The sequence below is a fragment of the Mesoplodon densirostris genome, chromosome 11, assembly GCF_025265405.1.
Source record: "Mesoplodon densirostris isolate mMesDen1 chromosome 11, mMesDen1 primary haplotype, whole genome shotgun sequence".
In the NCBI taxonomy this organism is placed as follows: domain Eukaryota; kingdom Metazoa; phylum Chordata; class Mammalia; order Artiodactyla; family Ziphiidae; genus Mesoplodon; species Mesoplodon densirostris.
In genome coordinates this window covers 60,920,180-61,062,179 of record NC_082671.1, presented here as the reverse complement: position 1 = coordinate 61,062,179, position 142,000 = coordinate 60,920,180, and the positions used below count along the sequence as shown (strand labels likewise).

General features: G+C 51.7%; 3 protein-coding genes across 13 annotated transcripts; 1 reads left to right on the top strand and 2 right to left on the bottom strand.

Moving 5' to 3' along the window:
- Positions 1-46,222: 46,222 nt before the first annotated feature.
- On the bottom strand, positions 46,223-80,300 carry BRD1 (bromodomain containing 1). Of its 8 annotated transcripts, none has more exons than XM_060112080.1 (13): positions 80,248-80,300; positions 75,850-77,227; positions 67,662-67,818; positions 62,651-62,782; positions 62,122-62,250; positions 61,465-61,777; positions 59,500-59,760; positions 54,622-55,116; positions 48,747-48,882; positions 48,195-48,322; positions 47,767-47,876; positions 47,393-47,547; positions 46,223-46,714 (listed from the first exon to the last, which is right to left on the bottom strand). In XM_060112080.1, the coding sequence occupies exons 2-13, from the start codon at positions 77,211-77,213 to the stop codon at positions 46,531-46,533; spliced, it is 3,564 nt and encodes a 1,187-aa protein (XP_059968063.1). In that variant the 5' UTR covers positions 77,214-77,227; positions 80,248-80,300; the 3' UTR covers positions 46,223-46,530. The 8 variants fall into 8 exon arrangements, 6 of the variants coding, with proteins under 6 accessions (XP_059968063.1, XP_059968066.1, XP_059968065.1 ...); XM_060112083.1 differs by having other exon boundaries at positions 54,622-54,726; XM_060112082.1 differs by lacking the exon at positions 80,248-80,300 and adding an exon at positions 78,642-78,662.
- A 10-nt stretch (positions 80,301-80,310) lies between these two features.
- LOC132499550 (basic proline-rich protein-like) lies at positions 80,311-108,754 on the bottom strand. The gene is made up of 6 exons (XM_060114204.1): positions 108,661-108,754; positions 105,597-106,925; positions 102,207-102,443; positions 100,685-100,918; positions 80,901-81,139; positions 80,311-80,763 (listed from the first exon to the last, which is right to left on the bottom strand). Exons 1-6 carry the CDS (start codon positions 108,752-108,754, stop codon positions 80,311-80,313), a joined length of 2,586 nt encoding a protein of 861 aa, XP_059970187.1.
- On the top strand, positions 106,135-133,682 carry ZBED4 (zinc finger BED-type containing 4). Of its 4 annotated transcripts, XM_060113516.1 has the most exons (5): positions 106,135-106,238; positions 108,186-108,264; positions 115,291-115,398; positions 115,885-116,084; positions 128,574-133,682. In XM_060113516.1, exon 5 carries the CDS (start codon positions 128,914-128,916, stop codon positions 132,439-132,441), a length of 3,528 nt encoding a protein of 1,175 aa, XP_059969499.1. In that variant the 5' UTR covers positions 106,135-106,238; positions 108,186-108,264; positions 115,291-115,398; positions 115,885-116,084; positions 128,574-128,913; the 3' UTR covers positions 132,442-133,682. The 4 variants fall into 4 exon arrangements, with proteins under 4 accessions (XP_059969499.1, XP_059969498.1, XP_059969501.1 ...); XM_060113515.1 differs by lacking the exon at positions 115,291-115,398; XM_060113518.1 differs by lacking the exons at positions 108,186-108,264; positions 115,291-115,398.
- Positions 133,683-142,000: the final 8,318 nt, after the last annotated feature.

Below are 142,000 nucleotides of genomic sequence, written 5' to 3'. Positions count from 1 at the left end.
AGGATCTCATTCAGATTTGACAGAGAAATTAAAACCTTTACAGACAAGTGAAACTTAAGAGAATTCAGCACCACCAAACCAGCTTTACAACAAATGCTAAAGGAACTTCTCTAGGCAGGAAACATAAGAGAAGGAAAAGACCTACAATAACAAACCCAAAACAATTAAGAAAATGGTAATAGGAACATACGTATCGATAACTACCTTAAATGTAAAAGGATTAAATGCTCCCACCAAAAGACATAGACTGGCTGAACTGATACAAAAACAAGACCCATATATATATGCCATCTACAAGAGACCCACTTCAGACCTAGGGACACATACAGACTAAAAGTGAGGGAATGGAAATAGATATTCCATGCAAATGGAAATCAAAAGAAAGCTGGAGTAGCAATTCTCATATCAGACAAAATAGACTTTAAAATAAAGATTATTACAAGAGACAAAGAAGAACACTTCATAATGATCAAGGGATCAAACAAAGAAGAAGACATAACAATTGTAAATATTTATGCACCCAACAAAGGAGCACTTCAATACATAAGGCAAATGCTAACAGCCATAAAAGGGGAAATTGACAGTAACACCCCACTTGCACCAATGGACAGATCATCCAAAATGAAAATAAATAAGGAAACACAAGCTTTAAATGACACATTAGACAAGATGGACTTAATTGATATTTATAGGCATTCCATCCAAAAACAACAGATTATTCTTTCTTCTCAAGTGCTCATGGAACATTCTCCAGGATAGATCATATCTTGGGTCACAAATCAAGTCTCAGTTAATTTAAGAAAATTGAAATCATAGCAAGTATCATTTCCAACCACAATGCTATGAGACTAGATTTCAATTACAGGGGAAAAAACTGTAAGAAATACAGCACATGGAGGCTGAACAATACACTACTAAATAACCAAGAGATCACTGAAGAAATCAAAGAGGAAATTAAAAAATACCTAGAGACAAATGACAATGAAAACACAATGACCCAAAACCTATGGGATGCAGCAAAAGCAGTTTTAAGAGGGAAGTTTATAGCAATACAATCCTACCTCAAGAAACAAGAAACATCTCAAATAAACAACCTAACCTTACACCTAAAGCAATTAGAGAAAGGAGAACAAAAAAACCCCAAAGTTAGCAGAAGGAAAGAAATCATAAAGACCAGATCAGAAACAAATGAAAAAGAAATGAAGGAAACAGTAACAAAGATCAATAAAACTAAAAGCTGGTTCTTTGAGAAGATAGACAAAATTGATAAACCATTAGTCAGACTCATCAAGAAAAAAAGACAGGGCATCTAATCAATAGAATTAGAAATGAAAAAGGAGAAGTAACGGCTGACACTACAGAAATACAAAGGATCACGAGAGATTACTACGAGCAACTATATGATAATAAAATGGACACCCTGGAAGAAATGGAGAAATTCTTAGAAAAGCACAAACTTCCAAAACTGAACCAGAAAGAAATAGACAATATGAACAGACTAATCACAAGCACTGAAATTGAAACTGTGATTTAAAATCTTCCAACAAACAAAAGCTCAGGACCAGATGGCTTCACAGGTGAATTCTATCAAACATTTAGAGAAGAGCTAACACCCATCCTTCTCAAACTCTTCCAAAATATAGCAGAGGGAGGAACACTCCCAAACTCACTCTACAAGGCCACCTTCACCCTGATACCAAAACCAGACAAAGATGTCACAATAAAAGATAACTACAGGTCAATATCACTGATGAACATAGATGCAAAAATCGTCAACAAAGTACCAGCAAGCAGAATCCAACAGCATATTAAAAGAATCATACACCATGATCAAGTGGGGTTTATCCCAGGAATGCAAGGATTCTTCAATATACTCATATCAATCAATGTGATACGCCATATTAACAAACTGAAGGATAAAAACCATATGATCAACTCAATAGATGCAGAAAAAGCTTTTGACAGAATTCAACACCAATATATGATAAAAACTCTCCAGAAAGTAAGAATAGAGGGAAACTAACTCAACATAATAAAGGCCATATATGACAGACCCACAGTCAACATCATTCTCAATGGTGAAAAGCTGAAACCATTTCCTCTAAGATCAGGAACAAGACAAGGTTGGCCACTCTCACCACTATTATTCAACATAGTTTTGGAAGTTTCAGCCACAGCAATCAGAGAAGAAAAAGAAATAAGAGGAATCCAAATTGGAAAGGAAGAAGTAAAACTGTCACTGTTTGAGATGACATGATACTATACATAGAGAATCCTAAAGATGCTACCAGAAAACTACTAAAGCTAATCAATGAATTTGGTAAAGTAGCAGGATACAAAATTAATGCACAGAAATCTATAGCATTCCTATACACTAATGACAAAAAATCTGAAAGAAAAATTAAGGAAACACTCCCATTTACCATTGCAACAAAAAGAATAAAATACCTAGGAATAAACTACCTAAGGAGACAAAAGACCTGTATGCCAAAAACTATAAGACACTGATGAAAGAAATTAAAGAGGATACAAACAGATGGAGAGATATACCATGTTCTTGGATGGGAAGAGTCAACATTGTGAAAATGACTATACTACCCAAAGCAATCTACAGATTCAATGCAATCCCTATCAAACTACCAATGGCATTTTTCATAGGACTAGAACAAAAAATTTCACAATTTGTATGGAAACACAAAAGACCCCGAATAGCCAAAGCAATCTTGAGAAAGAAAAACAAAGCTGGAGGAATCAGGTTCCCTAACTTCAGACTACACTACAAAGCTACAGTAATCAAGACAGTATGGTACTGGCACAAAAACAGAAATAAAGATCAATGGAACAGGATAGAGAGCCCAGAGATAAACCCACGCACATATGGTCACCTTATCTTTGATAAAGGAGGCAGGAATGTACAGTGGAGAAAGGACAGCCTCTTCAATAAGTGGTGCTGGGAAAACTGGACAGGGACATGTAAAAGTTTGAGATTAGATCATTCCCTAACACCATACACAAAAATAAGCTCAAAATGGATTAAAGACTTAAATGTAAGGCCAGAAACTATCAAACTCTTAGAGGAAAACATAGGTAGAACACTCTATGACATAAATCACAGCAAGATCCTTTTGGACCCACCTCCTAGAGAAATGGAAATAAAAACATAGATAAACAAATGGGACCTAATGAAACTTCAAAGCTTTTGCACAGCAAAGGAAACCATAAACAAGACCAAAAGACAACCCTCAGAATGGGAGAAAATATTTGCCAATGAAGCAACTGACAAAGGATTAATCTCCAAAATTTATAAACAGCTCATGCAGCTCAATAGCAAAAAAACAAACAACCCAATCCAAAAATGGGCAGAAGACTTAAATAGGCATTTCTCCAAAGAAGATATACAGACTGCCGACAAACACATGAAAGAATGCTCAACATCATTAATCATTAGAGAAATGCAAATCAAAACTACAATGAGATATCATCTCACACCAGTCAGAATGGCCATCATCAAGAAATCTAGAAACAATAAATGCTGGAGAGGGTGTGGAGAAAAAGGAACACTCTTGCACTGCTGGTGGGAATGTGAATTGGTACAGCCACTATGGAGAACAGTATGGAGGTTCCTTAAAAAACTAAAAAGAGAACTACCATATGACCCAGCAATCCCACTACTAGGCATATACCCTGAGAAAACCATAATTCAAAAAGAGACATGTACCAAAATGTTCATTGCTGCTCTATTCACAATAGCCCGGAGCTGGAAACAACCTAAGTGTCCATCATCGGATGAATGGATAAAGAAGATGTGGCACATATATACAATGGAATATTACTCAGCCATAAAAAGAAACGAAACTGAGCTATTTGTAATGAGGTGGATAGACCTAGAGTCTGTCATACAGAGTGAAGTAAGTCAGAAAGAGAAAGACAAATACCGTATGCTAACACATATATACGGAATTTAAAAAAAAATGTCATGAAGAACCTAGGGGTAAAACGGGAATAAAGACACAGACCTACTTGAGAATGGACTTGAGGATATGGGGAGGGGGAAGGGTAAGCTGTGACAAAGCGAAAGAGAGGCATGGACATATATACACTACCAAACGTAAGGTAGATAGATAGTGGGAAGCAGCCGCAGAGCACAGGGAGATCAGCTCAGTGCTTTGTGACCGCCTGGAGGGGTGGGATGGGGAGGGTGGGAGGGAGGGAGATGCATGAGGGAAGGGATGTGGGAACAGATGTATATGTATGACTGATTCACTTTGTTATAAAGCAGAAACTAATAAAAAATATATAAATAAAAAAAATTTTTTTTAATTAAAAAAAAGAACATACAATGGAAAAAAGACAGCCTCTTCAATAAGTGGTGCTGGGAAAACTGGACAGCTACATGTAAAATAATGAAATTAGAACCCTTCTTAACACCATACACAAAAATAAACTCAAAATGGATTAAAGACCTAAATGTAAGGCCAGACACTATACAACTCTTAGAGGAAAACATAGGCAGAATAATCTTTGACTTAAATTACAGTAAGATCCTTTTTGACCCACCTCCTGGAGAAATGGAAATAAAAACAAAAGGGACCTAACGAAACTTAAAAGCTTTTGCACAGCAAAGGAAGCCATAAACAAGACGAAAATACAACCCTCGGAACGGGAGAAAATATTTGCAAACGAAGGAACTGACAAAGGATTAATTTCCAAAATATACAAGCAGCCCATGCAGATCAATATCAAAAAAACAAACAACCCAATCCAAAAATGGGCAGAAGACCTAAATAGACATTTCTCCAAAGAAGATACACAGATTGCCAACAAACACATGAAAGGATGCTCAGCATCACTAATCATTAGAGAAATGCAAATCAAAACTACAATGAGGTATCACCTCACACTAGTCAGAATGGCCATCATTACAAAATCTACAAACAATAAATGCTGGAGGAGTTGTGGAGAAAAGTGAACCCGCTTACACTGTTGGTGGGAATATAAATTGATACAGCCACTATGGAGAACAGTATGGAGGTTCCTTAAAAAACTACAAATAGAACTACCATATGACCCAGCAATCCCACTACTGGGCATATACCCTTAGAAAACTGTAATTCAAAAAGAGTCAGGTACCCCAATGTTCATTGCAGCACTATTTACAATAGCTAGGATATGGAAGCAACCTAAGTGTCCATCGACAGACGAATGGATAAAGAAGATGTGGCACATATATACAATGGAATAAAAAGAAACGAAATTGAGTTATTTGTAATGAGGTGGATGGACCTAGAATCTGTCATACACAGTGAAATAAGTCAGAAAGAGAAAAATAAATACCGAATGCTAATACATATATATGGAATCTAGAAAAAAAATGGCTCTGAAGAACCTAGGGGCAGGACAGGAATAAAGACACAGACGTAGAGAATCGATTTGAGGACACAGGGAGGGGGAAGGGTAAGCTGGGACAAAGTGAGAATGTGACATGGACATATATACACTACCAAATGTAAAACAGATAGCTAGTGAGAAGCAGCTGCATGGCACAGGGAGATCAGCTCAGTGCTTTGTGACCACCTAAAGGGGTGGGATAGGGAGGGTGGGAGGGAGACACAAGAGGGAGGAGATATGGGGATATACATATATGTATAGCTGATTCACTTTGTTATACAGCAGAAACTAACACAACATTGTAAAGCAATTATACTCCAATAAAGATGTTTAAAAAAAAGAAAGTAGGGGGACAAAAGACAATATATTGAATTAAAAGTATGCAGGATAAAAGACTAAAGACCAGGGACGAGATCAATGATAGAAAAAAGAAAAACAATTGAGAAAATCAAAAGTTGTCTTTGAATTTGGCAAAGGTTTCTCAGGTATGACATCAAAAATATAATCCTCTATTCTCAAAGAACGTTAAAAGAAGAAAATTGATCAAGAGGCTTATGAAGGCAAAAGTGTCCAGGGCCCTGGAAAGTGTGTTGGCTCCCTGAAGAAACCCGAGGATCCAGGAGCTCCAGGGGCAGCCTGGCCAGTGAGGTCCCCCCTCTGCAGCCTGGTGCTGGCGGGGGCAGTCAGCCAGGTGTAGCCACACAGTGTGTTATCATCCACTGCCCTTCCTCCCTGACTCGTCCCCCTCTCAGCCCTTGGCCCGATGGGCATGGACAGGAGGCACTGAGCCAGCCCACAGTGGCCCAGGGCTGGACAAAGAGGAGGCATGGTGGACCCACATCACTTTGTTTTCCCAGGCGTCCAGGAGCCCTCTGTTTCAAGTTTCTAATTTTACCAAAGAATGCGTGTGTGAGGGAAGGATCTGGCATCCGTGGTTTATAGAGGCACCAGCACATGGGCTCTGGGCAACCTGTCCATGTCACCTGAAGGGACGGACAGAGGGTGCATTTAAATGCATCCTGTTAAGTTGCTGAGCCCAGGGCCTCACGTCCAGGCTGCCAAGTCCCAGCTCGCTCTGCCCACGAGACACGGGTCTGAACCTGCGACTCTGTCACGGCTCATGGGCGAATCCCTGGGTCTCCTTCGCTCCCTACCTCCATCCACCTGTATCTCCCTCACTCTGAGCTACGCCCGCCTTTGGTTAGAGACAGCCGAGGAGGGAAGTGTGCTCCCAGCCGGAGGGGCCGACTCTGCTTCCTGTGGTGCCTCCAGATGCAGCCCTCCATCACCCTCTCTCCAGCACCTGGGGAGCCCTGGCTCAAGCAGGTGGGCCCTCATTCCAAGGCGGGGTCCCCAGGGAAGAAGTGGCCATGGGGAGCTTGGGGGCAGATGGAGCCCTACAGTGCCGTATGTCTAGGGCCAGTATGATGGGGGGGTGGGGAAGGAGAAGAGACCGCAGGTCAGGAGGGAAGGATGATGTGTTGGCCACCTGTGTGGACTCGTGACTGGACCCAGACAGGATGAGGCCCCCGTGGACAAAGGGTGAGTGGGAGATAGTAACATTGATGTCCAGATGCACACATGGGCACACGGGCACACACTCACATGCATTAGATGCATGCACACACACATAAATAGACACATGCACATGCAGAGACACACACATGCACATACTCCCGTATAAACACATACATACATATTTAAATCTACACACTTATACACAGAGGCACAGACATATATACTGACACATAACATGTATGCACACAATATACACACATGCATGCATACAGCTGACACATGCACACATACACCCACAAAGACATACACATGCCACACGAGCACATACACACGTGTACACATGCACCCATACACACACTCAAGTACATGCCACATGACACACACGCGTGCCCATGTCCAGGCAGGTGGGCAGCCTCAGTGCTTGGATGCACCCCCGGGCAGAGCCCCACAGGATGAGCATTCTTTCCCCACATGACTGCTCCCTGCCGGCCATCGCACACAGCCCGCGTTCACTGCTTCTAGAGTGCAAACCTGGCATGTGAGAGGGAAGAAATGTCTAGCGCTCTTTGCTCTGGTCACCTGGGGCCAGGGGCCAACCCCCTCCTTTACAGCTGTGTTTATGTCCTGACTTCGCCCTGGGGGCCGAGGTGCCTCATCGCCTCATCTGCACAACTCTCCTGTCCGTGTGAGCAGCCTGCCCCCGGGGACACGCAGCCTGGTGCTCCACAGATTGACGATTTGATTAGAAGCTGGAATAATGCTGCAGTGGCCGCGTATGTAATTTACTTAAATGGAACAAAATGTGACACGCAGTGCTGGAACCCAGGACTGTACCTGTAGGAGCTTATTTGACACAAATTGAGACTTCAAGGTTTACAGATATTGCAAATGAAAACTCCCCGTAGGCTCTTAGTAAGGTTCACTGGTTCCTTTTATTTGGCTTGAATTAATCACAAGATAGAAAAAAAACAGACTCTATTTTTTGAGGGCTTTTTAAATAAAATCATTCTGAAGAGCATATATGTCTTCCAAAGATATAATTAAATTTCCAAATTGCAGTTTCCGGCTCTCCCCTCTGTTGCCAGTGCGTGAGGGGAATCTCGCTGATATTCAGGCACCAGTAAAGTTCTCGCTCACTTCCTAGCCCTCTGTCTACACCAGCCGAGGTGGAGCCCGGGGGGGCGCCCAGTGGAGAGAGCAGTGGGTGTGAGCCACCCAGCCTGCCCCCAGGACCAGGCCGGCCCCTGCCCTGCCCCCTCCTGGTGCACCTGGGGCGTGTGTGACTCTGCAGACCCGGATCCCCTGGGCCGGGGGTTGGATCATTTTTTGTCGCTGCAAAACAAACACCCAAACTCAGCGGCTTGAAATGTGCATAGTGCTCACGAGTTAATGTGTCAGCAGGCTGCTCTGGTCTCAGGTAGGTTTGCCCATGTGTGTAGGATCAGCTGTGAGCCGGGACCCACAGTTCTGCTGACTATAGCTGGCTCTGTCCCACGTTGGGGCTCGGCGGGCTACAGGCTGGTCTGGGGAGGCCTCGACCAGGACACCTGGACCCTGGTCCTCCAGCAGGCTGGCCGACCTCAGAGCTGGTGCTCAGTCATTGCACTAAAGCAGGTGGCAAGGCCTGCCTGGATGAAGGAGTGGGCAATAGGCTCCACAGCTTTTGGTGAGGGCCTGCAAAGTGATGGCGCAGAGCGTGGATCCTGGGAGCCCTCCATCGGGGTCATCATCTCCATCAGAACCCACAGCGTGCAGCTGCGCTGAGCCCAGCGCTGCACTCCCTGCCCTGCAAGATCAGAATGGCCCTCATGCCTCCCCCCAGACCAGGTGTCTGGCTCAACCTGCCAGAGGACAGCGGCCATCTGCCCTGCTCACCATCCCTGAGGCACCCACAGTGAGGTCTGTCGAGGGTGCCCCCCTCCCTTGGGAGAGCTGGCTGTTCAAAGGTAAAGCTTGTGAACAGGAAACAGCTGCTGGAAAACAGACATTGAGTCCTCCCCACTCTCTTTATAAATATCCCATTTGCCTGAAGCAAGGGCCTCGTCCTCTAACAGATTGATCTACTGACACCTCTTCCCACCGAAGAAGCACGATGTTCCATGCCAGCCTTACATCTGTCCACAGAGATGTCCTTTAAAGCCAAGACAGCAAAACCTAAATAGTCTCAGTGTTGTAGAGAGTGATTCCTTCTTTCTGATGGGTGATCAGTAACCCCGCACTTCAGTTTAATTTCCAGGCTCACACACAATCAGCAGGCCTTACACTTTCCTTTCATCAGATTTCATTAGATGGTCCTTCCGTGTCACACCTCTTAAATCATTATTGCAGATGTTTCTCCTAAGAGCCATTTGCAGGAATATATGCTAAGTTAACCCACAATATTCGCTTTAGCTTCACAGTTGAGAGCTTTTATATTAAATGTCAATAAAGATTTTTAATTTGTGTGTTTAACATTGTGGGCTTGAAAACAAAAGCAAGAAGAAAACATTTTAATGAGAAACGGCATATGGAGAGGCAAATATCTACCACCTTTCAGTCAGGTGCTTCCCAGGAAAAAGGCAAAAAAGTGCCTACAGTTTTTCCTGTTTGACGAATAGAACTACTTTAAGAGGCCAGTTGGATAAGTTACAGGGAAAACCTTTGCACCCGGGGACAAGAGCGTGTCCCAGCATCTGCTGACCGTCATGCTAACTTCTACAAGCATCCCGGATGCTTGTAGAAGGATGACTGAGCACCAAGTTCCCAGGTCTGGGGGACTCAGGCTCCACCTCTGCCTCTCTCTGGGGCAGGGAATAGTCTGGGACTCAGCCTCTGGTGGCCTCTTCTGCCCAGATCTGATCGGAGGCAGTTCTGGAGGCAGTCTCCCTCCCCGCCCCCCATGGCCTGGGTGGCACATAAGGCTGTGGTTGGGCATGGAAAACAAGCCACCGTGTAGACACCTTGGGGCAGTCCACCTGGAGGAATTCGATCCACAGGGACGAATTTGGAAGGACAGGCTGTGGTATGAACAGGAGGTGAAGAATAGACACAGAAAAGAAAGTGGCTCTCCCCACGGGGCCATGAGCACAGAAGGTCCCTTTGACCCAGAGCTCTACTTGGGGAAGATGGAAAAGTTCTGGAGATGATGGAGGTGATGATCACACAGCAATGGGCATGTACTTAATGCCCCTGAGCTATACACCTAAAAATGGTTAAAATCGTAAATCTTATGTATATTTTTACCGTAATTCAAAGCCAAATAAATAAAGCCCTAAAAAGCCCAATTTTTGTAGGAAATGCATGCCCAATTGATATTTTTTTAAATCCATCTGGTGGTCACCTACTCAAATGAAGACTGATCAAGAAGACAGAGCCGGGCTTCCCTGGTGGCGCAGTGGTTGGGAGTCCACCTGCCGATGCGGGGGACGCGGGTTCGTGCCCCGGTCGGGGAAGATCCCACATGCTGCGGAGCGGCTGGGCCCGTGAGCCATGGCCGCTGAGCCTGCGCGTCCGGAGCCTGTGCTCCGCAATGGGAGAGGCCACAACAGTAAGGGGCCCGCGTACTGCAAAAAGAAAAAAAAAAAGAAGACAGAGCCACGTCAAGGAGACCATGTCTCTGCACAGGAAGACCCCATTGGTTCCCCCAAACTCCAGACCAATATCCAAGCCCCTGGGCAGCTGACCCAGGGCCTTAGACCGTGCGGCCCCAGCCCAAGCTTTGCCACCAGCTCGGTCCTCTTCCATCCTCCTGTCCTTGTGAAAGACAGCGCTCCCTGGGTCAGTCTGCATCTTCCAGGAATGAGATGCCGACAGTGAACTATAGGAGCGAGAGGTTCCCCGGGGGAGCCCCAGTGAGGGCGGAGTGAGGGTGCAGATCTGAGGACTCTCTGGCTGGCAGGAGCCCTCAGGGCAAACCAGGCACCAGAGGAGCCTCTGCCCCAGGGACAGGCCTGCCGAGATCCCCTCCATGCTTGGTCCTGGGCTGGGGGCAGCCGGGAACGTGGCCTTGGCTCTATCGTGGTGGTGGATTTCACATCACAGGCACCCATGAGCCCCTGTTGGCGATCTGCAGCTGCATTCTCATAGCCAGTACTCTGCCCATCGCTCCTGCACCCCAACCTCCAGCCCCCACTGACTCACTGCACCCACACCGTCAGCCACGTGCACACAGAGTGCCCATCCCTCTGCCCACCAATCCCCAGCACTGGGGCCAGAAGGTGCTCTTGAAACGCACAACTGACCATGGGCTTGGAGCACCGGAGCCCCATGGCCCCTCAGACAAGGCCAGGCCCCCCTCCCGCTGCAGGTTCCTTGACCTCCCAAAGGCCCCTGCTCCCTCCTGCCTCAGGGCCTTTGCACGGCTGCTCCAGCTGGGGAGGCGGTCTTCACGTACCCCCCTCGGGTCCCACTCACCATCACTGTCACCCCGCCATCACTGTCACACTTCCTGCACTCCTGGAAGTGCCTTCCTTAAGACCAGCAGTCGCCACCATGGTGTCCTTGAGCCCAGAGGTCCCCGAGCCCCCTGGGCCCAAACTCCTTCCCATAAGTACATCAAGATGTCACTTGCTTCTTCACTGAGTTGACGTTTGCACTGATGATGTGGAAGCTGCCGGTAGCCAAGCCGGAGGAGGCTGAGCACCTGCCCCCACCACCCGGCGCGGGATGTGCGTGGAGGGGTCGATGGATGGGGAGGGTGGTGACCAGGCTTGTGGGGTGAACATGCTGTAGGGTGTACAGACGTCGAATTGTAACGCTGCACACTTGAAACTTTTAAAAATAATAATAATGATAACAGCGGACTCAATTCACGGGGCTGTGGTGAAAAAGTGAGAGAAGGCGTGGGCAGCGCTCGCTCCGCCGTCTGGAACTGGAACGTGCCCACAAGCCCTCCCAGGCCCTGCAGGGAGGGCGGCTCCCCTCCCTCCGGACCTGACCTCACTGGGGTCCATCTAGCACATGAGGTTCGCCACGGTGCTGGCACACACCCTGCGCCGAATTAAAGAGATCCCCGGCTGTGCCCATCATGCGAACTGTTTTTCAACAGGGATGAAACTTAGAATTTTTATTGAATGATTTATTAACCTCTGTTTCTATATTTTCACTCAATATTTAATGTTGTTGAATTGATAAATTGATCCATTGATTTACTAGTACTGAATGTTGTAGTACCCTGCTAGATTTCACTTACTAATGTTTTATTTAGGATTTTACTTGTGTCTTCAATAAGATAGAACTTTTTTTTTTTTTTCTCTGATCTGGGTGTCAGGGTTGTGCCAGTTTCATAAAGTAAGTTAAGTGCTGTATTTTTCTACAGCATCAACACCACGTGCCTCCACTGGGACGCTCCTCCTGAGACTTCCCGGCAGCCCCCTACCTAATGCTCTGTCCTGGGAGGGCAGGGCACCAGGACGAGGACTCATACTCCGCACCTCTGCTCAGATGGGTGGTTGTTTGTTGCTGGTGTTTGGTTTGGGGCGGGGACCTGCGTGCAAAGACTCTAATACACGTAGTCACCAGCTCTCTCAATTACATATCCTTCGTGAGTTGTACTTTTGAAAAAACAACAAAAAGGACATATTTGTCTCGTTTAATGCGCTTTGTCTTGAATTTCATTTTGTCTAATATTAATATTAGTATGTTTGCTTTATTTGTGGACAGTCACCTGGGACATGTTTTATTTTGTGTGTTTCACCTTCTGTGAGGTCGTCTCATAATCACGATAGGGCTGGAATCATTTCTCTACTCAGTGTGAGAGCCTCTGTCTTTAAATAGAAAACGTCCAGCCTGCCGCTGTACTTTGGAGGCCCATGTGTGTCGCAGCCCAGCCCTTTCTCCCTCCCGGGCGTCCTATTTCCACGTTTGCCCGACTTCACTTTTCCTGTCCATTGCTGGATGGCACATTCTCTGTTCTGTTTCCCCCCTTTGGAAAGTTATCTATCCAATTTCTAGTGGTTACCCTAATTTCTAAAAATAGGTTAACTAGGTTTTTAAAATAGTACATGCTCACTGTAAAAAGTTAAGGCAATACAAAATGAAAGGAAAGATTTAAAATCTTGCCCCGCAACCCCTGGTGAATACAACTCAGCCCCCCTCAAACTGTCCACGGGAAGGAGAGTGAACCAGCAAATGGACAGAATGGACTATAGAAGCGGCTTCACACAACAAATGCTAACTTCCATTAAGAGTTTTATATTTTACTTGAAATAAACAGATTTTTTAAAGTGAAAGTGAAGAGATTACTGAACTATGTTATTCCTTCTCCAAAGTTCCTTAAAAAAAAAATCCCACCAGGGCTTCCCTGGTGGCGCAGTGGTTGAGAGTCCGCCTGCTAATGCAGGGGACACGGGTTCATGCCCCGGTCCGGGAAGATCCCACATGCCGTGGAGCGGCTGGGCCCGTGAGCCATGGCTGCTGAGCCTGCGCGTCTGGAGCCTGTGCTCTGCAATGGCCACAGCAGTGAGAGGCCTGCGTACCACAAAAAAAAAAAAAAAAAAAAAAAAAAAAAAATCCCACCAAACTAGGGCAGGCGAGGGAGTAGAAATTACAAAACTATATTAAAAGGTTGGAGCGCTTTTCAATTGCATGGTTTTAATGCTAAGCACATATAGTTACTCACTGGCACTGAATTTGAGGAAACTCCCTACTTCTCTGCCCACCTCCTGAGTGTCACTAAGAAGGCCATTGATTTCGCTGCTGGGTTTCCACCACCTGCATTCTGTTGCATCACAGCCACCTCAGCTCTCCAGTGAACTGGACCCTTGCCCGCCTCCATCCCTTCATCCCCAGCTCCTGCTGGAACAGCCCTGCTCCACTGGATTTTGCTGTCTTGTTGTCCTGTGTTGATCATTCTGGGTCCTTTCAGTCTTTGAATTCAAGTAACATTTTCCTTCCATTACATTTTCTTTATTGTGGTAAAATGTACATAACATGAAATGTACCATCTTAACCATTTTTCAGTGTAAGTTCAGGGGCACTAATTACATTCACCTTGTTGTCCAAACCATCACCACCATCCGTCTCCAGAACTTTCTCAGCTTCCTAATCTGAAACTCTGTCCCCATTACACACTCACTCTCCATCCCCCTCCCCCAACCCTTGTCAATCCCCTTCTACTTTCTGTCTCTATAAATTTGACTACTCTAGGGCCCTTGTATAAGTGGGATCATATAATATTTGTCCTTTTGTGACTGGTTTATTTCACTGGGCATAATGTTTTCAGGCTTCATCAATGTTGTAGCAGGTGTCAGAATTCCCTTCCTTTTTAAGGTTGAATAATGTTCCCTTGTATGTAGGGACAAAGTTTTGTTATTCATTCACTTGCCTGTGGACACTTGAGTTGTTTCCACCTTTGACTATTGTCAACCATGCTGCTGAACATGGTGTACAAACATCTGTTCAAGTCCCTGCATTCAGTTCTTTGGGGTACGTACCCAGGAGTGGAATTGCTGGATCATATGGTAATTCCACATTTAATTCTTGAGGAACCGCCATACTGTTTTCCACAGTGCCTCACCATTTACATTCCCACCATCAGTGCACAAAGTTTCCAATTCTCCACATCCTCACCAACCTTTGCTCTATTCTGTTTTTTTCGTTTCGTTTTGTTTTGTTTTCCTCTGTACGCTGGCCTCTCACTGTTGTGGCCTCTCCCGTTGCAGAGCACAGGCTCTGGACGCGCAGGCTCAGCGGCCATGGCTCACGGGCCCAGCCGCTCCACGGCATGTGGGATCGTCCCGGACCAGGGCACGAATCCACGTCCCCTGCACCGGCAGGCGGACTCTCAACCACTGCACCACCAGGGAAGCCCTATTCTGTTTTTTATAGTAGTCATCATAATGGGTATGAGGTGGGTTCACATGTGGCTTTTATTCTTTTTCTTTTTTATTCATGTGGCTTTGATTTGCATTTCCCTAATGATTAGTGATTTGTATCTTCTTTGGAGAAATATCCTTTCAAGTATTTTGCCCTTTTTTTTATCAGATGGTTTGTTTTTTGTTGATGAGTTGTAGGAATTGTTTGTTTATTCTGGATATTAGACCCTCATCTGATATATGATTTGCAAATATTTTCTCCTAGTCCATGGGTTGTCTTTCACTCTGTTGATAGGGTCCTTTGATGCACAAAAGAGCACTATTTAATTTTGAGGAAGTCTAATTTACCTATTTTTTATTCTGTTGCCTATGCTGTTGGTGTCATATCCAAGAAAGCATTGCCAACCCACTATCATGAAGCTTTTCCCCTTTGTTTTCTTCTAAGACTTTTATGGTTTTAGCTGTTGTGTTTAGGTATTTGACCCATTTTGAGTTCATTTTTGTATATGGTGTTAGGTAAGTGTCCAACTTCATTCTTCTGCACATGGATATCCAGTTTTCCCAGCACCATTTGTTGAAAACATTTCCCTTTCCCTATTGAATGGTCTTGGCACCCTTGTTGGAAATCTTTTGGCCATACTTGTCAAGAGCATTTATGTCTGGGCTGTCCATTCTAGTCCATAGGTCTGTATGTTGGTCTTCATGCCACGCTGTTTGATTACTGCAGCTTTGTAGTAACTTTGAAAACAGGAAGTGCGAGTCCTCCAAATTTGTTCTTCTTTTTCCAGATTGTTTTAGCTACTCTGGGTCTCCAGATCCTAGATGAATTTTAGGGTGAATTGTTCTATTTCAGCAAAAAAATAACACCGGGATTTTAAAAGAGGTTGCATCAAATTTGTAGATCACTTTTGATAATATTGACCTCTTAACAATAGTCAGTCTTCCAAGACATGGACACAGATGTCTTTCTACTTATGTCTTTGTTAATTTCTCTCAGCAACATTTTGTAGTTTTCAACACATGAGACTTTCACCTCTTTGGTTAAGTTAATTCATAAGTATTTTAATCTTTTCGATGCTATCATAAATGGAATTGTTAATTTCCTTTTGGATTGTTCGTTGTTGAGGTACAGAAATGCAACCGATTTTTGTGGCTGATTTTGTATCCTGCAACTTGCTGAGTTTATTTCTTAATTCTAAAAGTTTTTGTGGAATCTTTACAGTTTTCTACATGTAAGATCATGTCACTTGCAAACAGAGATAATTTTACATCTTCCTTTCCAACGTGAATGGCTTTTATTTCTTTTTTTCCCCTAATTGCTCTTGCTGGTACTTCAGTACCATGTTGAATAGAAGTGGTAAAAGTGGGCATCCTGACTTGCTCCTGTTCCTACAAGAAACATTTTTATTGTTTCATCATTAGTTATGATGTTTGCTGTGGTAGTTTCTATTCCTAGTTTATTGAGTGTTTTCTTGTTTCGTGTTTTTTTTTAATTGAAGTATAATTGGCATACAATGCTATATTAGTTTCAGGTATACAATGTAGTGATTCAACTTTTATATACATTACAACATGATCATCATGACTGTTGAGTATTTTTATCATGAAAGTGTGTTGAATTTTGTTACTTTTTCTGCATCATTTGAAATGGTCATGTGATTCTTTTTTTTCTTCATTCTGTTAATGTGGTATATTTTCATATATTGAACCATTCTTGCATTCCAGGGATAAATCCCACTTGAACATGGGGTATAATCTTTTTCATATGTTTCTGAATTTGATTTTTTTTAGTATTTTGTTGAGCCTTTCATTACTTTTTAAAATAAAAGTTTTCTGTTCCATTTATTTGTATTCATATTCAGAAATACCAAGTAATACATTTGTCTTCCCTTTGTGTGTCTTGTGTATCTCTGTGCCTCTATAACATAGATAGATAGATAGATAGATAGATAGATAGATAGATAGATAGATGATAGATAGATAGATAGATGATAGATAGATAGATAGCTGATAGATAGGTAGACAGACAGAAAGATGGATATCTCTCTGGGGAGGGATCCAGGACTTTGCCCCAGACGCAGGGATCGGATGGGATCTTGAAGTGTCTCCTTGGTGGTGAGGAAGACTGTGGTGCATGGGTTTCACGCATTGGAAAAATGGCACCTCCATTATTCGGTAATCAGAAGAAAGCAATGGGTCAGAAACTGACTATCTGGTCACCGAATCTGTTTCCTCTTTTGCCTGGACACACACCTAAATAACATTTCTGGCCTCCCTTGCAGTCAGAGCCCATCGTGTGCCTGAGTTCCGGCAGATGCACGTGGGTGGTAGGAGTGGGGTGTGAGGCTTCCAGCCTGGTCCTCGAGAGCCTCCTGCACACGGTCCTCCACGCTCTCCCCGGCTCTGCCTGGAGCAGAGGGGAACCAAGAGCAACCTCTGGGGCCATGTGGGAGGTGGAGGACTCACAGGACGGAGGGATCCCGTCCTTAGTCTTTGCCATGAGATCATCAACCGAGGGGCCAAGCCCCCTCCTCAGGTGTGTCCTGCAGGCGAGCAGAGCACCCCCTGTGGTGTGGTGTCAGGGATGGACCGCCAGACCTCAGGGGTGTCCCTGGCCCCGATGGCAGAGTCGGGGACCCTGCCGTGCACACACCTCACTCCTAGCACAGATAAGTCTATAGTTTCCATGGCCCTGCTCATAATTACTCCATTTTAACCAAAGTCACACTAACTGGGGGCAGGGGTGTTGTGACCCTTGTTTACACAAGAGGAAGGCTCCGTCCCCCACCCAGCAGCCCTCACTGCTCACTTCCTGCTTCGTTTGCTGAGCACCTTACGCTCCCCTGTTCTGCTCCACTGATGCCAGAGCTGCCTCCTGGGGGGACGATTCTCATAGCACGTGACTTTGGGCCACGTGGGCCTTGCACACTTTCGATGTGTCTGCAGCTGTGCTCAAAGACCCAACCTCATTATCGAGAAAGTCTGGCCTCTCCTGGAGCTGCCCACGCTGCTGCAGGGAGATCCACTCCTGTTTCTGCCCAGAGGAGTGTGGGCCGTTACCAGGAGCAGAGCAGGAGGACGGGGAGGGAGGGGCGTGGCCCAGGGGGTCCAGCACCCAGTCCTGGGAGGGTTAGGGCACGCAGGTCGGGGCTAGGAGCAAGATGTGTGCACGGCAGGCTCCCCGGCTCTGCCGTCTGGGCCGGGGACACCCCTGAGGTCTGGAGGTTCATCCCTGACCTCCCACCACAGGGGGCGCTCTGCTCGCCTGCAGGACACACCTGAGGAGGGGGCTTGGCCCCTCGGTTGATGATCTCATGGCAAAGACTAAGTCCAAGTGAGCTGCCGAGGGAGGAGTGTCCTGAGAGGGGCCGACCCCTGGGGGCCCGGAGAGGCCAGCCCTGAGCAGGGCACACGTGGGGCAACCCACGCTGCCCCTGGAATCTGGTTCCCGAGGGTGGGAGGGGCACTGTCCGAGGTGCTGACCAGCCCAGCTCAGGCTGAGGGAAGCGTGGCAGAGACGCTTGCTAAACTGCTGCAGGTGACACAATGCTGGCAACGTTTATCGATGGACTCGGGCTGCAGGAGGACGTGCCGTCAGGGAAAGAGAGGTACTTCCTCGAGAGCAGATGGGGAAGATGCCCCGCACAGCCCCCGTTCTCAGGGGCCAGAGGGGCCGGGAGGCACCGTCCAGGAACTGACGGGACTCAGCTGTCTGCCCACGGCCACCAAATTACCAAAAACTCCCAGGCCCCTGGCTTCTCTCCCACTCGGGCAGGGCACCCACAGGGCTTGAGCCAGCCCAAGCCTAGAGCTCAGGCCGGGAGCAGTGCAGCCCTGGACAGAGCCTGAGCAGGGGGGCCGGTTGTGGTGGGCAGTTGGGGACTCCAGCCACGCAAGAGAAAGGCTATGGGAGGACAAGCAGTGAGCGTCCTTGAGAAGAGGTGGCAGCGGAGGACCAGGACGGTGGCCTCAGGTCTGGCAATGGAAGGAAGGAGCAGAGGTGCTGGGCAGCCTTGCTGGGCTTAAGTTCAGTGAAAGGAAAGCATTTTCTGGATCACAGAATTGCTCAGAAATAGACCAGGCATTCCTGTGAAAGGGTGAGTTCCCTGTCAGCTCTGTAACTTCATCAGCCGCTGAGTAAGAAGGATATGATACCTACTCCTTCTCATCCAATGAAGAGTTGAAAGAGATTATTAGCTGTGACGAGAATAAGTATAGTGATAAGGAAGAGAAGGAGGTATTTGAAGAACTGGTTAATATAGGGGTCAGAGTGCATGTATCATATTGAGAATTCTATGATAGATCATGTGATAAATAATGCTACGGGCATGAATATGACTGAGAAGTAGTCTATTTGGAAGCTGAGTGTTAGTCTGAGAGTCTGGATGGTGATTCAGTGTCAATTTGAAATGAGTGCTTCTTGGTTTGTGTGGAGGTATATTATTGCTGGGATTAGGCTAGTGATAAAGGCACAGAGGACGATATTGTTTACGTAGTCAGGAGCTGTCACTTCAGGCAGACACATCCAAGTTAGACCACAAAGAACCGTGGGTTTCTTCCTGGAGGGGCAGGTGGACCACCGGGGCCCGTGCAGACCATGGTGTCCTCACCCCAAAGTCACACTGATCTCTGACTCCATCCTGACACTGGAGCCGAGGTTCCTCCGCTGTTGACGGGAATAGTTTGCAGCTGTGTGTCCATATTGGCTTCTACCAAGCCCAGCTATTTATAACCCCTTCCAAACGGAAATATAAGGAAATGTGTTGGCAATTTTGTCTTTATTTCATAAAACACAGGATGAGGCCAAATGAGAGTCGGTTTCCGAACGAGCACAATTACAGATCTGAAAAACTGAGTTCACTTCTAGCTGCAAATATTACTCAGAGGAAATCTCTTGTTTTGTTAAAAGAAGCTATGTGTTGACAAATTTCTTTGCCTCAAATCCCAGAGGGTTTTACAGCCCCCAGAGTTAGGGTTCTACCTTGGGCTGGGGGGCTTGCATCCCACCCACCAGGGACCCCCAGCCCCCTTAAGGGCTGGCGCAGGGCAGGGTGACCAGGTCGCACGCAACTGGGAAAGCTGATCTCCCACCGCTCCAGCCCCCCAGCTGGAAGATCAGCCCCTCCGTCACCAGGTTACAAGAGAGCCTTCCTTGTTCCCACAGCAGCTCAGCCCCCAGCCCCTGCCTTGTGTGTTTCCCACGCCAGGAGCTGCATCCACACTGTCCATCTCTCCCGCTGGATGTCAGCTGCCTGAGAGCGGAGGTGCCCTCTCTGGTGCCTGCTGCAGACCCCATACCCAGGACAGGGGCTGGCAGAGCCCCAAGGAAGGCACCAGCTAGGAAGACTTCCCGGAGGCAGCAATGTCCGAGCCAACCTGGAAGCATGAGGGTGGAGATCACGCTCTGGACTCTGGGCTCCCTCAGTAAGCGGGGCCAGGACTCGGGCCTGCTGGGCCCGTGGGCACGTGGGTGGACCATCCTCCCCAGTGGACAGAGACAGCTGGGGCTCTGCCAGGTGAGAGCCTGAGACTGGAGAAGGGGTGGGGCTGCCCACCTCCCGCCTCTCCGCCCAGAGTCAGACCCACCCTTGCAGGACACCAAGGGTCCCCCGCTGTTTACCCTCCCGCTGGCAGGGCAGACCCGACCCTGCCTCAAGGTCCGGCCCTCAGGGCATGTCAGCGCATGCCTCTAAGTTGAATTCTCCTTGAGCATCCCCGCAGGGCCCAGGGCTCAGTCGACACCTTCCAGCCAGGTGAGACAGGCCCCTTCTCAGCGACAGACAGGGCCCCAACTGAGTGTGTGCCACGCTCAGGCCACGACCGCCTTCGTGGGGTGGGGAGCCTCACCTTCGCCTCTGAGTGCAGCCAGAGCCCAAGGCCAGGCAAGGTCCGCTGCCCCTCTGGAGTGTCCACTGACCCCGTGGCCTGGGGAGGACAGACAGGCTGCCGTCACCGTGGGAGGTGAGGGGACGGCAGACCACCCACTGCTGTTGGAGGAGACGAGGGCACCATGCGACCGCCTACTGCCCGCTGCGCCCCAGGGCCTCCTGCGGTGACTCTTCATCACCACATCCTGTCCTCTGTCTGTTTCACAGACGTCTGTCTCAGCCGTGGCTGAGAGCCACGAGGTCGAGCAGCTCTGACCCCAGGACACCACACGGAAAAGACCCAACTGAGAAGAAGGACGCAGGGGGCAGACCCCCGATGGCCCCGCCAACGACGGGGAGTCACCGGCCCAGGGCAGGGCTCCCTCGGAACGTTCCCTGAATGACCCCCTGGGCCGAGGGTGGGCTTCCGCACTCTGCCAGGGTCCAGCCCCCAGACCTGGCGAGCCGGCACCAAGGCCGGAGCCCCTCCCACCCAGTGCCTTCCCAGCACGGGGACTGGCATGGGGACAGTAAGTCCCCAGGCACCACGTCCCCAGTGAGTGACTGGGCCCATCTTTTGTTTTTCGCATAAAAATGATTTTGCCAAATGCACAAAATCGTAGAGCATTTTAGGTCCCCGAGTGAAACGGCCGAGTTTACTGAGGAGACGAAGGGCGCTTGTGCATCTTCCGATGACACAAGGCAGTGCGTCAGGAGAGCCTCAAACAGTGTTCCAGGGCGGGAGGGGTCTGGGGCCCACCCGCTGCACAGAGAAGTCGCTGCGGACCACGGCCCCACCCAGGGCCCTCCTCTCACGGAGGAGCAGGAATTGGCTCTGACCAGTCCCACTAAGGGAAGCTTTCAATATTTTCTTAATAACTCAAAGGAGCCTAAAGGAAGAAACGCTGGGGAGAGTCCAGGTGGGCTTGGTCTGGCCCCTTTCCATGACCCTCACCCAGCCACGCCCAGCACCCCAGCCTCACTGCCAGCTCCAGGCCTGGAGCCCCTCCCAGAACAGACGGCACAGACCTCCTCGGCCCCGGCTTCTGTCCTCCAAGCCAGGATGCCCACGGCCTCCCCTCCGTCAGGGCCAGGCAGCCCCCGCCCGGCCGTGCCCAGCCCCCAGGGTGGCACCCACCGTGCAGGTGTGACTCAGGTGTAGGCCCCTGAGTTCCACCTCTCCTGGCTGAGGCCAGAAGGAGTCGTACCCTTTGCTCAGAGGCAAGAGGTCATAGGCTCACCCGTGAGCCCCCGGAGACCCCATGGTGCTGAGAATCCTGAGACCGCAGTCCTTCCGCACAGCAGCCCCATGGGGACCGGGCTGTCCGCTTCTATCTTTGGCCCTGGGGTGAGAGGCCAGCGTCCCTGCCAAGAGAGAATAGAACGCACAGATCATGCATATGCATGGCCTCATCGCCAGGCTCATGAAAATCAATAATATGTATGTGCAGGAGTCAGAGAGAGACTCACAGCTACTCCCAACTTCAGCCCTTCTGTCTTTAAAATTATGGTTAGTAATTAGCAGAGGATTTTGACCTAAAAGAAGAAGAGTAATAAGACATTTAATGGCTTCCACACTAATTATAAATATGGCCCTAATTGGAAAAGCAACTCCATAAAAATGATAACTTGGCTCGCACACAGGAAAGATGGTACGTGTGTGGCGCCCATGGACCTCAGCACCGCCTTTAATCTCTGGGGCCCAGAGTCTGAGTCCCCTTTGGATCTGTGCCCTCCTGCCCTGCCTCCCAGTGGGGTGGTTGGCTAAAGGAGCTTTTTTATAGTTACCATTTTTTGTATATAATGGCTTTATTGAAATAAAATTCACATATTATTCAACTTACCCATTTAAAGTGTACAATTCAATGCCTTTTAGTATATTTATGGAATTCTGCATCTACCACCACCATCGATTTTAGAGTATTTTTATCACTCCCAAAGCCCCACTCCCCCAGCCCCTGGCCACCAGTGATCTACTTTCTATCTCTATCGATGTGTCTACTCTGGACAGTACATATAAATGGAATCATACAACACATGGTCTCTTGAGACTGGCTTCTTTCACTTAGCATATTATTTTCAAGGTTCATCCATATTGCAGCATGTGTCGATATTTCATTACTTTTTACGGTTGAATAATATTCCATTATATGGATACACCACATTTTGTTTATTTAACCTTTGACAGACATTTGGATTGTTTCCAGTTTTTGGCTGTTACAAACAATGCTGCTATAAACATTTATGTACAAGTTTTTGTGTGGACATATGTTTCCACTTCTCTTGGATATATACCTAGGAGTAGAATTCCTGAGTCATCTGCTAGCTCTACATTTAACCATTTGAGGAACTTCTAAACTGTTTTCCAAAGTGGATGCACCATTTGTCATTCTGACCAGCAACGCATGAGAGTTCCAACTTCACCACATCCTCACCAACAATTGTAATCATCTGTCCTTTAGACGCTATCCTTCCTATTGGGTATGAAGTGGTATCTATTTGTGGTTTTGATTAGCATTTTCCCTGATGACTAATGATGTTGAGCATTTTTTCATGTACTTATTGGCCATTTATATATCTTCTTTGGAGAAATGTCTTTCAGATCCTTTGCTCATTTGTCAATTAAACATCATTTATTATTGAGTTGTAATAGTACCTTTTATAATTCTTATATATTCTAGATACAAATCATTAGCAGATATATGATTTGCAAATATTTTTTCTAATTCTCTGGGTTGTCTTTTCGTTTTATTGAGAGTGTCCTTTGATGCCCAAATTTTTCAGTTTTGATGAAGTCCAACTTATTTATTTTTTCCTTTGTTGCTTGTGCTTTCGGTGTCATAGTTAAGAAACCATTACCTAATCCAAGGTCATGATGATTTATACGTATGTTTCCTTCTAAGAGTTTTATAGTTGTAGCTCTTACAGCTGGATCCTTGATCCATTTTGATTTAATTTTTGCATATAGTCTGAGGTAGGGATCCAGATTTATTCTTTTGCATGTGCATATCCAGTTGTTCCAACGCTATTAGTTGAAAAAACGATTCTTTTCCCCCAAAACGAATGGCCTTAGCACCCTCGTCAAAAATCAGTTGACTTCCAGTGTAAGGTTTTATTTGGGGGCTTTCTATTCTACTCCACTGATCTATGTGTCTATCCTATGGCAGTACCACACTGTCTTCATTACTGCAGCTTTGTAGTAAGTTTTGAAATCAAGACGTATGCATCCTCCAACTTCGTTCTTCTTTTTTCAAGATTGGTTTACTCTATTCAGAGTCCCTTGAGATTCCATATGAATTTTAGGAAGACTTTCTTATTTCTACAAAGAAGTCAGCTTAGATTTTGATCGGGATAACAATTAATCTGGAGATCAATTGGGGAGTATTGCCATATTAACAATATTAAATCTTCTGATCCATGAACATGGGTTTCTTTCCATTTATCTAGATCTAATTTAATTTCTTTCAACAATGTTTTGTAGTTTTCAGAGGGCAAGTTTGCTCTTCTTTTGTTAAACTTATTCCTAAGTATTTTATTATTTTGACGCTATTGTTAAGTGTAATCGTTTTCCTAATTTCATTTTCAGTTTGCTCGGTGCTACTGTATAGAAATACATTTTATTTTTGTATATGAATCTTGTAACTTGCAAACTTTCTGAACTTGTTTATGGGCCCCAATAGTTTTCAGTAGAGTCCTTGAATTTTCATATACAAAATCATGTCATCAGCAAATGGTAATACTTTTACTTCTTCCTTTCCAATACTGATGCCTTTCTTTTCTTTTCTTTTCTTTTTTCTTTTCCTAATGCCCTGGCTAGAACCTTCAGTGTGACGTTGGAAAGGCTATGAATGGACATCCCTGTCTTGTTCCTGGTCTTAGGGGAAAGCATTCAGTCTCTCACCATCAGGTGTTACACAAACTCTGCCTTTTCCATAAACGCCTTTAGCAGGTTGAAGGACTTCCCCTTTATTCCTAGTTTAACTGTTTTTATCATGAAGGGGTTTGAAGTTTGCCACATGTTTTTCTGCACCTCTTGAGATGATCATGTGTTTTCTGTCTTTCATTCTATCGATTTTCAGATGGGCGGGCTGGGTTACTTTAGTGAAGTCTGTTTCCCACCAGGTGAAGCCTTTGGTGTCACTGTCAGGTGGCTCAGCCTTGGGGATGTGCAGTCACCTGGATGACAGGCTCCCACCTGCTGCGTCTTTCCCTGTCTCTCCGTCAGGCTTCTGACTCATTTGGCATCACACCCAGCCTGTTCAGCTCCACTGATCACCAGCTGATGTTCTGCTATTTTCACTGCTGGAACATAAGTTACTCAGCAGATAATCCAACTAAATCCAGGCCAGTCTTTGAGGTTTGCTCTGGCCCAGGGGGGCTTTTCTCAGCTGTATATTTCCATGGTTCTTTCTAGTGTTCCATGGGGTAGCAAGTGCTGTTAATTAAGAAGAGCTATTGCTTTTTTCCAGAGGCTTGAACTTCCACACACTCTGTTTCAAATGAAGTATGTTCCCTAGGGGAGCCTTCAGAGCCCTCTCCCCCTGGACACAGTCTCTGAGCCACCACTCTGGGCAAGGCGTGGCCTGTGGTCATCAGGTTTACTTCTCCTGGTCAGGAATCTCTGCTTGATAAAGAGCTGGGGCCAGGGTGGTCAGGTCCCTGGGGGTCAGCCCACCACACCTGGGTAGAGCCTCCATGTGAGGGGGGAAGGGGACCTCCGACCTCCTGGCCACACTCACCAGGAATGCAGTGCAAGACCTCTTGGACCTGGAGTGGGTGAGGAATGCTGGGGGGCTGGTGAGATGCTGTAACCTTTGGGGGCTGGGGGGAGGGTTAGGGTAGAATAGCTTTACCTGCCTGGAGTGGGGCTTCCATCAGACTGAGCTGGCGGAGGGAGAAGGCGAGGCAGTCACGGCCCAGATGCCACAGCTCTTGGAATTCTTACCAAAAGTCTTAATAAATCTTCTTGAATAAATATTTCTTCATTTGCTGTAGGCCCTGAGGACAATTTCAAGAGATTTAAATGGTTTTTTTAAGTAGTTTTTACAAGCTTTTCTTGCTTTGCTTGGGGGCAGTCTATGAGTCTGTGGAGCTCCTTGAACTCCCACCTTGGAAGTGGAACTCCTATTATTGTCACGTTTTGAATGCCTATCTCTAGCCCAGACCTCCCGCCTGTACACGTAGCTGCCTCTTGGACACCCCACCCTTTGGTTCTTTAAAATCCATGTAAACCCCCAAATAACTCTCTGCCCAGGCTCGCTGTCTGTAAAGCCTCCTCCACCCACCAAGTGGACCACGTCAGGAATGTGGGGTCCTCAGCACCCCTTTGTCCTCACGCCCCGCTGGGTCCTTCCAAGCTCCATCCACAGCCTCCCCCATCAGCTCCCCCACCTCCTCCTGTCAGACCCTCTCCCTCTCGCTCCTGGACGGTGGGTTATCTCCATCCAATGACTTAACCCGTATTGACTTACCGAGGCCAAGCTGCTGCCTCAGCTCCTGCAGGAAGCCAGGCTGACCTCGACTTCTGGGAGTGGACCGGTTGCAAGCCCTCCTCCAGATACTTGCCTGCATCTTCCCAGAGCTTATCAGAGCTCCCGTAATCTGGTGAGTGCAATGCAAAGTCCTTCAAGCTAGAACATTCTGGAACAAATTTCACATTGGAGGGTCAGATGGAGAGTTCCCACGCTGGTGAGATGGTAGACAGGATGCCACACCCAGCTCCAAATTCAGATTCCTAGAAATGCCGGGGAAAGTGCCAGCCACCTCTGAAGAGAAGCCCCCAAGGGCGCAGGCAGCCGGGAGCCGAGGCTGGAGGCGTAAATCACCTCAGCACAGGAGTGAGTGTGTAAACCAGCTCACTCTTCTGTGCAGCAGTTAAATGAATCAACTAGAGACGCATTTATTAACGTGAATGAATCCCAAAACATCATGCTGAGTAGGGAAAAAGGTGAGAAAGGAATCGCACAATATGATCCCATTTATGCAAATGTTTATAGCACCCAAAACGACATCATGTATTGTTGACGAATTGATCCCCACGTCAGCAGGGCAAACATTCAGGAGAGCAGCTACCAAAGGAGAAACCAGCTGAGGAAGGGCCGGGCTATGGCCTTGCCTCTAATGCTCACCTCCATCAAAGTGAAGCAGTGGGCAAGTGACGCAACGTGACGAAGCATTAACACCTACCGATCTGGATGGTGGATGTGTGAGTCTATTAGATTATTTTCTCTGTTTTTCTATATAACTGAAATATTTCATTAACTTTTTTAAGGAAATGTAAGATTATCACTGGTGATAAATTCATACTTATTGTGTAAATGACTGACATCTGTTCCTTTCTAAAAGAGGCAGGGTGGCTGTGCGGAGAGAAGAGGGCACCAGGGCCACATCTGCCCACCCAGAACTCACCATAGCACCTCCCACACGTCCTGAACGCTGACTGCCAGGCTGTCTGCAGCCCTCACACTGCCCTCTACCCACCTCTGACTGCACCCAGCTGCTGCCAGGAGGGCCCTGGGGGCGGCCTGGGTTTGGTGTCTGGCTGGCAGGTGTCTTCTGGGGTCTGCAGGAGAAGAACGTCTTCACTAAGAGTTGCCATGTATCGAAGACCACCTGGTGCCCGGGCCATTCTAAGTCCTGCGGATGCAGCAGGAAACCAGAGGGACGGCGTCCAGCCCTCCTGGAGCTCAAAGTCCCCGTACAAGGAAACAGGACAACCTCTGTGCAGGAAGAGAGTTGAAGAAAGTCGTGTAACAAGACATAGAGGTCAGATTTGTGGTTGCTGGGGGGTGGGAGGAGGAGGGCGGGGATGGACTGGGAGTTTGGGGTCAGCAGATGCAAACTATTACATGCAGCATGGATAAACAGCAAGGTCCTACTGTACAGCACAGGGGACTAGAGCCAGTCTCCTGGGATAACCCATCGTGGAAAAGAATATTTTAAAAAAGAACATATATATATGTTTAAAAAACAAAAAAGAAAAGAAAGCCGTGTAAAAAAGCGCTCTGGGCGAAATCTAAGCAGAGGTCTGAACAGTGAGAACTAGCCAGGCCGAGAGCCCGGGAACACCGTCCAAGGACAGGAGACACAGAAAAAATACACCAGTGGAACCCGCTGGGCCCACATGCAGGCCAGCGAGGCCTGACGGGGAGGGAGAGGCAGAGATGGATTGGGTGGGGGTCAAGGGCCAGCCACGGGGCCTGAACGTCAGGGTCCCAGGCAGCATGCAGTCTCAGAGGACTTACACAGAGGGGAGGCCCCTCGAGTGTCCTGCACGGACAGGATGGATGCGGGGAGGGCACCAGAGTGTCACTTGAGCTGGGAGGCAGCTAGCAGCTGGGGAAGGAGCTGTTTCTGGATGGTTTGGAGCCAGCCCTAGTGAGCAGTGCTGGTCAGGGAGCTGTGAAGACCCCGGGGCTTCTGGCCTGAGCAGCTGGGCGATGGGGGTGTGATTGCAGGAGGAAGAGAGGCCCCAGCTGTGGCCCAAAGCCAAGGTCAGCCAAAGTCAGCGGATGCACAGCGCCTGGGTGAGAATAAAGGGCTGTGACCAGGTTATCGAGTTTGTGGTGGGGGTAGGAAACAGGCCAATGTGTGTACATAGAGGCACTTAGATTTTCTAGGCATCATAAACCCAGCCCATGGCAGGGAGGGCAAAGGTCGAGCGAGCAGGGCACTCCCTCTGGGGCCAAGCTAAGCCCGAAAGGCAGGTTTTCAGCTGTGGTTCAGGCCCCGCCAGGCAGCGCTGTCCCCGGAGGCCAGAGCCCCCAACCCCGGCCGTGCTTCAGAGGGCCCAGGGGCCCTGCGCTGCGTCTGAAGTTGGACCAGACACCACCGAGGTCCCTTGGGTTCTGCCCTTCGCTGGTGCTTCTCCAGGACAGGCTGCCCAGGGGTCAGGGACACTGGGGCAAAAACTCACCTGCGTTCCCAGGTACCCCCAGGGCCCCGCTGCCCCCACCCCCGCACAGGCCCAGGACCCACCCAGAGCCGGTGCCAGAGGTGCGGAGGGCAATGCAACAACTTCCGAATGCAGGGCCACCCAAAGGGCTCCGCAGGAACACGGAGGCTGAGAGCGTGAGGCCGGGACGCCTCCTCCGTCCCTCCTTCCCACCTGCTGGTTTCTTCGTCAGTTTGCCGGGAATAAGCAGCCCTGGACCCCAGACACATGACATCCTTGCAGCCCTGCCAGTGCCCCCCCACCCCGTCCTGCAGCCTCCATGGCACTGGGGCACCCGGACTGGCCCAGCACAGCCCTGGGGGGATGGTTCTCCCACCATGGGAGGTGGGCCAGGAGGGCAGGGCCTGCCCCCAGCACCCAGGGGAGGAGCCCAAGGGAAGGCCCGGGCACCCGGAGCTCTCAGAGCCCTTCCCTCCCAGACAGGGAGGCCCGGCCCCCTGGGACCAGCTCAGGCCAGCACAGCTTGCCCTCCATCTCAACAAGGTCACTTCCGGCCAAGCAGCAGCAGGGGAGGAAAAACAGCTAACGGGACAGAGGGTCTGGGATAGAAGCAGTTCCTGAGGGGGGTGGGGTCAGAGCCAGGAACCCCCAGAAGGGAATTGTTTCAGCACCGAGGCATCCTCTGACATGTGCTGAGAAAGCGCAGGGGTGGGGATGGAGGAGGGGACGAAGGGGGGCCCAGCGTCAGGTTGGAGGGAACCAGGGTGGGCCTGAGGTTGCACACACAGGTGTTCCGGGGTCACGTTTGGGCTCCGTGCAGGGAGGGGTCATGGGGGGCAGCCCCAGGCCTTGTTGTCTTCAAGGACAGAGCCTGTGACCACAGTCATGTGTCACCTGGCATCGCCCCCCCCATGGGGGAGGAATCACAGGCACATGGCCAGGAACCCCCTGTACCCGGAGCCGGACTGACCCTGCCCGGGGCCCAGGCCTGTGGGAGGCGGACACTGGAGGCGGAAGCCCTGAGGGGAACAGGCTGCGAGCGGGCCGAGTCTGGGCCCCGCTTCCCGCCCCGCGTGGCCGTGAGAGGTGCAGGGCCCATGGTTCGCTCACGAGGGGCTCAGGGTCTGAGGGGCTTCCTGGGGTTGCTGTGACGACACACAGACGGGGAAGGGGCTCGAGAGGGCGCGGACGGCCGTTTCACAGTCCCAGAGCTGGAGTCCGAGATCAGGGTGCACGCTGGGCTGTGCCCCCCTCCAGGGGCTCCAGGGAGGGTCCCTCCTGCCTCTTCCTGCCTCTCCTGACCCCTCCCCACCTGCTCCACGCTGGGCCCGTCTGCCCTCAGAGGCCCTGGTAACCTCACAGGGACACAGAGAGCGGGGCCTCTGCCCCCCGGCCACGCCCTCCACCCTCCAGCTCAGGCCTCGCCGCCCGCCCTCGTCCTCTCTGACCCCTCATCCAAGTGAAGCTCACGTCTAGTTCCGGACCTTTGTCGTCCTCGTCTGGGAAACACAGGTCACCACGGTTTCATCCACCACTAAAGAGTGACCAGGCTGCAGATGTGCTTTCAAAGGAGAAGATGAACAAGACAGCATCTTGCGCCCTTGTTTCGTTACCATGGTGAACAAGGGGGTCTGAGCCCCCCATCTTCACTAGCGCACTGCATCGCCCGCCTTCGGGGTGATGGAGCGACCTGCGCCGGTGTGAGCCCCTCCACGCCAGCCCCCGTCCCCACGCCACACCACGCCAGCCTCCCGCGGTCACCGTGGAGCACAGGGGACGCCGCTGCTCGGAGCTGTGCCCTGAGCCATGTGCTGGGGGGAAGGAGGGGGTGCAGCACCGGGGTGCCATCCTTGGGGGCCCAGGCTGGGGGGAGGAGAGACAAGAAGCCTCACCCAGGTAGTGACCCCCTGCCCTGGGCCCCGAAGTTGCTCTGGGAGGGGGCAGGGGGTTTCCCAGGGGCTGTGGTGAGGGGCTGGCGGTCAGCCTCCTGCCGCCCAAGTCCAGGGCGGGGAGCTCTGCATCCGCGTCTTCTCAGCCTGACTCGGTGTGCTCCAGAGATGGGGCCTGGGGGCCAGAGGACCCACCCGCCCCAGTGTCCCCCAACCGCCCCGCAGATTCTCTGCAGCCCTGCCTGCCGGCCCCCAACCCTGGGGTCTGGGCCCCGCCCACCGGCCCAGCGCGGGGACTCTCCCGAGTCCACAGCGTCCAGCCCCCCCTGGGTGATCAGGAATCACACACGGAACGCGCCCCCCACCCCGGGTATGAAGCCCCACGGAACCCGTGAGGCGCCCCCTGACCCCCGCCCCCCGCCCAGAGCCGCGGACGCCCCAGGCCCCGCCCTTCTGCTCCTGAGCACGCCGTTAACAAGGGGCGCCACTTCAAAGTCCAGGGGAACGTCCAGATTCTGCCCAAAATTATTACTGAAACTTTTCCTGGTGTGCATTTTACGCTTTTCTCCCAAACTTTGGGTTCACAGGAATCAGTCTTGGGCTGAGGTTGGTCACAGCACCGGGCGCCCGGCCAGCAAAGAGCGCTCCTGCCACCCGGTGGCCACATGGGGAATGACGCCAGCGGAGGGAAAGGGCTGGGGACTCCCAGCAACAACGGGGGACCCGGGGGCCCCGCAGACAGGGGCCCCTCCGCCAGGGCAGCGGCCGAGAGAATCAACACCGACGCCTTAGACGCTGCGGAAAATGTCCGCTGCCCGCCACGCTGTCCCAGGGGCCTGGGGGCCCAGTCTGCAGCCGGCCCACAGCGGCCTGCCTCCCTGCTGTACCCCCAAACCTGGCGGGCACAGGGCAGATCCAGGAGAACGGGACCCCAGGCCCAGGCACTGGGCGTGCAGAGAAGAGCCTGGGATGCCTGGGGGACCCCCAGGCCAAGGGGCTGCAAGGGAGAGGTCTTGGATCCCCCTTGGGCAGGGCCACGGGCACCAGCCACCACCACGACCTGTTGAACATGAGGCCCCCCAGCCAAGCCTCCTCTGAAGGCCCCCAGGTCCTAGCGAGGACCCTAGCAAGGACGAGGGCAGTGCCACTCTGGACAGCCTCTGGGCGCCTTCCCTCCCCAGGCCTGAGAGGCCAGAGCGGACCCCGAGGGGGCTGCGCTAGAAAGCAGGAGATATGATCCCTGGCCAGGTGACCACTAGGTCAGATCAAGCTGTAGGGACCCGGGGGAAGAGAAGGGCCCACATGGTGTGCAGCCCACGTGAGGGGTCCAGGCGCAGAGGGCCGCCCCAACTTTCCACTTGGGAAAACGCTGTCCTCCCTGAAGGATTCACCCCGACTTTCTTCTCTCATTTATTTTTATTTTTTTTATTATTTTTTTTTTTTTGCGGTATGCGGGCCTCTCACTGTTGTGGCCTCCCCCGTTGCGGAGCACAGGCTCCGGACGCGCAGGCTCCGGACGCGCAGGCTCAGCGGCCATGGCTCACGGGCCCAGCCGCTCCGCGGCATATGGGATCCTCCCAGACCGGGGCACGAACCCATATCCCCTGCATCGGCAGGTGGACTCTCAACCACTTGCGCCACCAGGGAGGCCCTCTCATTTATTTTTAGATCAGCTACTTCACATAACTTCAAGATTCTAAATATTGTTTAATGTATTTTCTTGCTTTTAAGCAAAATTTATTTTTATTAATAAAAATCACTGCATATGCATTGCAATTAAGAAAATCCTCCTTATAAATAGACCCTGAGCAATTTTACGGTTTGTTCCAGGAAACCCACATGGGAGGGTAGACAGCCCTTGCAACAGAATAACATTCTCAGACCCTGGGGAGGCCTAAACAGAGCTCAGAGACGCTCCGCCCTGTTCACACAGTAGGTGATTAATGTGTGTCTGCGGAATGCAGATGGCAATGGGGCAGGAGTGCCCTCGAAGGGCCGATACTCGAGGACTCCTGGGCTGTCCTGGGCCCTGGGAGCAGCTGCACAACGAGTCCTCAGGGGGTGGCTTCTGAAGGCTTCACAGACCATGAGGAGGCCCCAGAGGGCAGGGGCCTTGGAGCCCCCAGGGAACCAGGGGACAGAGTGGGGAGGGAGCTGGGCTGCAAATGCCCCACAAGGCTGAGCCTCCTCCTGGTCCTAGAGGACCCCCACCAATGGGCCCAGCTGCAGGACTCAGAAGGACCCCATCATGTCACGTGGCCTTGAGTGGGCTGTGGGGAGCCTCCCCCCAACAAGCCTGCTGAGCCGTGAGCACAGCTGCTGAGCCCCCCAGCTTCCCTCAGGCCGCCCCCCCAGCGTGTCTGGATCATTTAGAATAACAGTGTGTTTGAAGGTGGCAATTTAAGTTTTCAGACAAGGACAGCTGAGCACCATTATGTACCTGTGACCGCTGTACAGATGTCGAGAAACCGAAACAAAGGCTTGTCTACAAAGTTGGATGGGGACCACTGATTGGGCTTTAATTTAAAATGGAATCAGACACATTTTTTTTTAAATCCCTTCAAAGCGTTTTCCTGGGGACAAGTGAGCTACTGGGCAAGTGTGCCTCCCGGGACCCCTGCTGAGGCCACACCTGGTGATGGAGCTGGGCTGACAGGTGTGACCTCCAAGAGATGCAAATTTCACCACGTTCCTCGGAGATTAAGATCCACAAATTAAGTGTATATCTTGAAAGGCCTGAGAGCCAGAGTCTTATCTGACTATTTTAAATGTGAATGTTGCACATCTGGGCTTTTAGCCTGACAGGTAGCATTGGCTTCCGATGATCTGGTGGTGATCAGGGCTCCAGAAGGAAACTGTCCAAAAAGCTGGTGCCCAAGGAGCCATGCCGACGTCCTCCTGTCTCACCACCCCGGACCGTGCGTGCCCCACGTGGGCCAGGCACAAACACGGACCCCGTAGCTGAGTTGGCATGAGGTCCTTGGAGGAGCACATGGAACTCGGGCACTCAAGCACTCCTCAGCTTGCCCCAAAGCTCACCTGGTGGGTTTCACACTGAGAACCAGAAGAATCGAGACCAAGTCCTCAGATGAAGCCGCAACCTCTGAACCTGAAAGGGCTGCCCCTGGGGTGCGGAGGGGCTCCACACGGTGCCCCTGGCCCAGAGGTGGCTAACTGGCTTGCACCCCAGATCGTCCCCAGAACCCGGAAAGCACAGGCACGGAGCATGCCTGGCACACGTGAAGGTAGCTAAGATGCTGGGAATGTTAGGACCAGCTGGCTGCCTGGGTCCTGGGTGGTGGACGGCTGGGTATTCAGCAAGACGGGAGGGACATGACCAGGAGGCAGCCGCCAGCCAACAAGCCTGGTGGCCTGGTGGGAGGAGGGTCGATCCAGACAGCTAGCACCTCAGGAAGACCTCATGGTCTTCCAGTGTCAGGATGGGGTTCAGAGAATGGACGCTCTAAGGATCCTCCCTGTCCAGCTGGGCTCCCCCAAGAAGGGGCCCTATTTCAGACCAGCCAGGCTCTGTGTGGCCCAGAGGAGGGTCTCCGTAGCTCAGGAGGGTAACCATAGGCCAGCGTGCCCTTCTGTCTCCAACCGGCCACAGCTGGACACCAAGATCCTGGTCTGAGCTGCAGCAGAAGCAAAATAAGCAGACCACACTGCTGCTTTGCGTCTTCTGGTGATAAATTCTCTCAGGTTTGTATGTCTGGGAGTCTATCTTGCCTTCAATTTTGAAAGATATTTTCACTGTAGAGTTCTCAGTTCCAGTATTTTATTCCAATACTTTAACAATGTTGACCCATCATCTCCTGGCTTGCATTGTTTCTGAGGCTAAACCGGCTGTTGTTTTTATCTTTGTTCCTCTGCCTGCATTTAGGATTTTCTCTTAGCACTTGTTTTAAGCAATGTACCTGGTGTCATTTTCTTCATGTGCTTGGAGTTTATTGAGCTTCTTAGACATGTGGATGGATGGATGGATGGATGGATGGATGAGTGGGTGGGTCAGTAGATGGATGGGTGAATGGATGGACAAATGGAGGGATATATAGTTGACAGTCAACATCACCAGAAATTGCCCAGAGCTCTTTATGACCCTGCTGAGTTCTAAGCCTCCTCTTGCCTGGTAGGTGGGCCATAAACACTCCCAAGTAACTGCTCACTCACCTCTGAGAACTCACTCTGAGAGTTGATCACCAACTCCCAGAGATGTGGTCCCACCCACCCATCCATCACACACAGTTAGTTGCCCACACAGAGGAGGTGACAGCCACTGGGGACTGGCTGTCAGTCACTGGCCTGGATTCTGCACATACCTCAGCGATCAGTCACCCTCTCAGTCACCCGCCCCACACCAGTCGACCAACTTCTGAACTGTGCCCCTAACCCAGATTCAGCTCCTCCCTCCCAAAGCTCCTTGAGTCATGGCTGTCACTGCAGAACTCACTCACCCGCCTTGTGTTGTTTCATCCTGCCTTCAGCTCACCCATGCAGCCCCTCGGCCAGACTTGGGAACAGTGAGCCTTCCCTCAAGGAGCTCACAGGTAGAGGAGCAGCAGACACATGGAGGGGCAAGTCGAGATTGCACCAGGAGCTGTGGACCCCAGAGAAGAGGCCCCTCACTCAGGAGAGGGAGGGAGGAGTCCAGAAGGCTGCCTGGAGGAGGTGCCTCTTCACTGAGCCATCAAAAATGAGTGGGAAAGCATCTAGTGTTTCACCATTGAGTATGATGTTCCCTGTAGGGTTTTTGTAGATGTTCAAGTTGAAGAAGTTCCCATCTATTCCTATTTTGCTGAGAATTGTTATCAGGAATGGGTATTGTACTTTATCAAATGCTTTTTTTGCATCTATTGATATAACTGTGTGATTTTTGTTCTTTAGCCTGTTGATGCGATGGGTTACATTAATTGATTTTTTAATGTTGAGCCAACATTGCATACCTGAAACAAATCCCACTTGTTCATAGTCCCAGTGTATTCTTTTTATACACTGTTGGATTCAACTTGCTAATGTGTTGTTGAGAATTTTTGCATCTTATGTTCATGGAAAATATTGGTCTATAGTTTCCTTTTCTTGTAATTAATATCTTTGTCTTGGTATTAGAGTGATGCAGCTTCATAGAATGAGTTACGAGATGTTCCCCCTGTTTCTATTTTCTGGAACAGCTTGTAGAGAATTGGTATAATTTCTCCCTTCAGTGTTTGGTAGAATTCACCAGTGAAGCCATCTGGGCCTGGTGCTCTCTGTTTGGGAAGGTTATTAATTGTTAATTCGATTTCTTTAGTAGGTATTTAATTTGCTCTTCTTTTTCTAGTTTCCTAAAGTGAGAGCTTAATTATTGCTTCCAGATTTTTCTTCTTTTCTAATGTATGCATTCTTCTGTAAATTTCCCTGTAAGCACTACTTTCACTGCATCTTACCAATTTTGATAACTTATATTTTCATTTTCATTTAATTCGTAATATTTTTCTATTTCTTTTGAGATTTTTCTTTGGCCTGTGCATTGTTTCTTCTCCAGATATTTTGGAACCATCCAGCTATCTTTCTCTTATTGATTTCTAGTTTAATTCCACTGTGGTCTGAGAGCATACTTTATCTGATTACTAGGCTTTTGAATTTGTGAAGGTGTGTTTTATGGCCCAGAATGTGGTCTATCTTGGTGAACGTTCCATGTGAGCTTGATAAGAATGTGTATCTTGCTTTGTTGGATGGAGAGGTCTGTAGGTGTCAATCAGATGCAGTTAATGGATGGCGCTGTTGAGTTCAACTCTGTCTTTATAATTGTCTGCCTGCCGGAGCTGCCCACTGCTGACAGGAGCGCAATGTCCTACCATCACACTTGTGGATCTGGCCATTTCTCCTTGCATTTCTATTGATTTTTGCCTCAACATTTTGATGCTCTGTTGCTGGGTGCAGACACATCTGCATTTGCCCAGATGGTCAGGGTGGACAAGGAGGGGAGAGTAAAGGCCCAGGGAGTCTGGGAGGTCAGGGAGAAGGGGCCAGACAGAGGGGAGGGAGGCGAGGTCCAGGCCAGTTTGGCAAACCCCACGAGGGGTGCCTAGACTTCCCTTCCCCAGGAAGCACGCAAAGCATGTGCTGTGGGGCTCAGACCCCTGGGGAGTCTCGGCAGACAGACGCTGGGTGGTCCTGGGCCTCCCACATCCAGGTGTCCACCCTTTGCGTGGCCCCCTCCCCGTGAGTGTGGGCAGGACCCATGACTTGCTTCTGAGCAGGAGAACATGATATGAGTGAGGGTGCCCATGACCACGTGCACGTGACTTCCTCACGTGGGACGGTAACCCCGTCTTGATGGATCGGGGGCAAAGCAGCCACATTAGGACCACAGCACACCAGGACACAGGGTGGCCTCTGGCAAACAGCCAGCAGGAAAGGAAGCCATAGTCCTACACCCAAAAAAGAAGCTGGACGGTGCCAACTGCTTGACTGAGCGTGAAGCACTGCGGCCACGCAGGCCCTGAGCCGACTGCCCAGCCGTGCCAACCTCTTCCCGCACGAACTGTGGATGACAATAAACATGCGGGATCTGAGCTGTGGTGGTTTGCTCCACAGCAGGGCACAATAGCATGACAGCTGGCACAGCTGGCCCCCAGGCTGGGGCTCTAATGCCCAGGAGCCCTGGGGACAACATCACCAGTGGCACCGTGCCCACAGCACCGAGGGCTGAGCTCGGTTCTGAGACCTCTTGGGAAGAAAGTGGGTCAGGACCAATCTTGTGAGCGGAGCAACAGGTGTGGGTGGGCAGCAGGGCCAGTGGGGGTCCCGCGAGGCTGGGGTGCATGGCCCCCGCCCCAGCCGGCCAATGGCTCCAGCTGCAGACTCCCAGTCCAATTTCCTGGGGACGGTTAGTATAAGTGGAAAAGCAAATGGCACCGGTAATGAGCTATGATGACAACAGACCCGGGAATGGCAGTGTTGGAGAGGGGCAGTGCCTTGCAGCCCAGGTATTAATACTCATAATGCACGCGGTTTGGTGAGAATTACCATGTTTTTCACGTGCCTTCAAACTTTTATTTTCCCTCCACAGTCTCCAAGTTTCTCCAGCCCCATTGCTGATTAGTTCCAGCTAAATCTGCCTTTTCCCATCAAAAGAAAAGATCATGCATTTTATTTTCAATTAACTTTCAGGAATCTATCAGGAGCAAGCCAGCGGAACCTCATCATTCACAATCCAATTTCTCAAAATGCCAGGAGCTGCCAGGGGCCATCAAGGGTGGGCCTGGCCTCCTGCCCGCCTGCCCAGGTCAGCCAAGGGGGCCGCACCAACCCCGCTGTCTGGGTCGGGGCTGCTATGGGCACAGGAGGGTGGAGGAGGGTCCCCATCGCCACATCTAACCAGGGTCCACAAGGCGCTCGTGGACGTCCCTGGCAGGACACGGGCCCTGGCCACCCACACAGGAGGGCCAGCTCTCAGAACGCAGGCGGTGCTGCCAGGCAGGTCTCTGGCCACCCAGCCCCCCAGCAAGACTGGAAGCAAAGCAGTCTGAGGGGCCAGCGGTCCCGTGGCTCCTGACCCCATGTCCCAGGGGCATCCGATGAGGGCCTGCGGTGGGGCTGTTGCTTCCCATGGCCTGTCCCCGGGTCCCTCTGGACAAGACCTTCCCCATGCCCCAGGTACCCTCTGACCTCGCACCTGCGCTCAGCGCGGCCACAGAAGACTGACTGGCTCTCAGAGGCCTCCCTGTGCACCCCTCGGGTGCAGCCTCCCTGGGCACCCCAAGCCCCTGCCCTTTAGAGCCATAGCTCCTGGGGCTTCACATAACTCGGATGATGTCACCCCACTGGGTGACATCCCAGTTCTTGGAGCACAGATGCCCAGTACCTCCCCCACCTCATCTGCCCCAGCCCCACGGCCCCTTGCCAGGTGCCCAGGTCTCTGCACTTGCCTGACCTCCACTGAGGACTGGCCACGTAACATGCAGAGCCTGCAAGACGGAAAGGCCCCTTGTTCAGAAACAACAAAGGCTTCGGGACGCCTGCCCCGCCCCGACCCGCGTGTCCTCTGAGCCCCTGTGCCCGTGAAGCCCATGGGGCAAGACTGTGTCCGCAGCCCAGTGCCTCAGACCGGCCTCGTCTACAGCTCAGTCCAGCCACGTCACGGCCTCCACTTCACCTGACATGCACAACTGCCCGGCCAGCACGGTGGCCTGCCTGCCTGTCCAGGTGGCCTTCCCACCCTGCTGGGCCTCTCTGAGGGGTTCCCCCACCCACCGCAGCCCCTCCACCCCCCTTGACCTGGTCCATTTCCTGACCCCTCCCTGCCGTGCACCCAGGAGCGTCCCATCCTGGGCGGTGCTATGAGACACCTCCTCCAGGCAGCCTGCCCAGCATACCTGTGACTCCTCACCCTTGTCTGGGCGCTGCCCGGCTCCTGCCTGGGTGGGGGTGGGGGGTCAGCAGGCTCTCACCCATCTCTTGTCCGACACAGAGCCTGGCACACAGCAGTCCCAGGAAACATCTGTGGACCCAGGCAGACGCATGAAGGAAGGCCCTAGGGAATGGATGGCGCTGAGGAGGGGAGGGGAGGGGAGGCATCCAGGAAGCTCAAGAAAGAGCCAGAGGTGGAGGCTGAAGGGGGAAGGGAGGCAAAGCAAGGAGGCCAGTGAGACCAGGCCGGGGGGCTTCCCCAGGGGGCCCTGCTGGGCACGCAGCCCAGGAGTCTGCGAAGGGACATGGGGAGGTCATGGCTGGCGGGCAGGAGTGGAGGGGCAGCTGGGTGGTGCCCAGCAGGGCTGCTGACGCCCAGCGGCTCCCGACCGGGGACGTGCAGTGAGGTCTGTCTCTGGGGGAAGGACAGAGGAGGTCTGGTGGCGGGTCTGGGGGGACCATGGTGGGGCCCCTAGCACCTGCAAGCCAGACGCATGTCCCTCCCAGGAGGCCACCGGCTCCCCAGGGCCCCCTCCTCCCAGCACTGTCCACAGAGCCTGTCCATCTTCCCCTGTGGAGCCCTCCTGGCCAGGCGTCCCTGCGGGCGGCAGGTGTAGGGCTCTCAGCCCTGTGGGGAGGCCCCGGTGGGGGAGGACTTGCTCAGGGGGCACCCGGGGACTGGGGCAGAGGCGCGCGTCAGGCTCCCAACCAGGGTGGGAAGCCGAGCAGGGAACCAGCAGCCGGTCCCCAGCCCACGGTGCCAAGCCCCCAGGTCCACAGCAGCCCCCAGCCCCGGGGAGCCCAGCTCCGGCAGGCGCACCCACGGCTCGGAGCACCTTCCTGGCTCCGGCCTGTTTAATATGCACAGAGGCCGCGATTCACCGGGTGAGCCAGCGGAGTCGGAGCATCTGCTACGTATAAATTAAAACAAATCTGCTGTTTCTCTAAGGACACTCGGCTGTAATAGGCACGGCCAGCACATCATACATTGTGATTTATGTGCAGAAAGCTTCACACCGAGTGCAGAATCGTCAACAAACACCAGGAAGACGCCACTGCCCGGGAGCCATGGGCCAGGCTGCCCCTCACCAGCGGTGCTAACTGGGCGCAGAGGTCCGTCCTGCAGTCCCCACCCCAGGGCCGCAGCCTCAGCCCGGCCGACAGAGCAGAGCAGAAGCCCAGACGCCAAGCTCAAGTTCACTCACCGACACACACACACACACACACATACACGCACACGGCCTCGCCACACACACAGTCAACACTGGTGTGCATATATATTTATGTTTATATGTGACTATTATTTATTCATCAAACCACCACTTAAAGGCCATTAATGCAGTCCTCGAGGGAGACAAAGGTTCAGGCAGCTTCTCCTGCTGAGCCGAGCGCAGCGCGGAGGTACCTCGACTCCTGGCTTGACTCTGGGGGCTGAGCGGTCAGCACGGACCGGCCTGTCCACAGACCTTGTCCGTCACCCGACGGAGACCCCACACCCACAGCAGGGACAGGTCACGGAGGCTGGGGGTCACAGAGCCAGCGTGGAGACGGAGGGGCAGGGGGAGGGGGGCGCCACTTTCCCACTTGGGCTGTTTTATTAATACCGGCAGGAGGGCCTGGGCCTCCCGCCCACGCCAGCCCCTCCCCCGGCCCAGGGCCCCTCGCACAGGGTCCCCCCACTGCCCTGGATGTAGCCACAGACCTCGGACCTCTGTCTCCCTCCACCCTGGGGGGCCTCTTCTAGTCGAGCAGATGGAGGGAGGTGTGTGGGCCTGGAGGTCTGGGGCTTCAGGTTGGGAGCTGGTACCACAAGAGATGCTCTTCATGTGCCACAGGAGAAGTACTGTAATGAAATAAGGTAACAGAGCCCCGTTAAAAGTGACAAGAAGAACATTTCAAGTGCATAACGGCCCCGTGTCTGTCCACACCAGCCAGCAGGCAGCCAGGGGCCGGGGTGCCGCTTCCTGCTTGGGGCTTGAGGCATCACTGTGTCCTGGGAACGGGAGCCCAGCCCTCCCAGGTGCCTGGTCGCAGTCAGATGGATTTCCCAGGGAGCCTCTCTCTCTGTAGTTTCTCCCCATATCTGCAGCAAAGAGCCAAGTCCCCCACCCAAGTTTGACAAATCACTGCTTGTGTCTCGGTGAGCCACAGAGGGAGTCTCAGAGCACTGATGAATTTTTAATTTTCAATATCTTTGTGTATATTGCTTTTTAAGACCAAAGAAAATAACTCCACCAGGATATCAAAGCATTTATTTTTAAATACAAGTCTCGTGTGTGAACTGGCGGAGATAACCATGACATTGTGCCCACGCTGAGCTCTGTAACTCAGCAGCAATCAAGTGTTTTGACCACACGACAGCCGAGTTTGTTTTTATTGAAATGATGCATTTTTAAAGTGAGCGTCTGGGTTATAAACAGCTGGTATGGGAGAGTAGAGGAGGCAACATGATTTCCCCCCCGGAGATTCCCCCGCCAAGTCAGCCCAGGCCCCTCCGGGCCATCCCAGTGTCCCCCGACCCGAGGCCAGTTCCCCGCAGCCCCTGCTGCCCAGCCATCCAGGGGAGCACGTCTGTCCACTCGGCATCCCCATCCTTTTACACGGAGACCAGGCGCGGCTGCACGGCAGCCTTCATGGGACCCCAGGCTGGGCCCCGCCAACCTCACCTGGAGGGACCCTCTCAGCCACCTGGCTCTGGACACACTCCTGGGGATCAGGGTCACTGCGCTCAGTTCCCACAAATGCAAGCAAGTCCCCTCTTTGACACAAACAGCGGCATACCCTGCTCATTCTTCCCCGCTTTGCTTTTTACACTTTATTTTGAAGATTTTCCGCATCAGTATATAAAGCCCTTCCTCACTCTGCAACAGCTGCTGAGGACTCCACCGTGTGGTGTGTCTCCGTTGATCTTGGCAATCCCCTGTGGATAGACATTTAGGTTGTTTCTAACCTTTTGCTTTTACCAAAATGCTGCCACCTGACAGAGTCATGTCACACTGGTGAGAATATATCTGAAGGATAAATGCTCAGAGGTAGAACCACTGGGTCAAAGGGCGTTAGTCTGATGACGGGTGTAGATTCCTCCCCCGGGGGAGGAATCAGCTCAGCTCCTCGCCCACCAGCAGCGTCTGAGAAGGCTCATCCCCCTCCCTTGGACATTTCCTGTGGTTTTGTTTCTTTGTCAACCTGACAATTTAAAAATGGCCTCTACGGTGCAGTTTTAATTTGCATTTCTATTACTATGAGTGAAATGAAGCATTTTTTAATATGTTTAGAACGATTTGTATTCACTTTTCTGGGAAATGAGTCCATTGTTGGCCCATTTTTTTCTATCGTATTGGTGGTCTTTTTAAAACTGATTTGTAGAACTTTTATTTCTTAAGGAAATGAGCCCTCTTTCCATGGTTTGAGTTGCAAATATTCTTCCGAATTGGTCTTCTGACCTTGTGAGTGATGGGATTTTTTTGACCTTGCCCACACAAATTTTTTAGTTTTACATTGTTAAATATGTTGATACTTTCTTCTATGGTTTCTGGAGGTTGTGTCATATTTTAAAAGATCATCTTCACTCCATGGTAATAAATAATCACTCCACGATTTCTTCTGGAATTTTAATGATTTCATTTTAACCGATTTGAGATTTACCTGCTCTAAAGAAAACAACTGTGGCTTTAAAAGGTAATGTTTTGGGCTTCCCTGGTGGCGCAGTGGTTGAGAGTCCGCCTGCTGATGCAGGGGACACGGGCTCGTGCCCCGGTCCGGGAGGATCCTACATGCCGCAGAGCAGCTGGGCCCGTGAGCCATGGCCGCTGAGTCTGCGCGTCCGGAGCCTGTGCTCCGCAACGGGAGAGGCCACAACAGTGAGAGGCCCACGTACCGCAAAAAAAAAAAAAAAAAGGTAATGTTTCTATCACATAAAAAAATCTTCAGGCCTGGTAGTGTCAACAAAAGAATTAATCAGTTGAGGGCTTCCCTGGTGGTGCAGTGGATAAGAATCCGCCTGCCAATGCAGGGGACGCAGGTTCGATCCCTGGTCAGGGAACTAAGATCCCACATCCCATGGGGCAACTGAGCCCACACGCCACAACTACTGAGTTCGTGCGCCACAAGAGAGCCCGCGTGCCACAACTGCAGAGCCCGCGCAACCTGGAGCCCGCGCGCTGCAGCTAGAGAGAAGCCCACACATCACCGCAAAGAGCCCCACGCGCCGCAATGAAAAGATCCCGCCTGCCTCAGTGAAGATCCTGCGCGCTGCAACTAAGATACAATGCAGCCAAAATTAAATTAAATTAAAAGTAAATAAAGAAAGAAAGAAAAATTAATCAGTCGATCTACAAAAGAAATGGAACATTTTATTCGAGCCAAATTTGAGGATTATAACCCGGGAAAGAGCATCTCAGAAAGCTCTGAGAACTGTTCCACCCACTAGAAGTCAAGGCAGTTATATAAGGTTTTTGAGACAGAGGGCTGTACATCAAATGACATATTACTGACAATTTTCACAATCCAGATCTAAGCGTCATCGTGGGCCCTTAGGAGATCAAGAAGGAAATTTTATCTTTAAGGAGTTGTCTTGTTGACGACGCTGGGAGAATATTGTTCTTTATGGTTGAGCAGGCATTTCTGCCAGTGGGGAAGGTGTGGTCGATGTAACATGCAGATACACAATGTGAAGTAAGGGGGAGAGAGGGGGCCAAAGGGCAGAAAAAATTTTTTGTTTTAATTTTTTTTTGTCTTGCCATAAAATATGAATTGTATTTCACAACAGGAAAGCTCTGCGCTTACAGCAAAAGCCCAAGCCCCATCAAGCTTGTGGCTCTGCTACTTTCCACATGGTCCAGAATGGCTGCTCCAGTTCCTGCCACCACATTCACATTCCAGCCAGCAGGGGGAAACTCCGCCCACATGGAGGACATTTCCTGGAAGTGATGCTCCCAGTTACTTCCCATTGATCTTGTCTCCTGGCCTCACCTCACTGCAAGGGAGCTCCCCTGGGGGTCCCAGGAGGGGCCGGGGTCCAAGCAAGTGTGGCAAGACCTGACCCCACAAGTCTGTGGGATGCGGAGGTGTGTGGAAAGTCTCTCCCCAGCCTGGGGTCAGCCCCTGGTTTGGGGGAAAGGTTTAGGGGAGACCTCTGGCCCCCCACCCCCCAAGAAGCCAAACGCACCTGGTCCAGGAGTGGGGAGTCTGCCCTACCCGCAGAGCACGCCTGGGAGGGGGACACTGAGAGGACATGTCTGGGGTGGGGGACCCCAGAGAGGGCTTGCTGGGGGGACGTGAGGATCTCTGTCTGCTTTGGGGAAACTCTGAGTGCCGCCCACAGAACTGGGGAGGGGGCCACGCCGCGTGGTTGGACCCTGCCTGGGGGGACAGGGCCGGGAGCCCCAGTCACATAATGAGCACTGTCTACACTGCCCTGGACACGAAACGCCCCAGTGCCGGGCTGTAGTTCTGCCCCTGCCTGGGAGCTGGATGCCGGGGCCACGCAGGCCTGCCATGTGGGGACTCCGGAGGCTCGGGCCCCACTGCTCAGACCACAAGACCCCAGTGTCCCCCAGAGTCCCCAGCCCTGCGGCCTCAAGTCTGCAGGGCCAGGGCCCCAGGCAGCGGGTCACACGGGACTAACTACAGGTGTCAAGGAGAGACCGCCAGACTCCCGCGGGCTGGCCTCCGGCCTGAGGCGCCCCAGCGCCCCTGCTGGGTCCTCGCCCCCAGCTGCCCTTACAGAGCCCCCAGCGCTCTGAAGCTGCCCTTTCTGCCCACCTGCCCAGAGGCCCTCCAAGAAAGAAGGAAGCCACAGCCAGGAGCCCCAGGGCCCCCGGCGCTGGATCCAAGAGGGCAGTGGGGCCCAGGAGGTCCCACTAAGGACACGGGGCACCCTCAGCCCCGCCTGCCAGGCCCCTGCTCGGGGTTGGGGCCCCGGCACAACCACGGCCTGGGTGGGGTCAGGTGGCCAGTGCTGGGCCGAGTGAGCTTCCGAGACGGGGGCTCCTTGGGGCTGCCCCAGCCTGGCAGGGGCCCCAGGTACGGGTGAGGAGCTCCCGGGACGCTGACTTCGGTGCTGACACCACAAAGCCCCGGGCAAACGGGGACAGGATGGACGCCCGCCCAGCGGGCCCGAGCGGCAGCAAGGGCCAGCTCCAGCGGGGCGGGCAGGGCTGAGCGCGGAGGCCCCACCACGAGCCCGGACACGTCCCGGCGGCGAGGGTGGCGGGGCTCCATGGAAACCACAGCAGCAGGACTCGGCGCCAGCGGACGCCGCCAGCAGAGTTCAGGCCGCGGCAGCCCCTCGTGACCTTCGGCGTAACCGTGACTTGGGGCAGTGGGGGCAGAGGAGGCCCCAGGTGCAGCTCCAGGCTCTGGGGCAGGAGCTCCGGCGTGAAGACCCCGTCCCTCCGTCCCTCCCGTCCCTTCTCCAACCACAGCCGGGAGCCTCACCCGCGGCGACGTGGCCCCAACAGGCCTTCCTCAAGGACCCCAGAACCACAGCAGAGAGAAAGCGTCCGTCAGACATGGGACAAAACTATCAAAGGAAGATGTTTTATTTTCAAGTTTCTATGGAGATGTTACAAACGATGCAGACTGAAAAAAAAAACATTTAAAAATTTTAAACTACCGTTTTAAAATAAAAATATGATTAGGTAAAATAATAAATAATGACACCCCATGACACTTTTTGAGATGAAGGTGTGCCACGTGCCTCGGCTGCAGGGACCCTCGCTCCAGCCCCGGCCCGGCCGCCAGGCTGCACGCCCACCCGGCATTCTAATGATGTAGGAATGAAAGGGACACACCGTCCAAATCTTGACTTTATTTTTTAATATAAAAAATGCAATTTTGGAAACCCACCCTACCTTTTCCCCTAACATAATGCTTTACCTCTTAAAAATAAAAATAAAGTACTAATTCTATATACATCACGTGTACCATACAAAAATGTATCCAAAGTTTCTATTGCTACCAAAGTGTTCTAAATTAAAACAAGTTACAGAAAGCCCCTCATTGTAAACAAAAGATTACAAGTTACAAAATCAAAGAACACAGCCAGAGTCATTTGTACAACAACCAACACATCCTGCTCCCGAAGCAAGTTGAATTTTTATGTGCCTGTATAAAAATGCATATCAATATACTTCTGCAAATTTATCTCTCATTATAAAGCAAATGAATACACTTTCTACAATAAATAATCCGCTGGGAGGCACACCCGTGGGAGGCTGGAGCGGACAGGCGGAGGCTGGCGAGTGGTCGAGGCTGGCGAGGCTGGCGAGGCCCAGAGGAGGCGCCTGCCCCAGCCCTCACGGGGGCGGCGGAGTGTTTTTGGTGATTTGCAAGTGATGCACGCGGCATAAATTTATTCTCCACCTCTTTCCACAAAGTACCATTCAAAATAATGTCATTTTCTTTCTTAAAATACACATTTGTCATTGTAAATTTACATCCCATCTATTAAATAAGTGGTACTCTGTGTAAAGAGTATGATTTACAAAATTATTAAACATTCAAAAGTCTTTAAAAAAAAAAAAAAAAACAGCTACAGATCAAAGAAAGTGACGCCGGCAGCGCCCTCTGGAGTGACCCATGAGGGGCACAGAGCTGCACTCGGGGGACGTGCCCACGCCATTCACAGAGCGCCCAGACGGGGGTGATTTAATAGAAAACTGGGAAATAAAACCTCCCCCTCCCTGGGAGAAAGAATTAAACTACACCTAAAAATCAGAATAAGTTAAGTGGTGAACAATATACACTATGTACAGCGTATCGACACTATGGACAAGGCCACGGCCGCGTCAGTCTATGTCGCTGAGGTCGCTGGCCGGCTCCCCGTGCACGCGGCTCAGGTGGTTCATGGCGCGGTCGAAGGCGATCCTCACCGCCTTCCGGATGCTGGAGTTCCTCCCCTCCATCATCTTCAACTTGTCTATCGTCTCGTCAATGCCGAGGGGAACCATCTTGGACTTCGGGAGCCACTGCCTTTGAAGGAAGAGAATGGACTGTGAGGCCGCGCAAGTGTCAACCTGCCTTTCGGCCACCATGCACACACCCAGCCTCCACGCCGTCGGGCACTTCAGGCCAAGTGGCATCTCGGAAAGCGCCCGAGCACGGAATCAGTGGTCACCTCCTCTCCTCGGTGTCACTTCCTGGGGGGCCACTGCAGCCCTCAGACGTCCACGCCACGCCTGAGTGGCCACCAAGGGGCACGCACACGTGACAACGGGCACACACACACAGACATACACACGACACGTGCACTCACACGGCAAGGAGTGGAAGGCAGGGCCACGGGTCCGGGAGACCCACTGAGCCACAGGGAACCCAGCAGGGGGGCCGCCCGGGTCAGCGAGAGGGAGAAAAAGATGGGGGCAGGTGGCAGCAAGACACACAAGCCCAATGCACCCGCACGGGACACTGAGGCCGGCTCCCCACCGAGCAGCCTCGGGCACAGAAAGGGCCACAGTGCAGAGGACAGAGGAGCCTGGCCCCAGAAGGGCAGGGCGGGGTGGTGGTTCCCTCGAGCACTCAGGTCAGGGTCTGGACCGCGGCACGTCAGGGGCTGAGGCAGGGGCATCCGCTGGCAGAGCACAGGGGTCTGGGAGCCCGTGGCAGGCCCGGCGGGACCACACGGACGCACCAGGGCCCGCGGGCACTCACCAGCTTCTCTTGTTGTCGAAGAACAGGACGAGGAAGAGCTTCTCGTCTGCCTTGGTCTGCATGTGCTCGCCCACCTTCAGCACATCCAGCGGCGGCGCCGGGATGGTGACCCCGTTGTGGTGGCCAGGCACACGCGGCATCTTGGGGTCGATGATCTGCCGAGGGAGGACACGGGGTCACGGCGGAGCCCTCGCACCCCGTGCCCTGGAGCAGGCCAGGGCCCGACGAGGGGGGGGTCTCAAGGGAACTCCGCCCACACCTCGACACCCCCCCGTGTGCGTCTCCCGGCAGGTGGTCACAGGATGCCCGTCCCCAGGGCCCGGGGACACGGCCACGTGGCTCGACGCCCCCACCCCACAGGCTCCGCGGCTCACCAGGGCCGGGTACGAGGGGTAGCCGCTGCACTTGGCCCACACGACCTTCAGGGGCTCGAGGACGGAGGCCGCGGCGTCAGTTGAAATCCACATGCTGTTCTGACCAACTTCTGAGAAGAAGAGGGAGGGAGAGAAGGGAGTCAGAAGGGCAGGGCCCCCGGGACCCCACACGCGCACAGCTGAGGCCGCCCCAGGGCGGCAAGACGGGCCTGGGGGGTGCGCCCAGCCCGGCCTGAGGGCGCGAGAGCCCGGGGAGGCAGAAGGCCGGCCCAGCGCCTGCCGTGGTGCTGAGGGCCTCCGCACCCGCCCTCAAGCCGCGACACCGCGTCGCCCTGCACCCCACCCCTCCTCCAGCTCCAAGACCTCTGGCCCCCGGGTCCCCAGCATCTCCCGCTCCGCGCACAAGGCGGCGGCGGGCGTGGACGCACCGGCCGCGATGCGGGCTGCCTTGGCGTAGTTCCCGTTCTCGATGCAGGAGATCAGCGCACTGCGGTCCTCCAGCGTGTGCCTGCGGACCAGGGCGGGCTTGCCCCGGCCGCACGGGGGCGCGCTAAAGCTTCAGGAGGGAAAGAGGGGCCCGTCAGAGCCCAGCCGCGGGCCCTGCATGAGGGGAGGTGGGGAGGGGTCAGGAGGGAAGGGAGACCGCAGGGCTGTGCTGGCCACCTTTTTTTGGGGGGGCCCCACCGCGTGGGATCTTAGTTCCCCGACCAGGGATCAATCCTGGGCCCGGCAGTGAGAGTGCTAACCACTGGACCACCAGCGACTTCCCAGCCAGCCACCATCTTGGTAAAGGCAAGACTCAGCAGGAAAAAACCAAGTATAGACGTAACTCATGCATTCGCAACTCGAGTTAGACTTCTGTGGGGTTTGCCTTCCCCCTTCTGGTGAAATTCTACAAAGCAGATTACTGCGGAACAGAGACACTGCCCCCGAGGGAGGGAGGCAGGGTGGGCGGGCGGGGGGCTCGGGGCGGGGCCCACCTGGAGTCGCAGAGCGGGCTGCTGCTGGAGGAGACGCTGGACTCGGAGGCGCAGCGGCGGCGGGGCGCGGCCGTTCTCCCCGGGGCGCCACCCAGCTCCTGCTCGCTCCTCGCGGCCCCAAAGCCATTGGTGAGCCCTGCAACACAGACGCACGTGGCCCTGAGCTCAGCTCCCCGCGGCAGGTGCCCACGCCATTGCCCTCTCTAAACTGGGGACAACGCCAGACAATCGCGCCCTGCCCACCCCGGCACCCAGCACGCTCAGAACACTGGGACAGGGGCACAGGGCGCACCGAACGGAGATGACAAGCCACGGCGAAGTCAGGGCACACTGGTCTCCAGAAGGTGCTCTTAAAAAACAGGCCCCACAAAGGCAAGGAGGGCCTCCCGCGACTCCTTCCTGGACGGTCAACGCCTGCCGACAGAGGCCCCAAGTCTGGGCGGGGGCCCCAGGGGGGGTGGGGGGAGGGAGGGGAGCCACAGGCTTCTGGGGGATCAGCACGTCCACGTCTAAGGAAAACCTTTCAGAACAAAGCACTAGCAGGAACCCCAAAAATCGCTCATGACCTCCTGAAACCCAAGATGAGCGTCTCGCTCACGTGGGCGCCCTGTGTCCAGACGCCACCGAGACCATCAGCACCAAGGAACACGGGTGAGGACGCGCCACCGGGGGGCCAGAGCTCACAGGGGTCCGAACACCCAAGCAGCCCAACAAACCAACGGTTTCACCTTAGCACCTGAGAAGTGTTTTAATTGAGGCAAATCTCAAAGCCAAACCACACATCCTGCCCCCGAAAAATCTGACACCAGCAGGAGGCAGGAAGGACACCCCAGGTCAGAAGGTGCCACGAGCTGCTGCCTGTGTCCAGCGCCGCTAGGCCCAGCCCGGCCCCTCTGGGTGCGACGGCTGCAGGGAAGGCGTGGTTTTTCCCCAGAAAAGAATCCCACTCCTCGTGCTTCAAAATTTTTTAAATCCATTTCTTCCAAAAACTTTTTTGAAGTAGTTTAGCCAGATTACAGGGGTTTCTCATCTGCTTCACATTACTTTCCTGTCAACAAAGGGAGGCGAGTAAACCTAGACAGACAGACGGCTGCTGGCAAGTACAAGTGCAGAAACAGCGCGCGCTCTGCTGCTCCCGAAGAGAACGAAGCCCCTGACTCCCTGTAAGTGAGCCAGTCAGACGTTATGCTCCATCTCTGTCAGACTTGACGCCACTGGCTACAGGAAAAGCTTAGCGTTTCCCGTTTTAAACCTAATTCATATTTATAAGTAGTACCTGCAGGCAGTGGCGGACGCTGCACTCATTTTCGGAACGTGGACCAAACCACCTCAGGAAGGCAGGCCCGTGAAATGGAGCAGCTGGGCCCAGGCGCCGCTTCTCGTGGTCCCAGCCCGTGGGGCCCAGGTCCGCCAGGAGGGGCCGCGCTCACGCAGGCGCACGCCCAGCACCAGCGCTGCTACAAGACCCCACCTGTACCCCCCCGGGAGGCCCCAGGACAGCACCCGACACTGGGCCAGGTCCAGACGCACCATGTGGCGACAGCCCAGGGGTCCAGGACACGCAGCCACCAAGCTGCTCCAAGCACAGCCAGCGTGGACGGCCTCCCCCTGCGCCCAACCTCCCGCCGGCAAAGCGGGCTGCCCGTCCGCCTCTCCTGGCAGAGCAGGAAGAGGGGCCCTAGAAGGTGACGCGGAGTCTCACCGCCTGTGACAGGTACCCGGCGCCTGGGAAGAGCTGGGGCGAGCAGTACATGGGCCCTGCCATCTGCGACCCACCCCCATCCCAAGGCAGGAGGCGGCAGCCAGGAAGGGCAAGAGGAAGGGCAGGGTGCCCGTCACAGGACACGCGTGGTGAAGGTCAGACGAAGGACGGGCCTCCTGACTGCAGAGAAAGGAGAGGGGAGACCGGCCCCGGCTCCAGGGCACTGAGCAAGGCTGCACTCATGTCGTCCTCAGGGAGATGGCACAGACATCACCCACGTAGCACGCATGGTGACAAGTGACACCAAGGGGAGAAGATCCAGAAGTGAGGAGCCCTCAACTGGAAACAAGAGGACATGCACGTCTCCCTAAGAACTCAGAGGACACACGCCCCCAGGGTGACCAGCTAGTCGCATATGGTTTTCCCCGTGCCACCCACTGAGCAGCAGACAAGCCCAAGGGCACAAGGCCGCGTGGCCAGAGCAGCGCCAGCCTCCGCAAGCCACCCCACGCCACCCAGAGACCTGCAGGGACCTGAAATGACACTCAGTAGGGCAGGGTCACAGGTCTGCACAGAGGTGGGCCCAGAGCCACAGGCAGACACAGGTGCCCCCGCAGTGCCTCCGAGAGCCAGGTTAGTACCCGGTGAAAAGTGCCTTCAGGGACAGGCCAACGCCCCCCAGACATGAGCTGCACCCCCAGAGCCCCTGGGAATCAGGGCTGACGCCTCGGGCGATAGAGGAGGCACCCCGGAGTCTAAACTCCCTTCTCTGTCCCAAAGGAGGACACACCGAGCAGGGAGCCCCGGCCCAGCTGCAGCTCAAGCCGTCCAGGCACCCTCAGGCCTCTCGAAACGCGCGTCGTTAGTGGCTGCAGCAAACTCCATCCTGAACGCCTCGCACCTGCCGGGTGGCAAGAAGCCTCCAGGTGCTCCCACAGGGGTGCCGGGCACCCGAGGTCCACCCCGCCACGCCCTTGCCGGGCCGTGAAGACCTCCTGGACGGCAGCCCAGCAAGAGGCACAGCGACAGGAGCGGCTGCGCCCCCTGCCAGCCACACGGTGTGGACACAAGGGCTCCCCTCACACGCACACTGTCAGGGCCAGCGGGCACAGGGGCTGCAGCTGGCCTCTCGGAGCAGGGGGCACGCCTGTTATTTTGGCTCCAAGTTTTTATTTTTACTGTTGGCAACAAAACTGCATTTTTTGTGTGTTGTGTGTTTTTCCACCTTTCACTAAAAACACAGAAGCACATCAAGTAACATCCCAACATCCTGCTTTTGCCCAGACCGGCTCCGAGAAGACGCAGCAGCGTGCAAGGCTCGCCAGGACGCCCCCAGGCCCCCAGGCCTGCAGCCAAGACGCCCGCTCGTGGCGACCAGAGACAGAACTGTGCCTCCCCGAGAGCCCCAGGAAGAGCGGGAGGAGGATCCAGAGGAGAGACAGGCGAGGGCAGGCGGGCCCGGCGGGGGCCAGGAGGCACTAACGGCAGACAGCGAGGGCACACGGGGCTGACACCACGTGGTCCGGCACCGCGTGCCCAGTGCCCAACCCAGAGCCCCTGGTCATCGCAGACCGGTCCCGTGCCGGCCAAGGGCGGGTCAGAAGCCCTGTCCACGCGAGTCATCTGTGGACGCAGCAGGCTCTCCAGGCACCTCAGCCCGAGGCTTCCTTCTGCATTGTCACCCTATCCACGGGGAGGCCGAGCGACGCCCCAGCCAGGTCCCAGCCAGCTGGAGGACGGGCGCCGTCCCCGGCACCTGCGGGCATCTCGCTGACTTACAGAGGGGTGGGTGGGGTGGGGCACGGCTCCTCTGAGGGCTGGTGTTTGTGTTTTTGTCTGGAGGGCGGCTGAACGGATGCTTCCAATGTCATTCACAAGAACTGGGTGAAATGCAAGGGTGCAAGGATCCTTCTGCTTTCCAAAATGACCGCGTAGCACAACTCCAGTCCAAGGTGAGTAAGAGAAAATAATTAGGATCCAAAGAGTGAACTACCCAGCATGTTAGTAGTTAAAATGAGAACCTGGAAAACAGCGAAAAAGCCGTTTAGTCTGACTGCAGGCCCCAGAGAGCAGCCTCCTGCCTGAGCAGCCTGCAGACACGGCGACAGGCGCAAGTGCACACGGCCCGCCACGCGCACGACGGGAGCCACGCGCAGGCATCTCAAGCGAGGAGACGGGCAGCACGGTGTCCTGGCCTGGGGCCCACAAGTCAGCGGTCACAGAAGGAAGCCGGGAGACCACACAGGCCCTGGCGGCACGGCTCCAGGAGGAGCAGCCAGTGTGTCGACGCCGCCCACGGGCACTTCCGAGGAGAGGCCCGAGTGCCCGGAAGGAACAAGGCAGGGTTCACCCTAACCCGGAGGCCCTGCAGCATGTACTGCGGAGCCCCGCGGGCTCCCTATGAGGCAGAGCGCGCAGACGGACCCTTGGAAAACAGCAGGTTCGCAATACCCCAAGTCCCGAGACTGCAAAGATTGCCGCTCGGGGCAAGGGACCCGGCCGCGGAGCCCACGAGACGCCCGGGCGACGGGCCAGCCGAGGGCCGAGCAGACCCTGAGGACTCACCGCATGCCACTGAAGGCACCGCCATTCTTTAATGGGAAGCAAAGGGCTCCGCCTGAGCCAGGCCATAGGGGTCGACACCTCGGACGCGGCCCGGCCCTCCTGCAAGGCCTGCGGGAAACTCCTCCCGGCCTCAACCATCACCACTGAATACCTGCAAAATCCTCGGCTCAGACGCAGAAACTGGAAGGAGGGGACGTGATTTTCTACATGGGACCTTTGGTGAGGGAGTCCAAGAGGCCCCCGAAAGCCCAACGGTTGAAGGCCCACGGGGGGCAACGGTTCCAGAAGAACAGCCAGGCAGCGAGGGCCACCTCGGGGCCTGGCAGCCCAACCCCGGACACCAGCTTCACCGAGGGCCCTTGACTGCAGTGCCCTGCGCACGCTGCACCAGAACACGACGCCCTGACTCGCCTCCGGGTGCAGATGCCGGGACCCTCCAGTGCGCTTGAAAACCAAGCCGAGGCTCTTTCGCTAAATTCGGCCGAGCAAGGCCCCAGGGTAGTTAGGGAGCCCCGAGCACTGACACAGGCTCCGTCTGATTCTGCATCTGGGACACGCTCAAGCAGCTGGCAGCACTGAGAAATAAAGTTTCAGCAAATTATCAAGAAACACCAACTTGATATCGACCCATCGAACTAAAATCACAAAACGTAACATTTCAATAACCCTAATTGCATGTGCAAAAGTCTACTGTGGAAGAACAGCCAGCCAGGCGACACACCTCCCCGCACGCCGGGCTGCAGTCACCCCTCCAGGGTGGACGCCCGGGGCCGAGGCACCCAGCCGGCCCCACAAACCCGTGGTTCAAACTCAGTCAAGCGCCGAAGGAGTCTGTCTGGATGTGGCAGACGGAGCAGTAGCAGACACAAGCCGGCTCTGGTCCACATCCGGGACCCAAGGGAACTTAGACCGCCCCCAGGAGACAGCCCCGCGGGCCCACTGCCGTGGAGGGGCGCGGATGGCAAACGGCTAGGCTACCAGCACAGAAACCCCTTGCCTCCCAGTGAGAAGGCTGGAAACAGGCTTTGAAAGAGCAGGAAGGTGCCTCCTGCAAACAAAGCTGGAGGGAAATTCCTGACAGAGCGCCAGCACGTGGATGTCTGGGTGAGTTAATTAGACGAACTTAAGCCATAAAAGCTTAGAAATAAATGAGAAACACTTTCAAGTGTTATCTCAGCAGGAGATAACCCATCGTGTGTGTACCAACCAAGCCACATAGAACGGCGAGAAAATGTCAAAGTACGCTTTAAGCAAGTGGGTGACGCGCCACGTTTAGCCCAGACCCTGTGGGCCTCAGAAGGGAGGCCTGCGGGACGCCCGCCGTCACCTGCTGCACCTGGACCCGCCCACACGCACAGCACAGCCAAGCACCAGCCTCGCTCGGAAGCCGGCCTGGGTCCAGACTCTCCAAGGGGAGGGACAAGCAGGGCCCCCAGCCCCCCCAAGGTGGCGCCACCTCAGACTTATGATTCAGGGCTTCTCGAAGAAAAAAACACCATTTGTCTTCTTACATGGACAACAGAGTGCAAAACACCGAAGCTGCTGGCAGCCCCCACCCCCCCACCCCCGCCCTGCCCCGAGACAGAACGCGGCCAGCGCGGCATTTACCTGTGTCCAGGCGCTTTCCCGGGGACCCCTCCTCCACCTCGGAGTCGCCGCAGGTGCTCCGCGACCTTTTTCTTGGCTGCAGAAGAGTCTCCAACCTCGGAAGGACTACAGACAAAAAGGTTTTGGTCCCTAGCTGAGGAGAAGTTGGCTGGGTTTCAGTGTTCTTGGCAGACTTTGGGGGGCTTACACTTTTCGATTTGCAGAAGAGAACAGAAGTGCGTCTGTTTACATCGCTTGATGGCTCCGCCACCGCGGAGGCCGCCGCCGGCGCATCGCCACTACTGGCGAGGGTGGGCTCTGGAGGGTGTCCGATTACCAGTGCGCTCTGAGGGCAAGTGCTATGTGATTCATTACCAAATGTGACTCTTTTGAATAGTTTACTCTGCTCTGGGTTGAGTTCTACTGGTTTGAGGGTTGGTGGTTCTGAATTAGTCTCCGAGTTTGAAGGAAGAGGTAATGCATCTGATGGTTCAAGTTTAGGGGGAGATTTATCTCCTGAAAAAATTATAAATAAAGTGATTTTTGAAAACTGATAATTAGAAAATCTATTATAAAACTTACTACAAATGTGAAGTCCACCAAAATACTAATTCAATTAAGGAAACACAGCATCACACATAACTGTCTGCAAGCAGCCGCGGGTTACACCCTGTGTGCGCTTCCCTAACACCGAGGCCGCGGCGCCTGGAGCCCAGGTGTCCAGAGTTACCCTCTGAAAACAACCGTGAAGATCACCGCACATGCGCCAGCATCAAGACATCGTTCGAGTTCATGACAGTTTCTGCAATCAACATTCACTTACCTTGAAGAAGAAAAATATCTCACGTAACTAAGGGGTTCTAAGCGGGCATTCCCACAGTCCTGACCTGGTCCACAAGGTTAGCAGACAGAAGGAAACAGCACATAAATCTGATTTCTGACCAGGGCATTCTAAGTCGATGTCAAAAACAGGGAGTGGTGAGTGGCTGAGAAGGATCCAGGAGAGCAGGAAAACTTCCCGCTCTGTTCTCAGATACACTAACTTCTGTGCCACCTCCAGAAACATTACAACCTAAGTTCTTTCTTCTAAGTCTGACTTTAAATATAAAAACACAACCTTTGGGGCTTCCCTGGTGGCGCAGTGGTTGGGAGTCCGCCTGCCGATGTAGGGGACACGGGTTTGTGCCCCGGTCCGGGAAGATCCCACATGCCGCGGAGCGGCTGGGCCCGTGAGCCATTGCCGCTGAGCCTGCGCATCCGGAGCCTGTGCTCCGCAACGGGAAAGGCCGCAACAGTGAGAGGCCCGCGTACCGCCAAAAAAACAAAACAAACAAAAAAAACCCCACAACCTTTGGACAAAGACTATTTTAACCTCTTAAGAAAGACTTTTAAAAATTACTAACTGTAGAAACAAGACGCCTGAGAGCTGGCGTGTTAGCCCCGGGCCGCGGGAGGCTGGAGAAGCCTCTCCAGGGAGGACGGGGCTGACCAGGGCAGGCACACCCTCTGGGATAAAAGCCACCGAGGTTTCTCTCCAGGCAAGGCTGATACTGGCTTCAGGATGTATGACATAAAACAAGAAAGACACTAAGTAGTACATATCATCACAAAGTACAGTTTCTATTTTATGAAACCTGCACATCTCCCCAAAACCATCTAGAACACGTAAGGTTAATATTTTAAATCCAAAGTCATTTTGAAAATGAAAAGCTACACAACTTCTAAGGTTCGTTTATGTCTCTGAGCAAATGTTTTGAGAATTCTCCCAACTTATGGTGAGGAGAGCCAGCCAGGCTCGGAGCCCAGGAGGGTGGCACGGAACTGCAGGAGCGCTCTGCCCAGGCAGCTGTGGTCAGGCTCTGCCCCAGAGGGGCCTTCACTTTCAAACGCCACTCAAAGCCTGTTAAGGCACGTGACAGCGACTCAGAAAATGAGCGGAGAGCCTCTCCTGGACCAAAAGCTGTTAGAAACGTCAGTTTCAGAAGGAGACACTGACTCATCTCGCACATGTGTGCAAACACTAGGGCCTGAGTCCCACTGACGGCACGCGGCTGGTGAGGAAACTCCCCCGCCCGCTGTTCGTGACCACATGGGGAACACTGACCAGGTGGGAACTAGGGACGTGCAGAGTGACCGCTGGGAGGCTTCCTGTCACTCACTAGGAACGCCAAGGGCATCTTCCCAGGGGTGGGGCCCTCCTCCCTCCCTTTCTCCCACCCGCCCCCAGACCCATGACCCCACCGCGCTCGCCGCACACAGAGCAGGTGCCAAGCAGGGCCCCGGGGGGGAGGTGCACACGGAGCCGACACGAGACCGCAAGTCCCTGTACAGTCACTGGCTGCAAACAATCACACGCCACTTAAACGCTCGTGAAAAACACTCGACTGACTTCTAGAACAAACGCTCTTCGTTCGTGGCATAAACGGATGCAAAGCACCTGAAATGCTGTTCACAGGAGCTCATCACACACAGAACAGCCCGGCGGCTCCACTCGGGGTACCCCACCTGCCCCCCTGCTTTGGGGCGGCTGCAGGGCAGCTTCTCCGCCGTCCACACCCGTGGTGCCAACCCGCCCAAGAGACGCTTCCAAACCAAAGCCACAAACAGCCTGGGGACCCAGCGAGGCACCTGTCTGGACGCCAGGCCACCGACCCTCCTGAGTCAGGGGCCCCTGTCCTCACTCGAGCGTGACTGCGCCGTCCAGCCTCAGCTGCGCTGACCCTCGCAGTCCCTCTGGAGCCTCCAGGGAAAGAGACGGACGCAATCTTGAAACAGTGGAGACAGGGCTCGAATCCGACACTGGACCAAAACCCCGACAGCTAGCGGCAGAAGCCCCTCAGCGACCCAGGCCCATGGCCTCGGCCACGCCGTCCTCACTGCCCTGCCCCCCGCTGCTCGACGGAAACCTCACCATGTGTGAAACCGACGACCCGGGCACGAGGCTCCCCGGCTCACGGCCCCAGACCAGCACCGCACAGACCACGGGCAGAGTCCGCGGGCGCCGCCCGCCCCAAGCTGCGCGGAGCCCCACGCCCGCCACCCCTGGTGCCTGACGCCGGTGTCTCCTCCCTGCTCAAGTTTCCAACGGAAACCCGTGAACATCAAATCACAACTAAGACCGCCATTGATGTTGAGAAATCACTACTCTTTCAAGCGTGACGGATTGATATTGTGGTCCTGAGTCTTTCAGAAGATTCTTGAGTTTTGCCCCAGGACCGTGATGTGATCCCAAGTACATGTTTCTACACTCGCTCACAAATGGCTGCTTCCGCCACCTCCACCAACCTCTGTGTCATCCACACGACCCCAGCCCCAATGTCTGGAGGCCACGCCGCCGCTTCACGGGGGGCGACCCCACCTCCCTGACAAGCCCAGCTGTTTCTCCTCTCCACCCACACCTCGCCTTCCACGTGTCGCTCCTGACCAGCACGGCTCCAGGCCTCCCTGTTCACGTCTGCTGCGCCTCCACCTGCTTCCTCCGATGTGGACCAGCCCCACGGAACAGCGAGAGGGATCGCCAGGGACGCCCGCCCAGTGGGAAAGCTCAGAAACTGATGGCGGACCAACCTGTCGACACATTCTCCCCCCAACCCACTCTTTTGCACAAGAAGAGAAACGCATGCCCTCGGCCGGAGGGGCAGCTCGGGCAGCGGTAAGGGGCCGGCTGGGAGGCAAGCAGGCGCCCATGCCGGAACCCACGCTCCAGGCCCACCCTGCACCCCGAGGACCCCTGAAGACACAGAAGGGGGAACAGCCCGGGAAGCCAGGTAGGCCCGGCTGTCGAAGGTCCCCTTGAGCAAGAGCTCCTCAGAACCAGACCCCCAATAGGCAGGGCCGGCGCAGGTGGCGGCAGGGAGGCTCCCCCAGACTCTACGGACCCAACGTTAACTCCCATCACCCAGGAGAAGCTGCAGAGCTGCAGCTGACAGCGCAGCCGTGCAAACAGAGAGGCCATCGTGAGGAAAAGGCTGCAGGAGCGATTCAGGGCCACTCTCTAAGGGAAGAGAAAGCTCAGGGCTCCAGGTCCTTCCTGCCCCACTGCTGCCTCAGGCAACTGGATAAAAAAGTAGAGGGACATGCAGGACACGCTCGGCCAGAGGGACGCCCAGCGCCAGCCCACTCACGGGCGCCCATGCAGAGGCACATGCAGTCACCACCAGGACGTGGCAGGTCCGCAAGGCTGGTGCCCGTCCACGGCACACCACAGTTCTTTTAAAAAGTTAAGCTATAGAACAACTTGGCGTCTGGTTTGATTAATGTCTTTGTTGTTCTTATCAGGACGCGGTGGGGAAAAAAATCAGAAAGCCCGTAAGACAGCTGCCAACTGCTGTGCGGGCAGGGAGTCTGACTCCACGGCCTATGTCGCTGCCTGAAACGTGCTGGCCCTCAGGTGAGGTAAGGAGAGCACGAGGGGAGGGCCCTCCGCCCACCCTAGAGCTCCAGCCTGGAGGGCACCTCCCAGGGACCAGGCTGAACTGGCGTCCACGGCCCGTCCTGCCGGGTAGGGGCTCCTCTGGGCATGTGTACGGCCCAGCCCTGTGCCCCACGCGCTCGGCCCACGATGGAGCACGGGAAGGACCTTCGCACCCCCCAGGAGCGAGTCAGTGAGGGCTGAGCACAGCTACGCAGGCCACCAGGCACCTGGTGCAACGACTCTGCTCCACTTTCCTGACCCGACACACAGTCGTGCCCCCCGTCACTCTCCAACCACCCCGGCAAGGCTGTGGATGACCTGAACGGTGCTCCTGAAATAGCCTTCCGGAACCAAGCTAAGAAAAAAATCTCATTCCACGCCCTAGACTCTCGTTAGTGCCCAAACGCGGCGCGGATGGCACGGACGGCCCGGCGTGTGCCCGAGGTTTCCGAGCACTCCTGGCCCGCGCCCCCGAGCGTGCTTACCTTCCTCCCCAGTCTCCTGCCCCCGCTGAGCACCGTCCTCTTCGAGGCCTGCGGTACCTGACTCGGCGGCCGGGGGCTGGCTGTGCCGCTGGCTCAGCTGGCTCCGAAGGGCGGTGATCTCCTTCTTCAGCAGCTTGGCCCGCCTGTTCCGCGACCCGCTGGGCTTCATGGAGCACGTGAGGTCCAGCGCGTCCAGCAGCTCCCTCAGCTGCTCCTCCAGGACCATGTGGGCCCTGCCAGCCGGGCTCAGCAGCCTGTCCACTGGAAGCAGAGGCACGGCCATCAGGAGCCTCGGACCGCCCCGCCGGGGAGCCCCGGGCCCCCACCCGCGCGTGGCGCCCACGAGGGCCGCCGCCAGGGGGTGCACAGGAGCAGGGGCGGCGCCCAGGGACACCGAGCCCCCCTGCTGAGACCGGCCGCCCACGCCCAGCGAGGATTCCAAGAAAGGGCCCGAGGGAGGTGTGGACTCCCCGAGTGGAGGCGCCAGCGTGGGGCGTCTGCGCATCGCGACTGGTGTCTGAGCCCAAGTCTCGGGCCCAGGCTGTTGTTTGGCTTTTTTAAAACTGGGCTGCAAAATTCAGATAATTTGGAGTTTGGGGCACAGTTACTTCAAAAATCGCTAGCAATTTCCATTTCAGCCAAACACCCAAATTCATAAAGCACAGATTATCTTAAATCAGTGAGAAGCGGCTAAGAAACACAACGAGTCTACAGAAGCCCCCGCAGATAAAACTGGGACAAAAACAGCAGCGCGGCCGTCCAGACAAAGGAACACAACAGGCAAACCTTTTACTAAAGCACCGCCTCGTCCACGAAGGGAACGAGACGACGGTATAAGGAAACAAAGCAGAAAGCATCCTGACAAAACCCCGCAGGTAAGAAGGTTCACGGAAACAGAAGACACGTCGCTTGAGGAGCCTCACCAGCGTCTGGTCCGCCCTCGTGCCACCCCAATGCTGAGGGAGGAGCGGATTGGACTTCGCATCCCTAATTCTACCCTCAGTGAAACCTGGGCGCGGAGGCATACACAAGCACTCGTGGCGGCTCGCCCAGCCGTTTCCTGCAAGGCCTGACCTCCGCGGCCCCGCGCCCCTGCCTGCCCGGGGCTCCTGGCGGGGGGGGGGGGGGCGGGCAGAGCCATGCAGCAAGGCAGTAGCTTCCAAGGGTCAAACGAGTCAGCGGACGGCAGGCCCCCCCAAGGCCACGGCGCAAGGAGTGCACCGCCGGGGAGAGGGCCCCGTGCCTGTGCCCTGCTAACTTCCAAGCACAGCGACAGCCTTGCTCTGGTCACAGACGCCCTCCCAAGTCCATAAGGGCCCACGTGGGCCCAAGGCCCCGGCTACACTGCTTCCTGGTCTGTATCAGGCCGACCCAGGCCGTCCTTCTCAGGGCCACAGGCCACGCGTCTCTCTCAAGTGGGACCCTGAAACGTGGCTGCCCTGAACAGAGATGCGCTGAGTGTAAGATACACACTACACGGCAAAGAGGAAATGAGAAGCCAGTGGAGACAATCGTCCGTAAACTTGATGTCGTTTATGTGTTAACATCACCATACTGCGACACAGTGGGTTAAAAATACGTTGCTAAAGGGGCTTCCCTGGTGGCGCAGTGGTTGGGAGTCCGCCTGCCGATGCAGGGGACGCGGGTTCATGCCCTGGTCTGGGAGGATCCCACATGCCGCAGAGCGGCTGGGCCCGTGAGCCATGGCCGCTGAGCCTGCGCGTCCGGAGGCTGTGCTCCGCAATGGGAGAGGCCACAGCAGTGAGAGGCCCGCGTACCGCAAAAAAAAAAAAAAAAAAAAAAAAAAAGTTACTAAAATAAGTTTTGCCTGTTTTCCACTTTTTCACGAGGCTACTAAGAAACCTCAAGTCAGTGTGTGGCTCCCACCCTCCTTCTCCTGGGCCTACCCGCACGGCGTCTGCGGGGGGAGCACCCTCCCGCCTGTTCCCAGACAGCCCCGCTTACCGTCGTCCCAGGAGAAAGGCCGCCGGGGGGCCGCGGGGGGCCGCTCGGGCAGGTGCATCCCTGAGGCCTCCTCGAAGCCGACGCTGTCTGCCTGGCGCCTGGCCTGCCTGAGCACCACACCACCCTGGTCACGCAGCCGCACGGCGGCCCGGTAGAACACCGTGTCCTTGGCGTTGTACTTCATGCAGTTGTCCACGATAAGGTCAAAGTCCTCCTCCAGCTCCCTGAGAGTCCGGTACCCTTGTGCTTCTAACCGTTTCCGCATCGTGGCAAAGTCCATAGGGTGTTTAATGTGATCCAGATAATCCGGAACCTGATTCCAGGGAAGAAAACAGCCATTTACAGACAAAACAGGATTCATTCATGCTACGTAACCAGCACACCTGCCACGTAAGGCAGCCACATGTGCATATCCACACGTGAACACACGCGCACACACACGCACAATGCTCACACAGTACCGAGTGGCAGCAGTGAGACACACCAAACTGAAGCCTGGGTCCTTCCAAGGACCCTCCCAGCCAAGGCCCCTGAAGTACAAACGCAGGAACCCGTCCCCTGGCCAGGCAGACACGCACTGGGAAGGGCTCTTTCTTCATCCCTTTGGTCACCGCAGACATGAGGAAGGATGGGGAGCGCGAGGGCGAGGACACCCACCTCCTTCAGGCTCACTGGCTGGGCAAATATCCGGGCCGGGTCCTTCTCCTGCAGCTGGTCCAGCACGGAGCGCAGCAGCACGGTGAGCGGAGTCAGCCGCAGCTCCAGGGCCACCTGCTCCAGCTTCACCTGGGGGCCAGCGCACGCGGTCTCAGGGCCCGAGGGGACCCTCCCGCTGAGAAGCCACTTCCTGCCTCAAGCGCTCAACACCGCCCCGTGGCCGACGGGGCCCACTTTACGGGCACACACGGCGCCCCTTCCTGCCCGTGCTGCCCGGGATCGCACTGGACACCACACCGCCCCAGGCCAGCCAGCCTCCTTCAAGACAGGTCAGTGCCACGCCCCAAAGCCACCCGCACCCAGGGCGACGGTCACCCGGTCTGCACCCCTCACCAGGGAGGACGGCTTGGAGGAGGCAGGGGGCGAGGACTGTGGGCCCAGGGGACCAGCGGCTGCACGCCCCGCCCCCCGCCCCGGAGGCCCCTCCCCAGAGGCCCCGCCCCACCCCGCCCCGCCCCGGAGGCCTCACCTGCTCCCGCTTGAGCTTCTCGCGCTTGCGCAGGAGCTCAATGAGCAGGCGCGCGCGCTCCAGGTCGTGCCGCAGCCGCTGCCAGTACTTCAGCTTCTCTTTGGCAGCTTGAATCTCCTCGTCGTTTTCTCTCTGAGGAAAGGAATGGAGTCGGCCTCGTCCCCCGCAGAGACCCGCCGAGAAAGGGCTCCACGGCCCAGGCGCCACCTCCCCAGCGTCTCAGCCCCGCGCACGTCCTTCCTGGGGACACGCGTGCGCACCCTGCCAGCCCATCTCCAGGCCAGCGCTGGCGGGGAGGGATGGGGCTGAGCAGCGACGGCTGGGGACCAGGGCATGCCGGTGTAGAGACCTGGCCACCCGCCCGGGCAGCGCGCCCTCCAGGCGGCCTCGGCTAGGGCGCTCCCAAGACCCTCGCCCAGCCAGGCCGCCCAGCCCCCCCACACGCACGTCCTCACTTCCTTCCCACCCCAGCTCTGCACAGGCGCTGGGGCCCTCAGCACGCTCCTCCCGGAGGGTCAGGGCTGCTGCCTGTCCCCAGCCCCAGGCGCCCACCCTCTACCACCTGCGCCCAACACCACCAAGAAGCCCACGTGCCCAGGCTCAGCCCACCCTGTGCCAGCATCTCAGCTGAAGGCTTGCCTGACCACAGCTCCAAGAGGAAGGGGCAGTCGGGCTCCTCACCTTCCCACACCAGCCCCGCTAAGGCTCCCAGCGGGTGTCTGGGGCCCTCCCGATTACAGCAGTCCCGAAGCCGAGTCCCACTTTATGCACGGGGCTCCCCTTCCCTGCTGCCGTCGAGGACACACGCACCTCCAGCCTCAGCTGAGGCAGCAGCGCCGGCACCGCTGCCGGAACACACGGCACAACTCTCAGCCCCTCTTCTCTGCCCGGCCCCTTCTGCCCCTCGGGTTTCCACCCCCATCCAGACAGAGCGGAAACAGCACAGCCAGCAGGCGGGGTCCTGACCCCCAACGCTTATCCCAGTCCTATCCCAGTCCGAAGCCTGAACCTGGCAGCTGGGAGCACTCAGCCCTGAGGGCGGAAACGGCGAGGATCGACCCTGAGGCCACCACACATGGGCTGACGCTGCCCTCTGGGACCCTGGGGTCTGAAGGCAAAGAACCCATGACGAGCTGCAAGGCACCTCTCTTCTCGCTCTACTGCAGCAGAGGGAGGCCCAGGGGGCCGGGTGCGGGGACGTGGGCTGGGCCGGAGCCTCCTCTCCGCCAGGCGTCCTCCAGGCTCCACCAGATTCCAATCACTGGGCGTGTTTTTATGTTATCTGAAATTCTCAGGCATCAACCAGGAGTTAACAGTAACATCAGCTGTGTAACTAAAGCCAGTAAATAAACACACTGGAAGGTGGGTTCAGAAAACCAAATTCCCCAAAAGAGCGTCTGAAAATCATCTTGTCCGTTACTTTGAAACAGACACTCTGAAAATATCAGCTAAAAGGATGTTTAGCTGATATGAGGACAAGGAAGGCAGGTAAGTCCCAACAGGCCCCTGGTGCCCATCTGCTGTGCTCACCGCCAGCTCACCGCCCGGCTGCAGGACTGGAGGGCCGCCCTCCGCGCACACAACGGCCCCACCACGCAGGAACCTGCTGGCAGGACCTGACTGAGGCCCACGCCTCTTCTGAACAAAAGGGCCTGAGTTCCTGACTCTGCTCAAGTGGTCTTACTTCACCTAAAACCAACCCTGGGAAGTTCCATAAACTGGGGCGGTAATGAAGCCATTTCTGGTGCCAAAAAAACTCTCAGGAAAGAGGATCTTAGAGGACGGCTTGCAATCGAGCCGAGGTCCACCCAACAAAGGAGGGGAGAACACCCACTGCCTGGAAGGGAGACGGCCAGGACCCCCCCCCCAGGGTCAGGACCACCTAGGTCGGATCAAAACCCTGTGCTGGAGGAACAGGGCAGGCCAGCTCTGCGGGGTGAGGCCCTGGCACACCCACCGACTCCCCGGACATCACCAAGGGCCTAAGACCCTAAGGGACAGCCACCCCGGCCCGAGGCTGACATCAGCAGCAGCAAGGTGGACAGCGAGTGGCCCTGCCCCAGCAGAGCAAGACAACCGTGCTGTCCCAAAACCACCAGAGAGCGGACAGGGGACACTCTCCCGCCAGAGGGCGCATCGGGGTGAGTGGGCGGGCACGCTCGCTCAAAGGCAGGACAGGAGAGACAGGAGCCGCACCCCACCCCAGCACACGCCACAGGCCCTCACCCCCAGCAGGCTCTGCAGGATGGCGGAGGGCAGGCTCCAGGGAGGGTCACCGCCAAGGGGACCCACTCTGAACAGACCACCAAGGAGGCAGCACCCAACAACCCAAGGCACCTCGTCTGCCCCAGGCCAGCTCATTCCATCTATCTGTTTGTCCCCAACCAGAAAGCGACCACGGGAGGAAAGGGCTGCACCTGCCCTCTTCCAGGGCCCGGCTCAGGGCTAAATGAGTCAGCTTAACCTCTAATACCAAGTAATTTTAAGGTTTCAAAGAACATCAAAATCACACCAAGGCTTGAACGTCCCGTGTGGAACGTTAATGTTTCGGACATCCCCGTGAGTCAACCTCTGCTAGAACGTGGTGGGAAGAGGAGCTGGGTGCCGCCCTTCCACCCGTCTGCCTCCTGTCCTTCCTGTGAAGCGGGAGTTCACACCCCAGCGTGGCGGGTGGCAGGCCGCCCCGCGTCCGTGTCCCTGCCCACACAGGCCACACAGCTGGGCTCTATACGACCCGGTCAGAGCCCTCTCCTGGCCAAGCCAAGGTGCACCCCAGGGCTCAGTGTAAGTCATAAGGACCCAGATCTCTGTGGTTCCTCCCAATTCCTTCCGCCAAGAGAGCTGACGCTTCCCTTTCCTGTTTCCTGTGGGTGAATCCTCCCATCGTTACAAATTTATCTCGTGTGGGGCAGGATGGGGATACAACACGACTGGTCTCGAACCCTCGTGCCGGCCTCCTGAGAGCAGTGCTCCCCCAGGAGTGCCCCGCCCCCGCTCCCCTGAGGTGCAGGCAGGCCCCTCGCGTGCACACGCCCCCAAACCCCCAGCTTCCTGCCCCCAAACCCAGCCCAGGTCCCACCGGCAACCACACAGGCCCCGGGCCGCCACTCCCAGCGCGGTTCACCCCGCGACGCCCCGGGCTCCGAGACGAGACTCCTGGGGCTGCATTCTGCACGTCTCCCATTTCTCTGCCGTCATCCGGGCGAAGACAAAAGGCCTCCGTGCTGCCTCGCTGCCCCGATCTTGCGACGCCTGCTGCCTTACCCGCCACCCCAGAGGCCCAGCACCCTCTCCTGGCACCCAAGGCCTGCAGGCTCTGGGCGCCCCCCCCCCGCCCGTTTCCTGGAGCTCCCGAGACAGCACCCAAGCAAGCCAGCCAACTCAGTCCCCATGGTTCCAGCCCTGCGGCCTCCTGAACGTCCCCCAGCCCACAGCTGGCCCTCCCGGCCCACGGGCACGTGTTCCGACACAGCCCCGACCGAGACCCAAACTCCAGGCCCGGTGCGGAGGAGGGAGGAGCACCCGGGGCGCCACTAACAAAGGCCCGGGTCTGACGGAAGGCTGAGGGTGAGCCCCGGGGGCCAGGCCCCCACTGGTGAGCACGGGCGCCCCCAGGCCCCAGGGTCGGCAGCACGACCAACACAAGCGGTCAGCGGTCCCGACGCTGGATGGAGCGAGCAGGCGGGCGCGGGACAGCTGAGCACCCGGCAGGCCAGCAGGGCTCAGGACGCGGCACCTCCCGGTGCCTCTATGCGCACGCCGACCGTAGCCGCAGCCCAGAGTTAAGGGAGCCGCTCGGTGTGCAAGGTCCACCCCAGCAAACAAGGGCGGCAGCGCTGGGTCTGCACAGAGGCCTGTGCCACGTCTCGGGGGAGGGGACTCATATGGCACTGCGGGCACCAGGACCCCCAGGGGAGAGACGGCCCCATCAGCACACCCTCAGGGGCAGCGGGTCTGAGAAGCACACCCTGTCGCCTTGTGGTGCCTCCTTTCCCGGAGATGGAGGAGGGTCGGGGGCACGGCCCAGCCCGCAGAGGCCCAGGATCTTAACGGTTCCTCTGGATTTCAAAAAGCCTTAAGAAGACGTTAAACTGAGCGTCTAAGTGTGTTAGTAACGTTCAATGACCTACGCTGCGAGCACAACAGGACTGGGAAGATCGAGAGAAGGGGCTCCCTAGCAAGGACGTCGCCGCCGGCGAGGTGGACAGGGTGGTGCACAGCCCGGGCCTCGCGCCAGGACCAAGGAGAAGCGACAGCAGAGTCGGGAAGCAGCAACTCCCGAAACACCAGGATGAAAACAGCAGCTGATTCCCTCGACGTGGGGACCCCAGGGATGGCGACCCTCACAGCTGCCAGACAGTCCTGCCCCGACCAGAACTCAGTGGAGGCAGCTCCCTTCACGCCAGGAACCCAGATGCCGGACGCAGCGCCCGGGACCCCCTGACTGATGATGCACAGGGACAGATGGCAGAGCCTTCAGGGTGCGGTGGGAGCCACAGCGATGCAACAGGAACCGGTCGGGAAGGGGGCCCCCGCTGTGCGCCCGAGTCTAGAAGGCAGCGCCCCTCAGCACACATGGGCAGACGACCCTTGCTTGTTTTGCGGCATCTCAGAGAGTCGACCCCTTCCTTTCTAAATCCATCCTTTTAGAGAAACGCTCTACAACACCAGATGGGTCTGTGAACGCAGATCAACCGCTAAGACGTAAGCGCTAGTCTGGTTTTGTTCTTTGCTCCCCCCTCACTTGTCTTGGCCCTCGTCGCCCTCGGCATGGCCCCCCAGTTACATCGCTCCTGCACGGCGCCCCCGGTCCCCTGCTGCTCCACCCCCAGCAGGCATCCCCGCGCACAGGATCGGGAAAGAGGCAGACGGAGGCACTGCCTGCACCCACCGGGCTAACGCCGGCACGCGGTCCCCTGGCCCGAGAGGCCGGCCACGCACCTGAGCCTGCATCCTCCGAGCTCCTCGGAGGCACTGGAGGCAGAGGAACACCGGGGGCGCGGGCACGTACCTGCTGTGTGTTTCTGTGGGACTGCAGGCTGGACTGGAGTCTGCGCAGCAGGGGCGCTCCGTTCCTCGACAGCCTTTTGAGGAGCCAGTAGCTGTGGGCACGCTCAACAAACTGCTTCTTCCGCTGAATGGCCACCTGATTCGCAATCCTATTTAATCTAGAACACGGAAAAACTCAGAGTTTAGCTGTAAAGCAAGACATGGGCGCGCTCTCATCACGGAAACGAGAAACCACAGCGTTACTGTTAACACGCTGCGTGCGTCCCGCCGCACCTCTGAGCAGCGGCGCCCTCACGGCCACCACCGCCTCCCTGGTTCTCCGCCTACCCGCAGGCTGCGTCCACCCGTGGTCACTCCAGCGGCCCTTGGGGCACACGTCTAAGAAGAAAAACGGGTGGAGTCCTGGGTGTTTCCGCTTTCTCTGAGTCGCGCATCCACGCGCACTGACCTTCACCAGGTGTGGCCGACCCTGCAGAGTCGCCCACTCTCACGGGGTTCGGGGCCGTGGCGCCCCGGTCCCCTCAAGAGGGAGAGCAATGGCATAAGTGGAGGCAGAAGCAGCGGAGCGGGGGCGGCCACCCTTCACCAGAACAACCGTGAGCGTCCCCAAGCCGCCTGCGAGACTCCACCCTTTCAAGGACTGCAAAGCGTGAAGGATTTATTACAACACTTGCACGAGGGGACGCGAAGCCGGCGTGAAACCCTTGGAGGCCAACAGGACAGCCTCCAGTCCCTGCCATGACCCCTGCTGCTGAAACACGCCTCAGGAAGACGACTGAGGCAGCCGAGAACCAAACCTCGACAGGACAAGGAGGCGTCCCCACTGTGCACCAAACATCAACATTTCAGGTCAGAAATTAAGGAATTTCAAGAGCACGTTTTTTGAAAGGCGCGATCCTGAGTTGCACAGAACTGTGCGGCACCCTCGGCTCTGCCGCGTCCAGACCCACGACGGTCCTTCTCTTTAAAGGAGCGGCTGCGGCTCGAGCCTCGGTGCCGAAGGCCACGCGCCACACAGGGCAGCCCTGCCTGGGGTGCACAGGGGAGACCCACCAAGGGGGCAGCTCCACACCAAGCACAGGCCAGGGGTCAGCGAGAGCAGCCGGGCAGACGCAAAGCCCAAGCCCCAGCGTGCCCACAGGCCCACCCGCTCGGGACACCTGCTCACATGGTGCTCCCAGAGGCAAGGCTGGAACGCCTGCCAGCGGCGGCCAGAGCATCTCCGCTGTCCCATGATGGCTCCAGCAGAAGGCACCAGGGACCCCAGGGCTCCTCGTCTGAGGACGGAGCTGTGTTCACCTTGGGCACCTCGGAGGCGCCCTTCTGTTGGGGGCTGTTTTCACCTTTTTGACAGCGGCTTGACAGAGGGGCAGCGAAGTGCATGCATCTTAATGCACAGAGCTCGGGGGTCTCTACACTCGCAGACGTGTGTTCTAACGTGCACTCAGTTATCGCAACAGTCAAATGGGGCGGCACAGATAAAAGGCTGCCTCGTGATGTGCTGAGCACCCAGCTGAAGAAGTCAGGAGAAGACAAGAGAGGAAGGTCCCAGGACCGCACGCAGGTGGCGGCAACTGCCCCCAAGGCCGCGCAGCGCCCTGGAAATCTGCTGAGGGGAGCTTTCATGTTCTCCCCACGATAGCAACAGTGACTATGGCAGGTGAAGGATGAGCGAACTGACTTCACCCTGCAAACACTCACAACGTGTAAGTGGTGCGAATCATCGCACCGTACACCTTAAACTTACAATGTCACATGTCAATTAAATCTCAATAAAGCGAGGGAAAAAAAGACAAAGAGCAAAAAATCATGAAACAGGAAACAAGAACAGAAGAAAATCTCAACAAGACCAGAACCACGCTCTCTGAAAAGACTAGTAAAGAAACAAACAGGGGCTTCCCTGGTGGCGCAGCGGTTAGAATCTGCCTGCCAATGCAGGGGACACGGGTTCGAGCCCTGGTCCGGGAAGATCCCACGTGCCACAGAGCAACTGGGCCTGTGAGCCACAACTACTGAGCCCACGTGCCACAACTACTGAAGCGCGCACGCCTAGAGCCTGTGCTCTACAACAAGTGAAGCCACCACAGTGAGAAGCCTGTGCATTGCAACGAAGAATAGCCCCCGCTCGCTGCAACTAGAGAAAAGTCCACGCGCAGCAACAAAGACCCAACACAGCCAAAAATAAAATAAATAAAAAATAAATTAATTTTTAGAATGTAAAAAAAAAGAAACAAACGGGACTTCCCTGGTGGTGCAGCGGTTAAGAATCCGCCTGTCAATGCAGGGGACATGGGTTCGAGCCCCGGTCCGGGAAGATCCCACATGCCACGAAGCAACTAAGCCCGTGAGCCACAACTACTGAGCCTGCGCTCTAGAGTCCTTGAGCCACAACTACTGAAGCCCACATGCCACAACTACTGAAGCCCGCGCGCCTAGAGCCCGTGCTCCACAACAAGATAAGCCACCGCAATGAGAAGCCCATGCACCGCAACGAAGAGTAGCCCCCGCTCGCCGCAACTAGAGAAAGCCCACGCAGCAACGAAGACCCAACACAGCCAAAAAAAAAAGAATGAGAAGATAAGCTGAGGAAAAGACACGTGATGAGCACAACCAAACAACCTGCCACCCACAAGCTGAGCCCGGGAAGAGAGAGACCCACCACCGGGAGAGCTGGGACTGACTCTGGTGTGCTGGCAGTGCATTCAAGGGCATTGCCCAAGCCCACACCAGACTGCGAGCCCCCCACGGCAGGAAAACCAAAAAAACAGGCCTCAGAGGAACCCACCCCCATTTACAATTGACTGACGAGTGGTGGGCTGATGGGACAGGAGGGGTCCCAAAAGCGAGTGGTCATTTAACGTGTTTGGGTTTTTTTTGCTACATTTGACAAATCAATGTTGCTATCTCGTTTTTTGTTTTTAAAGTTTTTATATAAAAGTCACGAGAAACAGGCAAAAATGGCATTAAAAGCCATCCCCACCTGACATGCACAGACATTGGAGGAGCACCTGGGCCAACCCGCCGGCGTCTGCGGGGCGGGGTCCACCCTCCCTTCTCAACACCTTCTCAGCCAGCTGGGTCTCCACAACAGGCACCCTACACTTTCAGAACAGCTTGGACGGAGGTCGGGGCACACGAGTGAAGTCCACCCGCCAGACCCGAAGAGCCTGGAGTCTGCCTCTGGAGGGATGTGGTTCCGGGCCACACTGGCTCCGGGGGTGCCCCCTGCGCGACCACATGGACCACAGGCAGGAGCCCCAGGCCCGCATCCACACCTCCCAGCCAGACCTCACCAGCACCCATGGCCACGGCCACAGCCATGCAGCCAAGGCCAGGCGGCCGACTGCCCCGGGGCCTGCCCTCGACTACTAAGCAGGTTGACAGTGACAGCCAGCTGGGCAGAGCCTCCTTTCCTGAGAAACCCCTCTCGAGCTGCCCACCTCAGTGCCTGGGCCCACAGGGCAGACCCCTCTGACAACCACACCTCCTGGTCCACGCCGGTGGGGAGAGAATGACCCCGCTGAGGTGGATGCTCCCTTCCAGCCCTCGCGGGGAGGAAGGCCAGGAAGAAAAGAGGAACGGGCCACGTGGAGAGGAGCCGTCGCCTCCAGGGGCCCCCGGACCCCGGATCCGACGCCAGAAAAATCAAGAGCAGAAATCATCTGGTAGAGGCACTGGTGACACCTCGGTCACCAAGGAGCAGGGGGCATCGCTGCCTTCAGGTGGGGACGCAGGGGCCCCGCAGTCCCAGGCACACCTCCGTGAGCTGCAAAGGCCTATCGCAGGGGACTCAGACGTCTGGGGATGCCCAAATCAAAGGAGGCTGAGTGGGACAGGGCCCGACTGGAGGCAGGAAGGTTCCAGGGGAGGCCGGCTCCACCGTGGGAGACACGCAGGGGCGCGTGGAAACCACCCCCAAGAGGGTAAGCGGGTTATGAGCAAGAGGGGACTCTGGGTAAAGAGCGTTTGGGTGGGGTTTTTTTTCGACTTTTGCAACATTTTATAAATTTGAAGTTATTTCTGAACAAAAAACTGAAACTGAAATGAAGACAAGACGAGATGCAATGCTGGTCTCTGTGCCTTGGAGGGGAAGGGTGCCCAAAGCACCAAGGTCCGTCTCACCATCCACTCCAGGCAGCGACTCCAAGTGCTAGGATGAAAGAAAACTTCAATGCACGTCCGCCCCATCTCTATGGAAGCAGATACAGCGAACGTGACCAGAAACTGCCAGATTCCACGACCTCGGCAGACCCTCCCTATGGGCCAGGCCTGCTCTGTGCGCCCGGAATGCCCGGCTGCGGGAGGTGTGAGCACATCAGGCCTGCTGAGCAGGGGTGAAGCCAGGGCTGGTCTCAGCAGAGACCACCAGGCAGGGCCCTCACGGCTCCCACCAGGAGGAGGGAGCCGGGGGCGGGGGTAAAGCGAGCAGGACACGAGCCAGGGGTCCACACGCCCAAGGGACACGAGGCACGGCCCACGGCACCACGCTAAGCACTCACTTCAGTCCTACGCACACAGGAATCCCTGAGACTGAAACGCGTCGTAAGAGCCCGCAACGCAGCAGAAACACATCGTGAAGCATCCAGATTCCTCCCCTGTGCTCTTTTTTACTTTTATTCACGTCAGCTCTTTGGTCAAAACACATCCGCTCTGGGATGTGCCATCCCTGCGCTCCCACGCTCCCCGCCCCGCCCCAGGAGGGCCAGTCTCCCAGCCCCCAGTTCAAAACCAAGGAAAGCAAAGAAGTCACAGGAGGGTCAGAAGCAGAACACTGAGAGCAGCTCCGGGGAAACACAGGGCTCGGCCCCACATCAGGAGGCAAGAGCCACCAAGGCCGCCTCCGCTGGGCTCACCCGACGTGACCGGGAGGGACACCTGGAGGAGCGGGACACGTGGCCCGGCTTCTCCACACGGCTTGCGTTTCACGACCCGCACTTCTGACTTCCGGCTGGGTTTGCAGGGCTTCTGTCCAGGAGTCGCTCCTTAAACAGCCCTTCCCCAAGGACCCGGGCAGGCAGGTGGGAGGGCTGCCCAGCGGCGCCCACAGAGCAGAGGTGGCACCCACATGCACGGGGCGCCCAGAGCCAGGCTCCCACCTGCAGAGGCTGACAGGCTTCTCCGATTTCCCCAGGCCACGACCCATGAGAACTTCCATAACACGTAATAAAGTTAACTGCTAGAAACATGAAAAAAGACATACAAAACTCAAGTCCAAACTTCTTGCTGTTAAGTTCAACAGGCATTAAATTTGTCTGCCCAACGGCTCCCAAGCACCCGCTCTCCAGCCGTCCTCACCTGGTGTCCCAGCGGCGCCCTCAAGGGGACAGAGCCGTGACCCGGATCCTCCATCCTCATCACGCACTTCCGGTAACAGCTCATTACGCAGGAACACGCACATCAACGAGGACAGGCCAGGCCGGATGTTCCTCCCTCGAGGCCCCTCCTCCCCAGATACACTGGGACACCCATAGCGCAACCAGAGAGAGCAGAGTGACCAGGTTAATTACCCCAAGGGACCCAGGAGGCTCCAACTCCACGAGTCCCTTCACCTGGCCTGGCCCCTCCCTGGTGCCCACCTCCACTGGCCCCTCCCTTCCCCCCACAAAGCAGATGAAATGGGCAAAGAAGCAGAGAGGCTCCAATCAGAAGAGCGGCTACTCGAGGAAAAGGCAACGCTTAACAGAAAAAGAGCAGCACCAGCACCGGCCAGAAAACGGAGAACAAATGCCTGTTCTCTCTTCTTCAGCCCTGACTTTTCATATCTTCCCCAACTTTAAATATGTTGCTTCTGGGCTGGGAAAAGAATTATTCTGATTTGAGAACAGGTGCAGGAGGGGAGACACAGACAGGCGGACACAGCTCCGCGCCACTGTGACAACTGCTCAGGAGCAGCTCATCCTCACTGAAGGCTGGACCCTCACAGGCAAAGAGACCGAGCAGCCGCAAGGACCCCGCCAGACCCAACCCACCCACCCAGGGCAGAGCACAGCATCCCATCAACGTGGCCGCGCCACTCCTGGCCATGCGGCGGCCTGCAAGGCCTCGACCGCCCCGGCCAGCCGGCCTGACCACAGGCTCGGAGTCCTCGAACAGGTGGGCGAAGCCTCAGAACACCCGTATCTTTGTTCCGGAGTCTATTACTGAGAGACAAGAAAAGCAATCTTTGTAGCTCAGAAACACTAAACAATAAAACAAATTAAACCAACCATCTTCCTCTCGTTGAGAACAGACTATGATCTCAAAGTTAGTTGGTCTGAGTTATCTTTCTTACTTGAAAACTTTTAAACCCCTCAAATTACAAAAGCATCTACAGCTCCTGCCACACACCCCCAGCCTTGTCACAGCCAATCCTCCTTCCTCTCTGCAGGGAATAAGGGGGATCCTCCTCTTCTTAGATCTCCAAAGCCCCTCTTCCAGCCCCCCTGCCCCGGGCCAGCTCCCAAGCTTGCTCAGAACGCCTGCCACCCTGGTGGCAGCTCTAGACAGGTCCTGAGCCAGAGGCCGTGGAGAGCAACCAGCTTTACTCCCATCTACACGCCACTGTGCCTGGGTCCTAAGAACAGGACCACCAGCCCAGCCGCAGCTCAGGCCACAGCTTCGGGACAAGAGCAGTGGCTGTGAGCCTGGGCCTCCCAGCACCTGCCCCGACACCCACAGGGTGGTCTGATGTCAGGGTCTCCCGGAAACTCTGGGCAACACTGACAGCAAAGCCTGTGGCCGTGAGCACTCATCCAGGTGCGTCGTTTACGTCTGCTCCAAACCGAAGTAACAGTTTGTTCCTAAATTAGGAAAGGACAAGACGGAGCATGGCCCAGTCACCTGAGCTGCAGTGTTTACTCCAAAGCAAGTTCTCCTCTCCACCAGACCGGGTCATCTCAGACTCCAGGTGCCCATGTTTCCCAACCGCAAATGCTTTCTCCTGCGGACGGGCTGACAGACCCTGGGGCAGGGAACCAGGCAGGGCTGGACAGACAAGGCAGCACCTCAGACTTCTGGGTTTTCAATTTACTAGATTACATTTTTTGTTTCATTTCTTTCAATTTCAGTAAAGCTGAAAATTTCGGGCTCTTAGATAAAAGCTCTTGATACAAATCCTATACTTTCTGACCTACAGGTAGAAATCCAAGTGAAACTGTCTTTTAAAAGTGAGACTGACTTATTTGCAAAGAGACACCTTGATTTTAACAGAAGCCTTCTCTGGATAAGAGGGATTATAAACACTTTGTATTCACTTTGAATTTACTGATTCTGTAACATGGGTACTGTTCTGTAAAAACAAAAAAACTTCATTCTGGGAAAAAGGCCACACTTCTTCAGTAGCAGTTCCCACCACATCTCACGACCTGACAACATCCCAGTACCACTCTCGGGAGCAGACACCCACTTACGTCTTCCCTTCATCATCCTGATGCTTTGTTTTCTTAACCAGACTGTTCTAAAGACCCGTGCCCTATCATACAGGGTTTACTTCCTCAAAGCTCAAGCAAGTGTTTGAGTCTTTCCCAAACCACACCCGGTGAGAAATTCATCAAGCCACTTACCTCCTATTCCAAACAAGAGCGTTCTTAAATACAACCAAATAAAAAGAACAAGTCAGTACCAAGGAGAACAAGCAGAGGAGAAAACAAGTCCAGGGATGGGGGTAGCCAGCGGGGTCCTGACCCCACCACCGTGGACGGCTCTAGGCAAAGAACCCAACACTGACCAGGCAATGCTAATACCACGAGAGAAACAATCAGGAAAACAAGAAAGCCTGTCCCATGACAGGAAGGAGGCCAGCACCTCCTGCCTCGCGGCTCCAGTCGCCCCACTCTGATCTTTACCCCGGGGTCACCCTTACCCAGCCACGCTGCTTAAGTTTCCAGCAAATTTAAAAATCCCACAAGATTCCCAAATTTTGCGGAGGGAGCAGGGTGAGGAATGGTGTTTTGTCACGTCAAAGAAGACAACAACTCCTGGGGCGCCGCGGGGCCCCAGACCGGTGGTCAGCGTGGCCGCAGGCCCACGCGGGCATCGAGGAAACCAGACACACTTCCCCATCTCACAGACTCAAGTCTTTTGCAACATCCATGCTCCCGTGAAGCGGAGACTGAAGGAGGCCACCTTGGAGAGGACCGTCAGGGCTGGACAGACAGCACGCGGTCAGACCCTGCGCGCCCTCCCAGCAGGCCCGGGCCCGCCACGCTTACCTCTGAGGGGGAATGTAGGGCGCACACACAGGCGGCAGGGCCGCACAAGGCTCCCGGAGCGTCTTCTTGGCCTTCTTCGCTTTCTTCCTGACCTTGGACGTGGACCTGACCGTTTTGGCTGCACTCTCCTTCCGGCAGACGCCGTTTTTCACCTCGACATCCCCATAAATGTTCAGGGGCCTCCGGGTGCAGCCCGGGGGCGTGTGGACGTCACAGTACGCAGTCTTCCTGACGGAGAAGGTGGCAGCACCGCCGGCCAGCTCCTTCACGGGCTCCATCTTCATGTAGAGGCCGGCCCGCTGGGCGCACGTCACGTGGAAGGCGGTGTAGCAGTTGGCCTTGTGGCACTGGATGCAGGCGCCCACGCCCTTCTGCTTGCAGAGGTAGCACGTCAGCTTCCAGCGGGCGGGGGGAATGTTCCGCACGCCGTCGATGGGCTCGATGAACACCGTGTTGGCGAAGCCAACCTCGGGGATCCACAGGGCACACACCACGTGGCCCCAGCGGTCATCGTCAGTCTTCTTGAAGGCGCCGCCCTTGTTGGGGCACAGCACGCAGTCAGCCGGCCGGGCCCGGGACTGCAGGCAGTGGCGGCAGAGCCACTGGCCCTCGGGGATGTAGGGCACGCCATAGCACTCCTGGTGCACCGCCAGGTTGCACATGTCGCAGAAGAGGATGGCGTTGCTGTTCTGGCACTCGCCGTCCATGCACACGCAGCACACGGCGTCCTCGTCAATCAGGCACTGCTGCTCCCCTTGTTTCTGCTTCTCGCAGTGCGACGCCTTCTCGAAGCGGTCCATCAGGAACTCGAACACGCTCTGCGACACGGCGGCCACGCAGTCGCCCCTGCGCTTCTCGTTGACGATCTCCAGCCAGGCGTAGTCCTCCTCATCCATGTCGTACTCCACCTCGTTGTCCAGCTCCTCGGCCGACTTCTCCACGAACTTGTAGTACACGGGGGGCCGCCGGGGCGCCGATGGGGGGCTGTACTCCACCACACGCACCTTGGGCTCGGGGAGCGTGCTGGCCGAGGCGGGGGCGCCGTGGGCGCTGGGCGGGGCTTCATTTTTCTTCTTGACCCTGTTGTTCTTGTGCCGCTTAGTTCTTAAGCACACGGGCGGCCTCTCGCTGTTTTCTTTGTTGCTGTTGCACTCACTCATCTCCTGAGCAGTGAGGTCATCTTCTAATATGATCTCCAGAGGGTCAAAAATACTGATCCTGTGCAGGCGGCCCTCAATCTCGATCTCCACCATCCTCTGCGCTTGCGCGTAGGTCAGCGTCTCTCGCGTAGGGGAGTGCTTAGTGCTGCCGGGGGAGGAAGGGTGCCTCGCTGCAGCGCGATGACCTCGGCCTTTCCTCCTCATTTGGTACTGACTCCCTGAAACGGATGCAGAGGACACGTTAACTCCACACAGAGGACACGAGAGGCAAAAGCCACCAGGTACACTTGGGCAGACCTAACCAACTTGTGCTAAATCGAAACAAAACTCCCGGCAAACCTATCTCTGAGGTTTCCAAAATCACTCGTCCCGGGACTCACAGTGATATCTCAACAACCTTCAACAGCGCGTTGCCCCCAGGCTGCCCCTCCCCAGGGACTCCCGGGACCAGAGGAGAGGGCAGGGGGTGAAGAGGGGCTCCCAGAGGCACACGCGATGACAAGTCCTTCCAGGATGCTGAGGCCCACTGCTCGCCAGTCACCTTCTTGTATCCACAGGTCACCAAGCCGACTGCCACATCCCTCACAAGCAGGGGTCGCAGCCCTGAGCCCAGGGCAGCGCACACACAGGGCTGGACCCCGGCAGGCTCTGGCCCCTGGCTCCCCCACTACTGCTGCCCCGGAGAGAGCCCTGAGCCACGAAGTGGCGGTCCCGTCAGCACCCCTAGGGAGCCTGGAAGCCTCAGCAGCCTGACCAGAGCCCCGTCCATCCTCTCGACGAACGTGTCCTCCACAACCGTGTTGAGGCACGGGGCCACCAACCACTCCAGGGCTCAAGAGGGAAGCCCCGTACTGGCCTGGGGGCAGGCTTCACCCCTGGGAGGCCTCCACCCAGCCTCTACAGGGCTCAGGAGTGGCCACCACGAAAGGCCCCACGGGCCAGCCACCTGCCCTGCCCCTCGGAGCACTTCTCAGCTGCTGACTTCACCACGGTGCCGGGCCCGCCTCCTGCCACAGCAAGGGCCACCCCAAGACCCCTGCGCCGCCTGCAGAGGCACCCCCAGCCCCCCCCCCCCGTTCTCAGGTGCCAGCACAGGCTCAGGTGCCCGAAATCTGGGCCACAGAGACTTATGAGGATTTGCTCTTTCCAGACGTCTGCCGTGTGTCACCGACCGTGTCTACTACCGGTCTCACTCGTGTGACGACTCCTGACTCTGGACCACTGCCCGTCAAGCAGGGTGGCACCTTAGGAACTGATGACGAGGACCCCTCCTCCCTCCAAACGACCACATTTTACTGACAGGAAGCAGAGTGACATTTAAGAGACTGGCTGACAACATCCCAAGGTGGAGCCCAAGGCCCACAGCGGGATGTGGCCCCGAGGAGCCGGCACGGGGCGCCTCCGCACAGCGACCCACCTGGCCTCCAGGAAAAGCCCTCCCAGGGCGGGCTTCACTTTCTCAAACCCGAGTGGAGATCCCGGCAGAACCTAAATGCACTTTTTAAGAGAGATCCTTCAGATCGTGGTTTTCTCTTCTGTCAAATAGAAATCCACGTTTTACGTGAAATTTGACAGGAATCCCCTACAAAGAGAAGCACGGAAAACAGCATGAGCAGCCAACTCGTCGCTCACCTGCATCTCAGGGGTCTCCAGGGGCCCACGCAGCCCTGGACTCCTGTTGTGCGGTCAGCCAAGCCGCTGCCCAGCTAGCTCTGGCCCCGCCATCCCTTCTGGGGGAGAGGGGCACGGCCCCCCTACTGTCAGCACCGCAGCCTGCACGGAGGGGACGCCGGTGCGCCAGGGCACAGCGCACAGCTTCAGGGGTCCTTACTGGGGTGGGGCAGAAGCGACAGTTGGTTACTCAGCAGATGCAAAGCGAACGTGTAATTTTCTCCTCGAAAGCAGAGAACCAACAGCACTAATCAAAATCGGTCCTTCAAAACCCACACTCTCCCAAAGGGCACTGAAGCTCTGGACACTTAGTACCCGAAGAACAGCACTTAATGGTCGTGGCAGCTCCGCCAATTTGAAAGCTAGACGGTGACAGGGAAAGAAGGCGCGGGTCACTCTGCAGACCACCTCACCCGGCTATCACTTCCCGATCTCTGGCCCTCGGGCTCCACCCACACTTGGCCCTTCCGCGCGGGGACAAGCGCACCCACGAGGAGGCGATCAGCAGCCTCTCCAGACCCTACTGATAAATGCACTTTGAAAAGCCATGTGGCCACAAGAGAGGCAGTCGGCACCCAGGGCCGGCTCACCTTCTCAATCAGTGCCTTTCCCGCCTGGCTTTGGACAAACCACTTACACCCTCGTGCAGGGACGGGACGGCAGGCAGCTCCCGGCCCGCAGGTGAGTGCAAGCAGCGCCCTCCACCCACGACCCTTCCCGGGCGGTGGGCGCCTTCTCCACGGGGGCGCGGCCTTTCGTCAAAACTCCACTGCGCACCCGCAGCGCGCGCGTCCTCCGTAAATTACACCTCAATCAAGTTACTTCTTCCAAAGGGCCCCGGAGGCCGCTGAGTCCACCACCGGCTCTCAGCGCGGGAGGTGGGGCGGAGGGGGCGGAGGCCCGGGTCCGCGCGCCCCTCGAGGCTTTCAAACGCGGCTCTGGAACAGGGAGTTTCCCGTCCGGGCTCAACGTGCCCAGCGCGTCCGTTACATAACGCGACCCTCGGGCAAACGCTCGGCCGGCGGACCCGAGACCCCGGCCCGCTCCCTTCTCGCCGGGCGGCCGGGCGGAAGGCGCGGCGGCCGGGCGCTGGGGCCCAGTCAGCCCGGCCTCCCTCCCTGTCCGGCTTCCCGCCCGCCAGCCTAGCCTCCCTCCCTGTCAGCCTCCCCGGACGCCCAGCCTCCCGGTCCGGCCTCCCTCCCCGGCCTTCCAGCCTCCCGGCCCGGCCTCCAGGCCTCCCCAACGGCCGGCCTCCCTCCTTCCCGGCCGCCCAGCCTCCCAACCCGACCCGGCCACCCGGCCCGGCGTTCCAGCCTCCCGGTCCGGCCTCCCCGCCTCGACAGCCCGGCCTCCCCTTCGGCCGGCCTCTCTCCTTTCCGGTCCCCCGGCCTCCCCGCCGCCGCCCTGACACCGCGGCCTCCCTCGGCCCCGTCGCCCGCGGACAATGCGCCGCCACGGCGGCCGCCAAACATGGCGGCGGCACCAGCACCGAGAGGCCGGCGGCGACGGCCCGCGAGAGAGGCGGGCGAGGCGGTGGCCCCGGCCCCGGCCCGTCCGGCGCACTCACCTTCGGGGCCGCGGCCGCGGGAGCCGGGCGGCGGGCGCGGGGGCCGGCGCGGCCGAGGAGGCGCTAATGGCGCCCGCGGCTCCTCCGCCAACGGCCGCGCAGGCCCGGCCCGCCGCCGCTCTGGGCGCGGGCTCCTGGCGGCGGCGGCCCGGCCCGGCTCGGCTCGGCCGCCTCAGGCTCTCGGGCGGCGGCTCGCGCGGGCGGTGGGGCCGGACGGAGGCCCGGCGCGGGGGCCCGGCCGGCGGGCGGCGGCGGCGGCGGCGGCGGCGACGGCGACGGCGACGGCGACGGGGCGCTGGCGCGGGTCTGCTCGGACACCCGGGCCGGCTCGCTTGCTCCCCAGCGAAGCAAACAATGCGGCGAGCGCTCCGCCCGGCGCGCTGCGTGCGAAACGCGCCCCGCCCGCCGCCGCCATGACGCGCGGCCGCCGCCGGGGCCGGGGGGAGGGGACGGGAGCGGAGGGGAGCGACGCGGAGGGGAGGGAAGGGGAGCGGAGGGGAGCGGAGGGGGGAGGGCCTGGGGGAGGGGCGAACGGGCAGAGGTGGGAGGGGCGACCGGCCAGAGGGGCCACCGGCCGGGCGATGGGGCGCAGGACCCCGGGGCTGGGGGATCATCGGAGGGGGCGCGGGGTTCAAGGGAGAGGGGCGCCGTACGGGCGATGGGTTCGCCGGCACCGGGGCTGGGGGGTCATCTACGGGGGCACCGGACATGGGGGCTTGGAGGCCTGAGGGCGCGCGGCGTTCAAGGGAGAGGGCAGCCAGGGCAGCCGGCGCTGGGCAGAGGGGCTGGGGCGCGCCTGAGGGGGCGCGGGATTTGAGGGAGGGGTGCGGCACACCGGGTCTGGAGGCATCTGAGGGCGTGCCGGGCGGGGGAGGGGCCTGAGGGGAGGCCCCTGGGGAGGGGATGAAGAGGTGGGGGCCAGAGCGGGAGAAGGGGGCACTAGATGGGGCAGGCCCGGCTGAGTGTTGGGGGGGGGGGACCTGGGGGAGTGCCCGGCGTGGGGCAAAGGGAGCCCAGACCACAGCGTGGTGGAGACCCGAGTGGGCGCCCCATGGGGTCCCGCTGGGCCAGGCAGGGGGTTGAGGGGAGCCTGAGGGGCCCGTGCTGGGCAGGATCAGGCGCTGGTGGAGAGGAAGCTGGTGGAGAGGAAGCGGGTGCTGGTAGGAGTGGGGGAAGCAGCGGGGCGCACTGGGGAATGGGGGCTGCAGGGCGGCCCAGCTGGCCCTCCTCCTTCAGGAGTTACAGGCCTAGGATGGGGCCTATAGGTCCGGACCACTCTCTTAGGCTCCAGGTAGAACAGAAAGGGCCCCTGCGCAGCAGTCGTTCAGAGACCTGAGTTTTGGTCGCTGCCACTGGCTGCTTCCACTGTGGCCTTTGCTTCAACGCCAAAATTCAGAGGTTTCATGACAGTTTTCATCCCGAGATTAGTCCCGAAGTGCTTTGGGAGGAGGGAGAAGCCTAGATGTTTCCTTGGTTTCCGTGAGGACTTGAGGTTAGTGCAGTGGCTGTGAAGGAGCCCAGCCCTGGGGAAAAGGAGCAGCAGGTGCCCCCCTCCCCGACAACCAGGGGAGGCCCTTCAGTAGGAGAAGGAACATGCCCCCCAGGCAGAGGCTGGGTCCTTCTGAGCTGGTGAGACCTTACCCCGCGTGGGCAGGCAGGGCGGGCTCTGCTGCTTAGGCTCTTCCTGCAAACGCCCTATCGAGAGCAGGCTGGCCATGTCCACCCAAGTGTCCTAGCCGGGGGCCCTTTGCTGACCAGAACTTGTGCCCCATTGCATCCAGTGTACAAGTAGGAAAGTGAAGGCTTGGAGGGTCACTCAGCCAAGGTCACCCAATGGTCAAGTTCCTGAGCAAGGTCCCACCTCCAGACACATCCTTGGGCCAAGGTGAGGCAGGCCCAGCAGTGGGCCCCGACCACGTCTGCACCAGATGCAGGAGCCTCAAGTATGTCCTCCGCTCTTCCAGACGTCTGCTATCTGAGTCAGTGGAGAGCAAGCACACGGGGCCTGCACCCTTCTCCACCCCGGGCAAGGCAGATGCAAACCAGGAAGCTGGAGGCCGTGTTGTGAAAGAAGAGAGACAGGAAACAGGAGAGAGGCAGAGAGGATGGCTTCTCCACCAACCAAAGTGACGCCCAGGAGGAGTGAAGGCATGTCATAGTGGCCTTCTGGAATTCCAAGGATGAAGAGACTAGCTTAAAAACCGTCAGAGAGGGACTTCTCTGGTGGTCCAGTGGGTAAGACTCTGCGCTGCCATGCAGGGGGCCAGGGTTTAATCCCACATGCATGCCACAAGTGGGAAAAAAAAAAAAAGGATCCTACACACTGCAACTAAGACCTGGTGCAGCCAAATAAATGAATAAATTTTTTTTAATTTAAAAAAATTAAATTGGAGAGAAGAATAAAGTTTATTTTTTTAACATCTTTATTGGAGTATAATTGCTTTACAATGGTGTGTTAGTTTCTGCTTTATAACAAAGTGAATCAATTATACATATACAAATGTTCCCATATCTCTTCCCTCTTGCGTCTTCCTCCCTCCCACCCTTCCTATCCCACCCCTCTAGGTGGTCACAAAGCACCAAGCTGATCTCCCTGTGCTATGCAGCTGCTTCCCACTAGCTATCTATTTTACGTTTGGTAGTGTATATAATACGTCCATGCCACTCTCACTTTGTCACAGCTTACCATTCCCCCTCCCCATATCTTCAAGTCCATTCTCTAGTAGGTCCGTGTCTTTATTCCCGTCTTACCCCTAGGTTCTTCATGACCATTTTTTTTTTCCTTAGATTCCATATATATGAGTTAGCATACGGTATTTGTTTTGCTCTTTCTGACTTACTTCACTCTGTATGACAGACTCTAGGTCCATCCACCTCACTACAAATAACTCAATTTCGTTTCTTTTTATGGCTGAGTAATATTCCATTGTATATATGTGCCACATCTTCTTTATCCATTCATCTGTTGATGGACACTTAGATTGCTTCCATCTCCTGGCTATTGTAAATAGAGCTGCAATGAACATTTTGGTACATGACTCTTTTTGAATATGCCCAGTAGTGGGATTGCTGGGTCATATGGTAGTTCTATTTGTAGTTTTTTAAGGAACCTCCATACTGTTCTCCACAGTGGTTGTATCAATTTACATTCCCACCAGCAGTGCAAGAGTGTTCCCTTTTCTCCACACCCTCTCCAGCATTTATTGTTTCTAGATTTTTTGATGATATGGCCATTCTGACCAGTGTGAGATGATATCTCATTGCAGTTTTGATTTGCATTTCTCTAATGATTAATGATGTTGAGCTTTCTTTCATGTGTTTGTTTGCAGTCTGTATATCTTCTTTGGAGAAATGTCTGTTTAGGTCTTCTGCCCATTTTTGGATTGGGTTGTTTGTTTTTTTGTTATTAAGCTGCATTAGCTGCTTGTAAATTTTGGAGATTAATCCTTTGTCAGTTGCTTCATTTGCAAATATTTTCTCCCATTCTGAGGGTTTTCTTTTCGTCTTGTTTATGGTTTCCTTTGCTGTGCAAAAGCTTTTAAGGTTCATTAGGTCCCATTTGTTTATTTTTGTTTTTATTTCCATTTCTCTAGGAGGTGGGTCCAAAAGGATCTTGCTGTGATTTATGTCATAGAGTGTTCTGCTTATGTTTTCATCTAAGAGTTTAATAGTTTCTGGCCTTACATTTAGGTCTTTAATCCATTTTGAGCTTATTTTTGTGTATGGTGTTAGGGAGTAATCTAATCTCATACTTTTACATGTCCCTGTCCAGTTTTCCCAGCACCACTTATTGAAGAGGCTGTCTTTTCTCCACTGTATATTCTTGCCTCCTTTATCAAAGATAAGGTGACCATATGTGCGTGGGTTTATCTCTGGGCTTTCTAGCCTGTTCCATTGATCTATCTTTCTGTTTTTGTGCCAGTACCATACTGTCTTGATTACTGTAGCTTTGTAGTATAGTCTGAAGTCAGGGAGCCTGATTCCTCCAGCTCCATTTTTCGTTCTCAAGATTGCTTTGGCTATTCGAGGTCTTTTGTGTTTCCATACAAATTGTGAAATTTTTTGTTCTAGTTCTGTGAAAAATGCCAGTGGTAGTTTGATAGGGATTGCATTGAATCTGTAGATTGCTTTCGGTAGTAGAGTCATTTTCACAATGTTGATTCTTCCAATCCAGGAACATGGTATACCTCTCCATCTATTTGTATCATCTTTAATTTCTTTCATCCGTGTCTTATAATTTTCTGCATACAGGTCTTTTGTCTCCTTAGGTAGGTTTATTCCTAGATATTTTATTCTTTTTGTTGCAATGGTAAATGGGAGTGTTTTCTTAATTTCACTTTCAGATTTTTCATCATTAGTGTATAGGAATGCCAGAGATTTCTGTGCATTAATTTTGTATCCTGCTACTTTACCAAATTCATTGATTAGCTCTAGTAGTTTTCTGGTAGCATCTTTAGGATTCTCTATGTATAGTATTATATCATCTGCAAACAGTGACAGCTTTACTTCTTCTTTTCCAATTTGGATTCCTTTTATTTCCTTTTCTTCTCTGATTGCTGTGTCTAAAACTTCCAAAACTATGTTGAATAAGAGTGGTGAGAGTAGGCAACCTTGTCTTGTTCCTGATCTTAGTGGAAATGGTTTCAGTTTTTCACCATTGAGGATGATGTTGGCTGTGGCTTTGTCGTATATAGCCTTTATTATGTTGAGGAAAGTTCCCTCTATGCCTACTTTCTGCAGGGCTTTTATCACAAATCGGCGTTGAATTTTGTCGAAAGCTTTCTCTGCATCTATTGAGATGATCATATGGTTTTCCTCATTCAATTTGTTACTATGGTGTATCACGTTGATTGATTTGCGTATATTGAAGAATCCTTGCATTCCTGGAATAAACCCCACTTGATCATGGTGTATGATCCTTTTAATGTGCTGTTGGATTCTGTTTGCTAGTATTTTGTTGAGGATTTTTGCATCTATGTTCATCAGTGATATTGGCCTGTAGTTTTCTTTCTTTGTGACATCCTTGTCTGGTTTTGGTATCAGGGTGATGGTGGCCTCGTAGAATGAGTTTGGGAGTGTTCCTCCCTCTGCTATATTTTGGAAGAGCTTGAGAAGGATAGGTGTTAGCTCTTCTCCTAAATGTTTGATAGAATTCGCCTGTGAAGCCATCTGGTCCTGGGCTTTTGTTTGTTGGAAGATTTTTAATCACAGTCTCAATTTCAGTGCTTGTGATTGGTCTGTTCATATTTTCTATTTCTTCCTGATTCAGTCTTGGCAGGTTGTGCATTTCTAAGAATTTGTCCATTTCTTCCAGGTTGTCCATTTTATTGGCATAGAGTTGCTTGTAGTAATCTCTCCTGGTCTTTTGTATTTCTGCAGTGTCAGTTGTTACTTCTCCTTTTTCATTTCTAATTCTATTGATTTGAGTCTTCTCCCTTTTTTTCTTGATGAGTCTGGCTAATGGTTTATCAATTTTGTTTATCTTCTCAAAGAACCAGCTTTTAGTTTTATTGATCTTTGCTATCGTTTCCTTCATTTCTTTTTCATTTATTTCTGATCTGATCTTCATTATTTCTTTCCTTCTGCTAACTTTGGGGGTTTTTTGTTCTTCTTTCTCTAATTGCTTTAGGTGCAAGGTTAGGTTGTTTATTTGAGATGTTTCCTGTTTCTTAAGGTAGGATTGTATTGCTATAAACTTCCCTCTTAGAACTGCTCTTGCTGCATCCCATAGGTTTTGGGTCGTTGTGTCTCCATTGTCATTTGTTTCCAGGTATTTTTTGATTTCCTCTTTGATTTCTTCAGGGATCACTTCGTTATTAAGTAGTGTATTGTTTAGCCTCCATGTGTTTGTATTTTTTACAGATCTTTTCCTGTAATTGATATCTAGTCTCATAGCATTGTGGTCGGAAAAGATACTTGATACAGGGGCTTCCCTGGTGGCGCAGTGGTTGAGAGTCCGCCTGCCGACGCAGGGGACATGGGTTCGTGCCCTGGTCCGGGAAGATCCCACATGCCATGGAGCGGCTGGGCCCGTGAGCCATGGCCGCTGAGCCTGCGCGTCCGGAGCCTGTGCTCCGCAACGGGAGAGGCCACAACGGTGAGAGGCCCGCGTACCACAAAAAAAAAAAAAAAAAAAAAGATACTTGATACAATTTCAATTTCCTTAAATTTACCAAGGCTTGATTTGTGACACAAGATGTGATCTATCCTGAAGAATGTTCCATGAGCACTTAAGAAAAATGTGTATTCTGTTGTTTTTGTATGGAATGTCCTGTAAATATCAATTAAGTCCATCTTGTTTAATGTATCATTTAAAGCTTGTATTTCCTTATTTATTTTCATTTTGGATGATCTGTCCATTGGCCCACATCCTTGGGCCAAGGTGAGGCAGGCCCAGCAGTGGGCCCCAACCACATCTGCACCAGATGCAGGAGCCGCAAGTATGTCCTCCGCTCTTCCAGACATCTGCTATCTGAGTCAGTGGAGAGCAAGCACATGGGACCTGCACCCTTCTCCACCCCGGGCAAGGCAGATGCAAACCAGGAAGCTGGAGGCCGTGTTGTGAAAGAAGAGAGGCAGGAAACAGGAGAGAGGCAGAGAGGATGGCTTCTCCACCAACCAAAGTGACGCGTCAGAGAGGGACTTCTCTGGCAGTCCAGTGGGTAAGACTCTGCGCTGCCATGCAGGGGGTCAGGGTTTAATCCCACATGCATGCCACAAGTGGAAAAAAAAAAAAAGATCCTACATGTTGCAACTAAGACCTTGTGCAGCCAAATAAATGAATATTTTTTTAATTTAAAAAAATTAAATTGGAAAGAAGAATAAAGTTTTTTTTAAAAAAAAAAAAACCTTCAGAGAGGAAGGATCTTCTTTAATCAGACTGAACCTGATTGTCAGTTGGCAAAGGGGTGAAACTGTCAAAATCCTAAGAGAATTTTTTTTTTTTTTTTGGCTGTGTTGGGTCTTCATTGCTGTGTGTGGGCTTTTCTCTAGTTGCGGGGGCTACTCTTCATTGCAGTGCACGGGCTTCTAATTGCAGTGACTTCTCTTGTTGTGGAGCATGGGCTCTAGGCACACGGGCTTCAGTAGTTGTGGCACATGGACTCAGTAGTTTTGGCTTGCGGACTCTAGAGTGCAGGCTCAGTAGTTGTGGCTTACGGGCCTAGTTGCTCCATGGCATGTGGGATCTTCCCAGACCAGGGCTCAAACCCGTGTCCCCTGCATTGGCAGGTGGATTCTTAGCCACTGTGCCACCAGGGAAGCCCACCCTAAAAGAATTGACCTACAATTCCATACACAGTGAAACTAGCATTCAAGTGAGACAGCAAAATAAAGGTGTCTTCACAACCTGAAAACATCCACACACTAAGTCTCAAAAAGGACTGAAAGACATTCCCAAGCAAAATGAGAAGTGAACCCAAGAGAAAGACCTGGATGCCAACAAAGAAACTAGCTTAGACTGCTCAAAGAAAGTCAAATAACAACTTGAGAGAAAATCCCGCATGAGCTCAACATGGCATATGGCAAGGGGAGGGAGGAGCAGGAAGGAAATGCGCACGGAAGTTCTTGTATAGCTAGAGGATTTTAGAATCGATAGAAAAAAAGTCTGAAATACCCAAGTTTCCATGAGAAAAATGGAAACAGAATTTACAGATTTCAAAGCAGCTGGGAGAAAACTGAAATGAAGAAAAATTGACAGTGCCAACCAAAAGCAGAAAAGAGGGCTTCCCTGGTGGCGCAGTGGTTGAGAGTCCGCCTGCCGATGCAGAGGACACGGGTTCTTGCCCTGGTCTGGGAAGATTCCACATGCCGCAGAGCGGCTGGGCCCGTGAGCCATGGCCGCTGAGCCTGTGCATCCCGAGCCTGTGCTCCTCAACGGGAGAGGCCACAACAGTGAGAGGCCCGCGTACTGCAAAAAAAAAAAAAAAGAAAAAAAAAAAGACAGAGACTCTCCAATTAGAATGTAAATACTGTTAAATACTGTTTATGAGAAACACACCTAAAAATGTGGATGGAAAGTATGTGTCATACAACTTATGTTCCTCAGAAGACCATAAAGAGGGCTTCCCTGGTGGCACAGTGGTTGAGAGTCCGCCTGCCGATGCAGGGGACACAGGTTCGTGCCCCGGTCCGAGAGGATCCCACATGCCGCGGAGTGGCTGGGCCCGTGAACCGTGACTGCTGAGCCTGCGCATCCGGAGCCTGTGCTCTGCAACAGGAGAGGCCACAACAGTGAGAGGCCCGCATACCACAAAAGAAAAAAAAAAAGACCATAAAGAGAATGAAGAACCAAAAGCTAGAAAGTATTTGCAACACATACACCTTGCAAATGATTAGTATCCAGAATATATAAAGAACCCTTCCAAATCCATTAGAAAAAGACAAACACGCCAAAAGAATGATGGACAAATCCTGTAATCAGTCTCCTTGCAGAGAAGAACATGGAAAGGGCCAATAACCTCACTAGCAGTTTTGGAAATGCAAACTAAAACCACACTGAATAAGCACAACCGTTAAAGTTGGACGCATAGCCTGCTGGCCAGAGCGTCAGGTGGTACAATTATCTTGTAAACAATATGGCATTCTCCAAAGAAATCGGGTGTGTGCATCAGTCAGCTGTTGCTGCATAACAAACCATCCCCCAAACTTTGTAGCTCGAAACCACAACAATCGCTTCTTTACTCATGGATCTGCTATTTGGGGAAGATTCAGCAGCACAGCTGGTCTACTCCACGCTGCAACCACTGGGGCATCTCCACTGGGGGCTGGACAGGCCACATCCAAGATGGTGCACCCATGTGGCTTGCAAGCTGGTTCAGGCTGTGGGCTAAGAGTCTGGGGGATGTCCTCAAGGGAGGGTGGTCAGGTTCCAAGAGCAAGAGTCCCAAGAGAACCAGGTGGGCCCAGTATCACTTTTTATATCATAGCCTCAGACATCATGTAGCATCACTTGTGCACAAACCTGTCCAGATTCAGGAGACAGGGGGACAACAACCCCTAGTTCCTGTGGAAAGAAGTGTCAGAGTCACATTTTAAGAGGAGCACGTGGCAGGGAGAAGTGGCTGTGGCCGTTTGGGAAAATGCAAGCTGCCTCGATGTGCACACCTGTTCCCAGCTCTAGGGTTAAGCCAACATACATTCCTAGGTACATCCTCTGCCTAGCTGCATGCCAGAGAAACCTGCACTGACCCATCAGGAGACCTGTCAACATTCAAAGCAGCGCTGTTTTTAATAGCAAAAATACTGGGGGGGAACCCTTAAATGTATGTGGACAATAAAATGAATAAAGTGAGATACGTCTACACAATGGACTAGCATGCAGCGATTGAAATGAATGAATTGCACCACTTGGATCCACGTGGCTGAATCTCAGACACGTGATGCTGAACAGGAGAAATATAATGTCATAATGATAATACAAAGTGTGATTCTATTTGCACTCAGCAGAGAGAACTCGGAGTGTGTAAGCGTGTGCACACGCAAACACATACCTGTATCTTTTCCGATATCTATAAACAAGTCTTGAGCTCATACTGATAGCTTCAGTTCTAACATGACAGATTTCATTCTGCCCTTCCCCCTTTCTATGTTTATAACTCAACAGTGAGAAGTCTCTATGCTTTCACCTGGTAGCTCCAGCCCCATTGTCTGTCGGCCTATACCAGCCAGACAGTTGGCCCCAGACGCATCAACCACCACGCCCCTCAGTTAGATGCATTGGCTCAAAGCTCAGCTCTGGGGACATCCCTGCTTCCTCTGGCTCCGTAGCCCTCCCACCCCCACCCCATTATATCTGCAGCGGAAAGCTTGGGCCCGACAAAGGCAAGGAGACAGGTATTGGTGCTTTTTTGTAAGTTTCTATTTTCTGGCAGAAGTAAGATAAAATCCTTCTTCTTTCTTCTATCTCTAACCTCACATTTAGTAGACTGTGCTTTTGCAAACAAATGAAACATTTTTTAAATGGTATTTTCTTACTTCGGAATTCAGGAAAAATCGTTTTTACTGACTATTCAATTTTAATAGGAATCTAGTTATTTGCATAGGTTCAATAGAAATCAGTCCTCTTTCTTACCAGTATATAATTAGACAAAATGATTGTGCCACTGCAGCCTTAAGCGGGTGTCGTATTTGAGAGCACGTCTCCTGTGATTCAGGGTGACACACCCACCTTCGGAACAAGGATCGTAACCTCTGCGTTGACCCAGTGCCCACAGACCCACACCAGCGCCCGAACGACGTTGTACCAGGTCTCAGCTTCACAAGTAGTCAGGCAGACAGGAACTGTGGCAGACATCTAGGTCCTTGTGAAAAGAGAAACTCACCTACACGCACAGGTGCTGCAGGCAAGAGCAATGCGAAGCTCAGACATGCTACAGGCTCAGCCGCACATTCTTCACGATGACATCTCCAGACAGAAGTGGATTTTGCGGGCTTGGTCCTTGGGAAACCCCACGTGGCTTAGTTGTACCGGGCCAACAAGGAGGCTCAGACGTGCTAATTGCCACTTCTCTCAGCACCTGTGTAGATGAATCAGGTCCAAACACAATATGACCAGCTTTCTGTAAAGAACAACCTTAGTCCCAAGGCGGGGCGGGGGGGGACTAATAAAAATTTTCCAAAACATGAATGGGTAAGAGGATGGTGGTGGGTCCTTTCGGTGGGAGGCTGAGTGTGGTCCAGCAGACCCACCAAGGGTACTTTTTGATTCTCTAGGGAGTGCATCTGTTTTACTGCCTACTTACTATTGATTATGATTTTTAATAACAGAGTAAGGATAGATTTTAACTTGTAGAAAATGGATGGCTAGGTAATGTGATTCTTGTCTGATAGCAATGCAAATGAACTTTGCCCAGTGGTAAGTGACAAAAATTATCTCTGTAGAAAAGATTACCTGGAAGAGGTTGCAGTTTTATGGCCCTGTAGAACATTAACCAGTTTTTAATCTACATTAGTGAACTTACTCAAGCAAGCTTTTCTTCAGCCACTACAAATCCTTCCCTCTCTCCAATGTTTTCAACCAGCCTCACTATTATGCTGGTTTCCTTGTTAATGATTTAAATAAATCTTGGACACATCCTCACTTTAGAGCTGTAGAGCCGTATTTTTAACTTTTGAAAATCATGCTTTGGCAGCTCCTGCATCTCGCTGCCTCCTCAGCATCTCCACTGTGATGGCTGATGGACAACCCAAACTTAACATGCCTGATGCTCAGCTCTTGGCCTCCATCCCCAAACTGCCCCCCTGTTGTCTTCCCCATTTGTTATGGGTTGAATTGTGCCCCCCCAAAAAACGACAGGTTGGCATCCTAATCCCTGGTGCCTGTGAACGTGACCTCACTTGGAAACAGGGTCCCTGCAGGTGAGCAGGTTAAGAGCAGCTCACTGGGGTGGGCCCTGACCCAATGGCTGGCGTCCCTATAAGTAGAGGGAACTTTAGACACAGGCTCCAGGGAGAAGGCCATGTGACAAACAGAGGCAGAGGCTGGAGGGATGCAGCTGCCAGCCCAGGAACGCCAAGAGTGACAGCCACCAGAGCCAGAAGAGGCAGGAAGGATGCTCCCCGACAGGCTTCAGGGGGAGGCAGCCCTGCTGACACCTTGATCTCAGACATCCAGCCCCCAGGACTGGGAGACAATGTGCCTCTGGGGTTGAAGCCGCTGGGTCTGTGGCACTTTGTTACGGCTCCCAGGGTGCTAAACCACCTTCTCAGCTAATGGTGATGCCATGCTTCCTGAGTGAGAGGCAGTCCTACTGCTCACATCTGATCCATCAGCAAACCCTGTTAGCTCCCCCTTCAAAACATGTCCAGAACCAGCCCTCTGTCACCACCTCCTGTTACTACCCCAGGGCCAATCACTGTCCTCCCTCACCTAGGTTATCTAGGTGTCCAGACTGGTCTGTCTGCTCCCCTTGGCATCTCTGTAGCTTTTCTCTGCAGAGCAACCCACGTGATACTATCACTCCTGTGCTTGGAGTCTCCCAATGGCTCCCCATCTCTCTCAGAATAAAAGCCGAAGTCCTCAACTCGATAACGAAAAAATAACCAAATTAAAGAATGGGCCAAGGACTTGAATAAACACTTCTCCAAAGAAGACATACAGATGGCCATAAGTACGGGAAAAGCTGCCCGACATCATTAGCCTTCATGGAAATGCAAATCAAAACCACAGTGAGATATCACCTCACACCCTCTAGGATGCCTAGAATCAAAAAGTCAGGGCAATCCCCTGGCGGTCCAGTGGTTAGGACTCCAAGTTTCCAATGCTGGGGTGTGGGTTCGATCCCTGGTCAGGGAACTAGGATCTTGCAAGGCAAGTGGTGCAGCCAAAAAAAAAAAAAAAAAAAAGTCAGATAATAGCAAGTATTGGTGAGGATGTAGAGAAATTGGAACTTTCTTGCATTGCTGGTGAGAATGAAAAATGGTATAGCTGCTTCAGAAAACAGTTGAACAGTACCTCAAAATACAAACCATGTGACCCAGCAATTCCACTCCTAGATATGTGCCCAAGAGAAAGGAAAACACACGTACACACAGAACTTGTACATGAACATTCATAGCAGTATTGCTCATAATAGCCAAGAGGTGAAAACAAACCAAATGTCCATTGACTGATCAATGGATAAATAAAATGTGGTCTATTCATAAATGGAATATTATTTGGCAATAAAAAGGAATGAAGTACTGAAATGTGCTACAACAGGGATGAATCTTGAAAAACGTCCTGCAAAGTGAAGGAGACAAAGGTCACATATCATATGATGCCATTTATATGAAATGTCCATAATTGGAAAATCCATAGAGACAGAAAGCAGATTAGTGGTTGCCAGGGCCTGGGGCAGTGGGAGGGAATGGGGAGTGACTGCAAATGGGTGTGGGGTTTCTTGGGGGATGATGAAAACGTTCTAAAATTGACTGTGGTAAGAGTTGCACAACCCTGTGCATATACTAAAAACTATTGAATTTTACTTTGTTTTTTTTTTTTTTGGCCACACCACATGGCTTGTGGCATCTTAGTTCCCTGACCAGGGATTGAACCCAGGCCACAGCAGGGAAAGCGCTGAGTCCTAGAAACTGGACCGCCAGGGTCCCTTGAATTGTACATTTTAAATGAGTGTACTGTAGGGTATGTGAATTATATCTCATTACATCTGTTTTTTAAATACATTAAATAAATAATTACATAAATTAAAAAATTAAAAATAACACCAGAGAGTAGATAATGTAGACTCATCTCTTCCTGCTCCTCCAACTAAATATAACTTTAAAAACAGTGAAATAATACAAGAGACAAATTATAGACCTCTGATAGGAAAAGAAAGGTAGGCTGGCTGAAGACCTTGGATTGAGGAAAAACACTGCAGCCTGGAGTCTCCCATCCCCACCCACCCCCAGTAGTATAAGGCTGCCCAGGTCCAGCAACTCCTGGCCAACCAGTGGCAGAAAGCAGCCCAGGCCCAGTGTCTCCCCACCCTCCCACCCAGCAGCTAGGGGAAGTCCATCTATCCTCCCATGGGGAAGTCAACGGAGATTGAGCAGGAACCCTGGAGGTACCAGGTCTCAGAAGTATCCTCCATCCCATGGGTGCAACCTCTCCCACTCCCCACCCACTGGCTCTAGGCAGCCTGGAGAATCTCTTCTGTTCCCACAAGCACCACCAGCCGAATTAAGTGGAAGTTCCAGTGGCACAGATGAACAGAACATACCAGAATAGAAATGCAAGGGCTCTGAAAACTAAATTATCACTGGAACCACAACCCACAAAAGTAGGCCAGGATGTGCTGCACCTGAACATGAGCAGGGTGACTGTCTGCTAAAATAGAATGTTTCAATAGGATCCAGAGGTTCCCAACATAATTTCCAAACTGTTTAGATTACAATTTTGAAAACCACTTGTCAAACCAATAATTTAAATGAGAGAAAAACAATCAGCAGATGCCAATGGTGAGATGAATCAGATATTGGAATTATCTGACAGAGACTGTAAAGCAGCCACCACAAAAATGTCTCAACAACCAGTTACAAGTTATCTTGAAACAAGCAGAAAAATAGAAAACCTTAGTGCATAGAAACAAGTTATTAAAAAAACAAATGGAAATTATAGAACTGAAAAATACACCAACATTTAAAACTCAATGAATGGCCTCAATAACACCATGAATATGACAGAAGAAAGAGTCCATGAACTAGAGGACAGAAGAGTAGAAATTACCCAATCTGAACAACCAAAAGAAAGTAGACTGAAGGAAACAAATAAACAAACAAACAAACAAAGCTTCAGGGACCTGTAGGAGTATAAAAAAAATAAAATAAATCTAACATTTGTAGAATTGGATTCCAGAACGAGAGGAGTAAGAGCAGCAGGCTGAAAAAAATATTTGAAGAACTTATGGCAGAAACTTCCCAAATTTATAGAATAGATAACCAACAAGGACCTACTGTAGAGCACAGGGAACTGTACTCAATATTCTGCAATAACCTAAAATGGAAAAGAATCTGAAAAAAATATATATGTATGTATAACTGAATCATTTTGCTAACACAACATTGAAAATCAACTATACTTCAATTTAAAAAAAAAAGAAACTTTCCAAATTTAGCAAAAGACATAAACCTACACATTCAAGAAATTGAGTGGACCCCAAATTAGAGAAATCCAAAGAAATCTATACCACACACATGATTAAACTTCTAAAAACTAGTGACCAAAAACAAAAAACAAAAACAAAAACAAAACCTCTTGAAAGCAGACAGAGAGAAATAACACATTGCCTATAAGGGAAAAACAATTGGAATAACATTGGATTTTTTATCAGAAACCACAGAGGCCAGAAGGAAGTGGCACATTTTTCAAAGCTGAAAGGAAAGGACTGTCAACCATGAATTGTATATCTAGTGAAAATATGCTTCAAGTATGAAGCGGAGGGAATTCCCTGGTGGTCAAGTGGTTAGGGCTCTGTGCTTTCACTGCTGAGGGCACAGGTTCAATCCCTGGTCAGGGAACTGGGATCCCACAAGCCACACAGCACGGCCAAAAAAAAAAAAAAAAAAAAAAAATGAAGGGGAAATAAAAACATCCACAGACAAAGAAAACTAAAAGAAGTTGTCACTAGCAGAACTACCCTTAAAGAATGGCTACAGGAAGTTCTTCAAACAGAAAAGAAATGATAACAGAAGGCTTAGAGCTTCAGAAAGGAAAAACAATGGAATGGGTAAGATAGAGGTAAATATAATAATTACCCTTCTCATCACCAGTTTCTTATGTCATGTTGGGTGATTGAAGTAAAACTTGTAACACTGTCTGATGTGGTGTTAAATGTATGTGTAAGAAATATTTTAGACAGTTATATTTTTTAAATGGGGATGGTAAAGGGAGTTAAATGGAAGTAAGGTTTCTACATGTCACTCAAAGTGCTAAAATTATATCAATAGACTCTGATAACTTAGGTATGTATAGTGTAATACCCAGAGAGTCACTGGGAAAACTATACAAAATGTTATACTCAAAAACACTATAAAAAATCAAAATGGAATTCTAAACAATGTTCAGTATCCCATAAGAAGGCAAGAAAAGAGAAAGAAAGGAATGATTAAGAAAGGAAACAAACAGAAAACAAATAATAAAATGGCAGACTTGAACCCTAATATATCAAAATTGTAAATGTAAATGCTCTAAATACACTGAACAAAACACACAGATTGTTCGAATGAATTAATAAAAAAACACAACACAACTATATGCCATCTACAGATGGCAAACATAATGACATACGTAGGGTAAAAATAAAAGAATGAAAAAATATTTATAATTCAAATATTAGCCAAAAATGTAGGAGTGGCCATAGTATATTATTTTTTACATATTATTATATACATTATGTATTATTTATTATATATTAAAATCAGATAAAGTAGATTACCAAGCAAAGAAAATTACTAGGAACAAAGAGGAACATTACATAATGATAAAAGGATCAATCCAGTTGGAAGACATAATGGTCTTAATTATTTGTGCACCAAACAACAGAGTTAAAAATATATAAAGCAAAAAATGATAGAGCTGAAAGAAGAAATAGACAAATCTAAAATTACAGTTAGTGATTTCCACATCCCACTCTCAGCAACTGATAGAACTTCTAGACAGAAAGTCAACAAAAATATAGAAGAACACGACACTATCACCAAGAAACAGGATCTAAATGACATTTACAGAACATTCCACCAAACAACAGCAGAATGAACATCCTTTTCAAGCACGCATGGAACACTGACCAAGATAGACTATATCCTGGGTCATAGAACAAACATCAACAAATTTAAAAGGATTGAAATTATATAGAATGTGTTCTCTGATCATAACAGAATCAAACTAGAAGTCAATAGCAGAATACCACAGGAAAATATCCAAATACTTAGAAACAAAACTAAATAAACTTCTGAATAATCCATGGGTCAAAAGCAATGTTCAAGGAGATTTTAAAAATATTGAACTGAAAAAAAACAGAAATACACTATATAAAAATTTCTGGGACACAACTAAAACAGTGCTGAGAGGGAAATCTGTAGCACTAAATACATATTTGAGGAATGAGGGAAAGTCTCAAATCAATAATCTGAGCTCCTACCTAAGAACCTACACTTGCACACACCAAAAAGAGCAAAATAAGCATAAAACAAGCAGAAGGAAGAAAATAACTAAATAAGAGTAGAAATCAGGACTTCCCTGGTGGTGCAGTGGATAGGACTCCACGCTCCCAATGCAGGGGGCCTGGGTTCGATCCCAGGTCCAGGAACTAGATACCACATGCATGCCACAACTAAGAGTTCACATGCAGCAACTAAGGAGCCCACGTGCTGCAACCGATACCTGGCGCAACCTAATTAATTAATTAATTTTTTTTAAGTAGAAATCAATGGAATTGAAAACAGAAAAACGAGAGAAAAAAAATTTTTTTTAAAAAGCTGGTTCAGGGCTTCCCTGGTGGCGCAGTGGTTGGGAGTCCACCTGCCGATGCAGGGGACACGGGTTCGTGCCCCGGTCCGGGAGGATGCCACATGCTGCAGAGCGGCTGGGCCCGTGAGCCATGGCCGCTGAGCCTGCGCATCAGGAGCCTGTGTTCCGCAACGGGAGAGGCCACAACAGTGAGAGGCCCATGTACCGCAAAAAATAAAAATAAAAAAAATAAAAAAGTAAAAAAGCTGGTTCTTTGAAAATATCAATAAAATTGTCAAATCTCAATCAAGACTGACAAAGAAGTAAAAAAAAGGGAAGACAAATTACCAATATCAAGAATGAAATAGGAAGGACTGCCCTGGTGGTCCAGTGTTTAAGACTCCATGCTCCCAATGCAGGGGGCATGGCTTCGATCCCTGGTCGGGGAACTAAGATCCCACATGCCACACAGCGTGGCCAGAAAAAAAAAAAAAAAAAAAAAAAAAAGGGATGAAACAGGAGGTATCACTCCAGACCCTACAGATGTACAGTAACAAGAGAAATGTGATGGTTAATTTTATGTGTCAACTTGGCTGGGCCACAGTGCCCAGATATTTGGTCAAACATTATTCTGGAGGTTACTGTGAGGGTGTTTTTGGATGAGATTTAAATTCAAATCAGTAGATTCTGAGTAAAGCAGACGGCCCCCATAATGTAGGTGGGCCTCATCCAATCAGTACAAGACCTGAATAGAACAAAAGGCTACCCCATGCAAAAGGGACTTCTTCAGGAGACTGACTGCCTTCTGATCTCATCTGCAACATCAGCTTTTCCTGGTTCTATGGTAGACTACCTTTGGACTTGAACTTTAACTCTTTCTTGAGTCTCCAGCCTCCCTCATCAGATGTTGGGCTCACCAAGCCTCTGCAATCTCATGAGCCAGTTGCTTAAAATAAATAAATAAACACACACACACACACACACACACACACACACACACACACATCCTATTGGTTCTGTTTCTCTGGAGAACCCTCATACAAAGAAGAAGAAAAAAAGAAAGACAAATTAACAATATTAGGAAGAAAATAGGGGATGTCACTATGAACCCTCATACAGTAAAAAGATAATAAATACTATGAGCAACTCTACAGACATAAATTTGACAACTGAGATGAAATGAACTAATCTCTTAAAAAACACAAACTACCACTATTCACCCAAAATAAAAGATAATTTAAAGAGCCATATAACTATTAATGAAGTTGAATTCATAATTTAAAACTCAAAAAAGAAAAGAAATCTCCAGGCCCAGATGGTTTCAGCGAAGACTTTTCCCAAATGTTTAAACAAGAATTAACACCAATTCTACACAATCTCTTCCAGAAAATAGAAAAAAAGGGAACACTTCCAAATTCATTTTATGAAGCTAGTATTATCCTGATACCAAAACCAAATAAAGACAGTATCAAAAATGAAAACTACAGACCAAAGTCCCTCATGAATATAGACACAAAAATCCTCAACAAAATACTAGTAAATATAATTCAGCAATGTGTAAAAAAAAACTATACACCATGACCAAGTGGGGTTTATTCCAAGGCTGCAAGGATGGTTCAATATTCAAAAATAAATTAATGTGATCCATCATGTTAACAGTCTAAAGTAGAAAAATTACACAATATCAATCAAATATATTTGATTGATAAGAAAAGGCAATCCAGGGCTTCCCTGGTGGTGCAGTGGTTGAGAGTCCACCTGCCGATGCAGGGGACACGGGTTCATGCCCCGGTCCAGGAAGATCCCACATGCCGCGGAGCGGCTGGGCCCGTGAGCCATGGCCGCTGAGCCTGCGCGTCCGGAGCCTGTGCTCCGCAACGGGAGAGGCCACAACGGTGAGAGGCCCGTGTACCGCAAAAAAAAAAAAAAATCCTATTGCTAGTAATGTTTTCTGAAGAAATAACCAAAAGGCAAAGAGCACAAGAGCATCACGCTCCTCTGAGCACTGTGATGCTGGGGAACAGGGCACAGCTGGCGTCCTCCCACAGAGTCGTGCGCTCGCCATTAAAAATGACCCCACACGTGGCCATAATCGGTGTGTCTACGTGTAAGAAGCTATTTTGTTAAGCGAAAACAGTAGCCTCAAAAAGAGTACATATGGTAAAATCTTTTTTTATTTTTATTTTTTATTTTTATTTTTTTTTTTGTGGTACGCGGGCCTCTCACTGCTGTGGCCTCTCCCATTGCGGAGCACAGGCTCCGGACGCGCAGGCTCAGCGGCCATGGCTCACGGGCCCAGCCGCTCCACGGCATGTGGGATCCTCCCAGACCGGGGCACGAACCCATGTCCCCTGCATCGGCAGGCGGATTCTCAACCACTGCGCCACCAGGGAAGCCCTCTTTTTTTATTTTTAATCAACAGCCTTGTATATAAAACCTGGGCAAGATATAGTCTAGTTGTTTCCAAAGTTATCTTTTCGAGGGTATGATCATAGGTAGTTCTCCAGTTTTCTTTATTTTGGTGTTGGCTGGACTGTTAATAGGGGACAGCATTCCTGTTATGATTAGGCTTGCTAGATGAAATACAGTATACCTGGTTACTTCTGAGCTACTCTTCGTTGCCGTGCGTGGGCTTCTCATTGCGGTGGCTTCTCTTGTTGCGGAGCACGGGCTCTAGGCGCGCAGGCTCAGTAGTTGTGGCACGCAGGCTCTAGAGCGCAGGCTCAGTAGTTGTGGAGCACGGGCTTAGTTGCTCCGCGGCACGTGGGATCTTCCCGGAGCAGGGCTTGAACCCGTGTCCCCTGCATTGGCAGGCTGATTCTTAACCACTGAGCCACTAGGGATGGTATGAGGATGTCCCAAGCAATATTTTCTCTGTTATCTGCTAATTCTGGCAATCCTAGTTATGATCATAAGCTCCGAGTCATTTCCACCTTGGAAAATAAAACAGAACTAGCCATCACGGACTGGTGGCCTCCATGCCTGACGTCTGGGGGCCAATGTGTGAGCCTGTCTGAACCCTCTGCCCCAATCAGGGCCTGCTCCCACCTGGGCATCCCCTCCCCAAGCCCTGAGTCCCACGTGCTCTCCTCAAGGACGCCTCCTGGGATTTCCTCGGCTCTCTCCAGCAGCCTCTCTCCCACGAGGTCATCCTGTCTCCATCTCTTGTCCTCCCTGGACCCCAGGGCCCTTGGTCCTCAAGCCCCTCAAGCCCCTCCTTGATCTGGCCCCTTCCTACCCGGTTCACCGTCCCACCATTCACACGGATGTCTCCCCTGCCCCAGGGCCTTTGCACCTGAGCACTCTGCATGCGCCCTCCAGCACCCCATCCCAGCCACACTGCCCCTCTTTCCCCTGACTGGTGGCACTTACTGCTCTTATGTTTCCCTGCCGCCTCCCCTCAAAAAGGTAAGTGAAGCTCTGTTCCCATGCACTCCTGTCCCACCGGGGGTCATCACCACTTGCTAGGCATCCCCCCTGCAACTTCTCTCCAGATCAGTGCCTTACCGAACCCTGCCACTTTCTCTCCAAGGCCCTCTGGAGCGCCTCCTGCAGGGACTATGGTCTGCACCTCACTGCCACCCCAGTCCTTCAAGTCCCCTCCTCTGCACCCCAGGAAGGGGCCAAACTCCAGCTGGGCATCCCGGGATCTGTCCCACCGCCACTCCCGTGTCCTCACCTTCTCAGCCGGCTGGGTGGTTCCACCCTTGGGCCCCAACCTGGGTGGGCTCTCCCCATCCTCTGAGAGGGGGCACCGGTCCGGAGAGCGGGACACCTGGCAGATGCAGCTCTCCCCCACCACCTCTCACTGTCCTCCTCTGCCCCATCCAGAGGTGGTGGCACTACCATCATTCCCACTTCTCAGGTGGGGAAGCGGGGCCCCCAGAGATCCTAGCTGCAGGGTCGACCGGGGGCCCAGTGGGTGGCCTGTCATGCTGTCAGTAAGGGCTCGGGGTCACTGTTCCTTGCATACCAACCCTGCGCCGGGGGGCCCTGGATCGCCTGTTTCCGGTCTTCTCTCCCCAAGCTGGCAGCACCATGACATCAACAGCGCCTCCTGCGTGGAGACGAGGACCATCTGGGGCCGCCATGAGGTCCCAGGGCCGGAGGAGTTAAGTGCAGGCCCTGCAGCTCCTTAGCCCCAAGGGAGGAAGGCCACGCCCGGCCCTGCCTCCCCTCCCTCCCCAGAGAAAAGCCAGCGGGACACGTCACACGTCTACTGCAAGGGATGGAGCTCTCCTGCCTCCCACAGCACAGCACGAAGTGACGATGAAACCGGCTCAACAGTGGAAGCCGCAGAGGCGCTTACTCTCTGCTGGGCCTGGGGGCCTGGAGCCCCACTCTAGGCCCTGCCCACCCCAGGAGGCTGGAGGGGTGCCGAGGTGATACCTGGATGCAGGGGTACCTGCGTGGGGATGGTACGGAGCCTTGCGCCCTCCCTGGCTCTCCGGCTGGCTTACTGGGGTGTGGAGCCTGGAGCAGGGTGGGAGCGAGGCCATGGGAAGGCAGGTGGGCCGGTGGGCGGGCAGGAGTGAGTCTGCGGCCTTGGGGTCCTCCCTCCCATGCCCTCAGTCCCTCCTGTAGCCTGGATCCAAGCCTGGGGGGGCTCACTCTCCCCCCGTCCCTCTTCCACCACCCCCCCACTCCAACCCTGCAGCCCTCCAAACCCTGAGGGCATCATCCCAAATGGATTGGGCGGCCACAGAGCACCCAGGGAAAACTTCTCCTCCCCAACCCAGGCTGCCCAAGGCCCTCTTGTGCTCCGACACCCCCGCACCCTTCCTTCCAACCTGCAAATGCCCCACTTCCCGGGAGGTCTAGGGTGGGCGCAGGGTGGGGAGGGCAAGCCTGGCCTTGAAGGGCCCGCCCCCAGGTAAGGAGCTGGGGTCAGTGTTGCAGAATGACTCAGGGGTTCAGTTCAGAAGAGCCTTGTGGAGGGCCCCCCAGGGGACCCCGCTGATGCCTGTGTGGCGCAGGTGGTCCTTGCAGGGGTTCCCAAGCCCCTGACCACCTGGACCCAGAGTCATACCCGAGACCGCGGACAAACTCGCAAGCTCGCCTGTGGCTGGGGCTGTTCTGTTCCCGCTGCCCCGATTCCACACCAACTTCAGGGAGACGCCTCGGAACCTCCCCCTGGGGGCCCAGCATGGCGGCCCAGACCTCGTGTGAACCAGCTCCGCCCCTGCCGGCTCTGTGACCTCGGGGAAGCTCTCACCCTCCTCCAGCTCGGGGTCCTCTTCCCTGACGTGAGCAGTGACACTGCCTTCTGTGTGGGGTGGGGGGTCCCACGGACAACGGGGACAACGTGGTGAGGGCCTGGTAGATGCTCAGCACCCTGGAGCCCCCTCCTGCAGCCTGACGGCTTCCCTTTCACCTGGACACACCTGGGGTCTTCCCCACGTGGCCTGCTGGCAGAGCTGTCTCCCTCCTGCACACACACTCACACACACACACACATATTCTTGCTGCCCTGAAGGAAAGGCAGGGACGTGTGCTGAGGACAACAGAGGTGGACCCCTTTCACTGTCCCAGAACCACAAAGCCCCGCACTCCAGGAGGAGGACCATGGACTCTTGAGTTCTCAGCTGCAGGGCTGCCCACGGCACCCGCAGCAGGAGACAGGCAGGTGTCCACCCCCAAACCATGGCGCTCCATGGTGCAGCCGCCCTCACTTCAGGCCTGGCCCTCAGGACCCTAGATGCAGTCACCAGGGCCAGAGGGCCCAGCTGCTTCCACACGTGACACCATCAACCTCACAGCCCCCCGAGCTGGGCTTGCAATCTCAATTCACATTTGAGAAACTTGCCCAAGGTCACGTGACTGGGAAGCTGAGGATGGGGTGAACACCCTCCAAGGAGCACAGTGTGGCCCGCATGGACAGAGAGCCATCAGGGCCACCGAGGGTGCTGCAGGTCAGTCCTCTGCCTCGGTGGCCTCAGTGACTCGGAGCAGGTGGTCAGTCACTCTTTATTCCCCATGTTGCCTGAGTGTGGACTACACATAGAGCCCAGTACCAGGCAGGGCACAAACGCCTACGTCTTTCCTGGGGCTCCAAGTCTGTGCTCAGAACTTGGATAAAATCCAGGAGGTCACACTTTTGTTCAGTTTAAATTAAAAATAAGATCCAGCATCTTGGGCACACAGAAAGTGCTCATCAAGGATTTGATACATGAATGCCCCGCAGCTGCTGACAAGGCCACACGTTGTCCTGGCTCGCTGGAACAGTCCAGTTTATGTTGGTGCCAGTCTCATGAGTGTAGCGCCCCATTTCATGCCCACGGTGCCCCATTTGGGCATTAAGTTATATGGCCACCCTGGGTTCAGAACAAAAATCCTTCCTAAGTGAGGTCAGAGCATGCCACACCGGACCGAACTGCAGGATGTGAAAGGTACATGTGGATGAAGGACAGACGGTGGACCTGGTGAGTCCCTCGGGGAAGAGCTGTCGCCATTCTGCCAGGAGAATCTTTTATGTCCACATCAGATCAGTGCCGGGCAATGGTGGGGACTCAACCAACCCATCCCGCCAAGACTCAGGGAGTGCTCCCTCTTCTCAGCACTGGGCATCATACATCGCACAGGAAGAGAAGGCCCTGCTCTTCATTCTACTCAGGGAGGCTGACCATGAACAAGTCAATGTCAGAGAAGAATGAGGCTGGGCAGGGCATTGCTTTATAGGGAAAGACCAGGGAGAGCCCCCTGCCCCAGGACGGTGACATGTGGGCAAAAATCTGAAGAGGTAAGGGGTGAGATGGGCAGACATCTGGGGAGGAGCATTCCAGCCGGGGAAACAGTCAGTGCAAAGTCCCTGAGGTGGGACCCAGAAGAGGACGGTGTGGCTGGAGCAGAGTCAACGAGGGCCGGGCAGGGCCAGGGCAGCAGGAGTCAGGCAGTGTGGGCCTGGCCACCATGGCTGTAAGAACTCTGCCTTTGACTCTGAGACAGGGACCCCCTTGAGAGAGTCAGTGGAGGAATGACCAGCGGGGGAACCAGGTAAGAGGCTGCTCGTTCATCTAGAGCAGGAGTTGGCAACTTTTTCTGTAAAGGGCTGGATAGCAAATATTGCTATAGCTTTGCCAGTCATAGGGCCTCTACTGCAGCTCCTCAACGTTGCCTGCATGGCAAAAGCAGCTGTAGGTGGTCCATGAATAGGCGGGCACGCCTGTGTCCCAGGAAACCTCCAGGGAGGGCACCAACATTTGCATTCACAGAAATTTCATGTCACGAAATATTATTATTTTTTCCCCAGCCATTAAAAACAGAAAACATTCTTAGCTCGGAGTCTGAGCCAAAACAGGTGGCGGCAGGATTTGGACTGTGGCCATAGTTTGCTTCCCCCTGAACTTTACAACAAACATCCACCACTGCCCTGGGCCAAGCAGCATCCAGCAGGCAGCGCCAGCAGTGAGAACAAAAGAGCAAAACCCTGTTGCCACTGAGATTTGGCAATAAATAAGTAAATTAGAGAGGGTGTGAGAGGTCCCAAGTTCTCCCCTGCCTGGCTCAGGCACAGAAGTCAGGTCCCTGAGGCTGGAGTACAACCAGTGGCCAAGGAGGCAGCCAGAGTTGGGAGCGGATGGTGGTCGCGGAGGCCGCGGGAGGGTGGGTAGGGGAGCCACGGAGGGGGGGGGGGCATGGAGGCCACGGGAGGGTGGCGAGGGGAGCCACGTAGGGGGGGTCATGGCGGCCGCGGGAGGGTGGCGAGGGGAGCCACGGAGCGGGGGGTCACGGAGGCCGCGGGAGGATGGCGAGGGGAGAAGAGCTCTGGGGAGAAGGGCCCCTTACACGCCCGACTCAACTCTGAACTAGGCCAATAATTGTTGAAAGAAAGACTTCCTAATCATTACGTTAAGACTAAGGAAATGAACATATTTGTCTCGTTTTCATATAAAATAAGCTGTAATCTAAAACAGGGTGACAAAGGAGGGGCCTCTGGGCCAAAATCACTCTGCAGAATTTATTTGGTCTGCGCATAAATCTGTATTAGGAAACTATACGTGAAATGTCCGGATCTTACAAATACCGAAAGCGAGCCCGAGTTCCGTGTGTTCAGCACCTGCTGCGCTGGGCCTCTCCTCTCGGAAGCCCCAGCCCGCCGGCCCGAGGCCTCTCCGGCGCCGGTCACTTCAGAGGAAGGGGCTCTGTTCCCCCGGCCCCCACAGGGGTTAAGTTTTAATCCCTGTTCTCCGGCGAACGAGGCCGCGCATGGCAGCACCTTATCGCCTTAGACTTAAGGGCTTAAGTGCACCCAGCACGTCGCGCAGAGCCCTTCGGAGCCCCTCTGCGGGAAAGACGCTCGGCGCTGTTCTGGGGTAAGCCGAGCTCAGGGATCCCGCACAGGTGGGCTCCCCGCCCTCTCACCTCCCGAGGCTCCGCGGCCGGCCGCTCAGGGGGCTGCGCCCCGCGCACCTGCCGGCACCTGCGCGCACCTGCAGGCAGAACCGGGCGCCCGTCACGCCGCAGCCCTCGGCGCCCCGGCACGTATGCGTCCGGTCCGCCGCCAACGGCCGAGCCACCAGCAATACCGCGGCAACCCACCCCGCCGACGACTCCGACCCCGCAGCCGCCCGGCTGGCCCGACCGGCCCGACCCGGGGGCGGGGGCCCGCGCGCTGGAACTGCGCCTGCGCGGTCGGCCCGCACGGGCCCAGGGATGGGATTGCGCCTGCGTAGTTGACCCGCCCCGGCCAGGGGGCGGGACTGCGCCTGCGCAGTCAGCAGCGCCTCGGCCCCCTCGAACGTCGGGACTGCGCCTGCCCCGTCAGCAGCGCCTCGGCCCCTGGAGCGGCCGGACCGGCCGGGCCCCAGGGAGGGACGGGCATATGGGCACTGCGCCTGCGCGCGCTGGTCCCGCCCCCCCTTCCCCGCCCCGCGCCGCGCGGGGCCCTGGGAGGGGTGCAGCGTCCGGCGGCGTCGCGGGCGGGCGGGCGGTGGCGGCGGCGGCGGCGGCGGCGGGAGGGGCGCGGGGGCAGACAAAGCCGCGGCTAATGAATGAGAGTGAGTCCGCCTGCGCGGCCGTCGTCCGCAGCCGGGCGGGAGCCGCCCCACGCCCGGCGCCCGTGGTGAGTGCGCGGCCGGCGCCGACTCTGCCTCAGCCGCGAGCTCGCGACCCGGGCCCGGCCGTCCTGGCGCGCCGTCGGGCCGGTGCCGGGGTCGCGGGGGTCGGGGCCGAGAGTCCGGCTGGGGGCCGAAGGTCGCGGGGGTCGGGGAGCCGGGCCGGGGCCGCGGCCGGGGTCGCCGCGATGTCGCCTGCGCGGGGCCGGGGGTTGGGGGGCGGGGGCGCGGCCTCCCGTCGCCGGGACCCCGCCCGGGCCGCTCGACTCGACCACGGTGCCCGAGCGCCGGGCCCGCGACCCCGGCCCCCGGCCCGGCTGACAGCTGGCGCGCGGTGGGCCCGCGGACGGTCGCACCCGGGGCGCGTGTTCCGGGCTGCAGGGTTTGGTGGAGGAAACACCTGAAGTGGTGGGAAGTTGGTGCGGACACCTGGCCCGGCCGCAGCCGCGGAGATGGGATAGACGGGGCGCGGACCCAGGGACTCGGGAGAACGCGGGTGCAGAAGTGCCCGGCCGGTGTGAAGTTTACGCGCTGACCACGCGGGCGCCTCTGCGCGCGGGGCGGGTCTGGGCGCCGCAGTCGTGGGGGAAGCCCGGTGCTGGGGTGGGGGGCGACGGCCGGCGGTCGGGCAGCTCCGCGCAGCAGCAGACAGGTGCTCTTTGGGCGTCTTTCCTGAAGTCCTTTGCCCTCCGCCACTACAGCGAATCGCCTTACAAGTTACGTGTTTAGGATTTTCCTCTAGATACAGTATTTTATTTTCAGTGCACTTCCAGGAAGAGGTAACCAGGGGCCTTATTTACGTATGTCTTAGGAAGCAGATGAGACCTTCCTTATTACTACATGCTTCTGATGCTTTTTAGCTATTGTACATGTTTCTGGGTAGGACCATTCAAGTTTAAGTAGTGAAAATATGAATCAAATTGCAAAGCATAAATTCAAGTGTTTTTTCCAATTGCGGTTGTTTTTCTAGACCGAAGTAAAGGTGGAGTCATTTGTGTATCTTCTTTTGTGTTTTTTCTGTGACCTACACCATCCCTGTTGCTTAAGGGGATTGCCAGCCCCCTTGACTCTCCTTGTATTTTGGGTGACTTTCAGTAGACAAATACATGCACCTCTCTGGAAGCAAGTCCCTGCCAAGCTGAGCCATCAGGAGAAACTTCTGTTGGCATTCTCATGTTCATAAAAAAGGGAAGTTATTTGCTTTTGAAGTTAACTCTGATCAGATCAGTCCATAGGTTTTTTTTTTTTTCTTCCAGCTTTAAGATCAAGTCCATAGTTTTGAAAAATCCACTTTAGACTTTCATGAGACCAGTGTGATAACGCACCAGTATGATAATGGTGCATCCTTGTGACTTTTTATATTAATTTTTGATGTTTTCTCTATATCATGGTGATAAAATTAGGAGATGATGAAGGATTTAGTTGGAGTTTTTAGAAAGTGCTCTGAATAAGCCAAATTTCAATTATGAATTTCCATACAAAGTTATCTTGTGAGAGGAAACCGTACTCAGGGTTTTCCAATGGGCTGTCCATGCAGGGATGCACACTTCCTGTAATCCTTAAACAGATTATATCTGCTCATCATGATTTACATTTTCTCAGGAAAAGATCTAGAAATCTTAAGAGAGAGTCTGTGACTCTTCAAGAAGGTAATCTATCTTGGAAGAAAGCTCAAACTTGAGTTCACTTCACAGGTGTTTACTTGACACCCCTTCCTCCTCCACTGTTCTGGTTAATTCCTAATGTTTTTGGACATGAAAACTCTGCCCTGTTTTTCAGTGTCACCACACAGAGGAGGAGGTTTGTGAGTAACTCAAGCTGTGCAAAGAATGTTCCTAACGCATTGGGAAAGGTTTTAAGTGAATTATTAGTGTCACTGATTGAATTCTGTGTCTGCGCAAAGGAGGCGATGCGGAATTTACATAGTGAAGGAAACGTGTGTACCTGTATTTCAGATCCCTGTCCGGCCTGGAGTTTGGACAGTGACCAGAACTGGGCAGTGGAGCTGTTGCGGCGTGAAGAGCGGTGATGGCGGTCAGTGCTGTCCTTCACTCTGTGTGTTTCTCTTTGTCTGGCTTCAGCTCCTTCCTCATCTGAACTCTGGTCTGATCTCCTCCTTCAGTGTGAGGACTGCCTGGCGAGGGGAGGGGGCAGCTGAGCGACTCTGGGGCACAGTGAGGCGCCTCTGATGGTTGGTTGGGGGCCCCCCGACTCGCCCTCACCAGCATTGTGTTTCCTTCTGAGCTTCTCTGCACAAGGCTTGCGACTGAGAGACAGTGACTGTCATTTTTCTAGTTACTGTTTGATATTTAAGGTGCTGTTTAAATCTCAGGACTTGACATAAGCTGTAGGAACCATCATTCATATTTACGTTTTGTGTTTGACTGAATTTAGCTGCATAAAAAGGCACAGTTTGCCTCTAGCCCTGACCGTCCTGCAGCCTCTCGGTCAGGCCTCCCTTTAGTGTCTGGATGACAGCAGATTTCTTGTCACTCACCTTCCAGGTGTTCAGCCCTTTCCACATCCCTGTCTTTCCTGCCCTTCTCCCTTACCCTACTTGTCATTGCCTGACTTTGCATCATTCTGGAATAGTTCAGATCACTTCCTAGCTAATTGTTTGATGTGTGCTTTTGGTAGTTCAAATCCTGGAAGGCATTGTTAGGAATAAAATAAAGTCTTTTCTTCTCATGCCCCCTATCTCTGAGGTAGAGGGGACCAGGAGAGACAGAGGTGCCTGACGCTGCATGAGGTTTTCTCACCTCTCTACTCTGCACCTGGCGCTGTTCTACCTGCTGGGGGCAACGATGGTTTTTAAAAGAAGGCCCTGCCATAGGAGAGCTTAACATAGAACATAGTGGGATGGACTCAAACCAGAGAAGGGTGCTCCAGGAAGAGCACAGGCAGGCAAGGGCGGGGGTGGTGGCAGTGTGAGAAGCATGCTCCAGGAAGACCTCTTTTAGGGGGAGAGGACCTTTGAGCCCCGCCGTGCGGGGTCTGGGAGTGATGGAGTGGAGGCCCTGAGTAAGAAGCAGCAGTGTGTGGGAGAGGCTGGCCCCTCCGTTTGAGCCCATGTCCTGTCGTAAAGCCCCCTTCCCAGCCTTGATCAGGTGCCCGCTCTGCTTGGTTTCTGCTCGCATTCAGGTGAAGGCCTTCCAACAGCCGGGCCCTGCCCTTTCCCCCGGCAAAGTCTGTGTCGTAGAAACCACTGATGCTGGGCTGGGCTGGGGTGTCCCCCGCTGACCCACCCGGCTGCTCTGTGTGATGGCTCTTTGATCTGTGTGGCCTGCACCTGCTCTGTCTTGCCTCACCCCCCCCACAGATGTAAACCAAGGGGTTGCGTTTTCACCCAAGGCCACGGCTAACTGAGCCTTACCTTGTGGCTCTCGTGTCACGGAGGGAGCTGTGTGCTGTTTGCTGAGAGCTCCGGTTACCCTGCCGCAGACCATGTGCCATGTCTTGGAAGTAAAAGGACTCTAAACACTCTTCCAGCAGCTTCCAGCCACGGCAGCAATTTCAAACCTGTCACTGTGGGACTGCCCTGTACCCCGGGGGAGGAGGTGCTGGTGTTGGGTAAAGGGACCCTCAAGAAGGGAACCACCCAGACAGCCCTGGTCTGTGACCCAGAACATTTCAGGGGTAGGACAGGGACCAGCCGCCCCGAACGGAGTCTGTTTGCCTACTCTGGAATGTGCTTTGTTTCTAGGGTGGCCTTATCAGGTTTTCTGACCACATCTTGTGGAAGTGGCTCTGGTTCTAGGTTTCTGAGTTCACCTCTTTGCAGTGGGCTCTGGCTCTTAGTCTGGGTCCTCCGCCTCAGCTCAGCCAGGCCTGGGTGGTGGTTTCTCCATGTGAGTGGGTGCTGGCACTTCTGCATGGGAGGCAGTTGACGCTGTTGCCACCCCTGGAATATGTGAGTCATGGTTCTCCACCCTCAGAAGGTGCTACAGTTACTCTCAGACGTGGACCAGATCTTAATTTATAGCCTTGGTGGAAAGCCTACCACGTCCAAGGGTAAGCCAGGCAGGGGTGCCGGCCCTGATGCCCTCGGTGTACTTGGCAGCTCTTGGGGTGCACGTGGACCTTGAGTTGAAAGCAGATACGCTTCTGTGTTGTAAAGGCTGTGTCGTGGAGAGTTGGAAGAACAGTCCGTGGCGCTCTCCGACCTGCCCCAAGATGGAGCACTCGTCACGACATGGCCATGGCTGCCACCTTCGCCTGTCTGGCGCTTCCAGACTTTCTCTAAGGAGACTGCAGATATCACAGCACTTCACCTCTAAGTGTCCTTTTCTTCTAAGGAAAGGCAAAGGGAGGAATTCCCTGGTGGTCCAGTGGTTAGGTCTTGGCGCTTCAGCACTTCCATTGCCGTGGCCTGGGTTCAGTCCCTGGTCAGGGAACTAAGATCCCTCATGCCACAGAGCGTGGCCCCCCAAAAAAAGAAAAAGAAAAGGCAAAGCGATGTTCTTCTCTCTCCCCAGCAGTACAGCTGTGAAGGAAATAAACGATAATCCCTCATAACATTCAGTGGCCAAGCCACAGTCAGATTTCCCTACTTGTGTTTATTAGCTTGTTTGTTCCAAACCAGAATCTAGTCCAGGTCATTGCACTGAGTCGGTCTCTTTAGCCTTTTTTATTCTGGAACAATAACCCGCCCCCATTTTTTTCCATGACACTGACGTTTTGAAGAGACTAGGCCAGTTGTCTTGCGAATGTCCCATGTTCTGGGTTTGTTTGCCATTTTCCTTCTTTGTCATTTACAGTTGACCCTTGAACAACACGGCAGGCAGTTAGGGGAGCCTCCGTCCGCATAGTCGGGAATCCGAGGATAAGTTATAGTTGGCCCTCGGTGTCCACAGCTGCTTCCCATCCTCGGATGCCACCAGCCTGGGACCTGCACATCTTCACGTGGGTGGTGCTGGGCTTCCTGTTTGCCGCCCTCAGAGGCTGTCCTTTTGGGACTGACGCCCACTTTCTAGGGCTGTTGTTCTTTCTGTATTTCGTCTGTGTTTCCCTCGTCCATTACATTCAAGGAAGACAGGAAAAATGCTGAATTCTCTCCTTGTATTACCTCTTTCTGGGGAGCAGTGGCTGTAATATTCACCTGCATTGTGACAAATGTTTTTATTTGTCCTTTTTCTTCTTTGCGTATCAGTGCTGACTAACAGGTTTTCACTTATTCGTTACATTGTAATCTATTAAAGTCCTCTGGTTCTGTTTTTTTGGTGTTCAGATGGTTGTGACTGACCCGTCAGGAGACCCGGCGAAGCCGGCTCCGGGTGCTGCTTTGGCATCATCCTGGCAGCACTTCCTTTCTGCCACCTTTCTTTCCTTTGCCAGAGCTGCAGTCAGCTCTTTCTGCAGAGCACTTTGGTTCCCTTCAGTGCGGAAGGTATTTAGAAACCAAGATCTAGGTATTAGATCTCTTTGTTGTCTTTGTGTATTATTGCAGCTTTAAGTGTTGGTCTGGTGCACAGAGCTAGGAAATGTATTTTTAAAACATCAAGAGTTATATTTTCAATGCAGATTTTAAATTATATAGTTTTACTTAATTTCTTTTATTTTTAAAAAGTCTTTTTCTTTTCTTTTTTTAAATTTATTTATTTATTTATTTTTGGCTGCATTGGGTCTTTGCTGTTACACGCGGGCTTTCTCTAGTTGTGGCAAACGGGGGCTACTCTTCGTTGCAGTGCGCGGGCTTTTCACTGCCGTGGCTTCTCTTGATGCGTAGCACGGGCTCTAGGTGCGCGGGGTTCAGTAGATGTGGCGCACGGGCTTAGTTGCTCCATGGCATGTGGGATCTTCCCAGACCAGGGATCAAACCCGTGTGCCCTGCGTTGGCAGGTGGATTCTTAACCGCTGCACCACCAGGGAATGTCCCTCTGTCTTCTTTTCCTGAAAATTTTGATTTTTTTAAATTAATTTTTATTGGAGTATAGTTGCTTTACAATATTGTGTTAGTTTCTACTGTACAGCAAAGTGGATCAGCTATAGGTATACATATATCCCCTCTTTTTTGGATTTCCTTCCCATTTAGGTCACCACAGGGCATTGAGTAGAAAATTATGATTCCTTAATGCCATTGGCATAATTACTTATTTGTTTTATGCTAAACTACACAAAAAATGGGTAAAATGACAATATTATTGTTACTACTGCTAATGAAATCACTTAGCATAATTTAAGGTGTTTTTTGTTTTTAAGTTCTTTTTGAAGATACGATCAGAAATCTCACTTGCATTCCTATCTCCTCCACTCTTTATAGGCAACCTTCTTTTTTTTAAATTATTTTTTAAATATTTTTTGGCTACGCCGGGTCTTCGTTGCTGCGCGCGGGCTTTCTCCAGTTGCGGCAAATGGGGGCTACTCTTCGTTGCGGTGTGCGGGCTTCTCATTGTGGTGGCTTCTCTTGCTGCGGAGCACGGGCTCTAGGCGTGCAGGCTTCAGTGGTTGCGATACACGGGCTCAGTAGCTGTGGCTCGTGGGCTCTAGAGCGCAGGCTCAGTAGTTGTGGCACACAGGCTTAGTTGCTCTGCGTCATGTGGGATCTTCCCAGGCCAGGGCTCAAACCTGTGTCCCCTGCATTGGCAGGAGGATTCTTAACCACTGTGCCACCAGGGAAGCCCCTATAGGCAACCATTTTTATTTCTACTTTATCCTGCAAAAATAAGCACACACACATATATTTGTAACTAGCCCATGGAAAGGATCCTCTGATTAGCTACCTTTACTTTTCAGTGTTTTCGGCTTTGAAACTAAAAAATGTAAAATGAATTTCAGAAAATGGGGGTTTTGGATGCCTCCTTTCTACCCCTCATCCTCCTCTCCCTCCAGTCTCTGCGCATAATTTAGGATCGCCGTGCTCACTGTTCGAGTGTACCTGTATTTTCTTAATCTCCTCGGTACTTCAGAGCGGTCCTCTAGCTGTCAAGAGATAGGTGGGGCTGAGTGAGACGGGGCACCCTCTGCCCTGGGGGGCCAGGGGCTGCGGGCAGCATCCACAACAAGGAAACTGATGGGATTTGTTCTAGAAGGACCATTTCCCTTATTGTCATTGATTGCCCTATTTAATAGTCATGCTGATTGATTTTATTTTAGACTAAATCTGATTTGCTGGAGAACAGAAGCAGAACCACGGAACGGCTGGTTCCAGATGCCATCCAGGTGCACGGTGAATAGGTAGCCCTCGCCTTTCAAGGCCAGAGTAGCCTCCAAAGTTTTAAAATAGGTGGCAAAAACCAAATTGTTATTCACACACATAGAAAATTATCAAAAATGCCTCGGCAACATAATCCTTTTGTGGTTTGAAAACTAAAGCTAATGTGCTTTTTTGTCTTTTTAAAAATTTGGTGCTAAAATAGTAGAAAAATTATTTTCTTTAGTAGTAAGCTGCTAGAGCAAATGACAGCATTTTTCCTAAAATAGAAACAACAGGGACTTCCCTGGCAGTCCAGTGGTTCAGACTGCGTGCTTCCAATGTAGCGGGCCCTGGTTCCATCCCTGGTCGGGGAACTAAGATCCCCCATGCTGCGCGGTGTGGCCAAAAAAAAAAGAAAAAAGAAAAACATCTTTGTTATCTATGATTTTGAAATAATATGTACAAAACTAGCCCAGTAGTAGAGAAATACATAAAACAGAAGGTGAAAGTCTCTCCTGATGACCACGTTGCAGATGCACGTTCACATATGTGGGTGCATTGACACCCAGGGCCTGCCTGACCCTCCTGTCTGTGCCGAGGGCAGTGGGGCGGGGCCTCCCTCCTGCTGGGGTGGTCCTTGACCGTGTCATGATAGTTTCATGAGGTGTTTTTTTGTGTGTGTGTTTTTTTAAAGTTGGAGAAAATATTTTATTTTATATATTTATTTATTTTGGCTATGTTGGGTCTTCGTTGCTGTGTGCGGGCTTTCTTTAGTTGTGGCGAGCGGGGGCTACTCTTTGTTGTGATGCGCGGGCTTCTCATTGCGATGGCTTCTCTTGTGGCGGAGCACAGGCTCTAGGCGCACGGGCTCTAGAGCGCAGGCTCAGTAGTTGTGGTGCACAGGCGTAGTTGCTCCGCAGCATGTGGGATCTTCCCAGACTAGGGCTCGAACCCGTGTCCCCTGCATTGGCAGGCGGATTCTTAACCACTGCACCACCAGGGAAGCCCCTCATGAGGTTTTTAAAATCCTTTTTATCTTTTTTTTTTTAATAAATTTATTTATTTATTTTTGGCTGCTACTCTTCGTTGCGGTGCACGGGCTTCTCATTGCAGTGGCTTCTCTTGTGGTGGAGCATGGGCTCTAGGCGCGCGGGCTTCAGTAGTTGTGGCTCGCGGGCTCTAGAGCACAGGCTCAGTAGTTGTGGTGCACAGGCATAGTTGCTCCACAGCATGTGGGATCTTCCCGGACCAGGGCTCTAACCCATGTCTCCTGCATTGGCAGGTGGATTCTTAACCACTGCACCCCCAGAGAAGCCCCTCATGAGGTTTTTAAAACCTTTTTATCTTAAACTATAGCACAGGAGGACTTTCCTGATGGTCCAGTGGTAAAGAATCCGCCTTACAATGCAGGGGACTCAGGTTCGATCCCTGGTCAGGGAACTAAGATCTGACATGCCGTGGGGCAACTACTGAGCTCGTGCGCCTCACCTAGAGAGCCTGTGTTCCACAAACTACAGAGCCCACGCACCCTGGAGCCTGCATGACACAACTAGAGAAGAGAAAACCCGCACGCCACAACTAGAGAGCAACCCGTGCACCACAACGAAAAAGATCCTGCATACCTCAAGGAAGATCATGCGTGCCGCAACTAAGACCCAACACAGCCTAAAATAAAAATAAATAACGTATAGCACAGAGACAATGCATAAATTAATAGCTCAATGGGTTATGATAAGGTGGACACTTTTGTGACCATCCCTTGGGTCAAGAGAGAAGATTTTCCCTCCCGGGAACCCTTCCGTGCGCCCTGTCCCAGCCACGTCCCTCCCTTTGATGCCCAACGCTTCCCTTTCTTCGTAGTTTTATGATGGGATTGCACGTCTTTAAGCAGTAGTTAAGTGTTGCCTGTTTTTCACGTGACGTTTCAGTCCCTTACCTACAGGGCACCCCCACCTCCCGTGGGAGTTTGGTGTGGAAGAAGCCAGGTGGCTGGACTCGTGTTTCTCAGTCTGGATTTTGCCGGCCATGGCCCTCAGGTGTGGTTTAATGTGTTTGCCTGCTCTTGGTTCCTTTAAATTGGCGGTGGATCTAAGGCCTGATGAGGTTCAGCCTCCTTCCTGGCTGTTGTGTTGCTCCCTTAGGAAGGACCTCATGTGTGAGGCTCTTGCTCTCTGCTGTTGGCAGCCAGCAGTGCACAGACCTGCAGGCTTTAATCAGTAAGAAGTTACGGGACAGGGACGTTCCAGCTCAGTTACTGCGTCTTTGTTCATGAGCTGGGCTTGGAGTAAGAGGACCCTGTCCTTAGCTCCTCCGTCGTTATCTGGTGCTGTAGTTTATGTAGGAAACTGAAGAAAAATGCTTGCTTCTTTCTCTTTATCGGTTTCCTATCATCCTCCAAAGGTGACCAATTGAGCATTTTATTTTATTTTTATGCACTCATAGATTTAACATATTTGATGTGTTTTAATGCATTATTATGACGATCCTTATTTACGTTCAAATTATCTCATTTTTTTGGACAGTGGGAGCCCTTACAAGTTGGCGCCTAGATCCTTCTGACACAATTCTCGTCCCCTCTCAGAGGTTCCTTGCTCTCTGGTATGCCAGAATGTTCTAGGCTCATTTTGTATTCCTGCCCAAGACCTGCAATCAGCCATTCCTTCAAAAGCCCTGGTCTTCTTTAATGGGAAATGATGTTTCACAACCATAGTCTGGATGTCAGGTAAGCTCATTCCCATTGGGTTGGTCACTGTTTTTAGGTCTTGGCAGTGAGCAGAGCTGGGGTAGGTGTCCTGCTCACCGACTGTAGGATGTGCATGTGACCTTTCTTATCCTGGGTCTCTGTCTCTGTCTGAGGATGCTGGTTCTCAGGGACGTGGGAGGTGAGAGTCTTGTGCTATCGCTGGTCACTCCTCTGCTTCACCCTCACTGTACACGCCTCAGTCTCCGAGTAACAGTGGCTGTGTCGTTACTGAAAACAGGTTGGTGCTTTTTGCCTAAGACTTCCCATTGTCTTCCCATCCCTCTTTGCAGTGATTCGGGCTCTACATGGAAGCGCGGTAGCCATTGCCTACTGTGCTCTCTCCCGGAGACCCTCACTCAGTCTTAGTCCTGCGAGGAAGTATATACTGAGCACTCACACAGTCCTTTCATCAGTGTTTCTCTAGACTTTTTGGTTGAGGTTCGTTCTCTGTTAGATTTCTCCGGAAGGACTCAAGGAAAAATATTTTCTGAATTCTTGCATGTTGATAATAGTTTTTCTGTGTCCCTTATACTTGAAAGCCAGGTTGACTGGATATAAAATGCTTGGCTCACATATTTTTTCCTCAGATATCTTAAATATGTTATTCTGTTGTCTTGTATCATAAAACATTGCCGTCAAACTCATGACAATTTTATTTTCTTTCCCTTGTATGTGACCTTGGTTTTCCCCTTAATGGCATTTCTTTTCTTTTTAAGTCCAGTTATTTTCCTAGAATATACCTCAGCATTAATTGTTAAGGATGGATTTTCTCAGCTTTACGGTATGCTCTTTCAATATACGTAGTTTTACAATTTTTATTTCAAGGTGTTTAGTATTCTCTTCTTTTGCTTTGTGCCCTCCTTTTTCTGTGGGGGATGCTCTGATTATACATGTGTTGGATCTTCTTTGCCTGTGTTTTCAATTGGCCAGTTTCTCCTGAGTCTTTTTTAGCTCTTCATTCTTCTTCATTAAAAAACTTTATTTTCTAAACTCTTCTGTTTATCTTAAGAAATCATCTGTGGGGTTTATTTGTTCTTATGTTGCTTCTAACTTAGTCTTTATTCTTAAAATGGCATTTTACTTTTTTTTAGTTTTTTGAGCGTGTGTGTTTATTTTGCTGAAGATTTCAGGTTACAGGGAGGCCGTATACACAGCCCACGGCCACCACCCCTTTTTGCTGGCTTCATTCTCTTGTTTGAACAGATAGAGCTCTTTCTCTTGCTTCCCCCCCCAACTTTCCCCTTTTTCTCTCCTAGCCTCATGCTTTGCAATTTGCAAAATGACATTTTACTTTTATTTGTAATATTTTCTTAGGATCCATAACCTCATTTCAGTGTTTTTCTATTCTGATTTATTTTGTTCTTTTGTATTATTTTCTTAATTTCTTTAGCTTCTTTTGAAATAAGTTATAGTTTTCATTTAATTTGTGCTTATATTTTTCTAGTGTGCTTTCATTATCTATAGAGATGTTTTTCTGGTCTTCATTTTTTTTCTCTCTTACCCTTTTGTAGGATTTGACCTTAATTCTTTTCTGTTCCTTATTGTTTTAGTTTTCTAGTGCTGCTTTAACAAATTATCACAAAGTGGTTGAAAACAGCATAAATTTGGAGGTCAGAAATCTGAGATGGGTCTCACTGAGCTTAAATCAAGATGTTGGCAGGCTGCCTTTCTTTCTGGAGGCTCTAGCAGTGAATGTTTCCTTGCCTTTTACACTTTCTAGAGGCTGCCTGTGTCCTTGGATGTGGGCCCCCTCCCTCTGTCTTCAAAGCCAGCAACACTGCATCTCTCTGACCTTGTGAAGTCTCTCTTCTGCCTCTTCTTTCCACTTTTAAAGACCCTTGTGATGACATTGGGTCCCCCCAGATAATCCAGGATAATCTTCTTCTTATCCTGGATCAGTAACCTTCATTCCATCTGCGTCCTTATTCATAATCCTACTTTGCTGTCACAGATCTGAGGATTAGGACGTGAACTTCTTTGAGGACCGATTACTCTGTCTGCCACACTCATTTTTATCTGATACTAGTTTTGTTTTGTTTTTTAAATAAATTTATTTACTTATTTATATTTTATTTTTGGCTGCGTTGGGTCTTTGTTGCGGCGAGCAGGGGCTACTCTTCATTGTGGTGCACATGCTTCTCATCATGGTGGCTTCTCTTGTTGTGGAACACAGGCTCTAGGTGCATGGGATTCAGTAGTTGTGGCTCACGGGCTCAGTAGTTGTGGCTTGGTGGCCCTAGAGTGCAGGCTCAGTAGTTGTGGCTCACAAGCTTGGTAGTTGTGGCTCGCGGGCTCAGTAGTTGTGGCTCGTGGGGCTTAGTTGCTCCGCGGTATGTGGGATCTTCCTGGACCAGGGCTTGAACCCATGTCCCCTGCACTGGCAGGTGGATACTTAACCCCTGCACCATCAGGGAAGTCCTGATACTAGTTTTTAACATTCAAGAAGGAGAGGTGGCTGAGGATAACTTGTCCTAACTCATGGTGCTTCCTATTCTGCAGTCTTTATCTACTACTGAAATTGTGGCTGCTTCCATTTTTATGTTTTACGTTGTGTATCTAGGAATATCTGTAGTTTTCTTGTTATGTCTTTGGCTTTGGTACCCAGGTGATACTGACCTCTTAGAATAAACTGGGAAGTATTCTATCCTCTTTCAAAGAGTTTATGGAGATTGATATCATTTCTTGTGTAAATGATAAAATTCACCAGTGAGGCCATCTGGGCCTACATTTTTCTTCATGGGAAAATTTTAAGTAACTAATTCAATGTCTTTACTTGTTATAGGTCTATTTTGACTTTCTGTTACTTCTTGAGTCACTTTAGTTAATTTGTTACTTTCTAGGAATTTTTCCGTTTCATGTAAGTTGTTGAATTTGTTGGTAAACAGTTGTTCATGGTCCTCTCATATTTCATTTAGTTACTTTTTTTTTTTGTTTTAAGGTTTTTTGATGTGGACCGTTTTTAAAGTCTTTGTTGAATTTGTTACATTATTGCTTCTGCTTTATGTTTTGGTTTTTTGGCCGTAAGCCATGTGGGATCTTAGCTCCCCAACCAGGGATCAAACCCACACCCCCTGCATTGGAAGGCAAAGTCTTAACCACTGGACCGCCAGGGAAGTCCCTCATTTAGTTTTTGAAGAGGCAGTGGTAATGCTCCCAGGTTTTTGCAATCTATGTCTTCTTTTTTCCTTGTTAATCTAGCTAGGTATTTGTCAATTTTGTCAGTGTTTTCAAAGAACCAACTTTCAGTTTCATTGAAGTTCTATATCACTTTTCTGTTTTCTATTTCATTAGCATCCACTCTAATCTTTATTATTTCCTTTGTTCTACCTTGGTTTGGTCTGTTCTTTTTCTAGTTTGCTTTTGTTTTCTTTTTATCTGGAGGTGAATGTTTACATTATTGATTTGAGATCTTTCTTTTCTAATATAGGTATTTAAAAGCTATAAATTTCTTTCTGAGCACCAATTTAGCTGCATCTCATGTATTTTGGTTTGTTGTGTTTTTATTTTCATTCAGATGAAAATACTTTCTAATTTCCCTTGTAGTTTCTTTTTGACCCGTGGATTATTTAGAAATGTGTTATTATTTCCAAATATTTATTGATTTTTCAAATTTTCCTCTGTTACTGTCTTGTAATTTAACTTCATTCTGGTTGAAGGATATATTTGTATCATTTCATTTCTTTTAAATTTATTAATACTTGTTTTATGGCCCAGCCTCTGGTCTGTACTGTGGAATGTGTTGTGTGCAGTTGAAAAGGGTAAGTATTGTGCTGCTGTTGGATGGAGCCCTGTGTAGATCTGCCAGTTCAAGCTGGTTAATGGCACTGTTCACGTCATCTTTATCCTCACTGACTTTCTGTCTTGCTGTTCTAGTTGACCTCCCTTCAAGTTTGCTGATTCTTTCTTCTGCTGGCTACCAAGCCCCTCTAGTGAATTTTTCATTACAGTTATGCATTTCAGCTCCATAATTTCTAATTTCATAATTGGTTCTTTTTCATAAGTTTTCTCTCTATACTGATACTTACTTGGTGAGACATTGTCCTACTTTCCTGTAGTTTCTTTATATGTGGTTTCCTTTAGTTCTTTCAGCTTATTAGAGTAGCTGATTTAAAGTCTTTGTCTAGTAAGTCCAACCTCTGGACACCCTTAGGAACAGTTTCTTGGTTTATTTTTCCCCCATGTATGGGCCATACTTCCCTGCTTTTTTTGTGTGCACATCTTGTCATTTTTTTTGTTTTTGTGGAAAACTGGACATCATTTGTTGTTATTGCTGGGGGTTTGTTTTGTTTTTGCCCATTTGTTCCTTTAGTGACCTTCCTGGACTAATTCTGAAAAGTCTGTACTCCTTGTAGTGTTTGGACACTTCAGTCTCTGCCTGGTTAGCTTGGTGTCAGTGATTTCCTGAAATCCACTGAGCTGAATGATTTCCTTAAATGCTGCCAACAGATGCACCCACCATCTTTGCCAAGAGCTGTGCGTGTGCCTGTGCCTGTGTGTGTGTTGGGACAAACATTAACCTTCTCCTTGCACAGGGTTTCAAGGTCAGCCAGAGGTGAGAGATGTGGTGGCCCCTCAGGGCTCTCCTGGGCTTGTCCTTCTACAGCTGCAGGAATCTGTCAGAGCCTTTCACAGCTCGCTGCAGACATCTCGTCCCTCCATCTTCCTTCTCAGCCTTTGGTCAGGCTCTTGTTTGCCCCACTGGAGTTGCAGGGTTAGGCAACTGTGATGTTACAGAAGTGCAACTGTTTGCAGCAGAAGCCCAGGGAGAGGGCTTTTCCCACTGAAGGCTCTGAATCAGGTCAAATAACTACCATGCCCTGTGAGCAGGGCTTTTCCAGGGACCTGTGACAAAGGTCAAGTGGTGACAATGCTGTAGACAGTGGGACTTTCTGAGGGACCGCAGGCCCGGTCTGCCCCTCTGGTGGCTGCAAGCCTGCTGTTTTTCACAGCTACCGTGGTCCTGTGGTTCCTGTGGGGAAGGAAGGATGGGAGTGAAATGTTCTAACGAGTTCCCACAGTTTTTCTTAAATAAATGCTCCTCAGGTTGTTGCAAGCCTTTGCTTAACCCCCAGAGTTGTGAACAGTTTGATGTTGACAAGTTTCTAGCACTGCCTTTGCTTTCCTGCAGCCACTGGGTTATGGAGGTCCTCACTTACCACTCTGAGCAGTGCTTGCATCATGAGATTTCTCCTCCCTTCTCTACCCTTCCTTTGCTGTTTCTTTTGTCCCTGAAGTGCTCAATTTAGAGTCTATTCCCAGCAGTTCCTCTTTGAAATGGTTCTTTGCCCTGGAGGAAGCATGGGCTGGGTGGTTTTTCTCCAGCCTCTTTGGACCTTACGGTGGACCCCTGACAAACATCCACTCTGATGAGTGCAGGAAGCTGCTCCCAGTTTCAGCAGCTTGGTCCTCGGAGCTTCTGGTGAATACCTGTTGGCTACTTTGGGATTATCAGTAATCACATGCCCAGGGCTGCTTTCTTTTTCTGCCTGTACAGATCTAATACCACATGGGCCTTGCATATATTCTTGGTTTGTCCTGTCGGCTTATATTTTGGAGTTAAGGAAATACCTCGTCAGGTTTGTCTTCTTGTTGGTCTCATCCATGAGATTGTGGTTTTGCTCTTTTAGTTCTGTGCTATATTACCAACTGAAACAATGAACTTAACTGAAGTTCAAGTGAATAAAATAACTACACGTAAGAGATAAAACTGACCCAAGAAACTCTTGGACACAGTCCTTGTTTATATACCCTCAAGCCCAAAGACAAAAATGTATAAACTAATATTTCTGTTCAAAAGCCTGTTTTTCCTTGGTGGTATGGGTTAGCATTCTGAAACTACTTTCTGAATATTGAAGGATTGAGCAAATGAGCAAATCTTTTAAGGCTAGTGGGAGCCAGATTTCTTGCAATTGGAGAAAGAAGTCACAGATATGGAAACAGGGAGGCTTGGATGATCCTGGGATGTTGGATTGAAATTGGAGGCATCAGCGTGAACATGTGGTTTTTATCCACCTGTGCATGTGCATGTAGGCGTACGTGTGTATTAATGGTTTTTACTTAATTCCATTGAAAGGGCCTAGAAACAAAGGCACCCCAGTGACAGTGGGCACACCAAGCACCTCGCTCTTTACCCACCCCGTTATTGTTTTTGTTAACTCTTGTCGTTTTCTGTGCATCACTGAATTTCCATGTGGGATTATTTCTGCCTGAAGAACACTCTTGCATTTCCTTCAGTACAGGTCACCTGGTGACACATTCTGTGTTTGATTTGTCTGACAGTGTTTTTATTTCGTATTAATTCCTGCAGGAATATTTTTGCTGAGTATTGAATTCTGGTTTGGCTTTTATTTTTTTCACAACTATGAAGATACCACTCCTTTGTCTCCTGGTTTACATTGCTTCTCTTGAAAAGTCAGTAGTCTGTCTAATTATCTTTTCTTAAAATAATTCCTATGGAAGTGGTGTAATATATACTAGTGTAATGACCTATGCACTCATCACCTGGCTTTAACAATTACCACCTCAGGGCTGCTCTTGTTTTATCTGTACCCCTCACCCCACCCAGTTATGTTAAAGCAGATACCAGAAATCATATTTCATCTGGATATTTTTCAGTAAGTATCTTGAAAAGATGGGATTCTTTGAAACGTTTTATCTACAATATCTTTGTTACCTAATAAACAAAGAATTAATATCGAATGCTAATTCAGTATCCGAGTTTCCCACATAGTCCAAAAAATGTTCTTATACAGTTTGCTAATTCAGATCAGGATTCAAGTATAATTTGTTTGTTAAAGAAACTGGGTTGTTTGTCCTATAGAATTTCCCATAGTCTGGATTTTGCTGACTTCATCCCACTGGTAGTATTTAAATATGTTCCTCCATCCCTTGTAATTTTTATATGTCTGCTTTATCTCTTGTTTTTAACACTTTTTTTTTTTTCTTTAAATCTTGCTTGGGGTTTGTAGGGATTCTCGAATCTGTGGTCTGAAGTCTTTGATCTGAACTGCCTTTTTTTTTTTTCCTGGTTTTTCTCTGTTGTGGTTTATCACAGCATTTTTTTTTTTTTTTTTTTTTTTGGCGGTACGCGGGCCTCTCACTGCTGTGGCCTCTCCCGTTGCGGAGCACAGGCTCTGGACGCGCAGGCTCAGCGACCATGGCTCACGGGCCCAGCCGCTCCGCGGCATGTGGGATATTCCCAGACTGGGGCACGAACCCATGTCCCCTGCATCGGCAGGCGGACTGTCAACCACTGCGCCACCAGGGAAGCCCTATCACAGCATACTGAATAGAGTTCCCTGTGCTATACAGTAGGATCTTGTTGTTTATCCATCCTATAGATACTAGTTTGCACCTGCTAATCCCAGACTCCCAATCCTTCCCTCCCCCACCCGCCCTCCTCCTTGGCAACCACAAGTCTGAGTCTGTTTTGTAGATAAGTGCACTTGTGTCATATTTTAGATTCCATATATAAGTGATACCACATGGTATCTGTCTTTGTCTCACTCACTTAGTGTGATCATCTCCAGGTCCATCCATGTCGCTGCACTCACAGCCACATCTCTTCTTCTTCCTGCACTCTTGTCTTCTGTCCACCGCTCTGGCCCCCCAGGGCTTCCAGTGCTCACTTCTGGATGTGAGCAGTGGCCTGTTTCCACCCATGTGCCCTGGACACGTTTCTTACCCTCTCTAAGCCTCAGTGTCCTCGTGTGTAAAAGGAGAAATACCAAACTTAACCTCCCTCGAAAGATCTTCGTGTGGTTTAAATGAAACAACACAGGTTGAACCCACGGTGAACAGCCACTGTTGGCTCTCCCGTTCTCATCATCCCACGCTCTTGCCCCAGGAGCATCTCCAGAGAGAGTCAAAGTCAACCGGGAATGTAATGTTTGCCATGAAGGGAGAAGAGCTGGTTTCTCCCAGACCCCGAGAGAGGAATGAGGACAAGGCTGTCCAGGACTGAGAAGACATCCGGGCACCGAGGTCGTAAGGGAAGGAGCAGCAAGGCAGAGTGACCTTGAGCCTGTGACCTTCCTAAACGTACTGAGATCCAGTACTTCTTCATAGAGGCCTTATAACCTTTATTACATAGATGACTGTGTCTTCTGTGACTAAAGCAGTGGGACCTTTCCTTCCTGACCTGCCTCTTGCCTGGACCCCCAGTGTGACACTGGTTGCAAGTGTGAGGCGGGGGTGGGGGGTCCTTGCCTTGTTCCTGAGCTTTCCCTGCCCAGTGTGATGGTAACCGTAGAGTGTTCCTAAAAGCCCTTGTAAGGTTGAGGAAGTTCTCCTCTCTTCCTACCTTGCTGAGAGTTTCTGTTGTGAGTAGGAATAGAAATGATGTTAAATGTTTTTCTGCATCTAATGACATGACTCTATGGTTCTCCTCCTTTTTTTCCATTAGTGTGGTGAATTCTGTTGGTTGAACATTTAACATTAAACCAGACATGCTTGTGATGAGCCCCTCTTACTCACGGTGTATTATCATTAATGTAGTGCTGAATTTGATTTGTTAAATTTTTAAGAACTTGCTACATTTTCTTAAGGTTTCTCTATGATCATAGGGATATGAATCTGATTCTTTTCTTATAATGTCTTTGCTTGTTTTGGAGTCAGGGTAATACTACCTCATAAAAAAAAAGAGTTGGGAAGTGTTTCTTCTATTTTCTGGAAGAGTTTGTGTTTCATTAGTTTTTTTTTTTTTCTTTAATGTTTGGTGAAATTCACCAGTGAAGCCATCTTGGCTTGGAAGTTTCTTTAAGGGAAGGTTTTTAACTACAGGTTCAGCTCTTAAAATAGATAGAGGGCTGTTCAGTTTTCTCTTTCATGAGTTTTTGTAATGTGTGTCTTTCCAGGATTTACCTGTTTCATCTAAGCTGCTGAATTTACCATCATAAAGTCACTCATCTATTTCCTTACTATCTTTTTGCATCTGTAAGATCTTTGGTGAAAATCCCCTCTTTAATTCCTGCTATTGGTAATTTTATGTCTTTACCATTTTTTTCTTTAATCAGTCTGTAGAAGTTTGCCAATTTTGTTGATCTGTCCAAAGAACCGGTGTTAGGTTTCGTTGATTTTTTTTTCTCCCCTGCCTCTTCCCCCGCGCCCCCAATTTCAGTGATTTCAAATCTTTTCTTTATTGTTTCCTTCCCTTTGTTTGCTTTGGGATTAAATTTGCTTTACTTTTCCTTGTGATTTTTTTTCTTTAACCCTCGGCTTAATATGGAAGTGCTATTTATTTGAAGGTATTTAGGATTTTTCCAGATATCATTCTGATGTTGATTTCTCATTCAGTTCCCTTATTGCCAGAGACCGTTCTTTGTTTGATTTCAGTTCTTTTAAATTTATTGAGATTTGCTTTACTGTCCAGAGAACAGTCTATCTTGATGAATGTTTTGTGTCCACCTTTAAGTGATATTCCGTTGTTGTTTGGACTGCTCCATAAATGTCATTTAGGTCAAGTTGATGATAGTGATTTAAAGTCTTCTGTTGTCTTTACTGCTGTTCTGTCTACTTGTTCAGTAAACTGCTGAATGGGGGTGTGAAATCCCATCTGTAATTTTGGTTGGTCAAGTCTCCCTTTAGGTCTGTTAGGTTTGCTTCATGCATTTGGAAAATCTGTTGGTAGATGCGTGCATGTCTGATGAACTGCCCCCTTTGTCCTTTATGTGATGTCCCTGTCATCCTGCTGTGTCATTCTCACACCCTCGTCTCAGGCTGACTTAGGCGCCAGCTTGCTCCTGGTTGGTGTCAGTCTGCTGCACCTTTTCTGTCCTTTTGCTTTGAACCTATTTGTGTCTTGATGTTGAACATGTTTTTTGTAGGCAGCATATAGTTAGTCTTACTTTTTTACCCAACCTGACAATCCCTGCCTTTCTTAAAATACAACTTTATTGGTTGTGTAGGCTCTGTCCTGTGTCTTCTTTCCTCTGATGCTCTGCTCTCAGAATGCTTCACGTCTGGCCACCGATATGTGGTCTTGTGTCCCACACTGACCGTTCTCCAGCACCAGCTGGCTGTCCCTCAGTTCAGTTCTGACACCACCACCTGAAGTCATCCTCAGATCCCCCGGGTCAGGGCCCAGTCCCACAAGACCGCTCCCATTCAGACACCAACCCTCGTTGTCCCCTGTATTTCTGACCAACCGGCTTAAATCTGGGTTCCCACAATAAAGTGCTAGGGTGGCTTACAGAACTCAGGGCACCCTTACTGACATTTATCGGTTTATTGTAGGAAAAGGATACGATAAGGGACACAGATGAACAGCCACATGAAGATGCACAGGGCGAGGTCTGGGAGGGTCCTGAGTGCAGGGACTTCTGTCCTCCTGGAGTTGGGGTGTGTCTCCTGCCCGACACGTGTTTGTGTTCACTAGCCCAGCAGTTCCCCGAGCCCCCTGGACCATTGGGATTCTATAGTGGTTTCATCACGTGGGCGTGATCAGTATTAACTCAATCTCCAGCCCATCCTGGGGGGTGGGGGTGTGGCTGAGAGTTCCCAGTTTCTGGCTGCGGCTCTTTCTGGTCACAGGCCTCCATCCAGGAGTCACCTCGTTAGAACAAGAGACGTTCCTGTCACTCAGGAACTGCCAAGGGTTTTAGGAGCTCTATGCCAGCAACCAGGGGCACAGACCAGTGTACATAGATATTTCATACTTTTTCACATTGGGTGTAATTGACATACAATAAACTGCACTTATTTAAAGGGTACAATTTGCTCAATATACACACACTTATATCATATTTATATACATAAACAGTTTGCTGCCAACATTTGTGGACAAATCATATGGGCATAGGCACTCACATGCAACTAATTTTCAGCAAAGTTGCAAAGGCATCCTTTTGTTGAGAAGGATGGTCTTTTCAACAAATGGTGTTTGAACAATTAGATATTCATATGCAAAACAATGAATTTGAATCTTTCAAAGATCTAAGTATAAAATATAAAACTTCTCGAAAACACAGGAGAAAATCTTTCTTAGATACAACCCCAAAAGTACAATCCATGAAAGAACAAATTGGTAAATTGGACTTCACTAAAATTAAGGGCATTTCTTTTCCAAAAGTACTGCTAAGAGAATGAAAAGGCAGGCTACAGACTGGAATCATATGCCTGATAAAGGGCTTCTTTCCAGGCATGTAAAGACCTCGCCCTGTGCATCTTCATGTGGCTGTTCATCTGTGTCCCTTTATCGTATCCTTTTCCTACAATAAACCGATAAATGTCAGTAAGGGTTCCCTGAGTTCTGTAAGCCACCCTAGCACTTTATTGTGGGAACCCAGACTTAAGCCGGTTGGTCAGAAATACAGGGGACAAGAAAATACACAATCTGTGAAAACATGGGCAAAACACGTGAACAGATGCTTCACCAACGGAGAGAAGCAAATGGCAAATACGCACATAAAATGTTCAATATTATCAGTCATTTAGGAAATTGCCAATTAAGGCCATAATAAGATACCTTTACATACCTATTAATTAGAAGGGCTAAAATTAGATTGATGGACCTTACCAAGTCTTGGTATTTTCTCTTTACCATCTTTTTCTCACTTTTTTGGATATATAGTAATGTGTATATGTTACTCCCAAATTCCTGATTTATCCCTCCCCCCTACCTTTCCCCTTTGGTAACCATAAGTTTGTTTTCTATGTCTGAGAGTCTATTTCTGTTTTGTAAATAAGTTCATTTGTATCATTTTTTTAGATTCCACATATAAGTGATATCATATATTTGTCTTCTTTTTCTGACTTACTTCACTTAGTATGGTAATCTCTAGATCCATCCATGTTGCTACAATGGCATTATTTTATTCTTTTTTATGGCTGAGTAATATTCCATTGTGTACATATACCACATCTTCTTTATCCACTTGTCTGTCAATGGACATTTAGGTTGTTTCCATGTCTTGGCTACTGTAAATAGTGCAGCTGTGAACATTGGGATGCATGTATCTTCACCTATGGTTTTCTTTGGATATATGCTCAGGAGTGGAATTGCTGGATCATATGGTAACTCTATTTTTAGCTTTTTAAGGAACCTCCATACTGTTCTCTATAGTGGCTGTATCAATTTACATTCCTACCCACAGTGTAGGAAGGTTCCCTTTTCTCCACACCCTCTCCAGCATTTATTATTTGTAGACTTTTTGATGATGACCATTCTGACAGGTGGGAGGTGGTATACCTCATTGTAGTTTTTATTTGCGTTTCTCTAACAATTGGTGATGTTGAGCATCTTTTCATGTGCCTTTTGGCCATCTGTTTGTCTTCTTGGGGGATATGTCTATTCAGAGGGTATTTTCATTGTGTAACTGGTTTGTAAAAAAGTCAAGGAACAAACTTTTCTGTTTTAAATTCCCATTATGGAATTCCTTTCTATGCATACATTGAGGCTCATATGTCCATGACAGTGTAGATATGAAATGTAACTGAGTCCAGTGTCTGACTTGATTTCATCTTCTGTAGATAATGCAGAAGGATCACTGTGCCATCAAGATGACGGCGATCCTGTGTCTGAGACAAGCAGGTCCCCGCTGCGTGAATGTGTGTCTACACCGTGAAGTGTTTAAGAGTAGAACTTCTGGAAAGCAGCGGTCCACACCCTAGTGACATGCTCAGGAGTTCCCTAGTCTACTTCTCAGTAAGATTTATGATTAGCCATATTCATAAACATCCCAAAAGATAGGATTCTTTTGAAAGAACTGAAGATAATGTACATTTGGGGGCACAAATGAGCATTTGGATCAGTTTTCTGCCAACCTAGGAGGTCAGCATCATGAAGCAGCCAGAATAGTTATGGTCAGTCATGGAGAATCACCAGGAGACTCGTCCCAAAGGGGATGGTGATTTTGTTTCTGATCAAATAAATTTTAAAATAGAAGAGGAAGATGATGATCAAATCCCTAATCACAGTTTGGAAAGAATGGACTTTAAAAATAAGCAGGAGGACAGGAAACGGGCTGACAGTGGTGACAAACGGGCAGAGGGCAGAGAGGCGAGCTGTGGCTGCCAGCCCCCCGGGAGGCGCGTCTCTCCTGACCCCGAGGACGACTACGGGGCCCTATTGTCACAGTATAGCAGCACCCTGTACAGCGTGGCCATGGAGGCCGTGACGCAGAGCCTGCTCTCTGGCCGCGGCATCGGCTCCAGGAAGAAGTCCCCGGCTTGGAAGCATTTTTTCATCTCACCCCGAGATAGCACGAAGGCCATCTGTACGTACTGTATGAAGGAGTTCAGCAGGGGCAAGAACGAGAAGGACCTGAGCACCAGCTGTCTGATGAGGCACGTGAGGCGGGCGCACCCCACCGTTCTCGTGGAGGAAAACAGCAGTGCGCCAGCCCCAGCCTCCCTCCCTGCCCCTCTGCCACGGCTCCCGCCACCACCCACTGACGCCGGAGACCTGGGCACCGTCCTGTCACCTGGCAAACTCGTCCCCAGAACAGCCTCTAAGAGCCCGTCTCCCCATCAGGTGACAGAGGAACCTGGCTCTGTGGTTTCTTCCGAAGAGGCCCCCTCCGATGTGTCAGTCTCTGAGAGGTACAGCAAGGATGAAGCCCTGGCGGGGCCGCCTCCCCAGCCCCCCAGCCTCCACTGCGATGAGCCTGCAGAGAACGGGGCTGAGAAAAACCTTCCCCTGCCCAGGAGTGCATCCGGGTCCAGGAGGAGGTCCGCTGTCTGGAAGCACTTCTACCTGTCACCCCTGGACAACTCCAAGGCCGTGTGCATCCACTGCATGAACGAATTCAGCAGGGGGAAGAACGGGAAGGACCTGGGCACCAGCTGCCTCATTAGGCACATGTGGCGGGCACACCGCTCCATTGTACTGCGGGAAAACGGCGGGGGCGCTGGCGTGCCACCCCCCTACTCCGCACCCCCAACCCTGCTGCCCACCCCGCCGCCGCCCGACGGAGAGCCCAGCCCCACGTCCTCATCTCCAGGGAAGCCGGTCCAGGACTCCGCCTCCGCGCCCTCCTCCCCCGACCGGCTGGCTGAGGACCCGCCGGCGCACTGGAACCTCGGAGATGCGCCGGTGGAAGACGCGTGGGCGTTGTCGTCCTCCTCTGATGTGGGCGAGGCCTCATGGGCATCGTCTCCCGAGAAGCAGCCGAGCGACGCGCCCAGCCCTCGTCCACTCGAGTCCGGTGCCGTGTTCCAGCAGAACAAGAAGGTCATGAGGAGGCTGAAGTCGGAAGTCTGGCATCACTTCTCGCTGGCCCCCACGGACAGCCTCAAGGCTGTGTGCAGGCACTGTGGCTGCGTCATCAGCCGGGGGAAGAAGGGTGACGTGGGCACGAGCTGTTTGATGCGGCATCTCTACAGGCGCCACCCGGAGGTCGTTGGGAACCAGAAGGGCTTTCTGGGGGCCAGCTTGGCAAATTCGCCATACGCCACCTTGGCTTCTGCAGAAACTTCCTCCTCCAGATTAACTGACCTGCCAACCATGGTCACAAAAAACCATCAAGTTATGTTTCCCGTCAACAGCAAAAAGACCTCAAAGTTGTGGAATCATTTTTCTATCTGCTCCGCAGACCCCACGAAGGTCGTGTGCTTGCACTGTGGCCGGACGATCAGCAGGGGCAAGAAGCCGACAAACCTGGGCACCAGCTGTCTCCTGAGGCACCTGCAGAGGTTCCACGGCGGTGTGCTGAAGCCCGACGCCCCCCGGACGGCGCCACCCTCCCCTCCTGGTGCCCACGGGCCCCTGGGCTCAGAGTCGGCAGGCGCCTCCTCCTGCGATGACATCAACGAGAAGTTTTATGATTCGCATCCAGTTGCCAAAAAAATAACAAGTCTCATTGCTGAAATGATCGCACTTGACCTCCAGCCGTACTCGTTTGTGGACAACGTTGGCTTCAATAGGCTGCTCGGATACTTGAAACCTCAGTACTCTCTGCCCCCTCCGTCCTACTTCTCCAGGACGGCCATCCCAGGTATGTATGACAATGTGAAACACATCATCACGTCACATCTCCAGGAAGCCGAGAGTGGTGTGGTCCACTTCACGTCTGGAATATGGATGAGCAGCCAGACCCGGGAGTACCTGACCCTCACCGCCCACTGGGTCACCTTTGAGTCGTCAGCCCGGCCGCACTGTGAGGACCACCACTGCTCGGCGTTGCTGGACGTGTCGCAGGTGGACTGCGACTACAGCGGCAGCAGCATCCAGAAGCAGCTGGAGTGCTGGTGGGAGGCCTGGGTGACGTCAACTGGCCTGCAGGTGGGGATCACGGTCACCGACAACCCCAGCATAGGGAAAGCGCTGAATGAGGGGGCACGCTCGAGTGTGCAGTGCTTCAGTCACACGGTCAGCCTCATCGTCAGCGAGGCCATCAAGAGCCAGAGGCTGGTCCAGAACCTCCTCAGCACCGCACGGAAGATATGCGAACGGGTCCACCGGTCGCCCCGGGCGAAAGCTAAGCTGGCGGAGCTGCAGAAGGAGTACGAGCTGCCGCCCCACCACCTTCTCCAGGACGTCCCGTCCAAGTGGAACACGTCGTTTCACATGCTGGAGCGGCTTATCGAGCAGAAGAGGGCAGTGAACGAGCTGTCTGTCGAGTGTAACTTCCGGGAGCTCATCAGCTGCGACCAGTGGGAGGTGATGCAGTCCGTGTGCCACGCGCTGAAGCCCTTCGACGCCGCCAGGCGGGAGATGAGCGCCCACGTGTCCACACTCAGCCAGGTCATCCCCATGATCCACATCCTCAACAGGAGGGTGGAGATGCTGTTTGAGGAGACCATGGGCATCGACACCATGCTTAAGTCCCTCAGGGAGGCCATGGTGAGCCGCCTGTCTGCCACCCTCCACGACCCCAGGTACGTGCTGGCCACCCTGCTGGACCCGCGCTACAAAGCCTCCCTCTTCTCCGAGGAGGAGGCCGAGCAGTACAAGCAGGACTTAATCAGGGAACTAGAAACGCTGAATTCTACCTCAGAGCCTACGCCCGTCTCCAACGGATGTGACCCGGGCTCCCCACCGAGAGACTGTGCCGGGGAGGAGAGCCTGTGGTCACTCATGGCCAAGATGAAGAAGACCGAGCCCAGAGGGAGGACGAAGGTCCCGGAGGACATGGTGCTCGCATACCTGGAGGAGGAGGTGCTGGAGCATGGCTGCGACCCACTCGCCTACTGGAACCTGAAGAGGGCGGCCTGGCCGGGCCTCTCCACCTTGGCCGTGCGGTTTCTGGGCTGCCCCCCGAGCATTGTTCCCTCCGAGAGGCTGTTCAGCACACCCACTGAGAACGGCAGCTTTGGCCAGTCCAGGCTCATGATGGAACATTTCGAGAAACTTATTTTTCTGAAAGTGAATCTTCCCTTAATATGCTTCCAGTATTGAAGCTCACGGTGGAGCCACCAGATGAGAAACAGCATCTGTCCCAGGCTGGTGGCTCGCTGCGGTCGGGGCCCTGCGGGACAGCAGGCCGGGCGCGCAGGTCCACATCCACGGGAGGTTCCCGTCCCAGCCCTCGCCGTTATGTCCACATGTGCCTTACCCAGTCCTTCAGGCCAGGTACCACGGTGTGTTTTTTAAGAAGTCCAGTAGAAGCAGTCTGTCTTGTTAATTATGAAATACAATGATTAGGTTTTCATTCGTAACTGTAAAATGTTTTAAAAGTTGGGGGTTAGGAGTTTGTTTTACTAGAATGGCGGAGGAGATACAAGCAGTTTTATTCTGTAGGCTTTTTATTCGATTATGTAAAAACCACAAATCAGGTACTGTATTTTAGTTTAAAATTGCTTTAATTGCAACAAAACCGCTTTTGTGGCTGTCAGATAAAATCTGTATATAGGAGGTGGAGTTCAAGTCATCCTGACTGAGCAATTCCTGGCTGCGGGCTCTAAAGTACGTTCAGGGGACAGCGAGTATTCTGGGAGGTGACTGTTTACACAACAGAGACATGGCGTTCAAAGACAAGCCTGCACTCACACGTATCACGGAATGTCAGTCATGTAGGGTTCAGGGGAGAGAGCACTGCCGTTTTCAGGGGTTTGCCCTCCGTGCCACGTGGGCTGTTAGCTCGGACACATCCCCGCCGTTCACAGTGAGCGCCAGTGGTGCCTGCTGTGTAGCTGGTGCACAGCGTGACACGTTTACAGCATCCTGTTGTTGGAATCTCCAAGCCTCTGACTCAGTGGCTCTACACCATGAAGCTATCTTGAAATTTGTGCACTGACCCCCAATTTGATCAAATTATGTATACAGTCCTTTTTAGAGGAGGTGGCTTATTAACAGGGAAGAAGATTGCTATAATACAGTTGTAAGAATAGCCTTAGGTGTTTAGATTTTCTTTTTGATAATAGGGAAGATTCAGCCATCAGTGGGATATTTTAGAATCCCAAGGACATCACAATGGAGTATCAGTCATCAGGTTTTTTTTAACAATAATACGTCTTCAAAGTTTTTGCCTCAGTGTCTAGAAAAGGGTTCATTTTCTTATTTCAAACCAGGTAAATATTCTGGGTGAAACAAGTCACTGATTTGCCTGTGACCTTCTAGAAAAGTTGTCGTTTTGTTAAAATACTGTACCTATTATTAATCTGAATTTGCATTGACTATGTTTTAGTGTATTTATAAATGGTGAACTCAGTTTCTGAAATTAAACTTTTTATTTGCAATTTTCTACTGCTGGAGGACACTGGCTTTTTATTCTTAGGATAATAAAACAGTCCTACTCTTGGGGTCCAACATACACAGAAACCACATTCATGCAGCCTTTGGATTTTCACCTTAGCTCCAGGTGGGACCCAGGGGAAGTGGAGGAGTAATTCTTACAACAGCATTTCTGATAGCGGCAGTGATGTATGAGAACTTTCTGGGTCTTTGTGTTCAGAGCGAGTGCTGTGCAGCCTGTGGTGCTGGAGGGGAAGAGCAGCCACTGTGGAAAAGAGTATGGAGGCTCCTCAAAAAATCACATGCTACCGTATGACCCAGCATCCCACTCCTGGATATTTTTCTGAAGAAGGCAAAAACACTAATTTGAAAAGATATATGTACCCCCATGTTCATAGCAACATTATTTATGATAGCAGGATATGGAAGCAACCAAAGTGTCCATCAACAGATGAATGCATAGAGAAGGTATGGTGTATATATATACAATGGAATATTACTTAGCCCTAAAAAACTTGCCATTTGCAACAAAATGGATAGATCTGGAGAGTGTTATGCTAAGTGAAATAAGTTGGACAGAGAGAGACAAATAACACATGATTTCACGCAAATGTGGAATCTAAAAACAAAACAAAATGAAACAGGAACACACTCATAGATACAGAGAATAAACTGGTAGTTTCCAGAAGGGAGAGGATGAGGGATGAGTGAAACAGGTGAGGGAGAGGAAGAGGCACAAACTTCCATTGACAAAACGAGTCACCAGGTTGTAATGTACAGCATAGGGTATATAATCAGTAATATTGTAAAAGCTTTGTGTGGTGACAGATGGTAACTAGACTTACTGTGATCATATTTATAACATAAAAATATCGAATCACTGTGTGGTATACCTACCTCGTATGTCAGGTATAGTTCAATTAAGAAAAATCCATTAGTGTCAGAATGAGAAAGGGTCTGGGAAGATGGCGGAGTAGGAGCACCGCAAGTCCCTGTCCCCTGCTGGAATTGGTCTGCCGTAACTGTCAGGAACTCTGGAGAATACAGAAGGCTTGTAACCCCCAGGGGAGACTTGCAGGGTGGCAGCGCCCCACACCCCAGCCCCAGCCACCTGGCAGGCAGCTGTGCATGGGTCCTGGAGCAGCTTGCACACAACTTACAGGAGCCAGGGCGGGGAAGGAAAGGACCCTGTCCTCCAGATATTGGGGATCTGTACTCTGATGGCTCATCACTGCTTCTGATCTCAGGTGCAGAGAAAGAGGCAGGCACCGTTGTACCTCCCCCTCCCCTGCACCCCGCACGCCCGCATTGTTGCAAGACCCTCTGCCTCTTCTGGAGCGTCTTCCAGGGGATTTAAAGGGCCAGAGCGCCCTTTTTTAAAATTATTTTTTATTTATTTACTTTTGGCTGCATTGGGTCTTCATTGTTGCGCGTGGGCTTTCTCTAGTTGCGGCGAGTGGGGGCTACCCTTTGTTGCGGTGCGTGGGCTTCTCATCGCAGTGGCTTCTCTTTTTGTGGAGCATGGGCTCTAGGCACACGGGATTCAGTAGTTGTGGTACATGGGCTCAGTAGCTGTGGCTCACAGGCTCTAGAGTACAGGCTCAGTAGTTGCGGTGCACGGGTTTAGTTGTTCTGCGGCATGTGGGATCTTCCCGGACCAGGGATCAAACCCATGTCCCCTGCATTGGCAGGTGGATTCCCAACCACTGTGCCACCAGGGAAGTCCCCAGAGCCCTTTTTAAATCCCCTGTATTTTTTGCTTTTCCCCTTTCAGGAGCCAGACATTAAAGACTAAGGACATATAAAAATAACTGCATATATGGGGAGAATTAGAATGTGACTACTTGTGCCCAGGGAACGGCTCAGAAAACACTTAAGAACGCATTAACTTTATGCCTCAAGCTGACCCTTGGCACAAAGACAATCAAAAACAAAACCTAGGGAAAGCACAAAGCCTAGGGAAGAGGAAGAATCTGATTTCCAGAGTCACCAAATTGTTAGATGAAAATGCCCAGTGCACAACAAAAAAATCGCAAGGCATACAAAGAAACAGGGAAGTATGGTCAAAATACTTTTTACCCAAAGGAAAAAAATAATTCAACATTCTCTCACTGAAAAAAGACCTGATGGTGGATATACTGGACAGAGACTTTAAAACAGCAGTCTTAAAGATGCTCAAAGAACTAAATAGGACATGGAGAAAGTCAAGAAAATAATGTATGAAAAAAGTGGAAATATCAATAAAGACATAGAAAACCTAAAAAACCAAAATGAAATTTGGAGCTGAAAAGCACAACTGAGATGGAAATTTCACTAGAAAGATTCAAAGGCAGATTTAAGCAGAATGAATAAAGAATCAGCAACTATGAATATAGTACAATGGAAATCATCAAGTTTGAGAAACAGAAAAACGATTGAAGAAAAGTGAACAGAGCTAAGAGATATGTGGGCACCACTAAGCAAGCCAACATATGTACTGTGGGAGTCCCAGAGGAAGAAGTTATGGGTGGGGGCAGAAAGAATATGTGAAGATATAATGGCCGATAACTTCCCAAATTTGATGAAAGACACAAATATAAACATCCAAGAAGCTCATGAACTTCAAGTAAGATGAACTCAAAGAGACCCACACTGAGACACTTTATATAATCAAACTGTCGAAAGGCAAAGAATCTTGAAAGCATCAAGAGAAGTGACTCACCACACACAAGGATCATCAATAAGATATTAGCAGATTTCTCACCAGAAACCTTGGAGCCCAGAAGACAATGGGCTGATATATTCAAAGTGCTAAGTGAAAAAAAATTTGTTGATCAGGAATTTTATATCTGGCTAAACTATCCTTCAAAAATGAGGGAGAGGGATTTCCCTGGCAGTCCAGTGGTTAAGACCCCACACTTCCACTGCAGGGGGCATGGGATTGGTCCCTGGTCTGGGAACTAAGATCCTGTATTCCACGTGACACAGCCAAAAAAAAACGAGGGAGAAATTAAGACAATCCCAGATACGCAAAAGCTGAGGGCGTTAGTGACCACTAGACCTGCCCTGCAAGAAATGCTCAAGGGAGCCCTGCAGGTGAGATGAAGGGACATCAGACAGTGACTCAAAGCCATGTGAAGAAATAAAGTGTTCAGACAAGTAAATACATATGCAGCTATAAAACCTAGTATTATTGTGAAGATGTGTTGTAACTCCACTTTTGTTTTTTTTCCCTCACGTTTAAGAGACTAATACACTAAAAAAGAAAAAAAGAATATATCTATATATATTCACACATATATATATACTTCCAGTTTTGATTTCTGCATGTGAGGAGCTTGGAAATTGTAACTCCATCCTAACAAGTAAAAAGTAGAACAGTCTGAAAAATCAAAAACTCTTCTTGGCGGACACAAGTCAAACTTGCACCCAAGACTGGGGAGACTGGCAAGTACAGTGAATCCTGGTTTACCAGAGTAGAGGGTCAGGAGTGCAACCTGGCCTGGGAAACCAGTTCTGGGGCAGAAAAAGTTAAACTGCAGTTGATGGATTTCAGGAGACTCAAAATTGTCAGCAACTGTTGAGAGTTAAAAACTATGGGGGGGCTTCCCTGGTGGTGCAGTAGTTGAGAGTCCGCCTACCGATGCAGGGGACACAGGTGCGTGCCCCAGTCCGGGAAGATCCCACATGTCACGGAGCCGCTGGGCCCGTGAGCCATGGCCACTGAGCCTGCGCATCCGGAGCCTGTACTCTGTAACGGGAGAGGCCACAACAGTGAGAGGCCCACGTACCACAAAAAAAAAAAACAACAACAACAACTGTGGGGGACCCAGTCATAAGGGAGCTCACACAATACTGTGAGATTTACCCCTGGAGCATGAGCAGTTTCCCAAGTAAATATCAGAGCAAAGTCCCCTCAAGCTTTCTGCAGGGGGAGGGAAGGAACCATTTCCTATGTGACAGAGCACTCTGCTCTCCTTAACAAGGCTGCTCTCAAGGAAAACTTGTTAACCAGAGCCTGACCTGCTGGGGTGTTGTCAGAGCCTAACTGACCAGGGGAAGGGAAATGCCCAGCTCCAGCCTCCTCTGGGCAGCCTGTCCCAACCAAGGGGAGAAAAATGACTGAGAAACACTTGTGAACTTCACAGTCCAGAGGCACAGGCTGAGTAAAAGAACTGAGGCCTGATCACAGGACCATAGAAGGCTTCCCCTCTCCCACACCTCACCTCCACATTATTAAAGCCTACTTATAGTTCCTTTCACCCAGTACATCATGTCTGGCTATCAGGAAAAAATTACAAGGCAAATTACACAGTTAAAAGGCAAAAAAACACAATTTGAAGAGACAGAGCAAGGTTCAGAACCAGATAGGGCAGAGATGTTGGAATTATCAGACTGGGAATTTAAAACCATTATGTTTAATATGATGAGGGCGCTCATGGATAAAGTAGATGACATGTAAGAACAGATGGGCAATGCAAGCGGAGAGATGGAAATGCTAAGAAAGAACCAAAAAGAAATGCTAGACATAAAAAACGCCGTAGCAGATATGAAGACTGCCTTTGATGGGCTTATTAGCAGACTGGATAACACTGAGGAAAGAATCTCTGAACTGGAGGATGTCTCAATAGAATCCTCGAAAAGCAGGGAGAACAAAGACTGCAAAAACAATGTCCAAGATCTATGGGACAAAATTACATAAGGTGTAACTTGTATAATAGGAATATTGGAAGGAACGAAAGAGGAAGAAACAAGATTTAAAATAACGACTGACAATTTCCGCAACTTAAATGTCAGACACCAAAACAGGAAGCTCAGAGAACATCAAGCTGGATAAATGCCAATAAATAAATAAAACAAAAAATCTGCACCTTTACATATCTTTTTTTTTTTTTTTTTTTTTTTTTTTTTTTTTTTTTTTGCGGTATGCGGGCCTCTCACTGTTGTGGCCTCCCCCGTTGCGGAGCGCAGGCTCCGGACGCGCAGGCCCAGCGGCCATGGCTCACGGGCCCAGCCGCTCCGCGGCACATGGGATCCTCCCAGACCGGGGCACGAACCCGTATCCCCTGCATCGGCAGGCGGACTCTCAACCACTTGCGCCACCAGGGAGGCCCCTACATATCATTTTTAAACTAAAGAAAATCAAAGACAAAAACCTCAAAGAAACCAGCAGGGATCTGTCAGCAGAAACTCTACAAGCCAGAAGGAAGTGGTAGGACATATTTAAAGTGATGAAGGAGAAAAACCTGCAACCAAGATTACTCTGCCCAGCAAGGATCTCATTCAGATTTGATGGAGAAATTAAAACCTTCACAGACAAGCAAAAGCTGAGAGAGTTCAGCACCACCAAACCAGCTTTACAACAAATGCTAAAGGAACTTCTCTAGGCAAGTAACACAACAGAAGGAAAATACCTACAATAACGAACCCAAAACAATTAAGAAAATGGGAATAGGAACATATGTATTGATAATTACCTTAAATGTAAATGGACTAAATGCTCCCACCAAAAGACACAGATTGGCTGAATGGATACAAAAACAAGACCCATATATATGCTGTCTACCAGAGACCCACTTCAGACCTGGAGACACGTACAGATTGAAAGTAAGGGGATGGAAAAAGATAGTCCATGCAAATGGAAATCAAAAGAAAGCTGGAGTAGCAATTCTCATATCAGACAAAATAGACTTTAAAATAAAGACTATTAGAAGAGACAAAGAAGGACACTACATAATCAAGGGATTGATCCAAGAAGAAGATATAACAATTGTAAATATTTATGCACCCAACATAGGAGCACCTCAATACATAAGGCAAATACTAACAGCCATAAAAGGGGAAATCGATAGTAACACACTCATAGTAGGGGACTTCAACACCCCACTTTCACCAATGGACAGATCATCCAAAATGAAAATAAATAAGGAAACACAAGCTTTAAATGATACATTAAACAAGATGGACTTAATTGATATTTATAGGACATTCCATCCAAAAACAACAGAATACACATTTTCTCAAGTGCTCATGGAACATTCTCCAGGATAGATCATATCTTGGGTCACAAATCAAGCCTTGGTAAATTAAAGAAAATTGAAATTGTATCAAGTATCTTTTCCGACCACAAGGCTATGAGACTAGATATCAATTACAGGAAAAGATCTGTAAAAAATACAAACACATGGAGGCTAAACAATACACTACTTAATAACCAAGTGATCACTGAAGAAATCAAAGAGGAAATAAAAAAATACCTAGAAACAAATGACAATGGAGACACGACGACCCAAAACCTATGGGACGCAGCAAAAGCAGTTGTAAGGGGGAAATTTATAGCAATACAATCCCACCTTAAGAAACAGGAAACATCTCGAGTAAACCACCTGACCCTGCACTTAAAGCAATTAGAGAAAGAAGAACAAAAAACCCCCAAAGTTAGCAGAAGGAAAGAAATCATAAAGATCAGATCAGAAATAAATGAAAAAGAAATGAAGGAAACGATAGCAAAGATCAATAAAACTAAAAGCTGGTTCTTTGAGAAGATAAACAAAATTGATAAACCATTAGCCAGACTCATCAAGAAAAAAAGGGAGAAGACTCAAATCAATAGAATTAGAAATGAAAAAGGAGAAGTAACAACTGACACTGCAGAAATACAAAAGATCATGAGAGATTACTACAAGCAACTCTATGCCAATAAAATGGACAACCTGGAAGAAATGGACAAATTCTTAGAAATGCACAACCTGCCAAGACTGAATCAGGAAGAAATAGAAAATATGAATAGACCAATCACAAGCACTGAAATTGAAACTGTGATTAAAAATCTTCCAACAAACAAAAGCCCAGGACCAGATGGCTTCACAGGCGAATTCTATCAAACATTTAGAGAAGAACTAACACCTATCCTTCTCAAACTCTTCCAAAATATAGCAGAGGGAGGAACACTCCCAAACTCATTCTACGAGGCCACCATCACCTTGATACCAAAACCAGACAAGGATGTCACAAAGAAAGAAAACTACAGGCCAATATCACTGATGAACATAGATGCAAAAATCCTCAACAGAATACTAGCAAACAGAATCCAACAGCACATTAAAAGGATCATACACCATGATCAAGTGGGGTTTATTCCAGGAATGCAAGGATTCTTCAATATATGCAAATCAATCAATGCGATACATCATATTAACAAATTGAAGGAGAAAAACCATATGATCATCTCAATAGATGCAGAAAAAGCTTCCGGCAAAATTTAACACCCATTTATGATAAAAACCCTGCATAAAGTAGGCATAGAGGGAACTTTCCTCAACATAATAAAGGCCATATATGACAAACCCACAGCCAACATCGTCCTCAATGGTGAAAAACTGAAAGCATTTCCACGAAGATCAGGAACAAGACAAGGCTGCCTACTCTCACCACTCTTATTCAACATAGTTTTGGGAGTTTTAGCCACAGCAATCAGAGAAGAAAAGGAAATAAAAGGAATCCAAATTGGAAAAGAAGAAGTAAAGCTGTCACTGTTTGCAGATGACATGATACTATACATAGAGAGTCCTAAAGATGCTACCAGAAAACTACTAGAGCTAATCAATGAATTTGGTAAAGTAGCAGGATACAAAATTAATGCACAGAAATCTCTGGCATTCCTAATACACTAATGATGAAAAATCTGAAAGTGAAATCAAGAAAACACTCCCATTTACCATTGCAACAAAAAGAATAAAATATCTAGGAATAAACCTACCTAAGGAGACAAAAGACCTGTATGCAGAAAATTATAAGACACTGATGAAAGAAATTAAAGATGATACAAATAGATGGAGAGATATACCATGTTCCTGGATTGGAAGAATCAACATTGTGAAAATGGCTCTACTACCCAAAGCAATCTACAGATTCAATGCAATCCCTATCAAACTACCACTGGCATTTTTCACAGAACTAGAACAAAAAATTTCAAAATTTGTTTGGAAAAACAAAAGACCTCGAATAGCCAAAGCAATCTTGAGAACGAAAAATGGAGCTGGAGGAATCAGGCTCCCTGACTTCAGACTATACTACAAAGCTACAGTAATCAAGACAGTGTGGTACTGGCACAAAAACAGAAAGATAGATCAATGGAACAGGCTAGAAAGCCCAGAGATAAACCCACGCACATGTGGTCACCTTATCTTTGATAAAGGAGGCAGGAATGTACAGTGGAGAAAGGACAGCCTCTTCAATAAGTGGTGCTGGGGAAACAGGACAGGGACATGTAAAAGTATGAGATTACATCACTCCCTAACACCAT

Bases quoted from the DNA above. Each gene is read 5' to 3' on its own strand.
- BRD1 (XM_060112080.1), bottom strand. From the start codon at position 77,213: ATGAGGAGGAAAGGCCGAGGTCATCGCGCTGCAGCGAGGCACCCTTCC. The intron at 62,251-62,650 runs GTGAGGCCTCCG...GCTGGCCCCCAG, and splicing joins AGAAGCTCAAGCGGGAGCAG to GTGAAGCTGGAGCAGGTGGC. The intron at 47,877-48,194 runs GTGCGTCCACGC...TCTTCTTCTCAG, and splicing joins GGCAGCCCGCATCGCGGCCG to AAGTTGGTCAGAACAGCATG.
- ZBED4 (XM_060113518.1), top strand. From the start codon at position 128,914: ATGGAGAATCACCAGGAGACTCGTCCCAAAGGGGATGGTGATTTTGTT.
- LOC132499550 (XM_060114204.1), bottom strand. From the start codon at position 108,754: ATGTGGAAAGGGCTGAACACCTGGAAGGTGAGTGACAAGAAATCTGCT. The intron at 106,926-108,660 runs GTCAGGGCTAGA...GATTCGCTGTAG, and splicing joins GACCGAGAGGCTGCAGGACG to TGGCGGAGGGCAAAGGACTT. The intron at 81,140-100,684 runs GTAAGGCACTGA...TCCCCTCCCCAG, and splicing joins AGAGAAAGTGGCAGGGTTCG to GGGCCTCCCCTCAGGCCCCT.